At 40.8% G+C, this 144179-nt stretch overlaps 2 protein-coding genes across 8 annotated transcripts; one reads left to right on the top strand and one right to left on the bottom strand.

Moving 5' to 3' along the window:
* The first annotated feature begins 24527 nt into the window (after positions 1–24527).
* mns1 (meiosis-specific nuclear structural 1) lies at positions 24528–78150 on the top strand. 3 transcript variants are annotated; one of them, XM_072564989.1, is made up of 10 exons: positions 24528–24673; positions 27744–27971; positions 36180–36307; positions 37460–37562; positions 38300–38529; positions 42821–43037; positions 43136–43243; positions 46698–46955; positions 49698–49823; positions 77819–78150. In XM_072564989.1, exons 1-10 carry the CDS (start codon positions 24671–24673, stop codon positions 77873–77875), a joined length of 1458 nt encoding a protein of 485 aa, XP_072421090.1. In that variant the 5' UTR covers positions 24528–24670; the 3' UTR covers positions 77876–78150. The 3 variants fall into 3 exon arrangements, with proteins under 3 accessions (XP_072421090.1, XP_072421089.1, XP_072421091.1); XM_072564988.1 differs by lacking the exon at positions 77819–78150 and adding an exon at positions 55693–55973 and having other exon boundaries at positions 24530–24673; XM_072564990.1 differs by lacking the exons at positions 24528–24673; positions 77819–78150 and adding exons at positions 24686–25039; positions 55693–55973.
* tex9 (testis expressed 9) lies at positions 58127–124729 on the bottom strand. 5 transcript variants are annotated; one of them, XM_072564991.1, is made up of 13 exons: positions 124640–124670; positions 123507–123671; positions 121007–121107; positions 120091–120154; positions 118272–118345; positions 111916–111964; positions 108684–108760; positions 97995–98152; positions 78800–78882; positions 71636–71809; positions 61445–61579; positions 58499–58633; positions 58127–58350 (listed from the first exon to the last, which is right to left on the bottom strand). In XM_072564991.1, exons 2-13 carry the CDS (start codon positions 123546–123548, stop codon positions 58276–58278), a joined length of 1167 nt encoding a protein of 388 aa, XP_072421092.1. In that variant the 5' UTR covers positions 123549–123671; positions 124640–124670; the 3' UTR covers positions 58127–58275. The 5 variants fall into 5 exon arrangements, with proteins under 5 accessions (XP_072421092.1, XP_072421093.1, XP_072421094.1 ...); XM_072564992.1 differs by having other exon boundaries at positions 123507–123667; positions 124640–124655; XM_072564993.1 differs by lacking the exon at positions 123507–123671 and having other exon boundaries at positions 124640–124729.
* Positions 124730–144179: the final 19450 nt, after the last annotated feature.

Below are 144179 nucleotides of genomic sequence, written 5' to 3'. Positions count from 1 at the left end.
AGACCCAAGCTTCAGTGTACATCATCTTTATACTCAGAAAAATTTAGTAAGCATTCAAATTACTCCATTATGCCTTTATTATTACCAATACACATTTAATGCAGATTAAGTGTCTTTGAAGAACTCTGTACTGCTGGCCACTTCTGATGCTTCAATTTTAATAATTTCATCATTGGCAGCCATGCCTTTAGCTGCATTTAGTTTAAGCTCTAGAATTCTCTATTAAATTATTCTCCCTCTCCACCATTTAAGATGCTGCTTAAAACCTCCTTTGATCAAGCTTTTGACCATCTGTCCTAACAGCTCCTTCTGTGATTTGGTTTTATACTTTGTCTGACAATACTCTTGTGGAGAACCTAAAGGTGGCCATAGAAATTCAAGCTGTTATGTTGCTAAATCATCTATCTGCCTACTTGGTTATAATCATTAATAGCTTTGCAGATAGTTTCCTGTTGTTCAGCATCACTTTCTAAGTCAATTTTGTTTATGAATCAGAAGTTTGTGGGTTCAAATCAATGTCTAGAAATTTCTGCACAAAATCTAGACCTCATGGTGCACTGTCAGACATACTGCCTTGTGGGTGAACTATTAAAACAAGTCCCAACATCTGTCCTCTCAGGTAGATGTATAAGATCTTATGATACTATTTTTAAGAGGGGAGGAAGTTCTCTTGATCTTCTGGCTTATTTGCTAAGATTGTGAAAGACACAACATAAGTGCTAGCATTTCCTTTTTATTTTATACTACTGCAGATCAGAAAATATTTTTGCACAATGGCCGTAATCATTATGTTAATCATAAATCAAATAAATGTGGTGTAACGCGATACATATGATCCTTCACACATTTTTATGTATTATATAGGTCTATGTATTTTTAGTGCATTAATCACAAACATTTTATCATTGTAAGAGACCTTGGAGGTTTCTAAAGCTTGCTCACTCTATAAATTACCTTATAATAGCAATCCATACTATTTGTAATTTGTTTCATTAGATGCAAGACTGTCTGCAGTTCCTTTTTTATGTGTTCTACATATGCCACTGCAGGTTCCTAACAGCTGGGTGCTCTGCACCTGCATGTGTAAGTACATACATAAACAGAAAGAAATTAAATCTTATGCAGAGCGATAGAAAACCCAACCAGCCGTGAACCACAGGGGAACAGTATGACAAGTGCTTAGCTGTAAACAAGCTTTAAAGGGATTTAATTCTTTTGACAAGTGCCAGTAGTGGCATCTCACTTGGAGTCAGCATATGCAGAGATTTGAGACCAGGAATCACAGAGGAGTTTATTTTCAAGGCTCCAATGTGTTTCAGCTTTTCCCAATATAACCAAACATGCGAGTGATATAATTACCCTCTTTTTCAAGATTTCTGACCCTGAATTTTAATGTGGCTAACACTCACTGTTTAAGTTCAAGAACGGGATGATGGATTGGATTGTAGGAGACTATAAAATCAAAAACTATTCAAATCTTGTCACAGGATATAACATATATACTTTCTTATGTTGAGATATTGAGATAGAATTTCACTTTTAATAATGTAAACTTTTTTTCCCCACAAAGCCATGACAGAAATGAATCTCTTTGACTTAGTTGGAGATTTTTGAAGCATATGTTGCAGGACTACAAAACTACATATTATAATATTTTATATCTTTATATCCACAAATATCACAGAAGTTAATCTTAATTAAGATGAACATTAATGTAGTAGCAACCAGAAGTAAATTGATGGGTCCTGGCCCTCTCTCTGAAGAGATTTTCCTTTACTTTTATTAAGACTGAAAGGAAGCAGAAACTAATCAAATTGGACATACAATCATCAGAAGAAAAGCCCATTAACTCTGAAACAATATTAAAGGAATTTAAATCTCACTCCATTAATTTTAATGCTTTGCAAAACATTTGCCTTCTCTGCATCTTGTAGCAGTAACCTGTGAGATTTGTCAAAATCTTTCCTTCACTGTCCCAAATGGACATTTAGTACTGACAACTGATGTAATTCTCAAGGTACAGTTTCACATCTAAACAGCCTTCATTTCTCAGACACCTGTGATGCATTTCCTCCTATTTTACCCTGTGTTCCCAGGGCTTGTTTTAAAATTATTTGCATGTCTGTCTGTAAAAAGAACTGACCAGTAACTGCCACTCAAATTACATTCTGTAGTGGCTGTTATCACGTGAATCATCTAAAAGGCAGAAACATCAATAAAGTCTTTAATCATGGCCAGCTATCACTTGTCTTTTGCATAAGTCCCTCAAACACTACCAACTATGCGGCTATGATTTCAATAGTTTCATTTTCTTCTGGTTGTATAATGAATAAAACATAACATGAATTGTGAGAAAAAAATCCTTCTTTACTATTTTAAACAACTGTCTTCATGTTCCAGTCTTATATTAAAGTCCCAGTTCTCAATTAAAGGTTTTTGGAAATAACATTTTGAGCTGAAATGCAGGCTACCTCCAATATGAATGCTGGTTAGAAAATTAGAATGAATATTGCTCCAAAGTCTTCTCCGATTAATGAGCTTTCTGGTTAGATGGTGTCAATTCAAAGTTCTCCAAAGCTATTAGAGGCAGAGGTAAAGAAAATCCATAAGCCCATATTTTGATCCCACACCAGCATTTCACTGTTTGCTTCACTGCTTCACCCACGGAGTGTTTGCCAGCTTGTTGTTAGAGATTTCCCTTAATCAGTGTCTGATTCAGTGGAGGGAAACAGCCCCCAACAATACAGTATAATACCATGGAGAGTGTATTTGCCAACTAATGGATGAAAGTGAGTTGCAATGAAGGGGGCATTTTTCAAAATGGCAATCTGGAACAAGTAGAGTGCCACAGGAATCAGTGCTGGAGCCACACTTATTTACTATATATATTAATGATTCAGAAACAAATGCACGATTGTCAAATTTGCTGATGATACAAAAAATATGGTGGAAAGGCAAGTAGTGAGAATGACACAATGAGTTGAAAGAGAGATAGATAACTTAAGTGAGTGGATAAAAAATCTTGGCAGATGGAATATAATGTAGAAAAATGTGAAGTTATACACTTTAGCAGGAATAATAGATGTGCTGAATATTATTTAAATAGGGAGAGACTGCAGACATCTGCACCACAGTGGGATTTGGACTCCTTGTGGATGAATCATAAAAAACTAGCATCCAAGTTTAGCAGGTAATAGGGAAAGCAGTCAATTGGTTTAGGGTGAGAGGGGAAAGATATAAAAGAGACCTAAGGGGCAACTTTTTCACACAGAGGGTGGTATGTGTGTATGGAATGAGCTGCCAGAGGATCTGGTGGAGGCTGATACAATTGCAACATTTAAGAGGCATTTGGATGGGTATATGAATAGGAAGGGTTTGGAGGGATATGGGCCGGGTGCTGGCAGGTGGGACTAGATTGGGTTGGGATATCTGGTCGGCATGGACGGGTTGGACCGAAGGGTCTGTTCCCATGCTGTACATCCCTATGACTCTACTTCAATGTTAAGGCTAACAGAATATTCTGTGGAGCACCCAGAATATCTCTGACATCAACATCTATATACAACTGCATATGTGCAGAGACTAGAAATTGCTATCCTATTTATGCTATTGCAGAAAAATGCCAACAATAAATATCAGGCATTTCTAGATACAGAGAAAGGGAATTTCATATATATTATTAGATACATGGATATTTAATCAAACTTTACCTGATTCTTCTGAAGATTAATGTTTTTGCAATAGCAATGTTATGTCTACATCTCACTGTATTAAACACCAGTGATATATTAATTATCAATTTATTTAGCTGCAATTTTATTTTTTTGTAAAGAGATGTTCAGTCATTGTTCCTCTTCTCATAGCGGGCCAATGGACTCTGCAACAACAAACTAAGTTTTATTATGCAGTACATTTTCAAATAATGTTCATTTTCCGATCAGCTCCTTCATCATAAAGCTGAGTCAAGAACAACTGGTGGTCTCCAGTACCTTGTTAGAAGAGCCATTTTCTCTATGTGAACATAGACTGAGAGTATCAGTTGGTTATTTAGCTGTGGTGTACATGGTTGGAGCAATACAGAAAAGTTGGTTTGCTCTGATGGGTTTATTCCTTTCTGGTTTATCACATTTTCCATTTCATATTTTCTCCTTGCTTCCTTCCTAGTTTTGGCATATAAATCATGTTAGAGAATTTGACTCAGCTTCAGGGTATGTATTATAAAAATTACCATGTTCATGGCTCATTGAAATGAGGTATGGATTTTAAAGTTCAGCTTGATTCAACTGACTGTACAGACTTTTCTCCTGTCCACTACTCTTTCACACCTCCACTCTGACAAATTGAGTTTTATTATCAATTATTATCTGGTCACACCATACTTCTTAAGGATTTTATTTCAATCCTTTTCTTCTTTCCTAAAAAGAAGCACTGACCCATGCTCATAACTCTCCAGTACATCAACCAGGTGACTTGCCTTCAACTGTAAGCTTGCATAGTGGGATATCTGGCATTCATTCCTATTTGAGACAGTCCGCTAACACACTGAATCAATGGAGCATTCTTTAAATATTACACTCATGTTTGACCTACAGACGTGAAAGTAATTATATTGTAATGCTTGCCCTGTTCCACTCTATAATTGTTTTTCAGGAACCAGCTGAAATTCAGTATTCCCAGACTCAGTACATATGATGGGATTAACCAGGATGGTTGTACTTTTCAGTTGTGATCCTGAAAAGAGTCAGTAAATTTGGTACACATACTTCTGAATGCAATAACTTTGCTCACAGATTCTGCCCCTCAAGGATTAAAGGTAGTTTTGAATTATATGTTGTGTTGTTCTTTCCAACACTGAATTGATTATTTGTTGAGCAACTCATTAATTGAACAACAATGGAATTGACAGAAAATATCTTTATACACTTTTTTTTAAGTGGGAGCAGCAAGAGAGAGGACCAGGGTGCGGCCGGGAAGGTAAATTAATCATTTAAAAGCTTACCTTGTGTATAGGCGGAGTGCATGCTGAGCAGGAGCGGACATGGGTTGGCTGAGTAAGTGAGGCAGTATATTTGGGCAGTTGCTTTACCTGAAACACTACTTAGTGTTTTATGCAGTCCTTGCATGGGATTTTGTACACTACATTGGTTTTGCTCATGATGGGTATTGGGTCCTTCGTTCTGGTGAATTGTTGTCTGAGAGTGGCTGTTGGTTTGTATAAGTCTTAGTGGTCGCAGTACTCTGGCTGTCAGTTTGGAAATGCTCTTGATGTACGGTAGTGTGGCTAGTCCTTTCGGTTGTGGCATGTCAAAATTCCGTTGCCTTTCCCTTAGGCATCTGTTGATGAAATTGCGCGGGTATCCATTTTTGGCAAATACATTGTATAGGTGTTCTTTTTCCTCTTTTTGCTCTTATTCAAAAGAGCCACAACACACTGCAGTACACTAGAACTGCAAAAAGAGGAAGAAGAACACCTATTCAAAGTATTCGCCAAAAACGGATACCCGCACAATTTCATCAACAGATGCCTAAGGGAAAGAAAACGGAATGAGGACATGCCACAACCCAAAGGACTAGCCACACTACCATACATAAAGAGCATTTCCGAACTGACAGCCAGACTACTGCGACCACTAGGACTCATAACAGCACACAAACCAACAGCCACGCTCAGACAACTCACCAGAACGAAGGACCCAATACCCAGCATGAGCAAAACCAATGTAGTGTACAAAATCCCATGCAAGGACTGCACAAAACACTACATAGGACAAACAGGAAGACAGCTAACGATCTGCATCCATGAACACCAACTAGCCACGAAACGACACGACCAGCTATCCTTAGTAGCCACACACGCAGATGACAAGCAACATGAATTCGACTGGGACAACACTACTATTATAGGACAAGCCAAACAGAGAACAGTCAGGGAATTCCTAGAGGCTTGGCACTCATCCACAGATTCAATCAATAAGCACATCGACCTGGACCCAATATACCGACCACTGCAGTGGACAACTGGAACTGACAACCGGAAGCGGCAGATTCAAACCACTAAATGCCGGAGGAAAGATCACAGAAGTGCTTCACAGGAGGCTCCCAAGAACTGAGGATGTCACCTAGACAGGGGACGAAACATCTGCAACACAAATTCCCAGCTTGGCGAACAGAACCACAACAATAAATGGCTCTGAGTGCTGATTTGGTAAGGTTACAAGTTTGTCTTTTTTATATAGTTTGTTTGGGAATTCAAAACAGTGGGAATGGCTGGTAGGGCAGTTGAATGCTCCTCCTGTAGAATGTGGGAGGCAAGAGTCACCACTAGTGTCCCCATTGACTTCATCTGCAAGAAATACACCCAACTCCAGCTCCTTGGAAACCACGTTAGAGAATTGGAACTGGAGCTGGGAGAACTTCGGTTCATTCAGGAGGCTAAGGAGGTAATTGACAGGAGTTATAGGGAGGTAGTGACACCTCAGGTACAGGAAAAAGGAGATGGATTACAGTCAGGAGACGGAAAGGGAACAGGCAGACAGTGCAAGGATCCCCTGTGGCCGTTCCCCTCAATAACAAGTATACAGTTTTGGATACTGTTGAAGGGGAAGGCTCACTGGGGTAAGCCATGGGGTCCAGGTGTCTGGCACAGTGTCCCTGTTGCTCAGAAGGCAAAGGGGGAAAGAGGTGGAGAGCATTAGTCACTGGGGACTCCATAGTTCGGTGGACAGATAGGAGGTTCTGTGGGAATGAGAGAGAATTGCGGTTGGTGTCTTGCCTCCCAGGTGTTGGGGTCCATGATGTCTCACATTGTGTTTTCGGCATCCTTAAAGGGGAGGGGAGCAGCTCCAAGTCATGGTCCACATAGGCACCAAAGACATAGGTAGGAAAAGGGATGGGGATGTAAGGCAGAAATTCAGGGAGCTAGGGTGGAAGCTTAAAGCTAGAACAAAGATTGTTCTCTGGTTTGTTACCCATGACACGTGCTAATGCGATGAGGAATAGGGAAAGAGAGAAAGTAGGTGAACAAGTGGCTACAGGGATGGTGCAGGAGGTACTTGGATAATTGGGGCTCATTCTGAGGTAGGCGAGACCTCTACAAACGGGATGGTTTACACCTGAACCAGAGAGGTACCAATATCCAGAGGGGACATTTGCTAATGCTCTTCGGTTGGGTTTAAACTAATTCAGCAGGGGGATGGGAACCTGAATTGTAACTCCAGTGTACAGAAGGTTGAGAGTAGTGAGGTAATTAATAAGGTTTCAAGGTTGCAGGAATGTACCGGCGGGCAGGAAGGTAGTTTGAAGTGTGCCTACTTCAACACCAGAGCACCTGGAATAAGGTGGGTGAACTTGCATCATGGGTTGGTACCTGGGACTCGCCATTTCAGAGACATGGATAGAGCAGGGACAGGAATGGTTCGTGCAGGTTCCGGGCTTTGGATGTTTCAGTAAGTTCAGGGAAGGTAGTAAAGGAGGGGGAGGTGTGGCATTGTTAGTCAAGGACAGTATTAGGTCGCAGAAAGGATGTTTGATGAGGACACGTCTACTGAGGTAGTATGGGCTGAGGTTAGAAACAGAAAAGGAGAGATCACCCTATTGGGAGTTTTTTTAGGCCTCCACAAAGTTCCAGAGATGCAGAGGAAAGAATAGCAAAGATGATAATGGACAGGAGTGAAAGTAACAGGATTGGGGACTTTAAACTTTCCAAATATTGACTGGAAATGCTATTGTTTGAGTACCTTAGATGAGTCAGGTTTTGTTCAATGAGTGTGGGAGGGTTTCCTGACACAGAATGTAGACAAGCCAAAAAGGGGCAAGGCCACATTGGATTTGGTACTGGGTAATGAACCAGGACAGGTTTTAGATTTAGAGGTAGGTGATCACTTTGGTGATAGTAATTTGGTTACCTTTACTGTAGTGATGGAAGGGGATAGGTATATACCGCAGGGCAAGAGTTATAGTTGGGGCAAAGGCAATTACGCAAGATTTAGGATGCATAGGATGGGAAAGGAAACTGCAGGGGATGGGCACAACTGAAATATAGAGCTTGTTCAAAGAATAGCTACTGCATGTCTTTGATAAGTATGTACCTGTCAGTAGGGAGGAAGTGGTCAAGTGAGGGAACCATGGCTTACTAAAGAAATTGAATCTCTTGTCAAGAGGAAAAAGGCTTATGAAAAGCTGAAATGTGAAGTCTCAGCTAGGGCACTTGAGGGATACAAGTTAGCCAGGAAGGTCCTAAAGAGAGCTAAGGAGGGGACATAAGAAAGCTTTGACAGGTAGGATCAAGGAACACCCTAAAGCTTTCTATAGGTATATCAGGAATAAAAGAATGACTACAGTAAGATTAGGGCCAGTCAAGAACAGTAATGGGAAGTTGTGCGTGGAGTCAAAGAGATAGGAGAGATGCTAAATGAATATTTTTCATCAGTATTCACACAGGAAAAAAGACGAAATCAAGGAGAATACGGAGATACAGGGCATTTGACAAGACGGGATTGAGGTTGACAAGGAGGAGGTGTTAGCAATTCTGGAGTGTGTGAAAATAGATAAGTCCCCTGGGCTGAATGGGATTTATCCTCAGTTTCTCTGGGAAGCTAGGGAGGATATTGCACAGCCTTTGGCTTTGATCCTTATGTCATCATTGTCTACAGAGATAGTGCCAGAAGACTGGAGGATAGCAAATGTTGTCCCCTTATTCAAGAAGGGGAATAGAGACAACCCTGGTAATTATAGACCAATGAACCTTACTTCAGTTGTGGATAAAGTGTTAGAACTGGTTATCAGAGACAGGATTTATAATCATCTAGAAAGGAATAATTTGATTAGGGGTAGTCAACACGGTTTTGTGAAGGGGAGCTCATGTCTCACAAACCTTACTGAGTTCTTTGAGAAGGTGACCAAACAGGTGGATGAGGTTAAAGCGGTTGATGTGGTATAAATGGATTCAATAAAGCGTTTGATAAGGTTCCCACAGTCGGCTATGCAGAAAATGCAGAGGCATAGGATTGAGGGTGATTTAGCAGTTTAGATCAGAAATTGGCTAGCTGAAAGAAGACAGAAGGTGGTGGCTGATGGGAAATGTTCATCAGAGAGTTCAGTTACTAGTGGTGTACTGCAAGGATCTGTTTTAGGGCCACTGCTATTTGTCATTTTTATAAATGACCTTGATGAGTGCGTAGAAGGATGGGTTAGTAAATTTGTGGATGACACTAAAGTCGGTGGAGTTATGGTTAGTGCGGAAGGATGCAACAGTTGTAGACTGACCAACTTTAAGGACATTTAAATGGTCATTGGATAAACATATGGATAATAATGGAATAGGGTAAGTTAGATGGGCTTCAGATTGGTTTCACAGGTCAACACAACATTGAGGGCTGAAGGGTCTGTACTGCGCTGTAATGTTCTATGTTCTATGATGCCTGCCAAAGCTTCGTCTACCCTTAAAGTTAAATTAACAGTACATGGAGTAAAATATCAATTCCACTGAGATTCACCCTCCATCCTTCCCAAAATCTGGTTTTGTCACTTGATTATGTCTGGAGGTTATGAGTTGGCATGTCAACCATCCCATAAATTATACAAAGAAACTGCAATTGGGACCTTCAAATAATTTTGTAATCTACTTCCTCCAGCTCAGAGCTAAAGGAAATAACATGCTTTATAATGGGGCAACAAGACATGTTTTAAATTGTCCCTAAAGCGGGACTCTGCATCGGAGCCACCTTTTCTAATGACAGGCAAGCAGGAGGAGTTTATAGCCTGCAAGAGGTCTTCTTGGTAATAAAATGGAAAAATGAACCAAAGCAGTTAATTTGCACTTGCTGAAAAATGAATTATGCAATCTAGTGGTATTAATCTGGTTATAGAGAGCATTTTGTTATAAAGAAGTTCATAAATCAGAGGAGCAGCAGGTTTATTTATTTCCCCCAAGGACTGTGCAGAAATGTAGCCAATCACTGAAGAGTGAAAGCGAAACGCATTCATAAAGCAGAGACAGGCATCAGCTGGTCAGCCTGGCTCCAATTTTCTAGAGGAAGGTGAAGTAAAATCTTGTCAGCCCACTATGCAACCTCTTAATCTCACTGTTTATTCCAGGCTTCATTAAAATCAATCTCTACTGTTTGGGCTGTCACTCAGGCCACGCTCAGTGTCCTGCTGTCTGCTTTCCCCTGAGAGCATCCTTCATTCTGATAAATGGTCTGTTACTTGCACTGAGGCTGAGAGGAGAATGGTCTTGCATCTGAGGAGATGGAAGGAGACAGCTTTCCTCAAAAGTCCCCGAGTGGAATACAATAACAGTTTGTGAAAAAGACCTGTCAGGCAGAAAATAAGTTTGCTAGCAACAGGAAAGTGAAATAATTGAGTCCTGTACTGCAGGACTAACAGTACAGTGAAGCAGAATGAGAAGCAGAATGGCAAGTTCACTGGCTGAGAGCCAACTATGGTCTCAGTAGCACAGGCCAATCAAAACTAATATGCAAGAGATTTACTTCATCTATATTTAACTAATAAGCTACCTAAAGCTCTAAAATAGAAGTTTTAGCTTGATTCTATTTTAAGAATTGTCCTTTTCAATACTTCGTTCTCAAACAAAAATGAATCCTTTCCTGCATAGTATGAATCTTGACTGTGCACAGCTGGTTCTTCTCAGTTCACTCCAAATGTACGAAGAAGACTAGAATTTTAAAGAATGCCAGGGAATGACTGAAATGCTCATTTGAAATGGATATTAGGGAGAACTTGGTTACATGAAGAATAAAAGAGGTTGGCATAGGTCTTCAACCTGAAACATTAACTCTGTGTCTCTTGTCACAGTTGCTGCCAGACCTGCTGAGTATTCCCAACATTTTCTGTTTTTATTTCAGACCTCCAGCATTCACAGGATTTTGCTCTTGTATCTATCCTGTCTAAAATTGCGTTAGCTGTCACATACAAGATTGTTTTCACAAAAGTACTTCATAAATTTAATCCCATAATTATGTTTGTCACTAATTTAAAAACTTAGCTTTGATTTATTATCTTTAGTTAAAGAACTTGGATTTGTTTCAATATAGTCAGATTTCTGCATTCAATGACTCCTGCAAAGCAACTGCTGATACCCTATAGATTCAGTTCTTATTTTCAGGAATATACACTTGAGCATGAGACATGTCATCTTAAGTATCTGCAAGTTTCAATGCTGGTTGACTTTCAAACCATTAGCCACAGTTATGATGAATTCTGTCATTATTCTGACAGGCTGCTTGACGGTACATGGTATAGCAATAATGTATTACTTTTCAGGAGGAAAACATGTATGGGGTCATCTTTATCTGCTCTGAACACAGCTTCCCTTGAGTGAATATGGAGTGCTATTCACATTAAAAGCATTGAGTTTCAAGTTTGCTTGCTGGAGCAGAAGTATGATTTAGGGAATGGGGAGTTGGTAAAATACCATCAGTTTTCATTGTGGAAAATTTATGGAGAACGCTTTAGCTTTAATTAAGTTAAATAAGAGCTCCAAATCCTGCAGGTCTTGAATACAGTAATTTTCTTCTGGCTGCTTCTAGTGATTGTAATTCCTTCCTGAATATTGTGCATTGTTCCATTGTTAGAGTAGCATAAAATTCCATATAGTACTGAAGGATCAGTTCAATTTTAATAATGGGTTGTTTTTGGCACATTGAACAATACCCAGCATTTAACATATTTTCCCTGTTTGAAGGACAATGCAAAAGTCTTTTAGCATCCTCTAATTGTTTAATATCCTACGACTACCTCATTCTTTTTTTTCCAACTTGAGTACTGTGATAATCAGTCGAAACCCACCATGAGCACAAAAGGCTTTTTAAAAATAAAAACTGGGATGTATTAGGATTTGTATGTATAAACATATGGATAAGATAGAAGATTGATTATAGTTTTGCAAAATGCGAATATATAAATAAGAAAAACATCATAAAATACATAAAGATGAGACAGCTTCTATCAAACTTTCCTCCAATAGATATGGCTGCTGCCTGTAATCCTGACAGAGCTGAACGTAGTCTTCTAAACTGTACAAAATGGTAAACCATTTTTAAAAGGAAAAGATCTCTCATCTCAGAATCAAAATTTGTCATGTAGCACGGTTGTACTGTTGATTTTAACTTTCTGTGGGTGATATTTTACAAGTATAGACTTTGCTTTGTTTAAACACACCAGTTTAGTATATAAAATATGTACATGGAAGTAAATAAAGCGTGGGGATGCAATGGCATAGTGGTAATGCCACGAGAATGGGAATCCAGAACTCAGGGCAAATGCCTTGGGGACATGGGTTCCAGTCCCATCATGGTAGATGGTGAAATTTGAATTCAATAAAAATTTTGATTATAAAGTTAGCCCAATGGTGATCATGTAAAACCCATCTGGCCCACTAGTGTCCTTTTGGGAAGGACACCTTCAGTTCTTACGTGGTCTAGCCTAGATGTGATTCCAGATCCACAGCAATATTGTTGATTCTTAGCCCTCTGGTAAATTAGAGATTGGTATTAAATGCTGGACTATCCAGTGAAATCCACACACCATGAATGTATATATAAAAAAAGACCAAGGTGACTGGTATAATTACAATAGGCTCAAGGCCTTTCTCTATACTGGAATCATTTATTATTATGAATAAGACTATACTCTGTTATGTGTTGGTCCAAGATCTTATCCTAGAAAATTATATCAGCGTAGATTTTGTGGTAATACTTACACTAAGCCATCAATGCTCATCATTATAAAAGCATGAGTTGATTATAACTTCTGGTATCAGCACATGCGCAGCAAAATGGAAGTCACTCTACAACTTACATCCTTGGCAAATTTTCCATCACTGATATACTGGACATTAAAACACGAGGTTGATGTATGTACCCACTAGTTATTCATTAAACATGCCAAAAAAAAAAATTAGGGCACATCCTCTCCAGTGAGAGTGAATACTTAATGGCGTGTTAACAGAACATAGAACAATAAAACAGAGAAACAGGCTCTTCGGCCCACCATTTCTGTGCTAACAGAGATGCCATTCTAAACTAAACATTCTACCAGCACATGATCCATATTCCCTGCCTGTTCATGCAAGTCTTAAGTACTGACAAACGGCTTGTGAGCAAAAATGAACTTAATCTGAAAACATTCGACTTCATATAATTTTAAAATTATTTTTGGAGATTTCAAACAAGTTAATTAATCTATTTGTCTCTTAATTCCCCTCATTCTCTCCTTTTCTGTTTTACTTTGCGTACATTGTCTTATATCGAATTAAATTTTATGATTTGCATTCACTGAGCCAGAGTTTAAACCAGAAAAAGTTCTTCAATCTGATTGATTGAGACACATTGTTACTTATTTCAGAAAGCACATGGTTCCATTGGAAACCCCATGACATTGTCATTCAAAAGTGCATGGAACATTTACTGCTGACTGTAATCAAAATAAAGGTCTCTGACAGGATTTCCATTTGAATCTTTCTTCTTGTTCACCATCATTCATTTCATTTTCCCTCCTAGAGTTTGATCTCCTTGTTTGCCTAACCTTTTTTGCTCTCTCTCTCTCTCTCTCTCTCTCTCGCTCGCTCTTTTTAGGCTCCAATTCCATGTACTCTACTCACTCTCCATCATTTGGTTGAATACCACCCGTTACCAGCTAGTTTCAGTTCCGATGAAGGGTCACTGGTCTCTAAGTGTTAACTCTGTATTTCTCTGTACAGATGCTGCAGGTTCTTCTGTGTTTCTCTAGAATTCTCTATTTTCATTTGAGCACTTTGTTTGCGATTGTCCATAAAATCCATGTCTTTGAATTTATTTGATCCATTCTTCAGAAAATGTCATAACTATATATTTAGACTTCCAGCCAACAATGGCAAGATGTGAAAGTTTCCTGGCGAACTAGTAACCTCTAAAGCCTTGTTGGTCAAGGAGGTGCTGACCTGCACTTAGTATCTTCCAACACGGTTCAGTTTGGGAAACACTGGTGATCAAAGGGGTCTACGCTGCATCCCAACATCTCATACTACTACATTTTGGAATGTACTTTGGTATTATGCTGCAGGGGAATAAGTGTTGTTATATTCATGATGCAACTGTGATCTTATACAGAATAGTTTCAAAGGACCATATGATGTCTTGAAGCCTGAAATTCTTAAAATTATTTCAAGTTTTCATGTAGAGTTTACCTTGTATTATAAAAAAAAATAGAAAAATGATTGCAAAATAATATTAGGTTAAAAACAATTCATTTAGCAATCTCACCTTCGACTATGCCTGAACGATTATTATTTTTTAATGGTATAAGGTTGAAGCACGGCACAATACGTTTAAATGAAACACTAATACAAGCTGCTGTCCATTTCACAAATTCCAATTCAGCACTATAGGCATATACTAATAAGATTAATTGACTTTACTTGAATTTGTTGAGTGTTATTTTGTGATAATAATGCTCCTTTAAGCATCAATTAGTTTAAATCAAAGGAATGATGTAGTGTGATCATTCATTCACACGAAACATTAAGATGTATTAGCATAACTGTGCCTCTTGGGACTTGATGTAACAGAAGTGAAAAATTGCCATTATTAATGGTAAAAAAAGCAAAGTTTATTGTAATAACCCAACTTATTCTACAAGCTTCATTGTACATTGTGTGTCACAACATAGAAAGCAATGTAACCAACTTAATTGCTTTTGAGAATTACATGCTGTTTACATTATACACAGATATTTAAAAATGACAGAAGAGCGATCTATCCACAGTACTTAGAATCTTGTATATACTTAAATCAATACTACATTACTGAGTAAGTTTCTTGGAGACTTAAAGTAAATCACTCTCAGATTATTACTTGAAGGTAATTAATCACTTCAACGGAATATATTTGCAAGTCCCAAAAGATGTAATAATATAAAACATTAAGTAAATATTAATGAATTATTATCTGTTATATATCATTAATGACAATTAATTTCTAGAATCCTCAGCGTCAACTGAATTTGAAAAGTAGCCATCTAGATTGGCTTTTTAAGGAAATGTCTTCCACTCTCACTTTTTAATTTTAATTTTTCCTCCTTCATTCTCCATGTACTATGCAGTACAGTAGTGCCTCGACTTACGAACTTAATCCATTCCGGGACCCGGTTCGCGAACTGAATCAATTTTTCCCATTGTTCGGATAGCATAAGAATGCTTGGACGTAGCAACGAACACTGTTCACAGCGCACGTGCCAAAGATGAACTGAATGAGATCACGCAGGGCCAGAGTAACAAGCGAGTAGCAAAGCAGAACAATGAAACCACATGGTCGCACACGGGCTTTTTGCATTTGTACCTTCGTTTGTACCTTGAATTTCGTATATACGTTGAAGCAAAATTTTACGTACAATCCTGTTCGTAAACCGATTTGTTCGTGAACGGGGTCATTCATTTGTCAAGGCGCCATTTGTGATGACAAGCACGAAACCAGCTCCCAGATCTTGAATTGTGCCACATGCTGGCTACTTTTTAGAAGCTGGTTAAAACTGACTGAAGGATTCACTTGCAAATCTGTCCTTCACATCTCTCTTCCACCATTTCCTCAGTATTAACCTTGACTGCTTGGTCATTTGGCAATTTGGCATGGGAAGAATAATAGATGCAAATCAATCTCCTGTACTCTGTGCATTGTCTAGCTGGGAGATGAAATTCAAACAGGTGATGTACAACACTTTACAAATTGAGAAACTAAAATAAATGTCAGAACACACAATGCAGGACAGCACCCAAAATTAACAGTGATATTTAGGTGAAAGCATGCTTGGATTTAGAAGCAGTTTGAAAGCAGGATAGTTTGAAAGGAATAAATAGCATCACAGTTCACTTTCTTGGGAGTGACTTGAAGTTGTGAATCAGCACAGCACAGAAGGAGTCAGTTCATACCATTGTGGTTCTGCTAGCTGTCCATGAGAGCTATCCTTCCTGAATGCCTCAATTGAACATGCATCCTTCATATTTCACAAGTACAAACATTCCAGACCCTAACCACTTGTCACTTAAAAGGTTTTGCCTGTTTAATCCAGCACTTTATGTTACCAATAACCTTGTGTGCCCTCTTGTTCTCGATCCTTCCACCAATGGGATGCTGCCACTATTTTTCATTTCAGCAGAAAGGAGGAGAATGGGTAGGATAATGTATTTGGAGAAAGAAATTTTCAGGGGTATTAATAAAGTAAAGACCAGAAAGAGCATGATGGATAGAAAGAGGCTAGCAGTTGGAGTTCAGAGGAGAATTGCCTATCAGATGTCAAACCTTTTCTTCTATCCAAGAGGGTTGCTAAGATGAAGATGTGAAGCATTCTTAAAGTTTTGGGTAGACCTATGCTTCATAAAGAACTAAATTGACACTTGTAATCAAGGTTCATACATAATACAATGGTAGCTTACACAAAGGGTTCATAGTGCCCACAATAAGAAATCAGTGTTTCAATAATAGAATGGTGTTGAGCAGGGAGACAGAAGATTGGAAAAACAAACAACAGAATTTTTTTGTTCTCTTGAGCATCTTGGCAACAGTCAAAAATGTGAAAAAAATTAAAATCTTAATGTTGAGAAAATACTTCCTGATTTTATCCCTAAGATTTAATCCAGGAGATAGTTAGCTCAGTTGGCTGGAAGGCTAGTTTGCAATGCAAAGTGTTGCTAACACTTCTGGGTTCAATTCCTGCATGGCTGAGGTTAGCATGAAGGACTCTCCTTCTCAATCTCTCCCTTCGCATGATGTTAACCTTCAGGTTAAACTATCAGCAGTTTGTTTCTCTCTATCCAATGAGCAGATCTATGATCTAATAAGACTATGGTGACTACTATAAACTGCAAATTCAAATTCTTGCCAATGAATGGTGACTATTCTATTTATAAGCATTTATGTCTAATTAACACCTCCCCTTTCTTAATTTCTCTGCAACTTCCAATTATCCTCTCCTTCCCTGTAAAATTAGACAGCATCAATTCCCAACATGGAATCCGAATGGTTTCGTGGGAGCAGCAGCTTGGCCTTCAACCCAACTCTGTCTTCACAATAACATTCCTTTTTGCTCAAGAACACTGTCATAGAGGCATGCAGCATAGAAACAGATCCTTCAGTCCAACCACTGCATGCCGAACATAATCCCAAACTAAATTAGTCCCACCCGCCTGCTCCTGGCCTCTCTCCCTCCAAATCTTTCCTATTCATGTGCCTTTTAAATGTCTTTTAAACATTGTAATTGTACCGGCATCCACCACTTTCTCAGGAAGATCATTCCACACGCGAACCACCCTCTGTATAAAAAGTTTGCCTCTCATGTCTTTTTTAAATCTCTCTCCTCTCACCTTAAGAATGTGACCCCTTGTCTTGAAATCCCCCATCCTAGGGAAAAGGCAACTACCATTAACTCTCATTATTTTATTAACTTCTAACAAGTCAACTCACAATCTCCTATGCTCCAGAGAAAAAACTCCCAGCCTACTCAGCCTTTCTTTAGAACTTAAACCTTCCATACCCAGCAACATCCTGGTAAATCTCTTCTGAACCCTCTCAAGCTTAATAATATCCCTCCTATAACTGGGTGACCAGAGCTAGACACAGTAATCCAGTGTCCTGTACAACCTCAACATGACTTGCCCACTCCTATACTCAAAGGACTAAGCAATGAAGGCTAAACGCCTTTTTAACCACCCTGTCTATACATGATGCAAACTTCAAAGAATTACACACCTGCATCCTTAAGTTCCTCTCTTCTACAACACTACCAAAGGCCATACCATTAATTGTATAAGTCCTAACCATGTTTGTTGTACCAAAATGCAATATCTCTCATTTATTCAGATTGAACTCTATTTGCCATTTTTCAGCACATTGACCCATTCGATCATGATTCCTTTTGTAATCTTAGAAAATCTTCTTCACTGTCTACAATACCACCAATTTTGCTGTCATCTACAAACTTATTCACCATGGCTTCATTATTCTCATCCAAATCATTTACATAATTGACCAGGAAGCAATTCTTTGGTTCTGCAAGGCCCACCCAGTGCCATTTGCCTTAGAACAAAAGTAGAGGCAGAAATCATCAAACCAGTCCAGCTTGCAGAATGGTCAACACCACTCGTATCAATTATGAAGCTCGATGGGTCAGTTTACCTTTGTGGCATTTTAAACAAAAGTTGGTACACCGTCCGGAATGCCAAGTAGCAAATGAGGATGCTTTGAGTCGCCCCCTGTTGGCAGATACACCACCAGCAATACCACCACCGGAAGAGTCCGTAAAGGTTTAAAATTTTCTGGACAAACAGAATTGAAACCTTTTTGGACCCAAAGAGACCAGATCATAGTAAAGCACAGCATATCATTATAGGGAGCAAGAGTGATTGTCTTGAGATTATTTCTCAGATACTGGCTGAACTCCACCAGGAACATCCAGGGGTTTCCAAAATGAAGATGTGGGCGAGAAATTATGTTTGGTGGCCAGGACTGGATTCAAACAAAGCTGCTTGGTGGTGCAGTGCCCAGCATGCCAAGGTCAAAGATTATCACCAGCAGCTCTCCGACATTTGTGAGTGTAACTGGATAAACCCTGGACTCGGTTCCACATTGACGATGCAGGTCCTTTCATGGGCTCAAACTTGTTAGTCATTGTGAATGCCCACTCAAATTGGCTGCTGGTGCAAAATGTTCACTTGTCAAACATGAGTATGATGAGAGAAAAACTGCGCACATCTTTTGCAGTATACAGACTCCCAGAAGTGTTGGTCACGTTGCTTACCAGCAGGGAATCTGAGCATTTCCTGAAGTTGAACGGAATTTGACATCCAAGGACAGCTCCATTCCATCCTTCATCCAATGGTCTGGCAAAAAGGGCAATTCAAACTTTGAAGGTAAGCTTAAAGAAACAATGTACAACTTAATTAGATAACAAAGTGTCCTTGCTTCTCTTTGATTATACGTCCACCCCTCATGCAAGTACAGGGATAGCTCCAGCAGAGTTGCTAATAGGGGTTACCATGCAAGTTGGCATTGGCCAATCACCACTCTCACCACATCATCACATCTCCTTGTCAGATCAACTCACACACAATTTCAGCCCTTCACAACTTTATAGCAACACCTTAGCAGGGACACAAATGCATCTCATGGCTCTTATAAAAACAAAGCACTGCAGTTGTCGGAGATCTGAAATACTCAATGGTTCTTAGCTTCATTTCTCAGTAATCACTCACCTTACTTGGAGGCTACCAAGTATCTTGCATTATTTTTTATCACATACAGAGAGGCAGACAACTTGCCATGTTTTAAAAAACTGAACAGTCAATTGCTGCTTTACAGCACCGTGCTACATTAATGTCACATTGGCAGCATGTGTCAGGAGCTTAAATGGCAAACAAATTGCATATGCTACATATGATGGAGTCATGGGGAAAGTGAGGATCTCAAGTCTGAGGATGGAATTCTTTGAACTGGTCATTAGTGATTTGATTACAGCAAAAAGGGGGCAATTCAAGGCCGAGGTTTGGAATCTCAAAGTATAGGAGGGGACTGGGAGATCTTCTAACAAGGGGATTGGGGTGGGGGGTAGGTTTCATAAGTCCCACAGTTAAAATGGCTTCCACGAAAGGAGCTTACATGACCAAAAAGGGAACAGCAATTTGCAAAGCCATAGGCTTTGGGGGTAAACTCAGGACATGTACTGTTACATAAATGAGCTGAATGGAAATGGACAAGGCTGAATTGTCATTGGGAACATGGGGACAGCAACGCAGAACATGAAGGATGGGGCAATCACATTGTGCAACACTTGAAAGTGGAATCATTTGAAGATCCCAGGCACACAATCATATGGATAATGGGGACTACAAAAATAATCAGGTACTACCCACTATTAGGGAAAAAGCAGCAGTCCATGAGACAGAGTTCTAATGACATTAATGTTAGGTTTTAAAGCTTTAGTCAGCATATGATATTTAAGTGTTGTGGGGTGATGTCTTTCACAATGGGCAACGAGTTGAGAGGAATCTGGAGGCATCTTTTTACACTTCCTTCATTGGTTAGCCTTCAAAGTTTCAGAGTTAATGCAGACTTCTCAATTGCCCAGAAAGGTATGGCAGTGTTTAACTTAAGGGAAGGCAGCATTTTGTGCAGCTTCTCTTAGCAGGCCGTGATATGCAGGACAGTGCATGTGTGAACTTCCCACTGTATACCTCTCAATCCTTGAAAAGCTGATATATCAGAATGCAGTAAACGTTTCCCTTCAAAGATGTGCAGAATCATCACAAATTCTGTACTCTCACTCACAAGGTGGGCATAGTGTGGAAAATGTGTGCAGGACAAGCCTTAGCACAATCCCTGCACATTGCTTTTCGCCTCAGTGTTGCTCATATTCAAGAGCAAAAGTCATCAATGTCACGGTTCAAGCATCTATGACATCTGCTGCTATCTGCAGTCAAGGAGCCAGTTGCTTGTCAGAGATGAACAATGCTTGGTCATTACAACTTCTTTCAGCCTTGGGATGTATGAACAGGCTGTTCATCTCTCAGATGGATGCAACTTAATCAGGACTGACAGTGACAAAAATACTCCAGAGAACATTTTAAGAATGCAAGTGCATATATATTTATAAAAGTGAATAAACTTGTGAATGTTCTGTTCCCTAGAACACCTGTGTGCCCTCTAAATTTTTTTCTTTCTTTCGTTTTGACCCAGTCCAAGTGCAGTCACATCATCCACAGCTGGTGTGGAGGTAGCCTACTATTTTGGAGAATGTAGATGGTCATCCCTGGGGTCACTTGAGGCTAGAAGGTCCAGGCCTCTGGAGAGTGTCTTACCCAGATGAAGGATAATTTGGATTCGGACTTTTATAGATTTTGGCATTACAGTCAGGAGAAGATGGAGGAGTGTCCTGAAAAGAAGCTTCCAGGGATCCTTTGTGTGACTCCTCCTCCTTCTCTGCTGACACTACTCTGTCGCCTCAAGAGTACGGGGCACCCAGAATGAAGTTGAGATTTATCAACTGACTATGACAGACCTGTTTGCTGTTCCTGTGTCTGTACATTTTGACAAAGTCATTAATGGCCTTTCTGGGCCTTTTCTTTGGGGGTAATAGTACAGGTTCATGGTGTGAATGGCAGTTTCTGGCTTGCAGCATATGATGTGGTGTGCAGCTGGGATTTAAGTCACAAAGTCCCAGCAGTGGCAAGAATGTCTGCCTCTCAAACTGCATAATTCCACAAGACAAGCATATTCATGGAATCAAGATGCATACCTAATAAGATGGAACTGGGTGTGATAAATCCCACTAGAGAAAACAGTTTATCAAAAGAGTGGGAAAATTCAGCCCAGAAAATTAAGAGTTGTGAAGGAAAAATAAATTTTCGACACAATAGAGAAAATCTTCTTGAAAGCAGTTTTAGAAATGGAAGAAAATTATATTAAGGTCAGAAGACAAATTATTGTTAAGAACATCAATAAATAAAATAAAACTGGGTCCAAGTCAGTTGGTTGGCTATTTGTTCAACTGGTAGCAATCGAGAAACTATATATTTGAAGAATTAAAAGAAAAACTTTTGTATTACTGATCAAGAGATTCTGGTATTTATTTGCTCTTGGGGTGTAAAACCTGAAGGAACTAGTTGAAATTAACTAATTTTATTAGATATATAGTGTTGAATCAATAATGTAACAGCTCTAAACAATGTGAAACCTCTTCTGCCTGCAAGTTTTATTGAAGTATTATGATGGAAAAAGAGTAAAACAACTGCTTTGTTGGTAAGTTTAAAAAACATAAATAAGGTCAACATCCAGATGCTGATAGCAAAGTAATAATGTTGAGATCCTGGTCAGTACTTGGATTGCTTTTATTTTGGAACAAAATCTAATATTATGTATACTACTACTGCTCCTCGGATGCTGCCTGAACTGCTGTGCTCTTCCAGCACCACTAATCCAGAATGTGATATTATTGCCCAATATCTTGAAGATAAAATTATTCATGGTCTGCAGCAGGTAATATGCTGATAGAAAATTAGCAATCTAAATTATTACATCTCAATTTTGAATTTCCTCAATGAAACAGAAAGTCAGGCATCAGTCTACTTTGTGTTATTGATGGCAAGTCATTTCAACAGCCGATGTGTGATGTCTGAAGTATGATGAACATTGAGCACACGATTTGTTTTAATAAATACACCAGCAGAACTCCTCAACTGTTGCAAAGGATAGACTACAGGGTTAGTGAGATAGGAGAGTGGTTAAGAGGTGCATAATTCTATTCAGAGAACTTCCAATTAAATTGGCAAGGAATTCCGAAAATGCAGCATGTCATTTTCAGGAGATGGATTTAAGAAAGGACACAAGTAGATAACGTGGAAAATCCCAATTTATATCTCACAATGTTAAAGATCATTTTCTCTACTTTGTTTAATTTGATGGTGGGGAGGCAGTGGCTTAAGGGTATTATCACTGGACTACTAGTTCAGAAACTCAGCTAATGTTCAGAGGTCCTCGGTTCAAATCACACAATATGGTGGAATTCAAATTCATTAAAAATATCTGGAATTAAGAATCTACAGAAGACCATAAAACCATTGCCAATTATTGAAAAACCCATCTGGCTCATTAATGTCCTTCAGGGTAGGAAATCTGCCATCCTCAACTACATGTGACCCCAGACCCTCACTATCAATATCCTTTGGGTTACCATGGACCAGAGACTCAACTGGACTTGTCATATACTGTAAAACCAATGATGACAATGGCAAGTTAGAGGCTAGAAATACTGCAACGAGTAACTCACCTTCAGATTCCCCAAAACCTGTCCGCGAACTACAAGGGTCAAGTCAGGAGTGTGATGGAATACTCTCGACTTGTCTGGATGAGCGCAGCTTCAACAACACTCAAGGAGCTTGACTTTATCCAGGACAAAGCAGCCTGTTGATTTGCAGTACATCCACAAACATCCAGTCCGTTCACTACTGACATTCAGTAGCAGCAGTGTGTACTATCTTCAAGATGCCCTACAGAAACTCACTGAAGATCCTCAATGCACCTTCAAAACCCATGTTCACTTACATGTCAAAGTACAAGGACAGCAGATGCATGGGAACAGCATCATCTCCAATTTCCCCTCCAAGCCACTTACCACTCTGACTTGGAAATATATTCTGGATTAGTGGTGCTGGAAAAGCACAGCAGTTCAGGCAGCATCCAAGGAGCAGTAACATCAACATTTCGGGCAAAAGCCCTTTTTACCTTGGGAATATATTGCTGTACCTTCATTGTTGCTGTGTCGACATCCTGGAATTCCCTCCCGAAGGGCAATTTGGGTCAACCTGCAGGATGTGTGCACTGCAATGGTTCAAGAAAGCAACTCATCATGGTCTTCTTCATGGCAATTAGGGTAGGGCAACAAATGCCCAAATTCGATGAGTGAATAAAACAGTTGTGAAACTTGAAAGGGTTCAGAAAGGATTTACAAGGATGTTGCCAGGGTTGGAGGATTTGAGCTATAGGGAGAGGCTGAACAGGCTGGGGCTGTTTTCCCTGGAGCGTCAGAGGCTGAGGGGTGACCTTATAGAGGTTTACAAAATTATGAGGGGCATGGATACGATAAATAGACAAAGTCTTTTCCCTGGGATTGGGGAGTCCAGAGCTCGAGGGCATAGGTTTAGGGTGAGAGGGGAAAGATTTAAAAGAGACCTAAGGGGCAACTTTTTCACGCAGAGGGTGGTACGTGTATGGAATAAGCTGCCAGAGGAAGTGGTGGAGGCTTGTACAATTACAACATTTAAAAGGCATTGGATGGATATATGAATAGGAAGGGTTTGGAGGGATATGGGCTGGGTGCTGGCAGGTGGGACTAGATTGGGTTGGGATATCTGGTCAGCATGGATGAGTTGGACGAAAGGATCTGTTTCCATGCTGTACATCTCTATGACTCTTATGATTTATTTTCCTCTTAAGTCAGTAGGTAATGGATTTATTACACAACCCAGAACTTGAACACATATTCTAGAGCAGATTCTTTAAAACAAAAACAAAGATGCTGCTGCAGATATGATGTTTTCAAAATACGTAAGCTACGCTCAGTTGGCAGTCTTTCCTGTCAATCACAAGACACCTGGTTCAAGTCCCACTTCAGGACTTGAGCACAGAAATCAAGACTGTTCCCTGAAGAGTTTCTCAGGGCACTGTACCCCATGCTTATTACTCTAGGTTTACAGTGGTTATCATCGCAATGTATTTCTGAATCCTTGTTGTTTCCAAACTAGCTGTTGTTTAAAATTCAAAACAAAATTTGTGAATGTGACACATGTATCTGAATGGAAGAGGAAAGTTGTTCCATTGAACTGTAGAGGAGCGTGTGTTTTGACCGAAAATTATCTATTTAAATAATGCAATGTTATTTTCCTTTAAATTGTTTTAACTTGTACCATTGAAGTAATTACAGAGACTCACCAGAAGCGTTGCCAAAGGAACCCCATCAACTGTAAAGTGTGTCTCAACCAATCGGAGCGGCTCTTATTGTGTGGTGAGAAAAGGCGCCCAACAGCGTTTCCAGGGTAAACAGTCCGCATCACGGGGGAGAGCTGCTGGGTTGTTTGTAGCTGCAGAAATTATAATTTCTAAAACACGGTCACACACTATCACTGTAAAAGATGGTAAGTGTTGATTGGGGAGTGTGATATCGTCAGTATGTATTGACATTTCACGGTTCTGCTCATTGTTGACTCGAATTACTTGCGTGGGGCCCGGTCAAGATCTCAAAGTTATCTTACTGACGTTAGTGCTAAGGCTTTGATGTTGAGCAAATTTTAAATATCTGCTCCAAAAGGCAGCTGGTGCCCTCTGGTGACAGTGTTCATAAAGTGAGAAGATTCGGGAGTTTTCTTCGCGCAGATGGTGCTGAGTTTCTCCAGCATTTTTCTGTTTTTGTGTGAGAAGATTCGGGTTGCTGCATCGTCGGCCAAATTCGGTACCCATGAGGATGGCCTCAACCGGAACCTTGGATTCATGTTATACTACAGGTGACCCCACTCCACGATACACTCTTTCTCACACACTCACACTCTTACATTCTGACACACTCACGCAGACCCTCTCTCATACACCTCCCACATGCACCCTCTCACAGGCTCATACCCCATCACATACACTCACACACAGTTTACTAAACTTGCACACACATAAACACACCCTCATGTGCACTCACACTCACACAATTGTACTCAAATGCAAATGAACTCACTCTGTCTCTCTCTCCTGCACATGCACACACAAAAGTTTATGGGGTGAATTTGTATTTGCAGAATTATATTTGCAGATACATCCTACTTTGCTGAAAAAATGCAGAACCTGCAAACAGTTAATGCAGGCAGTCAATCCATGTAATATTTGTAAGTTCCATTTTTGAAATTGGGACACAGACTCTAACTTCACACATTTAAGGTATTCTCTGAGCTGAGTTGTCACCTTTTGTTATAAAACCTTAAATTATCTTGAGAATGTGATTTAAAAGAAGTTCTGGGATTTACATATTAAAGAACTGAAATCAGCAAATCCATTGTAAAAGATTAATAACTTAACAAGATTTGTTCAATGTATTATTGTATCACTAATCTTTTTCTATAAATTCTGTCTTATGGTCCTGCTTCACAACCACCTGATGAAGAAGCAGCGCTTTGAAAGCTAGTGCTTACAAATAAACCTGTTGGACTATAACCTGGTGTTGTGTGATTTTTAAACTTTGTCTACCCCAGTCCAATACCGGTTCCTTCAAATCATGCATCATAGGACCCATGATCCTGCTGGCCCAATCTTTCCTGAATTCCTATGAAACCAGTTAGGGCACTTTCCTAATCCAAAACCAAATAAGAGGTTGTACCAGGAACCTGTAAAGCTCACCTACTATTTGGGAAAGCCTATCTTGATCAAGAGACGATGTTGAGATGCTTATATGATTTCTGCCACAACCACTCCCTTTAGTTGCTTGTTGTTGGGTAGACCAGGATGGGTGAAGCTTTGGATTTGGTTCTACTTCCCCAAAATGGGTCAGCCAGTCTCTGGATGAGATTCACTCTTAACTTGAGCTTTGTTCTGGTGTACTAGAGGTGCTACAAGCATGCCAATGTACAGTCTACAGTGATGATAAACTATTTTTGGATTAGGTTGTTTGTGACTTTTCAGCCACAGGAGTGGATGTAAGTTCTCCTCAAAAAATGCAACTGATTGACAGCTAATGACATACCCCCAAGCCACAGCTTCAAAATAAACCATGCACTCAACTAAAATCCTATATTTCTTACCTGAACACATCACACCCTAAAATCTGACATCAGATCCCCTTCTCGATGGTGCACCTTCTGTTGACAGTAGACATCACCACCAGTAGTCTAATGAAACCTGCAATCTCATCACTTCCGTTAGTTTAACCTTCCTGGAAGATTCTGGACATGCTTATCCAGATGAGTGTGTGCCCGGGCTGATGTGGTAACTTGTGGAATTAGAGGAACAGCTCAAATTTTATCAATGGCCATCCAGGCCAGGTCATTGTCCACATATTTAACAGATGCCCTTGGAGATCCTTTCTTAGTGGCACCACACCATGCACATGATGTCATTAAAGCCTTCAAATGGATTGTCATCCTTGATATTAAATTATGTCTTTTTCTCCATACATACTTACTAAATATAGCCCTCACTTTTGTTGGCAGTTTCACTTTCATGATTCCTCATCTCTGATTTCCCCAACCTAGGCAGTGTTTTGGACCGCAACCCCGAAGTTTGATGCAAACAGAGATCGTAAGCCTGCACTGTGTGGGAGAGTATACAGAGGGCATTCCTTGAAACCACTTGGTGCAGCACCATCTTTTATTGAACCACTTGCCTATAGATTTATGCTTGCATCTAGGATTTCCTTTAATTTTTGCATGTTGCTTAGTCTTCTGCTTTAACTTTGGCAAAGACTACAAATTGAAACATTTTTTAATGTTTTGTAACATGTCTGGACATTTTGTCTACGAATGGTCAAACATTGGTTTATTTGGTCTTTTTATACAGTTGGTTCTGCAATAACGTGGTAGTTCTGTTCTCATGCAATCCTGTCTTGTAAGAAAATCATGTAATGGCAGCACCATTTAAACTAATGGAGCTGGAATCACATTATAACCAATACAGGCTTTGAAAGTTTACGCTTTAGAAACTGTGTCCCCAATTCGCGTTAAAGCAATGAAACGTGTGTTGTCGCAAAACTACCTGTATTTATTTTCATAATATTCCACTTCCACCTCTGACATATTTCGCACAAGTCTGCTTTTGGACCTGTGACCAATGCAGATGACCTAATGCCAAAAAAAGCATGTGCTTAGTAGACTTCAGGTGGGATTTGAACCTTTTCCTGACTGTTAGGAACTAGTCTGTAGAAAAAATAATGGGTCCATAAAACTATTTCACCTGATTTGCAATGTATGTATGGAGGATTGTTTATTTTCTTCTTATTTCGGTATGTAGCCATGCTAGTTTGGGTGCAAACATTTTACATATGTAAAAACTTTATATTCACTTGTAGACAATTAAATTCTCATTAATCCAGGGAATCAGTAGAATTACAGATACCATTGAAATGAATTTTGACATCTGAAGTTAACTTACTTTATTTTCTATATCTTGCAGACTGTGTTTGGAGGAGGGAATTCTTTATGTAATATACACTTATTTCTTTATAATTCACAGGCTTACTCTTGCCCAACTAAATTTGTGAAAAATCAAGAGAGTCTACCATTGGAAGATGACACTGAGATTGATGAGGATTCAGTGTTTGCACATTTTCTTCAAAAATTGGATAAAGAAAAGTCTATATTGTCCAGATTGAGGTCTGATGAACTGGCACCAATGAAGCGGTTCCAAAGGATAATAAAGGATATAGAACAGGAGAAAATGATGGAAGAAGCAATTATAAAGGTAAAGAAATTACTAAAGTTCTTCATTATTCTTTCACAGTTTTAATTTATAGGGACTGTATCAATAATCTCAAATAGGGATCTCCTAATGTTTTGTGAGGAATTCTGTTGTTTTATAAAAAACTCATTCTCTTTAAGTATTTAGGCACTTATCATTGTTATTCTTGCTTCAACACAGCGTTCAGCTTCCTGTAAGTAAACAGGTGAGTGTGTTTACAATAATTAATTCTTGAGAAATTTGCATTCCCCAAATATATGTAAGCAGAAGGAATATCAAGGAGAAGGAGGAGACCAGGAAGATGATTTAGCGTGGCTTTTGCTGTTTTTAGAGGTGAAGAGTGAAGACACTTCAGGAAGGAGTTTCAGACAGTCGTACCACCTAAGAGGCAAAAGGGAAGGGGATGCATATGAATGAAAGGAACAACATTTTCTGGAGGACATTTGCCTTGCAGGAAATTGCAGAAATAGGTGTTTCAGGACTGTTAAAGTACAGAGGAACCTCGATTATCCGAACGAGATAGGCAGAAACTACTTCGTTTGGATAATTGATTATTCGGTTAATTGATTCAATGCCTTTCCTCTGGGGCTCAGAGTTTTGTATTAAGTCTGCTCACCGTCCAGAAGACTAGCAGCAGCACAGCACGCGCATGCCCTTGCCTGCCCCCAACACCACTCCCCACCTGCTCCCCAAACCCCGTCCAACACCATCTGCCTGCCCCAAACCCCGTCAACACTGCCCCCCCCCGCCCACCTCCGAACCCCGTCCAACACCGTCCCCCCGCCCACCTCCAAACCCCGTCCAACACCAACCTCCCTGTCCTTTCCCCACCCCCCAAAAACCTGTCCAACTCCACGCCCAAACACCGCCCCCATCTGCCCCCAACATCGCTCCCCTGCCCGACCCCAAACCCCATCCAATACTGCCCCCTACTGACTCCCTTGTCCACCCCCACCACTGCCCACCATCTGCCCCGAACACCACTGCCCACCCTCTTTTCCCCCCCCCCCCCGCCCCAGCTACCCCCACCGCCCGCCCCACCCTCATCACTCTGTCTGACACACACACACACAAGTTTACTGCAAGTTTGTCAGATTCCATCTCTGTCCTGTACAGGACAATATTGGAGAGATTATCTGAGAAGGGGGTGGGTGTTAGGGTACACGCCTGTATAGAACTTCAGGGAAAGTGTGGGGAGAGAGAGAGAGGGGGTGTGGGAGGTCAGTCATTTAGAGGTGGTACCTTTGCTCCCATCAGTCCAGGACTGTTCTTGGCAGCATTTTTAATCACTAACTAAAAGACATGATCAGTGTTGGACACATGTCTTTGATGTAATGTTTCTGTCGGGACCTTGAGATCTCCTTCGGATAATCCGATTTTTGGATAATTGGCATTTGGATAATCGAGGTTCTCCTGTAAATAAAAAGTCAAAAATTTTAAATGTAATGTGTTCAGGAATGAGAGCCAGTGTAGTTCAGCAAGGAAAGCGCTAATGGTTATGCAATACTTGGTGCAAGGCAGGACATGTCTAAGCACATTGTGTGCAGTTTGGACTTTATAAATGTTGGTGGATGGGAGAGAGAAGTAAGTGGTCAGATTTTGGTCAAACATGGGATAAATATTGCATACCATTGGCTTGCTGTGCGTCTATCATTCTAATGCTAGAGCTTCTACTATTGCCAGCCTGATGAATCACAGTACCAGTTTGATGGCTGGTAACTGCAAACCAGTTAGCTTAGCATCTGTCATTAAGGAAATGTTCAAGACTATTGCAAAGAATATAATAATAAAGCATTTATAAATATATAATGCAACCAGCAGAGTTAGCTTGGCTTCATGATGAGGAAATCATGTCTCAAAAATTGATCTTTGAGGAATTCTTCGAGGAAATAACAGGCAGAATAAATAAAGGGCAATCAGTAGCTGTAATGTATTTGAATTTCCAAAAGGCATTCCTAAGTTACCGCACAAAAGGCTTCTTAAGAGCCCATGCCATTGGGCATTGTATATTAGCATGAATAGAGCATTAGCTAATTAATAGAAGGCAGAGAGTTGGGGGTAAAGGGGATCCTTGCAGTTGGTAACTATCAACTAGTGGAGTGCCATAGGGATCAGTGCTGGGCCCACAATTATATTCAATATTTTTAAGGACTTGGATGAGGTAAGTAAATGTACTATTGTCAAGTTTGAGGATGACACAAAAATAGGTAGGGAGACAAGTACTGAGGATGACAGAGTCTTGAGAGGGATAGATACAGGGTATATGAGTGGGCAGATAGGGGTCAGGAGGGAAATATATTTCTGGTGGTGAGGTCTGACTGTACGTGGCAGAACTGGCAGAGGATAATGTGTTGTATCTGCAGAAGCCATTCCTTCCGCAACTCCCTTGTTAGGTCCACGCCACCGCAACCCATCCTCCACTCCCAACACTTTCCCTTGTCATCGCGAGAGGTGTAAAACCTGTGCCCACACCTCCCCTTTGCCCCGCCCCTCACTTCCACCAAGGTCCCAAAGAATCCTACCACATTCAGTAGAGATTTTTCTGCACATTAAAACACCTAATTTACTGTGTCAGTTGCTCTCGATATGGTCTCCTCTACATTCAGAAGACGAGGCGCCAAATTGTGGAACATTTCAGCGAACATCTCTGGGGTACACACACTCAACAACCCCACCGTCCTGTGGCTGACCACTTCAACTCCCCCTCCCAGTCCACCAAGGACATGAAAGTCCTGGACCTCCTTCACTACCAAATCCAAGCCACCTGATGCCTGGAGGAAGAACACCTCATCTTCCGCCTTCGGGCCCTCCGCTCACACGGCATCAATGATGATTTCACCAGTTTCCTCATCTCCCCTCCACCCCCCACCACCTTATCACAGATCCAACCCTCCAACTCGGCACCAACCTCTTGAATTGTCCTACCTGTCCACCTTTCTTCCCACTGATCAATTCCGACTTATCACCGTCATCCCCCACCTTCATCTATGTATTGCTTTCCAAGCTACCTCCCCCTCAGTCCCCTTGGGTCCCCCGCCCACATTGCTGATAAACTGCTTATGCTTGAAACGCCGACTCTCCTGCTCCTTGGATGCTGTCTGATCTACTCTGCTTTTCCAGTGCCATACTTTTTGACTGATCTCCAGCATCTGCAGTCCTCGCTTTCTCCTTCATCCTAGGCTTGCAAGTATCCTTGAAGCAGAGATTTGGCTATACTTTTTGGTGTTCTGGCTCCGGTTGGCTTGCTATATTGAAATATAATTATATATCCATCCTGTTCCCAGTGAACTTTCAGCTTCATTGTTTCGAGTGCATTCTGGTCTTCTATGAAATGGACAAAAACAGGAATGCAACAGTACTGTTTAAGGCAAACATCCCAAAGTATGTTAGAAGTCATCACTAGAAGTGAGTTTACTGGCTTGGGTACATTTGCAGGGTAGAAGATACATTTATACGAAAATAATCTATGAATGTATGTACGTACATCAGGTCTTTCCATTTCTTCCAGCCAGTAGCCTTCCGTGCTTTGAGATATTGTAGAGATGTAGAAAAACAAAGCCTTCCTTTATGCTAATTCTGATCTTCTGTATGACAATAGTTTTGTAAGTTCATATAATCTAAAATTAGTATTTTGCTCTTTGAAAGACAGCGAGTGATGAAAGTCTGAAATAAAGTCAGAAAATGCTGAAAAAACTCAGTAGGTTAGGCAATATTAGTGGACAGAAAAACAAGTTAGCATTTTGGATCAATCCTCCTTTATCAGAATATGATTGCCATGCTGCAAAGAATGTTTTTTGACCTGTTTGAAGAATAGAGTTTTCTTATATTTTCATATTTGGCGAAGCACAGTCTGGAATCTTCATTTTGTAGTTGCTATTAGAATAGAGATTTAATGCTGAAAGGAGAATTAAATTATAATGCTTCCTTTATTTAAAAAAAACAGAATTTTAACCTTATAAATTTATACTGTTAGTATGGAGTGTTTTGAAAAGAAGAATAATAAAAATGTTAAGCTCTGTAATTGGTAGCCTCGCATCTTGAGGTACAGCATATGTTTATGTCCTTGGTTAAGAATAAAGTTTCCAATAGGATTTACTGACTGATCTGCTACAGATGGTCATTCTATAACTGAATTCATTTTGAGAATAAAATGCAGGGAAAAATGATTCTACAGCATCCCCTGTTTTGTTAAACAATATTTATCAATACAGGCTTGAGTTGTGGTTGTTTTGAAGTTCAAACAGGGAGGGTGATGGCCTAATGGCATTATCACTCGACTATTAATGCAGAAATCCAGTTAATATTCTGGGGATTCGAGTTTGAATCCTACCATCACAGATGGTGGAATTTGAATTCAATAAAAAATACCTGGAATTAAGAATCTGCTAACCATTGTTGATCATTGGAAGAACCTTTCTGGCTTGCTAATGTCCTTCAGGGAAGGAAATCTACCATCCTCACCTAGCTGGCCTACATATAATTCCACACTGAGAGCAATGTGATTAATTCTTCACCAGCCCTTTGGAATGGCCTAGCAAACCACTCAGTTGTATCAATCACTATGTAGTCTCAAGAAGGAATTGAAACTGGACAGACCACCTGACATTGACTTAAGCAGTGGAAACAACAATGTGTTGACTCTGTAAAGTCCTTCTTACCAACATCTGGGAGATAATGTCAAAATTGGGAGAGCTGTCTCACATACTGGTCAAGCAACAGCCTGGCATAGTCATACTCACAGGATCATAGACACCACCATCACCATCCCTAGATATGTCCTGTCTTACCAGCAGGACAGACCCAGCAGAGGTGATGGAAAAGTGGCATACAGTTGGTAGAGTGGGTTACCCTGGTAGTCCTCAACATTGTCTTTAGATCCCATGAAGTCTCATTGCTTCAGGTCAAATCCTGGCAAGGAAACCTCATGATAACGATATGCTTTCCTCCCTCAGCAGATGTTGAGGTACTCATCAGTACTCTTCCATGTTGGACAACATTTGGATTATATACTGAGATGACAAGGAGATTTCTGGGTGGTGGATTTCAGTGTCCACCACCAAGAATGGCTCAGCAGCAGCAAATTAGTTCGAGCAGTTCAGGTTCTAAAGGTCCTGGCTGTTGGGTGGTGAGGGAACCAACAAGATGGGAAAAACATACATGATCTCATCCATACCAATATGATGCTGCAGATGCAACTGTCCATGACAGTAGACATAAGAGCAACCATTGCAGAGTCCTGTAGAGACAAAGTCCCGCCTTCACATAAGAATAATCTGCATCATGTTGTGTGACAAAGTAGTATACAGTTGGTAGAGCCAGTGGTAAACCTCCTGATAACTGTGTGCTATCCTTCCTCAGCAGATGTTGAGGTACTCAACAGTAGTGGTATACAGTTGGTAGAGTGGGTTACCCTTATAGTCCTCAACATTGATTTTGAATCCCATGAAGTCTCATTGCTTCAGGTTAAACCCTAGAAAGGAAACCTCCTGCTGATAACCATGAGTCCCACAAATATCCCCATCCTCCATGATGGAAGAGCCAAACACATCAGTGCAAAAGAAAAGTTGAAGCATTCTCTGCAATCTTCAGCCAGAAGTACCAAGTGGATGATGCATCTCAGTCTTCTGCTGTGGTCCCCAGCATCACAGATGCCAGTCTTCAGCCAATTAGATTTTCTCCACGTGATGTCAAGAAATAGTTGGAAGCACTGAATACTGCAAAGGCTACGGGCCTGATAACATTCCAGTAAAAACACTGAAGAATTGTGCTCCAAACTTGATGTTCCCTAAGCCAAGCTGTTCCAATACAGTCACAATACTGGTATCCATGGGCAGATGTGGAAAGTTGAGCAGGTATGTCCTGTACACAAAAAGCAGAACATACCCAACTCAGCCAATTACTGCCCCATCAGTCTACCCTCCATCAGCAAAGTGACGGAGGGTGTCATCACCAGTGCTATCGAGCAGCACCTACTCAGCAATATCTTGCTCAATAAAGCCCAGTTTGGTTTCCACCAGGGCCACTCAGCTCCTGATCTCATCACAGCCTTGGTGCAAACATGGACAAAAGTGCTGAATTCCAGAGTTGAGGTGAGAATGATAGTCCTTGACGTCAAGGTCACAATCGACTGAGTATGGCATTAAGGAGCCCTAGTAAAACTGGAATCAGTGGGAGACGGGGTCAAGCTCTCTCCTGTATGGACTTGTACCTGGCAGATAAAAAGATGATTGTGGTTATTGGACGGCCTTCATCTCAGCTCCAGGGTATTTCTGCAAGAGTGCCACAGGGTGCCATCTTTAGCTTCTTCATTAACGGCCGCCTTTCCATCATAAGGTCAGAAATGGGGATTATTGCCAAAGATTGCAAAACGTTCAGCACCAGTTACAACTCTTCAGATATTGAAGCAGTCCATATTCAAATGCAACAAGATCCTGACAATATCCAGACTTGGCTGACAAGTGGCAAGTAAACGTTGTACCAGACAAATACCAGGCAATGACCGTCTCCAATAAGAGACGATCTAACCACCCTCCCCATGACATTCAATAGTGTTATCATCACTGAATCTCCTGCTATCAACATCCTGGGGGTTACTGCTGATCAAAAGCTCAACTGGACTGGCCATATATATACATTAGCTACAAGAGTAGCTCAGAGGCAAGGAATACTGTGGTGAGTAACTCACCTGACTCACTAAAGTCTACCTACCATGTGCAAAGCATAAGGCAGGAATGTAATGCAATACTCCCCACTTGCCTGGATGGATGCAGATCTAAGAACACTCAGAAGCTGGACACCATCCAGGACAACACTGCCTATGTGGTTAGCACCACATCCATAAGCATCCAATCTCTCCACCAATGACTCAGTAGCAGGAGTGTGTGCTATTTACAAGATATGCTGCAAAGTTTCACCAAAGATCCTTTCACAGCACCTTCCAAACCTCCAACCACATCCTTCCAGAAGGACAAGGGCAGCAGATGCATGGGAACACCACCACCTGCGAGTTCTCTGCCAAGCCACTTACTACCCTCACTTAGAAATATTTCACAACTCCTTCACTGTTGCCTGGTCAAAATGATGGAATTTCATCCATAAGAGCAACATGGGGAAACCTATAGTATGTAACTGCAGCGGTTCAAAAAGGCAGCTCACCACCACCTTCTCCAGGGCAACTAAAGATGGGCACTAAATGCTGGCCAACCAGCAACACCCATGTCCCACAAGTGGATGAATAACTTTTATAGTGCTCAGGTAGAGAAAGCTCTTGAGCAGCTTATCAACTTGAAAAGCTTCATGTGTCATTTAACTCTTAATATCTAGTTGTTGGAAAGGGTTCCTTAGTTAGCAAAACTGATGAAGCTACAGTATTAGCTGCATCAGCAAAAGGAATAAAATAATTTGTTTAATTTGCCAATGTAATTTATCATTTGAGTCTTGAATTGTTGCACTTTCCATTGAGCAAATTGATTGATAAAGAACCATCAAGGCTGGTGTGAAAAATCCTCAGCAGCCAATGAGGTGCTGGAGGGTAATTGAAGAAAAAAAATCAAATGATAGCAACCCAGTTTTATTTGTGCCTCCATTGCATTAATGGGATGCTTTATAGAAAATATGCTGCTGCTTTCTAATTTTTGTTTTTAAAATAAATTCTACTATCCCTTTTTTCAGCATTAAGTGGGAAGGACCTGTTGGTTGAAACGGCCTATTTCTGTGTTGTAAATGCTTTGTAATACTACAAGGCAAAGGTTACATTACTTTCAATTTTTAAAAGTAAATGAAACTCAGGAGAAAAAATTATAATGAAACCCTCCATACCTTCATATTAGTGGATTTTAGAAATTGGTTGATAACTTAAATACCCAAATGTGGGTCATGCATGTATGGAACACCAATCCCTAGGCAAGGAGAAAAAGATAATTTACTGAATAAATTTTGAGTTTAGTTCTAAGGTTGAGTTATTTCAAATGCAGTGTTGTTTTGCTCAAAGCTGTGAAAATTCAAGCAAAGAACTATGGAGATTGAATTGCTGAGAAGAAGTTCTGCTATATAAATATTTCAATTTAACTTATTATTCAATAAAACAAAATGTAGTTCATGTGCAGACATGTATAAATTAAGTTGCATTGATCACTAGTAACATTCATATGTGATTCTCCTGCTTTACTTGCCTGACTATTTCTAATAGACTATTTCTAATATTTGTAATAGGCAGAAAAAAGAAAAATATTGAAGGCAAAACAATTAGAACAAGAGGAGAGAATTGCCAAGGAACTAGAAAGAATAAAATATGAAAATCTAAAAGATGAAAAAATGAGACAGCAAGTCAGAGAAAACAGGTAACAGAGAAGCATGTCAAATTTATATATTACCTCATCACTTGCTATAAATACCCCACAACTAATTAATTATCTTTTGGAAGGTAATTCACTGTTGTGAAAATTAAGGAAATCCCTAAGGAATTTTTTTGAGTGACCAGAAACATATTATTAATATACTGAAGAGAAAATAAATCTATATTTTTCCTTTCTCAGATTAGCCTTGACCACAAATCAAACTAGATTCCGAAAGTGAAAGTTACCATAGTCCTAGAGGACCATATACTGCTCTGTCAATAGAGAGAGAGAGAGAGAGAGAGAGAGAAAGCAAGAGGACTGGTGGTGGGTTTAACCAGAGGATGACCATGCCTCAGGTGAAGGGTAAGGTTGAGGAGGCAGAGAATTTGTGGTGACTTTAGACAGGATGAGAATTGAATCACACTGTTATTACCACTCCTGCATTGCAAACCAGCCATCCAGCCAACTGAACTTACTGGCTCCCCAGTACTAGATTATAGATTGATTCATGAATAAGTATTAAATGTAAGATTTTGGCTCTTTCAAGCTGTCTGACCTGGGTATTTCCATCATTTTCTGGTTTTAATTCAGTTTTCCAGCATCTGCAATATTTTGCTTTTTATTAAATACAAAGCAGCAATAGTACTGCAATTGCTATTTTCATCTTTTTTTAAACTTGTTGCATTGCTACCCATTTTGTGTAAACAATCATCCCCTTTGAAATTTAATCACTCCTACAGTCCATCCCATTTCAGACCTTCACGTTTCAATTACCTTATCTCTCATGCTTCAACAGTTGAGCAGATACAAGCCTTGCTTGTTGAACCTTTCCTTGTAAGACAACCTGCCCATTTCTGGTGTTCGTCTAGTAAACGTTCTCTGCACTGCACCTATATCCTTCATTAAATAAAGGTACCAATACTGTGCACAGTTCTCTGCCTGTAATCTCAGCAGTGCCCTGTGAAATATTCACTGTGGAGACTTGTTTGTTGGCTGTGACTGGTGCAATATGGAACTAAATCATTTCTGATAGACAAATAAACTTCAGCCCAATATACCATTTCAAAGTGAAGCTAGTGTGACTATGACACTTGGTCTACTTTTCATTGTTTTTATGTTCTTACTAATTCTTGTGTTTTTGCATATCTAATTCAGTGTTGAGCTTCGTGAGTTGGAAGCCAAATTGAAGGCTGCTTATGTGAACAAAGAAAGAGCTGTCCAGATAGCTGAAAAAGAAGCAAATCGTTTAGAGAAGATTGTAAGTGCTCTGCTTATTGTGTGTCAACAGTTTAATAAGATCAGCTCAAAAATAGGGTCCTGCATGACTATTAGCTTTTATGTTACAAGGCCAGAAATCACCTATATTTGATCCCTTTACTGACTGCCTGTTTATGCATACATATTATGTTGCATGCTTCTTTGTATACTGCTGGCAAGTCCAGGGAGTTATTCTTCAAATTTATTTTCACAAGGTTTTGGGTCACATATTCTAACAATGTATCATAGTCCATATTAGTTCCATGCATTGCTCAAGTAAATGCTAATTCTTAAGTAATTCTACTCACCCTCATCCTTTTTGCCATTTTAATTTTTTTAACTTTAATCTTACTTGTAATTTATTTCTAACTAATTTTATCCCCTACGAAACCTTTTGAGATTAAAATATTTTCCAATTTTTCTTAGTCACCACGATCCGTTCTAGAAATTGAACTTCCATATCCACATATGTGTGATTTGGGTTCCAAAAGATAGTCTTTCAGTAATCAATTTTCATACTTTGATAAAGTGGTACTCAAATAAAGCTGTGGCAGTTTTTGTTTACTTGCCAGATATGCTTCTGTAATGCTTAAAGTTATGGATTATGCACAGTTTATAATTGTGTTCACTAAAATTGATTTTTGTCAAGAGCTAAAGCATGGTTGATTTGGAGAGGGTGGGCAAGGCGGTGAAAGCTGCAGGTTCTGGAGTCATAGATATAGTTGTGCTCTTCACTAGAAACGAGAGGCTGAGATTGCTAAATTGATGAAGAAAGAGCATGAAAAAGCCACAGCAGAGGAAATGAAGGAGGAACAAAAACGTCATGCAAAAGCTGTAAAATATCAGAAGGAGCTCGAAGAGCAAGTTGATCAAAATGAACAAAGGAGACAGGAAGCATATGATGAATTCCTAAAAGATAAACTGAGAGTTGATGAAATTGTAAGAAAGATCTATGAAGAAGATCAGAGGTAGACTTTCTCTAATTAGCATATCTTGAATTTTATCCATAATATAGTTTTAATAAAATTAATATGTATTCTTCTGTATGAGTAATCTCTCTCTCTCGCTCTCTCTCTTGCTCTCTCTTTTCTCTCCCCCCCACCCTTCCCTTTCTCCCCCCCCAACCCTTCCCTTTCTCCCCCCCCCACCCTTCCCTCTCTCTCTCCCCCCACCCTTCCCTCTCTCTCTCCCCCCACCCTTCCCTCTCTCTCTCCCCCCACCCTTCCCTTTCTCTCCCCCCCCACCCTTCCCTTTCTCTCCCCCCCCACCCTTCCCTTTCTCTTCCCCCCCACCCTTCCCTTTCTCTTCCCCCCACCTTTCCCTTTCTCCCCCCACCCCCCCCACCCCCCCCACCCTTCCCTTTTCCCCCCACCCTTCCCTTTTCCCCCCACCCTTCCCTTTTCCCCCCACCCTTCCCTTTCTCCCCCCACCCTTCCCTTTTCCCCCCACCCTTCCCTTTCTCCCCCACCCTTCCCTTTCTCCCCCCACCCCCCGCACCCTTCCCTTTCTCCCCCCCTTCCCTTTCTCCCCCCCCACCCTTCCCTTTCTCCCGCCCTACCCTTCCCTTTCTCCCCCCCTTCCCTTTCTCCCCCCCCCTTCCCTTTCTCCCCCCCTTCCCTTTCTCCCCCCACCCGCCCGCCCCACCCTTCTCTATCTCCCCCCATCCCCCCCACCCTTCCCTTTCTCCCCCCACCCCCCCACCCTTCCCTTTCTCCCGCCCCACCCTTCCCTTTCTCCCCCCCCCCCTTCCCTTTCTCCCGCCCCACCCTTCCCTTTCCCCCCACCCTTCCCTTTCTCCCCCCACCCTTCCCTTTCTCCCCCCACCCTTCCCTTTCTCCCCCCACCCTTCCCTTTCTCCCCCCACCCTTCCCTTTTCCCCCCACCCTTCCCTTTCTCCCCCACCCTTCCCTTTCTCCCCCCACCCCCCGCACCCTTCCCTTTCTCCCCCCCCTTCCCTTTCTCCCCCCCCCCCCCCTTCCCTTTCTCCCCCCCTTCCCTTTCTCCCCCCACCCGCCCGCCCCACCCTTCTCTATCTCCCCCCATCCCCCCCACCCTTCCCTTTCTCCCCCCACCCCCCCACCCTTCCCTTTCTCCCCCCACCCCCCCACCCTTCCCTTTCTCCCGCCCCACCCTTCCCTTTCTCCCCCCCCCTTCCCTTTCTCCCGCCCCACCCTTCCCTTTCTCCCCCCCCTTCCCTTTCTCCCCCCCACCCGCCCGCCCGCCCCACCCTTCTCTTTCTCCCCCATCCCCCCCCACCCTTCCCTTTCTCCCCCCCACCCTTCCCTTTCTCCCCCCACCCTTCCCTTTCTCCCCCCACCCTTCCCTTTCTCCCCCCACCCTTCCCTTTCTCCCCCCAACCCCCCACCCTTCCCTTTCACCCCCCACCCCACCCCCACCCTTCCCTTTCTCCCCCACCCTTCCCTTTCACCCCCCACCCCACCCCACCCTTCCCTTTCTCCCCCCACCCTTCCCTTTCTCCCCCCACCCTTCCCTTTCTCCCCCCCCACCCTTCCCTTTCTCCCCCCCACCCTTCCCTTTCTCCCCCCCACCCTTCCCTTTCTCCCCCCCCACCCTTCCCTTTCTCCCCCCCCACCCTTCCCTTTCTCCCCCCCACCCTTCCCTTTCTCCCCCCCACCCTTCCCTTTCTCCCCCCCACCCTTCCCTTTCTCCCCCCCCACCCTTCCCTTTCTCCCCCCATTCCCTTTCTCCCCCCACCCCCCCACCCTTCCCTTTCTCCCTTTCTCCCTTTCTCCCCCCCCTCCCTTTCTCCCCCCCCCCTCCCTTTCTCCCCCCCCCTCCCTTTCTCCCCCCCCCCTCCCTTTCTCCCCCCCCCTCCCTTTCTCCCCCCCCCCCTCCCTTTCTCCCCCCCCCTCCCTTTCTCCCCCCCCCTCCCTTTCTCCCCCCCCCCTCCCTTTCTCCCCCCCCCTTCCCTTTCTCCCCCCCCCCTTCCCTTTCTCCCCCCCCCCTTCCCTTTCTCCCCCCCCCCCTTCCCTTTCCCCCCCCTTCCCTTTCTCCCCCCCCCCTTCCCTTTCTCCCCCCCCCTCCCCCCCCCCTTCCCTTTCTCCCCCCCCTTCCCTTTCTCCCCCCCCTTCCCTTTCTCCCCCCCCCCTTCCCTTTCTCCCCCCCCCTTCCCTTTCTCCCCCCCTCCTTCCCTTTCTCCCCCCCCTTCCCTTTCTCCCCCCCCCTTCCCTTTCTCCCCCCCCCCTTCCCTTTCTCCCCCCCCCCTTCCCTTTCTCCCCCCCCCCTTCCCTTTCTCCCCCCCCCTTCCCTTTCTCCCCCCCCCTTCCCTTTCTCCCCCCCCCCTTCCCTTTCTCCCCCCCCCCCTTCCCTTTCTCCCCCCCCCCCTTCCCTTTCTCCCCCCCCCTTCCCTTTCTCCCCCCCCCCTTCCCTTTCTCCCCCCCCCCCTTCCCTTTCTCCCCCCCCCCTTCCCTTTCTCCCCGCCCCCCTTCCCTTTCTCCCCCCCCCCTTCCCTTTCTCCCCCCCCCTTCCCTTTCTCCCCCCCCCCTTCCCTTTCTCCCCCCCCCCTTCCCTTTCTCCCCCCCCCCCCCCTTCCCTTTCTCCCCCCCCCTTCCTTCTCCCCCCCCCCTTCCCTTTCTCCCCCCCCCCCCCCTTCCCTTCTTCCCTTTCACCCCCCCCCCCCTTCCCTTTCTCCCCCCCCCCCCCCCTTCCCTTTCTCCCCCCCCCCCCTTCCCTTTCTCCCCCCCCCCCCCCTTCCCTTTCTCCCCCCCCCCTCCCTTCTTCCCTTTCTCCCCCCCCCCCCCTTCCCTTTCTCCCCCCCCCCCTTCCCTTTCTCCCCCCCCCTTCCCTTTCTCCCCCCCCCCCCCCCCCTTTCTCCCCCCCCCCCCTTCCCTTTCTCCCCGCCCCCCTTCCCTTTCTCCCCGCCCCCCTTCCCTTTCTCCCCGCCCCCCTTCCCTTTCTCCCCGCCCCCCTTCCCTTTCTCCCCGCCCCCCTTCCCTTTCTCCCCGCCCCCCTTCCCTTTCTCCCCGCCCCCCTTCCCTTTCTCCCCCGCCCCCCTTCCCTTTCTCCCCCCTTCCTCCCCCCTTCCCTTTCTCCCATTCCCCTCCCCCCCTCCCCCTTCCCCTTCCCCCCCCCTCCTCTCCCCTTCCCCCCCCTCCTCTCCCCTTCCCCCCCCTCCTCTCCCCTTCCCCCCCTCCTCTCCCCTTCCCCCCCCTCCTCTCCCCTTCCCCCCCCCTCCTCTCCCCTTCTCCTCCCCCCCCTCCCCCTTCCCCCCCTCACCCCTCCCCCTCCCCCTTCCCCCTCCCCCTCCCCCTTCCCCCTCCCCCCTCCCCCTCCTGCTGCATCCTTTCAGTGCTGGTTGCCAGTGTTACTGCAATGCAAACTTTTTCTCCCTAAGCAGCCTGTAAATGAATTGAACAGGTACTATGATGGTTGTGAGTAGTTGGCAAATGCTGGATGCCAGTATCTGTAGAGTCATAGAGATGTACAGCACAGAAACAGACCCTTCGGTCCAACTTGTCCATGCCGACCAGATATCCCAACCCAATCTAGTTCCACCTGCCAGCACCTGGCCCATATCCCTCCAAACCCTTCCTATTCATATACCCATCCAGATGCCTTTTAAATGCTGCAACCCTTTGCATGAAAAAGTTGCCCTTTAGGTCTCTCTATCTTTCCCTTTTCACTCTAAACCTATGTCCTCTAGTTCTGGACTCCCCCACCCCAGGGAAAAGCCTTTGTCTATTTATCCTATCTGTGCACCTAGATAAGGGATCCGTTTGGTTGGTGCCCTGAGATGCTATATGGTACTTATCAATGTGGAGGCTGTTCACAACCAAAAGTGAGCTGAAGTTGCCAGATACCCATTCAGATTTCCTTGTTGAGATTTCTTGATGTGTAACTTGTTTAACATGTTTGGTAAGATAGGAAGCTAAACATTATTGAGGAGAGCTGTGCTATTTAAATGTGTTTAACAAGCAATAATCTGTCCTAATTGACAACTTACTGCTGTTTAGCAAGAAAGTCTTCTCCATGCTCAGCAAAGGCAAAACAAGTGCAGCAAAATGTTGCTCAGATTGCTGTAAGATTCTGCTCATGTGAATTGATCACATTGTCTCTTTACAAACAAATAATAAGTCCAGCCACTTTTCATATTTGTGTTGCAGTACTGACTGAGTTCTCAACTTTTAATAAATTAATATTTATGCTCCTAAATGATATTGGTTGTAATATTAGAAATGGATCTCTTGATGAGACTAATCACAATCACCACAGCTATTTAACTCAGTTATACTAATACAGGGACAGACAGCTGAAGATGGAGAAGAGGAGGGAAACTCAGAGGTACATTGAGGAATTCCAGAAGCAACGAGCTGAGTGGAAACAAATGGAACGTGAAAGAATGGAAGCAGAGAACAGACAAGTTAAGGAGTTCGCTAATGCACAACAAAGCAGGGAGGATGACCGAATGGCCAAAGTTCGAGAACGAGATGAACAGAAAAATATGTTGTACAAAAAGGTAACAAATTTGTTTACATTTCCAGTCTCCATACACATTTTCAAAATACTCCATCTCTTAAAATCCAGTTTCTAACAAGTAACTGGCCTGTTTTTCAGCTTGCTGCTGAAATTGAAAAGGAACGACAGGAGCGTGAAGAATTGGAGAATGTCCGACAAGAACTATACCTTGAAAAAGCCGAAGAGGCTCGCAGACAGCAAGCTATAGTTAGTATCAAAAATACTTTATGATAATTTTGTTTCTTAAATTAAAAGTTGCTTTATTTCTGGTAGTGTTACTATTAAGATGGTGCATTAAAAACGTTATAATTATCTTACACTGCAGTTAAAAAATAGATGTCAAATTGAGCCTGATAAACTTGTATCTTTTACTATCCTTGATATTTTCATCTCTAGGCAACATTTGGTTTGTTTAACTCAATAAAAACTCCGATCAGAGTTTGAAAATGTGTTGAAGTAAGTTGTCCATTACTTGGATCTAAATATCATATGTACTTTATTGGAAAATGCAGATTCAGATAATTGTTGTAAATCGCCATTACATTAGCATGCAAGAACTTAGTGCACATCATATGACTGAAAAGATTTCCTCCCTTTTTTAAAGTAACTTTTTTCTATAACTGTATAAGAATATTAATTTAGTGCAAAGATTGCAAGAGTAATGACGTGGATTTTGCAATCAGCAGAGAAGGAAAGCGTTTGCAATTTGTCATCATCAGCAGTCACTTGTTAATGAGAATACTTGTCCATGCAGGCAATTCTGTGTCTTTGGTCATGGATTGTTTGGCTACTTTAATGGCTTATGAGCTTGATTTTGGAGCTGCATCTCTGACCACATGTTTTGCAGGTGTTTCTGGGAGGTCAAAGTTGTCCTTGGCCTTGAGATCATTGACATCACTTTCTCAGATTCCTTTTCCATACGTCCTCTTGCCAATGGGTGTTCTTGAGAAATTGAATCTCTTCATACAAGGGTTTCCTCCAAGTTCTAAGTGACGGTCTCCCATACAGTGACATCTATGTTGCATTTCTTGAGTGAAGCCTTCGGGGCATCTTTTGAAATGCTTCCTTGGTCCTCCTCTAGTTTGAGTGCCTTCCTTCAGCTGAGCAAAGAAGATTTGCTGTGTTATCCAGAACTCAGGCATCCTGAGCATGTGGCGCCCAGCGGAGTTGGTTTTGGATGATTGTGGCCTCAATGTTGATGCTGTTGGCTGCTTCAAGGGAGCTGATGTTAGTATATCTTTCCTCGCAGTTGATGCAGAGACACTGTCTCAAACAGCATTGATGGTATTTCTCAAGGGTCCTGAGGTGGCACCTATACATAATACAAGTTTCAGAACCATGTAGACTAGTAGGAAGGATGACTAGCTTGTATGCAAGGATCTTGGTATCAGCATGCATGTCATGGTCGTCAAAGACATTCATCCTTAGGTGGCCAGAAGTGGCGCTTGCAGATTGAATGTGATATTGAATCTCCGCATTGATGTCAACCTTAGACGAGAGGTGGCTTCCGGGCTAGGTGAAATGTTTCACATTTGGGAGAATTTTACCATGAATCTTAATGGAGAGATGGATCAGAACTTGTCCTAGGACAAGTTCTAAACTATTTGAGTTGTCTTGAGGTTGAGGTAAAGGCCACTTTGGTATGCTTTCATGAAGACATTAAGTGCAGCTTGAAGATTCTGTTCTGAGGGAGCAGAAATGACATTGTCATCCACATACAGAAGTTCCACAAGTGAGTGGTAATTATTTTCTTCTTTGATTTCAGTCAGTTGAAGTTGAAAAGTTTTCCATCCATCCTGTAGGCAATGTCCACACTACCAGGAAAATTGTTCTTGAGATAAAGAATGGTGGCAATGAAGATGGAGGAAGGATGAAAACGATGAAGATGGAGGAAGGGTGAGGACAATGACACGCCCCTGCTTAAAGGATTTTGTTATATTAGTGTTGGTGAGGACTGTTGCTGACATCTTGTCGTGGTGTAGACAAAGGATATTGATGAACTTCATTGGACAGTCAACCTTTGAAGGTCTTTTATAGTCTTCCTGACTGAGTCAAAGCTTTGGTCAGAACAATAAAGACTATGTCGAGTAGCTCATGGTATTCCTGGAATTTCTCTTGGAATTGTCATGTGGTGAAAATTATGTCCATAGTTCCATGGTTTGGCTTTCAGGAAGGATTTCTTCAGAAATTGGGAGAAGAGGCCTAGTGAAGATTCAGATGATGGCCATCCCAGCCTTGGAGAGTAAGGAGATTCTTTGGTAGTTCCTACAATCCACTTCATCTCCTTTCTTGAAGGTGATGGCAATGGCAGCATCCTTGATGTTTAACAGGAATTTATTCTTTAATCACCTTCATCAAATTTTCAGGAACAGTTGATGGAGATGATGGGTAAGCTCTGCCCCTCCAAGTTGGAAAATCTCTGCTGGATCTGTTCTACCACTGCAGCTTTTCCATTTTTCGTGTGTCGAATGGCAGTTTTGACTTCTGACACACTAGATGGGAGTCTAAGATCATTTTTGATGAGGAATTGGGGGAATTTCCTCAAATGTTACTGTTGATGATTGATTGTATCATGGTTTAGAATTTTTGGAGTGTTCTCTCCATTATAGGTTGCTGTTTTCTTGCCTCTCAAAATGGTTCCATCCACTCTGCACCAGATTGGGGAAAATGGTGTTGGGTTCTGTATTGCTTTGGTGACATTGAAGAAACTCAGTGCTTGCTAGCAAGGAGATACAGCTTGTTTGTGTTCTCATTTCACCACTGATTCTTGATTTCCCTCATTCTTCTTTCTAACTCCACCGTTGCTGTTTGATGAGTTCTTCTCTTTGCCTCATTGTTGTTTAGCTAAGAATGGAGACCTTTCGTCTTCTTGATGAGGTCTCGGTTGATGTGGTTGTTCTTGTCAAACCAATCTTGTTTTTTTCCTGGTTTTGTAGCCAGTGTTTTTTTTTCCACAGCATGAGATGATGGCTATCTTCAGCTCTTTCCAGATTTCCTCCACTCCATTAAAAGTAACTGTTTGGAGATTTTGGTGAAGTCATTGTTGTAAGTTCGCTTGGCTCTTGAAGCCATTCAACATTGGGCTTGTTTCTGGACTGCTGCTACTTCAGCTGCTTCTGGTAGCATTTGATGGACATAGAGGAGTGGATGATCTGTCCAGCTGTTGTTTGCACTGGTCATCACTTTGGTGACGACATCCTTTTGGACTTGGGTTTGAACAATGACAAAGTTGATCGTGTGCTAGTGCTTTGATCATGGATGTCTCCAAAAAGTCTTGAACTTGTCTTTTTGGCAGAACAGTGTGTGGTGATGACCAGCTGTTGTGCACATTTGATGAGGAGAATCCCATCGGAGCTGCAATTCCTAATTTCTTCCTTTTCAGTAGTCCCTTTCCAAAGTTGTAAGATTGATCATTTGTGTGTGCATGATGCTTTTCTTAACAATAGAAGATTTCATTGTTATACTCCTAGTTTTTCATGTGAAATAAAGGTTTATGAAAACAATTTATGATTTTTCTTACAGGAGAAGTGACCTTCAGGCTTGGAATTCTATTCCCAACTACAATAGCAGCACACAATATTGCTTCACCTTGCTGTACAGTTAAGATTAAACTATAAGATAATGCAAAGATGTGTCACATTTTGACTTTTTTTTTTAACAGGCAGACAGGGAGAAGCAAATTAATCAGCGTCTTGAATTGCAGCAGACCTATCAAGACCAAATGGTTTTCAAACAGAAGCGTATGCAGGCAGAGAAAGAAGAAGAAGAAGAATTACGAAGGAAGATGATGGCTAAACTTGCAGAAGATGACCGCATTGAACAGATGAATGAACAGAAAAGACGTATGAAACAGCTTGAACATAAGAAGGCTGTGGAAAAAATCATTGAAGATCGACGTCAACAATTTGAAGCAAACCAAGTATGCAATATATATTATTTATAAAATGCCGTTGTGCCCAGTTGATAAACATTATGGAACTAAAGATTGTTCACAGTAAGGAACAAGCTAACAACTTGTTTATTTCCAAAGCCACTCAGTTAGCCTGACTTTTCCAGTAGCTTGCAAGTTTTCACATAACTGTATAGTTCCTTGTTGAAAATCATGAATTGAATATGTCTCCACCATATTCTGGCAATTCCGTCCAGATCCTAAATGTAGTGTTTTTATTTTAAATGTTTCCTTTCGTTCTTTTGCCATTCACCCTAAATTGGGTATCCTTTGGTTTTTGATCATTCTGGCAATGGGAATAGCTTTTCCTTATTTGTGTCCCGAACTCTTGTGATTTTGAAAACGTCTATCAAATCTCCTCTAAGCCTTCCCTCTGCTAAAGAAAATATTCTCGGTTCTCCAATCCATCTACATAACTGAAGTCTGTCATTCCCAGATACCTTCCTAACATCTTCACATTCTTCTTAAAATTTGGTGCACAGTACTCCATGTTCACATAACTAGCTGTATCTTCTGTTCTATGCTTGTATCTATAAACCCAGGATTCTTTATACCTTATTCACTGCTTTCTTAACCTGCCTACTGCCTTCGACGATTTGCATATATGTATACCTCTTTAGAATTGCATCGTTGATTTTAATATTGCCTCTCTTTTTACCAAGCAAAATGCTTTTGTTTATTATTTAACATTACTTAATTGCCCTTTTGTTTTAGCATTCTATTTTTTATAGCAAGGTTACTTCTTCATTATTCAAAATAGTCTACACCTGTAGAAGCGAACATGTTGGTGTATGTTTATCCAGAGGATCATTAGCCTCTATTTCTATCACCTCCAGTGAGGTGCCACCACTAGACGCGCATTCTCCTCCCCTCCCTTGTCAGTGGTCCACAGGGACCATTCCCTCTGGGACACTCTGGTCTATTCTTCTTTCACTTCTAACATGCTCACGGCCACAGCCTCATAGTATCTTCCCCTGCAACTGCTGAAGGTGTAACACCTGTCCATTTACTTCCTCCCTCCTCAGTATCCAAGGGCCCAAACATACCTTTCAGGTGAAGCAGCACTTTACGTGCATTTCACTCAATCTAGTTTACTGCATTCGCTGCTCACAACACTGTCTCCTTTACGCTGGGGAAATGAAGCATAGACTGAGTGACCGCTTCACAGAACACCTACGTTCTGTCCATAAAAAGACCCTGAGCTTCCAGCTGCTTGCCACTTCAACAGACTCCCCTGTTCCCTGGCCAACACCTCTGTCTCAGGCTTGCTGCAGTGCTCCAGTTAAGCTTAGCACAAGCTGGAAAACAGCACCTTATTTTCTGTTTGAGGACTCTGCAGCTTTTTGGATTTAATATTTAGTTCAATAACATTAGGGCTTGAGCTTTCCCATGTCTTTGCACCAAACTCCACACACCAGGCCTATTGTAACATAGTCTTCTATTGCACACAACCTATTGTTAACTACTAACAGTCCACATTAATAGCTATTCACCATCCTAGCCAGATCATTATCCACTCCTTTGCCTGTCCAACTATTCTCTCTTTGTATCTCCACCTATTGTTTGGTCCTTACCCCCTCCCCCCACCTTCTGCATATAAACCAATATTTTCTTAGCTACCATCAGTTCTGGGGAAGGGTCACTTGACCTGAAATGTTAACTTTGATTTCTCTCCACCAATGCTGCCAGCCCTCATGGAGTCATATAGATGTACAGCAAAGGAACAGACCCTTCAGTCCATCTCTTCTATGCCGACTAAATTAATCTCGTTCCATTTGCTAGCACTTGGCCCATATCCCTTTAAACGCTTTCTATTCATATACCCATCCAGATGCTTTTTAAATGTTGTAATTGTGGAGAAAGCGAGGACTGTAGATGCTGGAGATCAGAATAGAGAGCATGATGCTAGAAAAGCACAGCAGATCAGGCAGCATCGAAGGAGCAGGAGAATCAATGTTTCGTGCATAAGCCTTTCATTAGGAAATTCTGATGAAGGCCTAATGCCCGAACCATCAATTCTCCTGCTCCTTGGATGCTGACTGACCTGCTGTGCTTTTCCAGCACCACACTCTCGAAATGTTGTAATTGTACCAGCCTCCACCACTTCCTCTGACAGCTCATTCTGTACGTCCACCTTCTGAATGAAAAAGTTGCACCGCAGGTCCCTTTTAAATATTTTCCCCTCTGACCTTAAACATATGCAGTCTAGTTTTAGGCTACTCACCCTGGGGAAAAGAGCATTTCTGTTTTTATCCTGTCCACGTCCATCAAAATTTTATAAATCTTTATAAGGTCACCCCTCAGCCTCTGACGCTCCAGGGAAAATAGTCCCAGCCTAATCAGCCTCTCCATTTAGCTCAAACCCTCCAATTCTAGCAACATCCTTGTACATCTTTTCTGAACCATTTCAAATATGACATTATCCTTCCTCTTGCAGGAAGACCAGAATTGCATGCAGTATTCCAAAACCTGCTGAGCTTTTCCAGAAATTTTTGTTTTTGTTGGTGTATATTAGTGTTTTTGTATGTCACTTTATACTCAGACCAACATTTCAGTACTGTTTCATTTAGAAATGTGACTTGTCACTAAGTTCAGTCAAAGCCATGGTACTCCATATTGCATCCTGCGTCTTAAATATAAGTCCGGGAAATCGTGTGTTCTGCATACATACAGTTTAGTACATTTTGATTAATGAGTTTTAATACTCTATAGCAACGGGAATTTGAAAGACAGTATGAAGAAGAAAGGAAGAAGGCAGCTCTCCAAGTCATCATTGAAGAAGAAAGGCAGAAACTTCTCAAAGAACATGCCAGCAAGCTATTGGGTTACCTTCCAAAGGTATGTGTAGTAAGAAATGTTACCAGTTTAAGAACTGAATTATAGAACTTTCATTAATTTAGTATTGTACTTGGATTATACTGTGTAGAAAAGGTAACAACAGAGGAGTAGCTGTGAACGTTTATTTATCACTTGTCTGTGGAACATTCTCCCAGACCTTGAACAGCTGAAACCCCAACCATTATGGATGAATTGAATTACACCTTTTAATGCTAGCATTGCCGGACAGTGCAAGTTATAGGAAGTTCAGTTTTCTGGCTCAAACTACTAAGGATGAATCTCCAGAGTCATAGCGCCATAGAGATCTACAGCACAGTAAAAGACCATTTGGCCAATTGTGTCTGTGCTGGTCGAAAACAACCACCTAACTATTCTAATCCCATTTTCAAGCACTTGGCCTGTAGCCTTGAGTGCCTTGGCATTTGTAAGTATACATCTCAATACTTCTTTAAATATTATAAGAGTTTATGCCTCTACCACCCTTACAGGCAGTGAGTTTCAGATTCCTACCATTCTCAAGGTGAAAAGTTTTTCATCACATTGTTGTTCTTGTTTTAGGTATTTCTACCTGTGTATGGTGCTGTCTTGTTATCATCTTCCACCATATGCACTAGTTGTGCAGTCAACAGCAACAACTTGTTTTTATATAGTGCCTTTTAATACAAGTTCCAAAGTGCTCCATTTTAGTGTTATAAAACAAAACATGGCACTGAATCTCACAAGCAGATGTTAGGACAGACTTTCAAAAATTGTCAAAGTGGAAGGTGTTGAGGAATGTCTTAAAGGAGGAAAGCAATGTAGATGGAAAATTTTAAGGAGGGTAATCCAGAGTTTGGGTCTCAAGTAGCTGAAAGCACAGCTATCAATTGGTAGTATTTGCAATTTGTAGTAAATGCAACAAGATCTGGACAATATCCAACTTGGAGGAGAAAGTGAGGACTGCAGATGCTGGAGACCAGAGCTGAAAATGTGTTGCTCGAAAAGCGCAGCAGGTCAGGCAGCATCCAAGGAACAGGAGAATCAACGTTTCGGGCATAAGCCTTTCCTGAAGAAGGGCTTAAGCCCGAAACGTCGATTCTCCTGTTCCTTGGATGCTGCCTGACCTGCTGCGCTTTTCCAGCAACACATTTTCAGCCAATATCCAATTTGGGCCAACAAGTGGCAAGTAACATTTGTGCCACAATGCAATACAATGACCATCACCAATAAGAGACACTCTAACCACTGCCTCTTAACATTCAATGGTATTACCATCACTGAATCCCCCACTGTCAACATCTTTGGGGTTACCATTGAGCAGAAACTCAATCAGAATCACTACATAAACACAGTGGCTACAAAAGTAGGTCAGAGACTAGGGATACTGTGGCGAGTAACTCACCTCCTGTCAACCCAAAGTCTTCATAAGTGTGATGGAATATTCCCTACTTGCCGCGATAGATGCAGCTCCAACATCACTCAAGAAGCCTGACACCATCCAGGACAAAGCAACCTGCTTGACTGGCACCATCCACAAACATTCAATCCCTCTACCACGGGCACTCAGTAGCAGCAGTGTGTACTATCTGAAGATGCACTGCAGAAATTCACCAAAGATCCTTAGACAGCACCTTCCAAATCCACGATCACTTCTATCTAGAAGGAAAAGGGCAGCAGGTACTTGGGAATACCACCACCCGTAAGTTCCCCTCCAAGTTACTCACCACCCTGACTTGGAAATATACCACCATTCCTTCACAATCGTTGGATCAAAATCCTGGAATTCCCTCCATACTGGCAACCCACAGTAAGTAGACTGCAACGATTCAAGAAGACAGCTCACCACTACCACCACCTCAGGGCAATTAGGGATGGGCTATCAATGCTGGCCAGCCAGCGATGCCCAAATGAATTTTTAAAAATTGAAATTGGGTATGCTTAAGGAACCTGAATTAATTAAGAGAGTTGTGCAACTAGAAGAAGTTATTGAGTTGGGGATGGGATAAATTAAAAACAAGAATGAAAAGTTTAAAATCAAGACTTTTAAATGAGTACCAGTGTAGGTCAGTCATCACATGGGATTTGCTGAAAATTAATACCCTAGCAGCAGAGATTGATGAAGTCAAGTTTGAAGGTAGGACATTAGAATTATGCCATGTGTGCACCGGAATAATCATGTCTGGAGGCAATAAAGGTATAGATTAGGATTTCAGCAGGAGATGAACTGAGAAGGTTGATTATGACACCAATGTTGTGAACAGTCTGACTTAGCCTGAAGGGGGTGGGATGAAGTAGGCAGGCAGTCAAGAAGTAGAGTTTGTGGCAGGAACTGAAGTCCGTTTTTGGTCTCCCCAATTTAGTTTCAGGAGATTTCTGTTAAAACAGTTTGCAACTCGGCACAGTGAAGGAATCAAGAAATGTGGTCAGGTAGAGCTGGGTGTTATCAGTGAACATACAGTAGCTTGTGTTGTGTTTTCTAATTATGTCATTGAGGAGCCGCATGTAAATGAGAAATAGGAGAGAACCAGGCATACGCCCTTGGGGATACCTGAGGTAATGACGCAGAAGTGGGAAGCAAAGCTATTTAGATTTTTTTTAATATTCACTCATGAGTTGTGGGTGTTGCTAGCTAGACCAGCATCCATGCCCTTGATATGAATATAGCTCGATATGAATTCTCAACAGCTAGACAATTGTATAGAGGTATTTGAAGTGGATGGTGTAAAGGCATGTGAAACATTTGGCAGGCAAACTATTTGAGTCTTTTAATTAGATTTCTTTTATTTTGAATCTGGTCTGTTTGCAAAAGAGGTCAAATTTTCCTGCTTCTCTTCTGCAAGTTGATTTTAATAACTCTTTAATAATCCATTTTTCAAAAACTTAGTGGGACAAAGAAATTGAAACAAATTAATTCATATATTGAAAACTTAAAGTCCATTCAAGATCAATATTAGCTTCAAATCACTCTTATTGTGCTGTGTGCATCACCAGTCAGACCTGTATCTATTGCCTACCCTTAATTCTGCTTGAGAAAGTGGTGCTGAGCTGCCTTCTGGAACCTCTGAGGGTCGTGTGATGCAAGTATAGCCACAGTGCAGTTGTCAAGAATGTTCTTGGATATTTGTCACCAGGACAATACATGTCCAAGACAGAATGGCGTGTGACTTAAATGCAAGATGGTGATGTTCTCCTACATCTGTTACCCTTTTTCTTAAAAATCATTGCAGTTTAGAGGCTGGGGAGGTGTTGTCAGTGGACTCTTAACCAGTAACTGCAGTCAGTCTTCCAGATGGTATGCATTGCTGCTATGGTATGCTGATAGTGAAGGAAGTGAATGTTTCAAGATAGCAGTTAGTTTGCCGGTCAAGCAGACCGATTTGTTCTTGATTGTTTTGAGCTTTTGCAGTGTTTTTTCTCATTAGATGTCGGTGTCACTGGCTCGGCCAGCATTAATAGCCTAACTTATTGCCCTGGAGGAAGGTGGTGGTGAGCTGCCTTCTTGAACTGGTGTAGTTCTTGGGGTGTAAGGACACAATTTTTTTTAGGAAGGAAGTTTCAGGATTTTGAAACAGCAACAGTGATGGAATGTTGATATAGTTCTAAATCAGCATGGTGCATTGCGTAGGTGAAACATCTAAGTGACAGTCTTCTCTGCTGCCCTTGTCCTAGGTGGTAAAGGTCATGATTTGGAAGATGCTATTGGAGCAGCTTTGATAAATTAAAGTGTATCCTTCAGATGCTGTCATGAATGTCCATGGTGCATAGAATGAATAAAGGTATTAGGTGAGCTGCCAATCAAGTGTCCATTCCCTGAATGGTGTCAAATGTCTTGTGTTATTGGAGCTGAACTCTTCCAAGCAAGAGGCAAGTATGCCATCACATTCCTGAATTTTCTTATAATTGCTATACTGGCTTTGGGGAGTTGGGAGGTAACTTACTTGCAAGTTTCCTAATCATTGACCCACTCTTATAGCCACAATATTTATATTTGGTCCAGTTGAGCTTCTGTTCAGTGGTAACTTCCAGCATGTTGATAATGCAACATTCAGTAGTGGTAACACCATTGAACATCCATGAATAATACTGTTTTATTGGAGATGGTCATTGCCTGGCAGTTGTGCAGCGTGAATGTTACTCGCCACTTGTCACTCCAAGCCTGAACATTGTCAGGGCTTTGCTCCACATGGACACTCACTGAAGTGTTATGAATGGTGTTGAACATTGTGCAATCATTGAACATCTCCACTTCTGATCTTATGATGGAGGGAAGGTCATTGAGGATGATTAGGCTGAGGATATTACCCTGAGGGGCTGAGAATTATTGATCTCAACAACCACAACTATTTTTCTTAGTGTTAGTTATGATTCCTAATCGTTGGTGAACTTTTCCACTGATTCCCATCTTGCTAGGGCTCATTGTTGCCACACTCATTCAAATGATTTCAAGGATATTCCGTTCCCTTGAGAGTTCAGCTCTTTTGTCCATGTTTGGACTAAAGCTATAATGTAAGCATGTGCTGAATGGCTGGTATGAAACCCAAACTGAACTGATGATGGAAAGTGGATTTGAGAGGGCAGTAATTGGCTGGGTTGGATTTGTCCTACTTCCTGTGTATAGAACGTACCTGCACAATTAGTTGGGACATCATGTTGTGGTTGAACAGGACTTTGGTAAAGCCACTATTGAAGTACTGTGTACAGTTCTGGTCGCTATGGGAAGGACATTGTTAAATTGGAAGGGGTTCAGAAGAAATTTACCAGGATCTTGCTGTGACTGGAAGATTTGAGTTATATGGATAGGCTGGACGTTTTATTACTGGAGCATAGGACATTGAGGGGGTGACCTTATAGAGGTTTATAAAATTCACGAAGGACATGGGTAAGGTGAATAGCAAAGCTTTTTTTTCCTTTGGGTGAGGGATATTTTTAAGGCAAGAGGAGAAAGATTTAAAAGGGACCTTTTTCTCACAGAGGGTGGGTCGTATATGGAATGAACTGCCAGAGGACGTGGTAGATGCAGGAGTTGTTACATTTAAAAGATACGGGCCAAATGCAGGCAAGTGGGACTAGTTTAGTTTGGGAAATTGATTAGCATGGATGAGTTGAATCAAAGGGTCTACCACTCTATAATTATCCACATTATTAGATAAATGTCAGTGTTGTCTCTGTACTGGAGCTTGGCTAATGCAAAGCTAGATCTGGAGCACAAGTCTTCTCCAAGGACACCCGGGCTCTAACGTAACCGCGGAAAAGGGGCAGGCAGTCGGCCCTAACGACCCCCTCCACGGCCCGCTGCCTCGACCTGTTTATGGCCAGTTTGGCCAGGCCCAGGAGCAGACCCACGAGGAGATCTTCAGACCTGCCCTCCCTCCTCTGTACCGGGTGCCCGAAGATCAGGAGCGTGGGACTGAAGTGCAACCAAAAGCAGAGGAGGAGGTTTTTAAGAAAATCAAAAAGGGAGTGCAAACACCCACACCCAATATACACGTGGTCCACGGACTCCACAGTACCACAGAAGAGGCAGTTGGGCTGGGACCCCGTGAACCACCGCAATCTGCAGTTGCAGGGGACCGCTGTGTGCAGCACCCTCCACCCCACATTTTTGTTTTATATTGAGGTCCTGGATGTTTTGTGTTTAGGTGATGTAAGTGCCTCTGAGTGCTGTGGTTAAACTTAAATTCAGAAACCTTAAGAATCAGCTGTATGTAAGACTGTGGCTGTACCAGAATATAAATTAAGAAGAAACTCACTGACCAAAACCTGAATGATTTACACCAACCTTACTACTTTTTAAATATTCTCAGTTTATTGCATGAACATAGCAAAGGTTATGATTGAATTTTGTTTTGCTGGTTAAGCTAATTACTATTTCATATATATCTTTTAAAAGGGAGTATTTAGAGATGAACGAGAGCTCGAATTATTTGATGAAACCTTCAGAGAAAATTTCAAGAAAGGAAGCGCTAACTTATCATCAGACGAAGGCTGGGATTGTTAGACCTGTGATGATATTGCTTGACATTATGTCAACTTTGTCTAGAGCATGGCTGCATTAGCCAGCACAAGTTACTTTTGGGTCATAAGTTTTAAGTTTATCTCTATTTATAATCGTTGAAAATGTAATGAAACTGATTATTAATGAAATTATATAAATAAATAATTTGGAACTTCTGTGAAATTGTTCATCTTTATGGAGAAAATCTATTGTGAAGATTAATGGAATATAGATTAGTGAATTTTGACAAACTTGGTCATCAGATCAGCAATTTCTCGCATCTGTGGATTTTTATAAAATTTGACTCAACAATCTTTTACAGTATTGCATTGACCTATATTCATTCTTTGTTTCTTTGGTGAATTGGTAACATTTGCAAAATTTCTATAATGAAATAAATTTAATAAATAGATAATGAAACAATAATTAATAGAGGATCATGGAGTAGTTAGGGTGGACAATAGATTACCTCACGTGTGCCCTCTTCTTTCAACGATTCACATTTTTTGCATATCTTAGATTTAAAAAAAATTTTTACTTAGTTTCACAAATCCAGAAAGCATAGAAATGTTGTGGTTAAAGAATGGCCTTATGTGGTGTCCAATATATATTAAATTGAAGTCGTTAACTTTAAGCTGAAGGAATTAGGAATTTTAACTCACAAATTCCTATGGATCTACAAGGCCTGTGTGAATGGGAGATGGATCATGATTGTGCCCTTCCATATCATTCAAAACATTTTATGAAAGTGTAACAAATTTGAAAGAAGGGCAATAAAATGAGTTGCCTTGAAAGATCCTCCCATTAAGTGATCAGTGAATTTGAGAATTACAATGTGGTGCTGATAATACAGAACCAACATGTGCCCAGGGACTATTATCTAGTCAGAGTTGTGTGTGCCTGTGCATAAATGTGCTAAATATGTAAAAACCTCAGCTCTTTTAAGAGTGCTTCTGGCCCCCTGAGTACTATGACCATGATTTACTCATGCTTGACTAAGTTAGGAGCAGTGTTCAAAATGTGTTGCTGGAAAAGCGCAGCAGGTCAGGCAGCATCCAAGGAACAGGAGAATCGACGTTTCGGACATAAGCCCTTCTGCTGGAATGAGGAAAGTGTGTCCAGCAGGCTAAGATAAAAGGTAGGGAGGAGGGACTTGGGGGAGGGGTGCCAGAAACGCGACTGGCGAAAGGAGGTCAAGGCGAGGGCGACAGGCCAGAGCGGGGCAGGGGCAGAGAGGTCAGGAAGAAGACCGCAGGCGAGGAAGGCAGCGCCGAGTCCGAGGGATTCAACTGAGACAAGGTGGGGGGAGGGGAATCGAGGAAACCGGAGAAATCAGAGTCCATCCCCTGTGGTTGGAGGGCTCCCAGGCGTAATCCTTGGATGCTGCCTGACCTGCTGCGCTTTCCAGGAACACATTTTCAGCTCTGATCTCCAGCATCTGCAGTCCTCACTTTCTCCTAGGAGCAGTGTTCCCCTTGCATTGTAGTGCCTAGATATCAATTTGATTTTTTTATGTTAAAGTTGTCCAGTGTGTCTCTTTCTGTATAAACTGCTGATTGTAGAGCAGAAAGTTCTGCCTGAAAATCTGACAGTTATTCATAGGAGCTAAATTCGTAGAATAAACACTATGTAGAAAAGATCATTGTGCTCTAGAGGAACAAGTCTAAAACCAAACCTGTCGTGTAAATGAAGGGAATTCTAACATGAATTGAGTTTTTCTCTTATTTCACATACTTATTTGCTGTTAAATCATTCTCAAGAATAGGAGGTAAAGAAACTTGAACTAGTTTTGGAAAAACAGATGTCCTAAAACCTCAACTGTTCTTCAAAGTCACAGTCAATGTGGACTATGGAACTTAACAATAGTTGCTTCTGAAAACAGTGACATAGATCATTCACCCAATTCTCTTTCAAATATGTTGTAATAGTTTAAATTGTAGAAAAAGCCAATTTTCTAGATATTTTTCTGATGTATCTTGGTGTTTGATATTCTATTTAAATTTTCGGTATTTGCCATTGACCCTTTTTGGCAATTGCTGCTTACACATATTTTGAAAACAGGAAAATAGTTTCAAGATCAGCTTTTAAATTACACATGGAGAATTGAAAACCACTTTGTCTCTAGAGAAAGAATATTAATAAAACTTAAAACAAATCAACAAAAGTAACCTATTTCAAAAATTCCGCTACACAATTTTTTTTCAAGCTTCAAGATGTAGAATATGCTAGCAACTAATTAGGAAAACAGATGTTAGGGTCCGTGGGTAAAATAATAAGAGTATAAGCAATAACCACTCTCCTGGTGGAATGAATTAACAAACAAAGGAGGTCATAAATAATTATATCTTTATTCCTTTACCACCAATTTTACAAAATGTTTTAATAGGATGGATATAAATACTGAACTCAATGAGAAAAATATCCAAACATAATAGCGACAACAATTATGTTTTGCAACATTGAGATATGTTACAACTGTCAGTTTCCCCATTCCAATGCTTTAATAAATTCCTCTTCGGTGAAGGAGAGCATTTTAGCAGCTTCCATGTGCATCTAAAAAAAAGCAAGGGCAAGTTTGTGAGCTTTGACTGCATTTATATATTACCTTTCAATCACCGAGTTATTTTAGGTACCAATTAAATAACAATTCCTGGTCTTACAAATACCGTGAATAATCATTTCACATTTTGTCACATCCTACCTTTTGCCTTTTAAGGATATCTATTAACTTCATCTGCTTCTTAAAACCAGTCATGAGCTCGGTTTTCTGCTTTTCTAACTTCTTGTTTTCGGTCTTCAGTTGTTCAATTGTTAGTTTCTCTTGGTTAGTTGTGTCCTGGTAAATATAAGACAAATAATCGGCATCTTCATAAAACTACTTGTTTGTATTGCATTGGCTTAATGGTTTGGCCATCTTCTGAAAAACAGTTTCCAGTTCAGATAATGAATAGGCACGTGTCTTTAGGCAGTCTCAAAACCTACAATAGCTGGAGGAAGCCTGACAGCAGATCCAAAACAAAGTCTTCTGGACACTCAGAATGGATGCTCTGTTTTGATGTCAGACTTTCTTTAAAATATTCTTACATCTGGCAAGTAGTCATAGCAGGAAAATCAATGTTTTGGCCAGGAGCCCTTCACCAGGAATGAGGCTGGAAGCCTTGGGGGTGGAGAGATAAATGGGAGGGGCTGGGGCTGGGGAGAAGGTAGCTGGGAGTGCAAGAGGTGGATGTTGCCTGACTTGCTGTGCATTTCCAGCACCACTCTAATCTTGACTAATCTCCACTCCTCACTTTTGTCAAGTAGTCATAGCAAGTGATCAATACAGACATATGAAAAGATTAACAAGTTGTTAGTGTGAGAGGATATGGGATGAAACTCGACCAAAGAGACAAAGAAAGAAAAAAAAATTATCATTACAAGCTGCAATGATTTAAAATGTGGTATTTATGAACCTTTTTATTATTAGGACCTCTCTTCTATTTGCTAATTTGAAAAAGCTACCCCACCTACTGGATTTGATTTTCCCCACTTAAATGGAGTTGTATCCAGTTATGTCCCCTGTAGAGGATGGATGATGCTGAGGAAGTACAGTAGGATAAAAGCACGGTCTGAACAGAAGCGCCATGAAGCAGGAGCCCAAAGAGAAAAGGAACAGGTGGGGACCAGGAGCCCACACAGCATAGGAACCTGGACAGAGAAGGAACCCAATGGCCAGGAGCATTCACTGGAGGAGGAGGGAAATACAGAGCTTGCCTCTAGTTTCCACTCACTCATTTAATCATGGCAATGGTACCCTGCAGTGCTACTATGCTGCACATATGTTGATCAGGCCTGCCTGCATTGCGGGCTCCCTGGAAGGTCTCTATGCACTCTAGTTTGATCATAGAATTCCCTACAGTGTGGAAACAGGCCATTTGGCCCAACATGTCCACACCGACTCTATGAAGAGTAACCCACCCAGACCCATTTCCCTATCCTATTACTCTACATTTACCACTCACTAATGCATCCAATCTATGCATTCCTGAACACTATGAGCAATTTAGCATAGCCAATTTAGATTAGATTACTTACAGTGTGGAAACAGGCCCTTCGGCCCAACAAATCTACACTAAACCGCTGAAGCGCAACCCACCCAGACCCATTCCTCTACATTTACCCCTTCACCTAACACTATGGGTAATTTAGCATGGCCAATTCACCTTGCCCGCAAATTTTTGGACTGTGGGAGGAAACTGGAGCACCCGGAGGAAACCCACACAAACACGGGGAGAATGTGTAAACTCCACACAGACAGTCGCCTAAGTGTGGAATTGAACTTGGGTCCCTGGCACTGTGAGGCAGCAGTGCTAACCAGAGCCAGTTTGTGAACCACTTGTTTAGATGGGTTAAGGGAAACGAAGTGGAAAGTTTGATAAATAAGCCCAAAATCCACTTGTTAATGATAAGATGAAATTAGTTGTTGATAGAATCCAAGAACATTTTTAGTAGATCATGGCAACCTTACTGTTTTTCTCCCGGTCTCTAGTATTAGCAATTGTCTACTGTTGATAAAGCTATGTTTAGAGTGTATTTCTGTAACTCAGATCCCAAGATTTGAAATGCCAGTAAACTAGGTGATGAGTACCAAATATAACCTCTGTTGAGTCTTACCATTTCAATGTCACTGTAATGGTATGCAAACAGTTTCGACATCTGCAGAATTCTATACAATTATTACTTTAGGTTTCCAACTGTCAAGCTAAATTTCATGCGAGGTAATAATTTGCTATTAATTTCTTCAAACACCCAAAAGATGAACTTCTATGAATTGTTTGAGAGGTTTTGTTTTGCCAAAATGACCACAGTTAACTGTAGAAGTTCATAATTAACACAATAATATGTGACAATGCAGCTCCTTTTTTAACAAGGTTATGTTGTCCTTGGCTTCTTTTTTCCACAGGGAGGTCGTAGAAGACACAGACTCCAAAACGTCTGGGGTTGAAGGGTTTTAGGTCCAATTTGTTTATAACTAACAGATACTGCCTCAGGCGGAAGGTGTTCAAGTTTAAAAAAAAACACTTGCGCAATGAAAAGGGAATGGCCAGTTCTCTCAGCTCAGCTTTTCTCTGGTTTAGTTTAATTTTTAGCAGTAGTGTGAAACAGAAACTGCTGGACCCAAAGAAACAGGTCCAGGCTGGTACTCTCTCTCTGACTTCTCTCCTGTAAGAACTTGTGTTTGATTTTACCTTTTGTGCCAAGGGGTGTTTATGGGGATTGTTGCAAGTATTGGGAGCAGCATGATTAAGTTGGTATAATCTTTTGTTTTTGGATAGATTAAGCTATTCAGTATTCTGTTCTCTTTTATTTGTGTTTCATTTGGTAATCTTGTAAATAAATTATGTTTTGTTTAAAACTAAGTGGTTTGACCAGCGACATCTCTCCTGGAATATCCACTTTACCCTAGCAAAGTTAGGATCTGGGCTACCTTTTTGAAGTGTTTCGAGGTGTCTGACTTGTTCCTTAACAAATATTAATGCCTTGCTCCTTGTGTGGACCGGCAGACAAAAAGCTTTGATAGAAATAAATATACAACAATGTAGCAATAGCTCCTCAGCTTGCATTGATGTTTAATATCATATCTTTGCCAAAGCATTTGTAATATTACCTTGTTATTCTGCTTCAATTTATTGAGTTCTGTCTTGTATTTTTCAGCCTCTTCTAATGCTCTGTTTAGACGAACCTCTGTGGCACTATGGTTTGTAGCAGCTTGCTTCTGGGTTCTTTTCTGGTTGTCCAATTCCTAAGTTAACAATTGTGTGGGGAGAAATAATCATTATTCTAAGTAGGATTTTAAATATATGAAAATCCATAATTTGTCTGAGACTCTGAAAATTATACTCGTGCATTTATGTACTCATTTGTATTTGTTCACCAGTACAATTAGGGCTCATTTACCTCAGTATGCTGAATAAGACTGAATCATTCAATGACTACTTACTTAGCTAGCTAAATTTAATATTTGCAGACCCGGAGGTGCCTTACACCTAACAGCCTGAACAGGCGGAAGTAAAACCAATACAGACTGGAATAATACATTATATGTATTAATGTTGTGATGACCCAAACTGATGTTAATATTGGACAAGTCAGATCCCAAATTAAACTTGGCTTGATAGATCCTAATTTTGTTTTTTTTAAACTGATCTTCACAGTTAGTAGTGAACACATTCACAATAGTCCACAAGACCATAAAATGTAGGAACAGAAGTAGGCCATTCAACCCAACGTGTCTGGTCTGATGTTCAATTAGATCATGGCTGATCTGATAATCCCCAACTCCACTTTCCTGCCCTATCAGCATAACCCTGAATTCCCTTTCTGATTAAAAATATGGCGCTCAGCTTTGAATATACTTAACAGCCTCAACAGCCCTCTGCAGTAAAAAATGCTGAGATAAGAAATTCCACTACATCTCTGTCCTAACTGGGCGACTCCTTACATTGATATTATGTCTCCTGATCCAAGATCCTGACAATGAGAAACAACCTCTCTGCATCTACCTTGTCAAGCCCCTTAAGAATCTTGCATGTTTCAATCAGGTCTTCTCTCGTTCTTCTAAACTCCAATAAGAACAAGCCCAACCCACATAACCTCTCCTCTAAAGAAAACCCTCTACAGAGGAACTTTTGGCATTCAATTAACCAAATTTCAGATTATCCGAACAAGATCGCAAGGTACCAATGCTTAGCATTTGATTATCCAGCATTCAATTAACCAAACAACATACTTCCCACCCATGCCCTGCGGATAATCGAGGTTCCTCTGTATATGAATGAGCAACCTGGGTGGACCTTCTCTAAACTGCCAACAAATTTTTCCTTAGAGAAGAGGAACAGTATTGCAGAAGTGGTCTGACTAATGCTTTGCATAGTTTTAGAATGATCTCTCCATTTTTGAAATTCCTTTTGAAATAAAGCCAACAGTCCATATGCCTCCCTATTACCCGCAGATTATGTTCACAAGCTTTTTGTGATCTTTATGGATGCTAGCACCCCAAAATCCCTCTCCAGTGCAGTCTGCAAAGAATGAAAGGTTTATTAGATAAGAAAAACATGAACTTTATTCCACTAGATGAAAAGGTTGGAACATTTTCATTACAAACACCAAAAAAAGGATTCAAACACTCACTATTCTCAACAATATCCGTAAAAATCAAATATTGCTCAAGCTGGCACGGTGGCTCAATGGTTAGTACTGTTGCCTCAGAGCCAGGGACCTGGGTTCAATTCCAGCCTCAGGTGACAGTCTGTGTGCAGCTTAAAACCATAAGACATAGCAGCAGAAATTGGCTGATCACGGATAAGTTTCTCAACCTTTCTCCCTGTAATCTTTGATCCCCTTGACAATCAAGAACCTATGTATCTTTGGCCTAAATGTATTCAATGACCTGACCTCTACAGCCTTCTGTGGCAATGAATGCACCACGCACTAGCTGAGGTTTCTCCTCAGCTCTGTTCTAAAGGGTGTTCCCTTTATTCTAAAGCTGTGCCCTTGGGCCCTAATGAAAACATCTTCCCAACATCAGCTTTGTCCAGGTTGTTTGGTATTCTCTAAGTTTCAATTTGATCCCCCCTCATTCTTCTAAATTCCATCAAGTATAGACCCAGAGTCCTCAAGCGTTCCTCATATGTTAACCTCTCATTCCTGGGACCATTCTCATGAACCTCCTGTGGACCCACTCCAGGGCTGGTACATCCTTCCATAGACATGGAGCCCAAAACTATGCACAACACTTCAAATGTGGTCTGACCAGAGCCCTATCGAACCTCAGAAATACATCCCTGCTTTTATATTCAAGTCCTCTCAAAATAAATGCCATCACTGCATTTGCCTTCCTAACTACCAACTCAACCTGCAAGTTTACCTTCAGAGAGTCCTGGGCTAGAGCTCCCAAGTCTCTCTGTAATTCAAACTTCTGAATTTTCTCCCCATTTAGAAAATAGTCCATACCTCTATTCTTCCTACCAAACTGCATGACCTCACAATTTCACACGTTGTACTCCATCTGCCACTTCTTTGCCCACTCTTCTAACCTGTCCAAATCCTTCTGCAGCCTCCCCACCTCCTCAATATCCCTCTACCTATCTTTGTATCATCTGCAAACTTAGCTAGAGTACCCTCAATCCATTCAACCAGATCATTAATGTATAAAATGAGAAGTTGTAATCCCAACACTGACCCTTGCAGAACACCACTAGTTACTAGCAGCCATCCTGAGAAGGACACTTTTATCCCCAGTCTGTTTTCTGCCAATCTTTTATCCATGTTAGTACCTTGCCTCTCACAGCATGGGCCCTTATCTTACTCAGCAGCCTCCTGTGCAGCACCTTGTCAAAGGCCTTTTGGAAATCCAAGCAGATAACACCCATTGACTCTCCTTGGTCTAACCTGATCATTACCTCCTCATGATGACTTTGTCCTATTAACTATGCACTTTGAAGTATTCAGATATCTCATCCTTCACAATGGACTCCAAAATCTTACCAATAACTGAAGTCAGGCCAATTGACCTGTAATTTCTCATCCTTTGCCTTACTCCCTTTTTAAATAGAGTGGGGTTACCCTAGCAATTTTCAAGTCCTTTGGGACCTCTCTTGACTCCAGTGATTCCTGGAAGATCACCACTAATGCACCCACTATCTCTTTAGCCATTTACTTCAGAACTCTGGGATATAGTCCATCAGGTCCAGGTGATTTATCTACCTTCAGGCCATTCAGTTTTTCTAGCACCTTCTCCTTGGTGATGCCACCATACTCACCTCTGTGCCCCGACTCTCTTGAATTTCTGGGATGTTACTCATGTCTTTCACTATGAAGACTGACACAAAGTACTTGTTCAGTTCTTCCACCATTTCTTTGTTTCCCTGCCATTTTTTTGTTCCCCATCACTACTCTTCCAGTGTCATTTTCCAGCAACCCAATGTCCACTTTTGCCCTTTATATATCTAAAGAAACTCTTGCAATCTTCTTTCAAATGACTGGCAGGCTTACCCTCATATTTAATCTTTTCCCTCCTTATCTCTTTGTTCGTGGTCCTCTGTTGTTCTTTGTAGACTTCCAAATCCTCTGGCTTCCCACTGCCGTTCACTGCATTATGTTTTCTTTTTTGCTTTTATGCTGTCCCTGACTTCCCTAGTCAGCCATGGTTGCCTCATCCTCCCTTTAGTATGCTTCTTTTTCTAGGGATGATTTTTTGCTGTGTTTCCCAAATTACTCCCAGAATAGGGTGGCACATTGGTTAGCACTGCTGCCTCACAGCGCCAGAGACCCGGTTTCAATTCCCGCCTCAGGCAACTGTCTGTGTAGAGTTTGCACATTCTCCCCATATCTGCATGGGTTTCCTCCGGTTTCCTCCCACAGACCAAAAATGCGCAGGTTAGGTGAATTGGCCATACTAAATTGCCCATTGTGTTAGATGTAGGGAAATGGGTCGAGGTGGGTCGCTCTTCGGAGGGTCGGTGTGGACTTGTTGGCTGAAGGGCCTGTTTCCACACTATAAGTAATCTAAACTCCTTCCATTACTGTCCTACTGTCTTTCCTGCTAGGCTTCTCTCCCAGTCAATTCTGATCAGCTCCTCCTTCATGCCTCTGTAGTTGCCTTTATTCAACTGTAATACTGTTACATCCAATTTCAACTCCTCCCTCTCAAATTACAGAGTAAATTCTATCATGTTATGGTCAATGCCACCATAGCATTCCTTCACCTTAAGCTCCCCTATCAAGTCTGCCTCATTGCACAACACTAAATCGAGAACTGCCTGTTCCCCGGGTTACCTCCATGAGGTGCTTCAAAAAGCCATCTTGTAGACATTTCACAAATTCCCTTTCTTGCAATCCACTACCAACCTGATTTTCTCAGTCCCATATTGAAATCCCATGATCAGTCTAATCTTGTCTTTCTTACAGGATTTTTCTGTCTCCTGGTGTATCTTGTGCCTCACATCGTGATTACTATTTACACATTCTCTCCATGTCTACATCAGTTTCCTCCGGGTGCTCCGGTTTCCTTCCACAGTCCAAAAGTGTGCAGGTTAGGTGAATCTGCGGTGTTAAATTGCCTGTAGTGTCCAGGAATGTGCAGGCTAGGTGGATTAGCTGTGGGAAGGTCGGGGTTACAAGAATAGGGTAGGGGTGGGAGGTCTTTGGAGGGGTGATGTGGACTCAATGGCCTGCTTCCACACTGTAGGGATTCTATGAAAAAGGATACTGGCACAATCAGCAGATGCTCTTTTTTGCCAATAATTAGGCAAGTTCATGAGTTGTCTAAACTCAATCTCAATGAAGTTGAGGTGTCAGTGGACAAGCATTTTCTAAATAGTGACCATAACTATAAGTTTCAAAGGAATTAAGGAAAGAGGTAAGTATAGTACAGAAGTTAAGTGTCTAAGTTGGGGGAAGATCAATTTCAATATCATTAGAGAGGATTAGACAAACTAGACTAGGAGAATGTACTTGCAGGCAAGTCTACAAGTGGAAGTCTTTTAAGTGATATAGTGAGAGTTCAGGGCCAGCATATTCCCGTAAGGGCAAGAGCAGCAAGTCCAAGGAACCCTGGATATCAAGGATATTGAAACTTTGATTAAAAAAAAGGGAAACATACATTATGTACAGAGAAGTAAAAACAAAGGAGGTCCGTCAGGTGTATAGACAGTGTAGAGAGGTGTTTAAAAAGGAAATTAGGAGGGCAAAGAGAGGCCACAAAGTATCTTTGGCATACAGGATTAAGGAAAACCAGAAGAATATTAAGAGCAAGAGGAAAAAATATTTTACTCAGAGGGCAGTATAACTATGGAACTTGCTATCTGAAAATGTGCCGGAGGCAGGTACTCTCTCTATATTTAAGAAGCATCGAAATAATCTTTTAAAGTGGCACGGTATAGTAGGCTATGGACCAAATGCACATAAATGGGATTAGTATAGTTTTGTGTTTGTTGGTCAGAGTAAACATAGGGGCCTGAGGGGTCTGTTTCTATGCTGTATAATTGTATGACTAGCAGATTTAACAGATTTCTTACCACAGATTCCAACACTTCTACCTTCACTTTCTTGAATATATACACTCACTCACTCCCATTTAGAGTCTTCTCATTCTCTGAGAGACCATTGAATCCTTGTCATTAAGCACAGCGGTTTTCTTTCTGGTTTTTTTGCTTTAAACTACTAACCCTAATCTCTTCATCTCAAGGGTGGTAAAAACCTCATTAAAATGCATGTAAAGAACCTGTCTCCAGACTTTTTTGCATAAAGCCCACAAGAACAAATTTAAAATGAAACTCCCCTCCCGAGCCAAACACATAAAATATAAATTAAACAATGTTACTTTGTTCAGAACAACGTGTAACAAGACAATTTAGAAATCATAACTGCATTTTCTGAATTAATTTTCTCATTTTGTTGATTAAGCAGTTCATTACAGACTTCTAACTAATACAAATATTGTTGCAAATTTAATAGAGCCCCTCTTCTTGAGCATTAGTTTGTCATCTTTATTTAAAAGTTTATGACTCATCTCCCAATCTCTTCAGTAAAGTAATACGTTGTGCTCTAAATTAAGAATTCTTGCATTTCAACTGTTAATACTTATCCGCAAATAATGCACAAATATAAATTTACATGTTCAGGTACAGGGTTTATGTTAAAGGATTATTAATCCAAGGAATCTCAGATCATATCCAAGCACAGATTGTTGGGTAGCACGGTGGTTAGCACTGCTGCCTCACAGCACCAGGGTCCCAGGTTCAATTCTAGCCTCATGTGACTGTATGGAGTTTGCACATTCTTCCCGTGTCTGCATGGGTTTCCTCTGGGTGCTCTGGTGTCCTCCCACAATCCAAAGATGTGCAGGGCAAGTGAACTGGCCATGCTAATTGTCCATAGTGCTAGGTGCATTAGTCAGAGGGTAATGGGTCTGGGTGGAGGGTCAGTGTGGACATGTTGGGCCGAAGGGCCTGTTTCGACACTGTAGGGAAGCTAATCTTATTAGTGACAATAAGAGTGACCATTAAGATTTTGTATTTCAATTTAAACAAAAAATTGGTATGCTCATTACCTTTAAGGAAATAAATCTGCCAACCTTACACAGTTCAGCCTAATAGTTAAACATTAATTCCACACGGACATGCATAAATCTTAACTGCCCTTAAGTAGCAAATCTGCTATTGAAGAAACCAGCCCACCATCAACCTTTCAGGCAGTTAGGGAGAGGCAATAATGACAGCCTTGCCAGTGACATCGACTTCCCAAGAATACATTTTCATAATTTAATACATGTGTGATTAGTGTTTCAAATTAGAAATGAATAAAATATTTCAAATTATTAGAGGTATGATCTCCAGTACTGACTACTGAAATCTGGTTTAAAATCACAGAAAAATATAAATAGATAGTGAACAATTACCTTACTAACCATCAGATGGCAGCAAAAGTTAATCCCTGATTTGATGACTTTTACACATGACTGTTGAAATGTCTTTTAGTAATTTAGTATTCCATGATTTGTCATTAATACATTTTTATGGTTTGGGGCATTTATTTTACTAGATTAAAAAAAGGCTCTAAAATACTTGAATCCCAATTGTTTTGTAAATAAGAGAACCATTGGTGCAGCACTCATAAATCTTGAGCAATTGATAATCTCAGCTTTGATTTGTGGTTCACACTTTATTAGCTGTCTCTGCTGAGGAACAGATGAAGAGCCATTGTTGCCCCAATGCACCTGGACAAGAAATTGAGAAATATGTTGGAATTTCTGTTCCTGAATGCTAATGAGTGGACCAAGTGCATGTAAATGTGATAGTGGTGTTTGATGGGCTGAAGGGCTTGTTTCTATGATGTATGACAATGAGAGTTCAAATGTTCACATTGGCTAAGAGCAGGATCAGGGTCACCTGTGATGCCCTCCATGGTTAAACAACATAGGTTTATAAATGAAGAACTGGGCTTCATTCACCTGCTTACACATATGCTTCTAAAGATTTTAACCCAGCTGTGATAGTATCCTTCAAGACAGAGGGGAGGAAAAAGTGATCCTTTATCATATATGCACATACCACATGTAAAGATAACATTAAACCTGGAATATTTTTACTTCCAACTTGAAACAATAATAACATATAATTGAAACTTATAGTGAATACAAACATTTGATTAAACAAATTAATGACCTACCTGGGTCCATACCTTGAAACCATTCCCACAGAAAACTGCTCTCCAATGACACAAGCTTGAATACATTTTTCAAACTTTAAATTAAATGTACAATTCTACTTTAATGAAACCTATCCAGGCTCCAAAGTCCAAATTTAAAATACTTGGTATCTCCAGATTCATACATTAGGGAGTATAGAAATCCACAATAGAGTCGTCATATTTGCATAAACATTTTATCTTCACACATCAGAACATATCAGTACATAAATACCAAACTATATTGAAAGTATTAATATAATATTTAACATAAATGTGACTATACTTATGAAGCACATCTTATGGGAGGAACAAACAGCATCCAATTTTTTAATCAAATACCTTACTTATTTACAAAAAGTACTATTCTTTTCAAGACGTTAGTAGGGGGTTTGTTTATTGTGCGTTGGAGATGGAATTTAGATTTACTATTGAAAGGATTTTAGAAAATGTGTTCAGGGATGATTGATCAAGTAATTTTTGACTGAATCCTAGAAAATAAAACTCTACCTGTCCTATTTGTATCCAGAAAAACTACTTCTGTGTAAGTAATGGTACAATTCAGAAGCTACATTCTTAAAGAAAAAAACAGCAGTTTCACTACAGATTTAGAAGGATTTATTACCAAGATCTTTTGATTGTAGTAATCCATTAACAGGTTTGCCTTTAAATATTTTTCAAATCTGGAAGACCTAATGATGATAATGTACTGAACACGATTGTACATTTTAATTTGAGTAAAATGAATGTAACAGAGTATTAAAATATTTAGTATTTATAATCTGAGAGTCTTCTTCAGAGATGTGACAAATGAGCTATTTCTCTGAAGAAGACTCTCAGATTTTTAGAAGCATATGTGTAAGCAGGTGAATGAAGCCCAGTTCTTCATTTATTAAACCCATGTTGTTTAACCATGGAGGGCATCACACGTGACCCTGATCCTGCTCTTAGCCAATGTGAACATTTGAACTCTCATTGTCATACATCATAGAAACAAGCCCTTCAGCCCATCAAACACCACTATCACATTTACATGCACTTGGTCCACTCATTAGCATTCAGGAACAGAAATTCCAACATATTCCTCAATTTCTTCAAACATGTTCTCAAGTTACATTTTTCAGTTTGAAAGGCTGAGCTATACATCAGCTATGATATTTACAGATCTATTACCAGGTCACGCGCAATATATTTATGAATGTTTGACGAGTTCAGTTGAAGAGCAGGGCATTTTACAGTAGAACTTTGTGTTTCTTAAAAATTATTTCGCACATGGAACATTTATTTCCATGGCATTTTGTTCTCATTAAATGTCAATGTAATGAAATCTATTTATCATTGCTTCAACTGTGTTTTTGCGACTCTTCAGAATTTGTTTCTTATATTTGCATAGCTTAACAGCTGAAGCAGAATCTTTATAGCAGATTTTCTCACAATACTTTGTTGTGAAGCTTACAACTGTAACCATAGATTTCTACCATTTACTGCACAGCTGAAGAATTCTTCCCATTTAGTTTAATGATGGAAAGTCATGGGTTAGGAAGGACTGAAATGGAAAACTATTGCAATCATGGTCCTGGTAACATAATTTTCAAAAGCACAGATTTTATGCTTGGTTCAGTATATATTTGACTGACAACTCCTTTCTGAAGACTAAATATTCAAGTATCCAAGTATCCAAAAGCCTGAAAAATTTTGGTAACTTTTTACTGTAATATAAAAAGGAGCAAATCGGTTCAAATAAATGACTGGCAGTTGGAAAATCCTACAAGAGACAGACTAAGAATCTCAGAAAAGCAACCTGGAAACTGTTCAGGAAATAAACAGTTGGAAGACTGGAAAAACACTACAAATATAGTTAGTAAATCATTTCAATTTTTGTGTATCACCTACAACCACATTACAACAAGAAATCTATGCCTTTGATGACATTACTGTGCACCTGGAACTGGAAGTTGGCGTCAACTCTGCAAAGGCACATGTGCAATGTCACTGATGGTCATCTGCTCAAGAAATGCTCACACTACTCTTGCATTTGGCATTCCACTTGTTGCCACACTCGAGCTTCAGTTCTGTTCAGCAATCTATTGCCACTCTGCTAAGTGTCTAGTCAGTGCTCCAGTCCTCATTCTAGTTGCCCCCTTACAGAGAACAGTGAAGAGCAATGAAACAGGGCAGCGAGGGGTCAAAAGTAGAGCTAACAAATATTCAAAGTGCAGCATTGTGAATATCATGATTCCACAATTTTAGTTGAGCAGATTTTAAAAATTTGAAAATAAATCCTTTGAATTGCGATTTTAATTCTATTCTTTGATACAAGCAGTAAACTGCAGCACTACCAGGAGTGATATCACAGCACTGTGAATGCGTGAGTGGTGAGTACAGCCCTGCAGTTATGCTTGCAACAAATGTAGCTGCTGTATAAAGCAAGTGTGACCAAGCACTTGTACACAACCTTGTAGACAGATGGTTACCAGTTTTGAGAAATTTGAGAGGCCTGAAAGCAGGTCACCCTGCCTGTAATTTTCAATTATAGTCGGCAGTGATCAAGTGATATTCATGAGTAGTGGTTAATTATGAATTATATAGATCATTATAATATAAAATATACCTTTTGCAAAGATGTCACTTGTTGTTGCAATCCATCGCTTTTCCTGTGTGCCTCATCTGCCAGGCTCTTATATTTATCAATTTGTGTCTGCTGGATGCTGGTTGTTTTCTGTAACTTGTTACGATCCTCCTCTATCTCTTTTAATTGATTCCTCAAGGCATTATTTTCATCATCCTTTTATTTAATGAACAATGAGAAGTTATGTAAAATTTTCTTGCAAATAGATTTTGATTGAAATTAAAATCTTTCAATTGAAATGGTTGCTCAATTTCAGACAGCCAATATTAAGATTAACAATATATAAATGAACAGAAAATTGTCAACAATTAAACTCATCAAATTAAGAGAAGTTAAAGGTAATGCAGTAGAATTTCAAAAGATGTATAACATGTGGGTGGCTCAGTGGTTAGCACTGCTGCCGCACAGTGCCAGGAACCTAGATTTGATTCCATCCTTGGGCGACTGTGTGGAGTGAGCACATTCTCGTCGTGTCTACATGGGTTTCCTCCGGGTGATCCAGTTTCTTCTCACAGTCCAAAAATATGCAGGCTCGGTGGATTAGCCATTCTAAATTGCCCACAGTGCCCAGGGAAGTGGAGGTTAGGAGATCAGTTACGGGAAATGGAGGATTACAGGGACTAAGATTGGGGGGGGACTGGGTCTGGATGCTCTTTGGAGGGTCAATGCAGATTTAATGGGTCAAATGGCCTGTTTCTGCACCGATGGATTCTATATGTACCATACTAAAAATGTGTAAAAGCAATTAAGGCATGAAATTAAACTAAACCTAGTTACATGAGCAAAAAATGGCTAAGGAACAGAAAGCAAAGAGCAGGATAAATTAATTTATAACATCTGATAAATGAACAGTCATTTTCCATTTATAAAGATGATATGGCATAGATGCAAGAGGAAAGAGGTTGAAGTTTGCTACCAGTATCAAATCAAGCTACAGCAAACAGCGAAAAAGAATGTGGGATGTTACAACAAAACAGAGGGTTTTAAAGGTCATCAGATAGCTCAGGTGCAGTTTAATGCAGAAAAACAATATGTGGTAACTTGAGAAAAACAGAGAAGGAGGATTTGTGAAATGTTACAATTATTAAAATGCAAAAGCAATTCTGATATTGCAGGTGCAATGGTAAAAGTAGTTCAGGTAGAATAGACCACTACAAAAAGTACTGGGACAATAACAAGGAACAGATGTTCAATTTATCCAACATATTTGAAAGACTGGAGAAATACTGCAACTTGCATTATTACATATAGTTCTCAGCACTTTACAAATGATAAACATTAAAGCAGTGGAAAGCAACAAGAGAAGGTTCATTTAATTATATAAGGAAAGATTATATTTATGAAGGGAAAGCTGAAAAAAATAAGGTTAATGGGACATTCATTTTAATTTTTACTAATGAAAATTTTTGAGAACAGAAAATAAACACACAATAAAATTGGTGAACAGTGAACTTCAACTAAGGAATATCACTGGAAGAACATTGAAAATAAATTTACAGCCATTAGGACATGGAAGTTAAGCAATAAGTAGCTATTGAGGCCAACATTTAGCATTGAATAAATAGCTGATAACAGCCAAGTTCTACAAATTAAAAAAATGTATAAGTATTTCAAAAGTAAAATTATAAAAGGCTTTATAAATAGGGCAAAGAAATAGCAATTATTTGTTGCAAGTTTCAATTCTATACAAGTATATCACTGAAAGATTTCCTTCTATGCTGCACTTGCACCTTGACGTTGTAGCATGATAGAAATAATCTATTATAATGGACCATGAAGGAGTTGCACTCTTTAATCATTGCTCTCAGTGGTATAATGAAAATTCATGAAGACAAAGGTCCTTTGAAGCAAGTTGCACATGCTGATGAAATAATTGGAGGGGCTTCAAGTATTAGAGGGGATAGGTTAGAGACAAACAAGTGAATAATTTAGGCATGACCAATCTAATGAAAGAGAGATAGACATGAAATAAATGAACGAGTAAAATCAACAAAGCCAGGATTATAAGTTAGTGTAAAAGGCAACTTGGTGCCTTTCTGCAGATAGTGAGGTTAAGCTGCTGTTGAAATATCAGTGATATTATTGGAGAAAGTAGGAAAACATTGAATACTTTCCATTGAACCTTACCAGAAATTGGCTGTCTTAATTTGGTGAGTTTTTCTCTGCAAGACCTAGTGGTTTTTCTCATGCTATTCTGCCAAACTCACCTCACTACCTATATACCAGGCCCAATGGTAACCTGCTTATCACATTATCCTATTTGCCATAGGTGGAATTACTGCCAGGACCTTCCAGGAGTCTTAGCAAAGGCTGTACCTTTAAAGCCCAGCTGTACACCCAGTCAACTGCTAGCAATCCACAGCTATCCTGTACAGTTCCTGCGAATTGCTCCAAACATGTTGGATAGAGGGAAATTGGCACCTGCAATACCATGATTCTCACAACTTTCTCACCAATGCCCACGTTGTTCAGTGGCTGGGAAGATTCTGTCTTTTGTGTCTTAGCATAGCTATAGCATACCCCTATTTCCAACCACTGATACTGCCTGAATGTAGCTTTATTAACTTGTTTTATTATACTTCCCAAATGAGTTTACATGCTTCTAGGCACATTGTATTCATATCTCAGGAATATTTATAGTCAGCATCTAGTTGCTGAGACCAAATATCATTTAAAAAGTATAAACATAGACTATAATACCTTTGTCTAAAGGTTTGACGCTTATGCATCTTCTGGTGATAGAATGCTTACACACTGCTTTTACTCATCATTTTATAGATTCTCACAGTCCATAGTAATCTTATTTCTTCCTTCCTGTACCATCAACTCAAAGTCGCTTCTGAGTATCTCTGTTGAGTTCCTGAACTGACGACAGAATCCATTTTGCATAACTTTTCTCAAGTCCAGTAAATGGCCAAAGTAAAATTGTTGGACATAAAAATGACTGGAGAAATATTGTTAAGTTTGCAATATAAGTTGGGTGGACCTCTCTCTTATATGAATGAGAAGACAGATCTTACATTGTACAATTTTCTTTAAAAATGCATGAATGACACGACTAGGTCCAACTGAGAATGTTGACTTCACTATGATAAGTAATGTGGGCCAGTCATGACTGATGCAGGTAATGAAACAGAGAAATAGGATGTTCAGTTCCTTCCTAATTTACTTGTGTAAAAGTCAGATATTTTAGACTATTTTTAAAGCTTTAATTTATAGGGTCAACTAATACATGGGTACTAGTTTTGTGGGGCTAAAATTCATGCTGCAGTTCGAAATACCATATTATTAGCTGAAGTCGATTTGATCACACAACTAATCCCAGATAAAGAAGAAAAACACAATGAATTATGGTAAAGGTAATTATCGGATAAAAGCAAGAGAAACAAGAATGAACTACTGGTAGGAAGTTTTATTTATACATACTGGTACGAAAATTTAACATGTCAAAGATTCATTGAAATCCTGCAAAATCACACTGCTCAGTATCATCATGGCCTGGTGTGATGCCACACTTAAAATGAAACATTTATTAAATTCTGAATGTGTAAGCGTCTTGAACTCTCCCGCCAGATTCTTCCATTTCCCTCTCATTTACTCTCGTATGTTTTGAACCTCAGCAACATTAACAAATTTGTCAAAGTATTAAAGATATATGCAGCTAATATATCTCACTGTTATTCAGATATAATGGCACAATTAAAATGATTAACTTTTTAATGATATTAACTTTTGGATGTACAGTCAACAAAGTGCGATAAGTGCCGATAGACTTAGTCCCGGTCTGAATGAATGAATGAAACAAAACATGCTATAGTAAACCAAGTGGACTCAGAAGAGTCATGAATGAATGAGTGGATGGAGATGCAATATAGTAAACAAAAAGCAATGAGTAGAGTTACCAGTGTGAATGAATGAACGCAATTTTGTTCAATTGGGTTAATGGGAACTTGCAGTTTTCTTTGTAAGTGGTTTATAACGCGATATAGTAGGGTCAACCTTTACACAAGATACATGAAAAATACGAGATTTTTTGACCAAAAATAAGGGGTCAACTTTTACACGTGTATATACAGTATATCTTTGATTCGAGTTTGCAGTTTTCTGAGGTAGCTCTAAGAAAGAGCATTAAGTATTGTGTGAGGTCAGGGAGAAGGAGGGAAAGGCATTTTGGGCAAGAGAAACTTGTCAACGAACCAAACATTAACTCCGTTAAAAATAAAGTCAGTTCAGGCAAATGTGTAAAGAACCAGATAATATCTACCATATGTGGAATATTTTCTATACTCACAGATGTTTTAATATCAATATGTTTACAATGACTGGTGCTTCTGAGATCAAATGGCTCTCTCAATTAGACTCTAATTTCAGAATTCATTTAAAGGCAATTTTTAAAAGATACTTGTCAAAACTATTCATAGGTTCGTGTAACATTATAAAACAGTTACAATCGATAACTTTCTTTCGCATAAATCTTATTCTGGCATTTACCCAAGACAATGCATTTGAATTGTACATTCAAGGATAACAAATGTTTCTATTTATTAACCAGTACCAGGACTTTAAACAACATGAGCTTATTTCTGATGAGGACAGATATTGTGCAAAGAGAATTTCAAAATAAATATATATCAGATACATGCTGTCACAGGTGCTTTCACAAACTGAAAAGTTATACTTCATAGTTTTAACCCTAAGTCCCATGAAAACGTGGAGAATAATAAAGCTGATCACACATGCGTGAAAACATTGTTTTCAGTACTGTTGATAATGACATGTTTATTTCCTAGTGAATGCAAAGTAATTTAGTCGTCAAGAGGCTGAGGATAAGAATTCCACAGGTTCAGCAATCACTGGTAACAATTGTGTCGAAGTATTGAAATAACTCAGAGAAAAGAACCTACATATATTTATAATATATTTATAAATGAAATTAAAATATACAGTTGTAAATGACAAGTGTGCCAAGTCAGTGACAAATGTCCGTTGAGGCTCTCTACATTAGATTTCTCACCGAAGTAATCTTACTAGAATTGTGTATGGCAGCTAATTTCCAATCACATAAGTGAGGATCACAATTTCATCTCCTTCTGCCCTGAGAACTCCAACCCAAATAAAAAAACTCACAACCATCAACTGGAATTAATTTCACTGTTTATGGAACCATCTGTGTATGAATTACCAACACTGACAAGTGTTTACACTTGAACAGCATGTTGGGAAAACTCAATGTCATGAAAGATAATGTATAAATGTAGCATTTGCATAGGTTTATTTTATTCTTTCACAGGAGGGAGTGTCGCTGGCTACACCAGCATGTATTGCCCAACTCTAGTTGTTCTTGAAAATGTGTTGATGAGGTACCTTCTTGAACCAATGCAGTCGTAGAATCATACACATGGAAACAGATCCTTCGGTCCAAGCAGTCCATGCCAAACATAGTTCCAAACTAAACTAGTCCCACCTGCCTGCTCCTGGCCCATATCCCTCCAAATCTCTCCTATTCACGTATCTATCTAAATGCCTTTTAAACTTTGTGATTGTACCTGCATCCACCACTTTCTCAGTAAGTTCATTCCACACACAAACCGCCCTCTGTAAAAAGTTTGCCTCATGTCTTTTTTAAATCTCTCTCCTCTCAACTTTAAAATGTGCCCCCTAGTCTTAAAATCAACCATTCTAGGGAAATGACAACTATCATTAACTCTATCTATACCCCTCATTATTTTATAAACTTTTATCAAATCACCTCTAAACCTCTTACACTCCAGTGAAAAAAATCCAGCCTATTCAGCCTTTCTTTGTAACTCAAACCTTCCATACCCGGCAATATCCTGGTAAATCTCTTCTGAACCTTCTCCAGCTAAATAATATTCTTCCTATAACTGAGCGACCAGAACTGGACACAGTATTCCAGAAGAGGCCTCACCAGTGTCCCGTATGACCTCAACATGACTTCCAAACTCTGATACTCAAAGGACTGAGCAATGAAGGCAAGGGTGTCAAATGGCTTTTTAGCCACCCTGTGACACAAACTTCAAATAATTATATACTTGCACCCTTAGAGTGTAAGGATACCACTGTAAGGAAAGGAGTGCTGTGTGTCTTGGAGTTGAACTTCCAGGTGGTAGTACTCTCATGCATCTTCTACTCTCGCCCTTCTAGGTGGTAGAGGTTGTTAATTTGGAAGTTGCTGCCAAAGGAGCCTTGGTGTCTTGCTGAAGTATACCTTGTTGATTGCCTGCAGTGCTACAATTGTACTTTGATGATGGAGGTGGTGAATTTTAAAGTAGTAGATGAGGTGGTAATCAAGTACAACCATCTGATGAAGGAGCGACACTTCGAAAACTATAGTGCTTCCAATTAAACCTGTTGGGACTATAACCTGGTGTTGTGTGATTTTAAACTTTGTACACCCCAGTCCAACACTGGCATCTCCAAATCATTGTAATCAAGGGGGCTGCTTTATGCTGGATGGTGTCAAGCTTCTACAGTTTTGAGTTGCACACATACAGCTAATTGGAGAGTATACACCATACTCATGATGTGTCTTGGAGATGCTAGTCAGGCTTTAGGGAGCAAGTCAGTGAATTGCTCACTGCAGAACTCCCAGCCTCTGACCTGCGCTTGAAGCTGGTCCAGTTCAATTTTTGGTCAGTGGTAATCTCCAAGATGTTAATAGTAGAGTGATAGTAATGCCATTGAATGTCAAGTGATGATGGTTAGATTCTCTCTTATTGCACTTGTTATTTGCCACTTAGAAGACCAAGCCACAATTTTGATCAGCCCTTGCTGTACCTTAATATGAACAGTTTCAGAATTTGAGGATCGGTGAATGGTGCTGAGTATTATACCTTATGATGGAGAGAAGGACTTTGATGAAGCAGCTGAAAATATTATTTGAGCCTTAGGCACTACCCCGAGAATATCCTGCAACAATGTTATGGGTCTGATCTTCATATTTCATCCCTTCCCCCTATATTTTAACTTACAATATGTTGTTTGTTCTTATTAGCCCCTCACAGTTACTTCACAATTAACTAATCATTGAACACTAAATACATGACAATGATATAATTAATATTTGATTTTGATATTATAACATCCTTACAGTTGACGATAAATGTTATATGTTTAAAACCCCACCTTCTTGTTGTATTCATGAGCTAGTCTGTCCAGTTCCTCTTGCATTACTCGTAGTTTCGCTTTCAGAAATCGTATCTGGGCCTCTGTGAATTCAGATTAATACAGTTTCTTAAGTTTTTTCTATTATGAAGTTAATTCTACAGTATTCAAGAAAACAAATGCTTTAAAAATATCCTTTACAGTGCATATAATGTTAACAGTTGAGTTGCCTTACAAAGACAAAATAGATTGCCTCTGTCATAGAATAGAATCATAGATAGAATCATAGAATCCCTATAGCACAGCAAAAGGCCATTTGGCTCATCAGGTCTGCATTGACACTCTGTAGACCATCGCAGCCAAACTCAGTACCGTAATCTATCTCCGTAGCTCCACATTTATTATGGTCAATCCACCTAACCTGCACATCTTTGGAATGTGGGAGGAACCAGAGCATCTGACAGAAACCCATGCAGACACAGGGAGAATATGCAAAGTCCATAGTCACCCAAGGCTAGAATCAAACCTGAGTCCTTGGTGCTGTGAGGTAGCAACGCTAACCACTGAGCCACCGCGCTGTGTCCTATCTACAAAATTAGAACATATTCAGTTAGTTTGGCTATCGTAGTGATTGAAATGTGGTCAGTCAGGTGGACCTCATAGAATATGAGATCCTTGACGAGGGCCGTTACCGAAGTCCAATCAGGGAACCCTGGCTGACAGATTAGAACATGAGTGTCCTCCCTCATCCACCGCCCGGACACGCCTTGGCGTGCCCATTTGCCACTGGGCAGTGGAGATCCCTAGTGGAGGGCTCTCTATGTGGGAGTCCTCCCCCTTTCTCTTGGGGATCTGGGGTGGAAGGTGCTGCACGCAGCGGTCCCCTGCAACCGCAGATTGCGGTGGTTCACAGACTCCCAGCTGTTTGTTCTGCGGCGCTGTGGAGTCCGTGGACCATGTATATATTGGGTGTGGATGTTTGCACTCCCTTTTTGATTTTCTCAAAACCTCCTTCTCTGCTTTTGGTTGTACTTCAGTCCCACGCTCCTGATCTTCAGGCACCCGGTACAGAAGGGGGAAGAGCAGGACTGAAGACCTCCTCTTGGGTCTGCTCCTGGGGCTGGCCAAACTGGCCATAAATAGGTCCATGCAGCGGGCCGTGGAGGGGGTCGTTAGGGCCGACTGCCTGCCCCTCTTCCGCGGTTATGTCAGAGCCTGGGTGTCTCTGGAGAAGGAGCATGTGGTATCCACCAACACTTTGGAGTTGTTCAGGGAGAGGTAGGCACTGCAGGGAGTGGAGTTCATTATTTCCCCCTCCAACTCTATTTTGATTTAATCCCTGCCCTCCCCTTCATGGTTTGATCACGCAGCATTGCCCTTTGATGTGAAGGGCACTGCTTGTCACTGGCCACTCGGGTATTTCCTTTCTTCCTGGTGGTGGAAACTGAATAAAGATTCATGCAACTTGTGTCTTTCACTGTGTCTCACACTTGCACACACACAACATGGGTTCAGGGGAAAATATAAGCACTACCGCAGGAAAGAAGAAAAAAAGAATAAAATGTTGAGTGTCCTCCCTCATCCCCTTGGCGTGCCCATTTGCCACTGGGTGGTGGAGATCCCCAGTGGAGGGTTCTCTACATGGGAGTCCTCCCCCTTTCTCTCAGGGATCTGGGGTGGAGGGTGCTGCATGCAGCAGCCCCCTGCAACCGCAGATTGTGGTGGTTCACGGACTCCCAACCCAACTGTTTGTTCTGTGGTGCTGTGGACCATGTATATATTGGGTGTGGACGCTTGCATTCCCTTTTTGATTTCCTCAAAAAACCTCCTTCTCTGCTTTTGGTTGCACTTCAGTCCCCGAAGATCAAGAGTGTGGAAGGGCAAGTCTGAAGACCTTCTCATGGGTCTGCTCCTGGGCCTGGCCATGAACAGGTCCAGACAGCAGGCCGTGGAGGGGATTGTCAGGGCCGATTGCCTCCCCCTCTTCCGCGGTTATGTTAGATTAGATTAGATTATTTACAGTGTGGAAACAGGCCCTTCGGCCCAACAAATCCACACCAACCCTCCGAAGAGCAACCCACCCAGACCCATTCCCCTACATTTACCCCTTCACCTCACACTACGGGCAATTTAGCATTGCCAATTCACCTAACCTGCACATTTTTGGACTGTGGGACAAAACCCACGCAGACACATGGAGAATGTGCAAACACCACACCGTTGCCTGCGGTGGGAATTGAACCTGGGTCTCTGGCGCTGTGAGGCAGCAGTGCTAACGGGTGTCTCTGGAGAAGGAGCACGTGGTGTCCACCAACACCTGGAGTTGTTCAGGGAGAGATGGGCACTGCAGGGAGTAGAGTGCATTATTTCCCCCTCCAACTCTGTTTTGATTCAATCCCTGCCCTCCCTTCATTGTTTGAGCACGCAGCATTGGTCATTGATGTGAAGGGCACTGCTTGTCACTGGCCACTTGGGTGTTTCCTTTCTGCCTGGTGGTGGAAATTGAATAAAGATTTGTGCACCTTGTGTATCTCACTGTATCTCACACTTGCGTACACACACAACATGGGTGCAAGGGAAAAAAATAAGCACTACTGCAGAGAAAAAAAACATGAGTGTTCTATGGGTGCAGGGGAAAAGTAAGTACTATTGCAGTGAGGTGGTAGTGTGGGGGTAATGAAAAAAAATTTAAAAAAGAAAATAAAACGAGTGTCCCATGGATGTGGGGGCAAAATAAACAGTTAGGCAGTAGTGTGGGGAAAACAAGGGGAAAAAAGAAAAAAAAGAAAAACAACCAGGACTGTCAGAGGTTCTAAAAGAGAAAAAAAAGAAATGTCAAAGGTTCTGTTCACACCGAGAGCTGGCTCTGAGGGACCTAGATCAGATTCAATGACTCTCCACATATAAATAAAGGATGACTTTGTGATGGGATACCGGACTCTGGAGTTATTTCAGTGGTGTTCAGACATGGTAGCGTGTTGGCTCAGTGGTTAGCACTGCTGCCTAACAGTGCCAGGGACCCAGGTTCGATTCCAGCCTGGGTAAAAGAAACGAGTGTCAGATGTCCTGTTCACTCTGACAGCTGGCTGGATTAGTGCCAAGGACTGTCCACATGTAAAGAAAGGGTGACTTGGTGACGAGATAACCTCTGTGGAGTTATTTCAGTGGTGATGAGAGAAAAGCATGCTCCTGTAGAAATTTACTTGCAACAGTCATCTTTGAGTTGGGGTAAGTATTGCTGGCAGTTTGTACCTGCTGTTGAAGACTGGGCCCAGTATGTGGAAAGAATGTGTTATTTTTTTCGAATCAACTGACATTTGGACAGATGAAAAGCTACAAGTAATTCTCCTGACAGCTTGTGGACTCACAATGTTTTCAGTTATTGGGAGTGAAAAGGCATCAGGATTGTCAATGGCGGGACACAAGACTCCACTAAGCGAGAGAGACAGTTTACTTCAGGAGACAAAGTTTGGTGGACGAGCCACTGGAATGGTCCTGCATGTTCAACAAGAAGTTGGGTCCAAATCCGTATAAAATTGAGGTCGGTGAGACAGTCCTGAATAAGCACGTGGACCACATGAAAGCTGCAAACTCACAAACAGTACGGGAACAAAATGAGCCTTGCCCCTCCACAGCCTTTCCCGCTGTTCCAGAACCCATGAGTGCTCCCTCTCTATCAACCATTGAAGATACCTCTGAATCTGAGATGGACACGGCGGATGGCACCATCTTGACACCTTTGCCAGCTGAAGGAGAGAATTAATTCCTTTCGAGATGCTCCTGGCATAAGAAGCGAGCTACTGTGCATTACAAGCTGCCCATATCAAGGCAGACCTGGAGGAACATGAACCAGTGTGAAAATGCCCAGGAACAGCTGAAAGAAAAGAACCACCCTATGTCCTCTAGTTGGAAGGACAAGGATGGAGTGAGTGTAATGAGGTCAGCCAGGTGGACCTCACTGAATGAGTTCCCTGATCAGGGCTGAAAATCTGACACATAAGAACAGGGATCGGCCAGGTAATTACAGACCAGTTAGTCTGTCATTAGTGGAGGGAAATGATTGGAAAATATTCTGAAGGACATGGTTGGAAAGACAGCTATTGATCAGAGGTAGTCAGCATGAATTGTTAGAGATGCCTTCAGACTAAAATAATTGAGTTTTTTGAAAAGCTGACTAAATATATTGATGATGGTAGTGCACGTGATATGGTTTGATGTCAACTTCAGTAAGACCTTTGACAAGTTCCCATACAGAAAGCAAGTCCAAAAGGTAAGAGCCCATGGGATCCAAGACAAGCTGGCAAACTAAATCCAAAGTTAGCTTATAAAGGGTGATATTGGATGGTTGTTTTTATAATTGCAAGTCTGTTAACAGCAGTATTCCACAATGATTGGTGCTGGGACCCTTGTTGTTTATTACAAACATTAATGACATGGATGTGAATATATAAGGGCATAATTAGTAAATGTGCAGATGACATGAAAATTGCTATGTTGTTTCATAGTGAAGACAATGGTCTTAGGCTACAGTCTGATCAGCTGGCAAATTGGGCACAGCAATTGCAGATGGAATTAAATCTAATAAATTCAAGGTGATGCATTTTGGGAGGTCTAACAAAGGAGGGATATACACAATGAACGGTAGGTCCCTAGGAAGTACTGAGAAGTGAAGGGACCGTGATGTAAAAGTCCATAGATCCCTGAAGGTGTCAACAGGGTGGTGAAGATAGCATACTGGATGTCTGCCTTCCATTAGTTAGGATGCAGGATATAGGACCAAGAAAGTCTTGTTATGACTTTATAAAACATTGGTTAGAACGCAGTGTGTTGTTCTGGTCGCCAAACTATTGGAAGGACTGTATTGGAGAGGGTACAGAGGATGTTGCAGGGATGAAAAGTCTCAGTTCTGAGGAGAGACTGGATAGTATGAGTTTGTTTTCCTTGGAGTATGAGGAGGCTGAGGGGATTGAGACTGAGGTAAACAAAATTATGAGAGGGATAGACAAAGTAGATTGTGAAAATCTCTTGCCGTGGCTGACATATCTAACACCAGAGGACATAAGTTTAAGGTGAACTGCAAGTGGTTTGGAAGATATCAGAAAAAAAATTATTTCACCCAGAGGGTAGATAATATGGAACAGGTCATCTCAGGGCAGTGGAGGCAAGTATTTTCACAACAATCAGGAAGCATCTGGATGAGTACTTAAAATGTCAGTGCATAATAGGCCATTGACGAAGTGCAGATAAATGAGATTAGTGTAGTGTTTGTTAGTTGCCACAGACATGGTGGGCTTAAGGTCCTGTTTCTGTGCTGTATGACTCTATTACAGATGGAAGTTAACATAGAAAATGGTGAGATTATGCACCTTGATAAGAAGAATCAAAAAGCCAAATATTTTTTTAAATGGGCTCAAAGTATGGTGGCAGAAACCTGGGTGATCTTGTACATGAAACAAAAATTAGCTGGACTAGGCCAGACCACTCAAAACATTCTTAAGCAGCAGCCCAGACCGTAACTTTGCTATGTGTTTCGGTAAGTATACAGTGATAATTAGCCACAGTAAGTTAGCAAGGTTGACTACCAGGTTTTAAAACCGACAAAAGTTTATTCACAAAATTATGGAATGAAACACAAAGAACAGGATATGGAATACCCACAGAACACAGTCTACCCAAACTAAACTTCATTATGCTGTTCCAAAAATACACAACAGTCACAATAAACAAACCCCTTAAACAGATAGTAAAGCAAAACAGAGGCTTACTGGTCAAAGTTAGAAGGGCAGAAGGAAAGACAGTCTAACAGCCTGACTCCACAAAGCCCTCTGCTGAACTGACTCAAACAAGACTTTAGCTTTTAGGACTGTGCACTCCCCTTTCATTATTCAGGTCTTCTAAAACATAGAGGCTTTGTCCTAAAGTCTTATCTGTTTACGTATAAACAAAAAGGCCTCTCTGTAAACCCTTTCATCTCTAATCCAAACCAGTCCTTTCGAGCCCAGACTTTTACGATCCCTCTGAAAAAAATTCAAGGGCACAGTATCCTTGAGAAAAGGAACAGCTTTTCGAAAAAGGACGAGCTTTGTGACAAGATGCAACAAGTAAATAAGGCAGCTAACGGAATCTTAGTTCTTTATTGGAGTTTAAAAATCAGGAAATATTTTTACAATTGTATAGGGTGTTGGTATGGCTGTATCTGGAGTACTGTGCAAAGTTTTGGTTCTTGGACTAAAAAAAACTGGCATTTCAGGCAGTTCAAAAGAGATTCATTGGCTAATTCCCAGGATGAAGTGGTTGATTTATCACTAATGGACAAGCAGATTAAACCTTTATTCATTTGAGTTTAGAAGAACGAGGCATGATTACATAAGAATCTGAGGGGACTTGACAATGTGGATGTTGAAAAGATGTTGTCACTGGGGGGAACTCTCAAATTAGGGTCCATGGTTACAAAATTAGGGGACATTCATTTAAAACTAAGATAGAAATAAATTTCTTTTCCCAGAGGGTAGTTAATGTCTGAAATTCTCTACCCTGAGAGTTGTGGAGGCTGGATCACTGAAAGTATGTAAACAGCAGACAGATTTTTAAAAGAAATATTGGGGAGTTGAGGATAATGATGGTCTGGCATGATAGAGGAGCTGATTTAGATTTAGATTTAGATTCCCTACAGTGTGGAAACAGGTCCTTCAGCCCAACCAGCCCACACTGACCCCCCAAAGAATAACCCACCCAGACCCATTCTCCTCTGACTAGTGCACCAAACACTATGAACAATTTAGCATGGCCAATTCACCTGGCCTGCACATCTTTGGACTGTGGGAGGAAACCAGAGCACCCGGAGGAAACCCACACAGAAATGGGGAGAATGTGCAAACTCCACACATACAGACACCCGAGGCTGGAATCGAACCTGGGACACTGGTGCTGTGAGGCAGCAGTGCTAACCACTGAGCCACCATGCCGCTGAGAGGCTGGGGCAAATTAGCCATAACCTTGCTGCATGGTGGGATAGCTTCGAGGGGTTGACTCCTGCTCCTATTTCTTATATTCTCGCAATTCAAGAAAAGTTAGATAAACCAATGTGAGGACTTTTTCATTCACGGGATAAGGGCACCACTGGTTCAGCCAGCATTTATTACCCATCCCTAATGGGCCAGGGCAGTTAAGAGTCACATGTCGACCAGACTAAGTAAGGATGGCAGTTTTCTTCCCTAAAGGACATTCGTGAACCAGATGGGTTTTTCCAGAAATTGACCATGGATTCATGGTCGTCATTAGATTCTTAAGTCCAGATTTCTTCTTAGGGAATTCTTAGTGGCGGGATTTGAACCTGGGTCCCCAGAATATTATTTGGGTCTCTGGATTAACAGTCACCTACCCAGGGAAATGCAAGGATAGAAAGATAACCAAATGCAGAAGGGTGCAGGAAGACATGTACACAAAACACCAACATGGACCATTTCAGCTGAATGGCTTGTTGCTGCACTTCAATACTCTTGGTAGCTTATGGAAACAACCAGGGAAGAGCTATATTAGCTATCCTTACATTGACATTGAGCTGCTGAATATAAATTACTGAGTTGCTGAACATGTTATGTTCAGTAAAATATAGTTTTAGCAAGTTAACTTGGAAGTAACTTTATAAAAGTCCAACATTTAGAGAACAGAGCATTGCAAGCCTTACCATGACAAGATCAGAAATGAAAAGAAAGAAAAGTCATCAATAGGGAAAATAACTAAAAAAGATCACATTAAAAAGTGTGATTAAGACTTAACTCTATCAGCTTCGTTCTTGCCATTATGCTGGGACAATTTCTGAGTTGGGAACCTCGTTCCATTATTTGCATGCTTTGCAGTTGCTCTTTTATAGTGCAAACCAATTACAGGCTGCCTCTGGATGCCCAAGTAAATCAGGGTATGGGAAGAAGGGTGATGTGTTAACTCCAGTAATGAAGGATCTCTCAATTTAAAGGGACAATGGCACAGGGTTACAATGGCAGCCTGTTTTGTTAACTTCCCCAACCTGTTTGGTCTCCACACCCAGCCCCAATGGATTGGGAAAATTCTGTCTCACATCTCTAATTTGACATTTAGCAGGCTCTTCACTTCAGTCAGGACAGAAGAGGAATTCCAGTCAGGATGAAAGATTAGGATCCAAATGTTAAGTCTAACAGGTGGCTTGACTACTAGTTGTTAAAACCTGCATATTAGCAGCTCTCTTTAATTACTGTTAGCTGCCCTAGAAGCAGAATGCGAAATCCTCTGTAAAATCCACATCTCATATTCATCAAAGGAGTATCTTCCCCTCAAGCAGAAAACCACCCACTTTATAAAATAAGACTTCAGAACACGCACATTGATATTTCAAAGTAACTGAGGCATTCCTACAGGTGATGGGGTTTTATATGTGGTATTGGATGGACCAAAATTGCAGACTTATAAGCACAATTAGGGAGCCTTTTCCTTCTCAACAATAATATCAACAGAGCTTCTCTGAACAAAGATGAACCCAGAAGTCCACAGTCAAACATAAAATACAAGCAAAGTCAAATACATACTCATTTTCCTGTGATGTGAATCTCCCAGTATAGTTATCTAGGTAACTGTAACGTGCTGTATTACTGAATCAAGCAAATATTCTCTTTTCTCTTTCTTACCTGTTTGGTGATTCTATGCATTCTGAGTAGTAATTTTATCCCCCTGATTTTTCACTCAAACTGCAGTTAAATTGTGATTCAGCAATGAAAAAAATGATAAAAACTTTTCTAATGGTGTCTTTGCACATAAAAGTTTAATTTTTGCAGTATCCTTGATAGCTTGGGGATAAGTAGTTAGCAGAAACCGTTGGCGATTCACTAGTTTTATAGCCTGTTCCTTCCACAGTGCTTTAAAAAAACAAGTGCAAAAGATTGGAGAACATCAAATTGTGCTGAATGTAATGTGTGCATAAATTTCAACTATTTTTCGTACTGGTTGGATCAAAAGGAAATTTTGCTGCAAAAACAAACACAATTGTGCAGAAACTCCAGACATATCTCTTATCTTGAAGGCATTAGCACACACCAGTATTATTTCTTCCTTATTATTTGTCTATGGAATCACAAATAAGGCAAGCATCCACTGCTCAACCCTATTTATGTTTGATAGAGACACGGTGAGCCATCTTCTTAAACTGCCATAGACATGTGGTATCAGGTAGGCAGTTCCAGGATTTTGACCCAGCTGCATTGAGGAAATGGCGATATAATTCCAAGTCAGGACAACGCGAGACTTGAAGGGAAACTTTCAGGTGGTCGTGTTCAAAGTATTGTTGATATTGTCAACTAAATTCATAACGACTTAATCAACAGTACAGCTTAGTTATGCATTAACTTTGAACATATACATCGTTGAAGTTTTCAAATTTACATAGAAAATGTACATAGCAACCACAGTGCATTGGTGATGGAGGGAGTGAATATTTGACGTGATGGATGGACTGCTAAAGAAGTGGCCTGATTTTATCCTGGACAGGATCAAACTTCTTGAATATTGTGAGAGGTGTAAATATCAAGACAAATAGGGAATACCTCAGCACATTCCTGACTTTCACCTTGCAGATGGTGGGCAAACTTTGAGAAGTCAGGAAGTGAGTTATGCTCTGCAGAGTTTCCAGCCTGTGACCTGTTCTGTAATAATATTATCCTTATGAGACATGCTTATTCACAGCTGTTCAGTACGTGGTGGAAGATAAATCTTCAACTGTGAGCCACGGCAGTCTTCAACTCCTCTAACATCTACATATAAACATTTCCCAGCAGAGATTACAAAATACCAATCAAGAAATTGGAACCTTCAGTGGTTGTTCTTTCCCTAATCCAGGATGATGAACCCAATTCCTGGCATACTAGATCACCCTCAAACAAATATAAAGATATGTTGTTTACATAAAATTAAAATACGTAACATATAAACATTTAAAACAAATGCAATGTTTTGTGTCGTATTTGAGTTCCTGATTAAACCATTATGAATGTAATTGACAACAAAAAAACAACTTAATACTTTTAATTACTTAGACAGCTGTATTGGGTAGAACTTCAAAATATACATGATACAAAACTTGGGAAAAGGAAGATTCGGGAACCTTTTATCAAGTTGGTCAAAATCACAAGGAGTCTGGATGGCGCAGATGGAGAGTAATTGTTCCTATTGACATAGAGTCAGACAGATATAATGGCACAGAAACAGACCCTTTGGTCCAACACCTCCGTCCTAACCAGATATCCTAAATTAATCTAGTCCCATTTGCCAGCAACATCCCTCTAAATCCTTCCTATGCATATACCCTTCCAAATGCCTTTTAAATGTTGTAATTGTCCCAGCCTCCACCACTTCCTCTGGCAGCTCATTCCATATACGCACTACACTCTACATGAAAAAGTTGCCCATTAGGGCCCTTTTAAGTCTTGCCCCACTTACCCTAAACCTTTATCCTCTAGTTCTGGACTCCTCCACCCCAGGGAAATTTACCCTATCCATGCACCTCATGATTTTATAACCCTGTATAAGATCACCTCTCAGCTTCTGAAGCTCCAGGGAAAACAACGACAGCCTATTAGCCTTCCCCAAAGCTCAAACACTCCAATCCTGGCAACATCCTTGTAAATCGTTGGCAGAAGGGTCAAGAACCAGAAAAGCATATATTTACATTAGAGCATAACATCTAGAAGTAGGAGTAGGCCGTCTGGCCCTTCGAGCCTGCTCCGCCATTCAATAAGATCATGGCTGATCTTTTTGTGGACTCAGATCCACTTACTCGTGCTCTCACCATATCCCTTAATTCCTTTATTGTTAAAAAAAACTATCTTAGCTTTAAAAATGCTCACTGAAGTAGCATCAACTACTTCACTGGGCAAGGAATTCCACAGATTTACAACTCTCTGGGTGAAGAAGTACCTTCTCAATGCAGTCCTAAATCTGTTCTCCCTAATTCTGAGCCAATGCTCTCTTGTCCTTGTTCCATCTGCCAGTGGAAACATCCTTTTGAAGTCTATCTTATCAATTCCCTTCATAATTTTATATGTTTCTATAAGATCCCACTTCATTCTTCTAAATTCCAATGAATATATTTCCAGTCTACTCAGTCTCTCCTCATAAGCCAACCTCCTCAACTCCAGAATCAATTGGTGAACATCCTCGGCACACTTTCCTAGTGCCAGTACGTCCTTTCTCGAATAAAAAGACCAAAACTGCATGCAGTACTCCAAATGTGGTTTCACGAGAACCCTGTGCAGCTGCAACATAACCTCCCTGCTTTTAAACTCAATCCCTTTAGCAATGAAAGACAAAATTTTATTTGCTTTCCTAATTACTTGCTGTACCTACAGACCAATCTCTGTGATTCTTGCATAAGGACATCCAGGTCCCACTGCACAACAGAATGCTGCAACTTTATCATTTATGTAATAATCCTTTTTATTATTACTCCTACCAAAATGGATGACTTCACATTTATTAATATTGTATTCCATCTGCCAGACCTTTGCCCACTCACTAAAAGTATCTATATTCCTCTGCAAAGTTTCAAAGTCCTCTGCACACTCTGCTGTCAATCATCTTAGTGTCATCTGCAAACTTTGACACACTACACGTGGTCACCAACTCCAAATCATATTTATATAAATTGTGAATAATTGCAATCCCAACACTGATCCCTGAGGCACACAATTAGTTACTGATTGCCAACCAGAGTAGCATTCATTTATCCCTACTCTTTGTTTCCTGTTAGTCAAACAATCTTCTATCCACTCTAATACTTTATCTGTGACGCCATGCATTTTTATCTTATGCAGTAGCCTCATGTGGGGTACCTTATCGAAGACCTTTTGGGAAATTTAGTACACCACATCTACTGGGTGAAAGTGGGTACTGCATATGCTGGAGATTAGAGTCAAGATTACAGTAGTGCAGGAAAAGCACAACAGGACAGGCAGTATTGAGGAGCAGGAAAATAGATGTTTTGGGCCAAAGCCCTTCATCAGGAATGAGGCTGGAAGCCTCAGGGGTGGAGAGACAAATGGGAGGGGGGGTGCTGGCGAGAAGGTCGCTGAGAGTGCAATAGATGGATGGAGGTGTGGGTAAAGGTGATAGGTTGGAGAGGAGGGTGGAGCGGATAGGTGGAAAGGAAGATTGACAGGTAGGACAGGTTATGGGATGGTACTCCATGACATCAGTGTGGACTTCACCAGTTTCCTCATTTCCTCTCACCCACCTTACGTCAGTTCCAACCTTCCAGCTCAGCACCATCCTCATGACCTGCCCCACTTGTCAATCTTCCTCCCACCTATCTGCTCCACCCTCCTCTCCAAACTATCACCTTTACCCCTACCTCCATCCACTTACTGCACTCTCAGCTACCTTCGCCCCCAGCCCCAACCCCCTCCCATTTATCTCTCTGCCCCGAGGCTCCCAGTCTCATTCCTGATGAAGTGCTTTGGCCCAAAACATTGGTTTTCCTGCTCCTCAATGCTGCCTGGCCTGCTGTGCTTTTCTAGCACTACTCTATCTTGACTCACATCTACTGGGTCCCTTTTGTCCACCTTGCATGTAATACATTCATAGAATTCCAAAAGATTAGTTAAGCATGATTTGCCTTTCATGAAACCATGCTGCGTCTAACCAATGAGACAAATTCTATCTAGATGCCTTGCTATTTCTTCCCTGATAACAGACTCAAGTATCTTCCCCACAACAGAGGTTAAGCTAACCGGTCTATAATTCCCCAGTGGCGTCACGTTTGCTGTTTTCCAATCTGCTGGAACTGTTCCAGCACTTGCTATTTCTCCCACCATCTCTTTTACCCTGGGATGCATTCTTTCAGGGCGATGAGACTTGTGTATCCTTTGCTCCATTAACTTGCCCAACACTACCTATTCCGTAATAAGGATTGTTTCCAGGTCCTCACCTATCTTCATCTCTTTGTTAATGACTGGCATGTTATTAGTGTCCTGCACTGTGAAGACCGATACAAAATACCTATACAATGCCTCAGCCATATCTTCATATCCCACAACTAAATACCCCTTCTCATTCTCTAAAGGACCAATGTTTACTTTTGCCACTCTTTTTCATTTTATATATTTATAGAAACTTTTGCTGTCTGTCTTTATATTCTGAGGTAGTTTTTTTTCATGTTCTATCTTACTTTTCTTTATAGCTCTTTTTGTGGCTTTCTGTTGACATTTAAAGTTTTCCCATTCTTCTAGTTTCCTGCTGATCTTGGCCACATTGTATGCCTTCTCTTTCAATCTGATAGCTTCCTTATTTCCTTAGACAGCCATGGCAGATTATGCATTTTCTTACAGTCCTTCCATTTTACTGGAATATACTTTTGCTGAACACTTTGAAAAATTGCTTTGAAAGTCTTTCACTGCTCAACTGTCTCACCGTAAAATCTTTGTTTCCAGTTGACTTTAGCCAAGTCCTCCCTCATTCTATTGTAGACTCCCTTGTTTAAACACAGGATCCAGTTATTGGATTTTATCTTCACACTCTCCTGCTGTATTCTAAGTTCAACCATACTGTGATTGCTCCTTCCAAGAGGATCCCTAACTATAAGGTCATTAACTATTCTTGTCTCATTACACAGGACCAGATCTTGGAGAGTTTGCTCTCTCATCGGTTCCATTGCATACTGTTCAAGAAAATTGTCATTGGTACACGCAATGAACTCCGCCTCAAGGCTACCATGACCAAGCTTATTTGACCAATCAACATGTAGATTTAAATCCTCCATGATAATCGCCATACTATTTTTACAGGCATTAGTTATTTCTTTGTTTATTGCCCACTCTAATGTTATGTTATTATTTGCTGAAAGAAGACCGATTTTGACAAAGTGTTTTTACTCATCAGGATATTTCACAAGAGTACTCATTGAAGGGGAAAACCAACATTTATATTACATGATTAGTTGGCAAGTGGACTCAAGTTGGTAGAGTATTGCCATTGAGAATGTACCTATTCATGTTGTTTAACAGTTAACAACCAGGCTTTATTTAAGGTTAAACCACGTAAGTTAACTCTGATTGGCCAGGGAGTTAGCAAGGTTTGGCCCTCTGAAATGAACCAGTGAATGGCTGTAACCTATTTTGTTGAGTTGAAATAGGCAGTGTGTGTTCACGTTCTGTCCGTTTGTGAAGAGCAGGGCCAGGGCTATTAATTTTTTCATGCGAGCCTGCCGGATAAAGCTACCCATATCAAATAATTTCTCTCTGTATACTGCACAAACTCACTGAATGCCCCAAAGCAATCAACCTTGGTCATGAAAAGTACCTAGTGTACCCGAGATTACTCTAGAAGGATAAAGCACGTCAAACGTTTGAGCAAAAGGTGAAGTTGGCTGGTTCATACTGTTACAATATAGTAGCAACACAAGTGGCTTTCCCACTAACAGACACTGCCATAAAGCCAAAAAGACATTCTGCCTATCATACAAATGAATGATGAGGTATATATGAGTTCAAGAAGAAAAGTTTCAAAAGCATGTCTTTTTCAGCAATACTCAAGTTCTGTACTTTAAATTACGACTTTTAAATGTTTTCTTTACTCATTTAAAGTTTATTAATAGCCTTTTTATAAAAAAAAACTTTTTGTCATTTCATTCAGATTTCAAAATGTTCTCACTTCAATGTACAAAGTATTGTAGCTATTGTAATATGTTTAGGTTAGATATGTATTCCCTTGCCTTGTATATTTGAAAATTGATACTAGAGAAATTTGTTGTCCATTATTTTGATTCAAAGGCTGTCAGGTGGGTTGTGGAGTGGCAAATATACTTTAATTTAGATAAATGAGAACTGCTGCATTTTGGAAAGGCAAATCAGGGCAGGATTTCTGCACTTAATGGTAAGGTACTGGAGAGTGTTGCTGAACCAAGGTCTTGGAGTGCAGGTTCATAGCTCCTTGAGGTGGAATCGCAGGTCGATAGGATTGTGAAGGCGGCATTTGGTATGCTTGCCTTTATCTGTCAGTGCATTGAGTATAGGAGTTGGGAGGTCATGTTGCAGCTGCACAGGACATTAGTTAGACCACTTTTAAAATACTGCATGCAATTCTGGTCTCCCTGCTAGAGGAAAGATGCTGTGAATCTTGAAAGAGTTAAAAAAGATTTACAAGCATGTTGCCAGGGTTGGAATGTTTGAGCTATGTTTGAGACAGGCTGAATAGGCGAGAGCTATTTTTGCATGAGTGTCAGAGGCTGAGGGATGACCTTATAGAAGTTTATAAAATCATCAGGGGCATAGATAGGATGAATAGCCAAGGTATTTCCCCCAAGTTAATGGAGTCCAAAACGAGAGGGCATAAGTTTAAGGTGAGGGGAAAAGACTTAAAAGGGACAAAAGGGGCAACATTTTCATGCAGATGTGATGCGTGCATGGAATGAGCTACCGAGCAAATGGTGGAAGCTGGTGCAATTACAACAATTAAAAGACATCTGGGTGGGTATATGAATAGGAAGGATTTAGAGGGATGTGGGCCAAATGCTGGAAATGGGAATAAATTAAGTTAGGATATCTGGTCGACATGGACATGTGGACTGAAGGGTCTGTTTCCATGCTGTACAGTTCTATGACTCAATGACTCTTCTATGAGTTAACAGATTTTAGTCAATTCACATATGTAAGTCGGTTGTCCAAATACATTAGTTCTGTATAACTTATTGAGACTACACCAGAATCATTCCCATTGGAACGGTGAAATCAGAATTTTGAATCTGAAACAGTAAAGCTACTGCCAGTCTCGCCACCCTCAGATGGTAAAGCTGCATCCCTCCCACCCTCAGGGCACCAACTAATGTTTGGAGTGGTAGCAAACGTCTGGTTTTCACCTGTCCACATTTGGAACCAGAACTGATCTTTCCATACAAACATATGTCTTGATGTAACATGAAGCTCAGATTTTGCACAGTTGGAAGTTTTTGTTCAAGTACAGTGTGCAGCCTGCAGGAAAATACCATCTGGTAGTACATCAAACATAAAACTATAAATCTAGGCCTGATGTTGCAGAAAATGACACTAATAATCTACCAGCCCTAACCAAAGCTATTTGATTCCACAACTGCACATATTGCACCACTCTCAAGACAGCCAAGGTTTTGATCTCCTCATATTTTGGACTAGCTATCACCCACATAAATCAAAAGGAAATTAACAAAACAGCATGTGGTGGAATGCAAAACTTTTTGCCTCAGCATTTTTGGTTACTTTAGGTTACTTTTTTCCATCACACTAGAACAAAAGTGATTTATTCTGGTCTTTTTTTTTCCACAGTTGACAGCTATAACCTTAATCATTATCAAAACAGATTCCTTAATAATCAATTTGAATAGTCACATAAAATGTGATTTTTTTTCACAAGAGTTTGAAAAATATTTTTTAAAATATTGACTCAGTTTGGTTAAGCAGCTTGAATTAATCTGTCATTAGGTTCTTTAGGTATTCCAATTATTAACTTGTATTTAGTTTCGGAAGCAAAGAAAACTCTTCACTGAATTTGCAGAAAGTAAGTGACCTCATTCCTATTATCTGACCTGGAGCTTTTAAGAACATGGTAATTTGAATGCTTTCTGTCGCTGCTCTTGTTCCTCATCTCATTACATACATGAACACCTCCAAGGTTGCTGGGCCCTAGAATCCTTTTCTGAAACAATTCAACAGATGGAAGGAAGGAATTCTGCCATCCTTACTTCATAGAGCAGAATCATAGAAGCCCTACAGTGGGGAAGCAGGCAGTTTGGCCCATCAAGTCTGCACTGACCCTCCGAAAAGCATCCACCCAGACCCATCACACTACCCTATCCCTGTAATCCTGCATTTTCCATGGCTCACCCATCTAGCCTGCAAATCCCTAGCCACTATGGGCAATTTAGCATGGTCAGTCCACCTAACCTGCACACCTTTCATTGTGGGAGGAAACCGGAGCATCTGGAAGAAACCCATGCAGACACGAGGAGAATATGTAAACTTCACATAATTGCTTGAAGGTGGAATCGAACCTGGGTGCTGTGATGCAGCAGTGCTAACCACTCAGCCACCATGCCACACTTGATCTAGTATACAGTGAGTCCAAACCCACAGCACTGTAGTTGACTCTAAATGCCCTCTAAACTGTCACAATTCAGTCAATCTGCTACAAAAGCTAAATAAAGGAATGAAACCAGATGATCGCATATCTTCAACCGAGGCTTCATAAATAATAATGGAAAGCTCAGCCCTGTACATGCTGCAAAGTCCTCCTTACAAACATCTCGAAGTTGGTACCATAGCTAGGAGCTGTCTCAAAGACTGTTCACACAACAGCCTGAAATACTTACACCCATGGAATCATATCTGACAGACAGTCACCATCAATAACATCCCAGGTATGTCCTGTCCCACAGTCAAAACAAATCCTCCCAGAATCATTGAATTACAGAATTCCTACAGTGCAGAAAGAGACCATTTGGCCCATCAATCAGACCCACTAAAGAGCATCTGCCCTATCCGGGTAACTCTATTTAGCATAGCCAATCCACCTAGCCTGCACATCCCTGGACACTACAGGGCAATCTACCATAGCTAATCCACCTGACCTCCACATCTGTTAACTCTGGGGGGAAATTGGAGCACCAGGCAGAAACCAATACAAACATGGGGACAATTATGCAGACTCCACACAGACATCTTTTCAAGGCTGGGATCGAACCAGGTTCCCTGACTGTGCTAACCACTGAGACATTATGCCTCCTCTAAATGATATACAGTTGGACGGGAGTTGCTCTTGAAGTCCTCAATACCGAAATCTCATGGCATCAGGTCAAACGTGAACAAGAATATATCCCCTGCTGATTACTACTTGCCATGCCTCCTACTTGATGAATCAGTGCTCACTCCTCCACTTTGAACACTAGTTAAATGAAGCACAAATGCATTCTGGGTAGGGGAATTCAATGTGGCTTGAAGGCTCCACTATTAAAATATAGAATACACAACAATACAGAACAAAAATGGGCCCTTCAGCCAACAATGTTGTGCTGAACATTACACCAAATTAAACCAATCCTTTCTGTCTGCCCCTGGTCCACATCACTCCATCCCTTGCACATTCATGTGTTTATCTAAAAGTCCCATAAACCCCCCCCACCATCGTATCTGCTTCCACCACTACCCCTGGCAATGTGTTCCAGACTCCTACCACTCTCTGTGCAAAAAGACTTGTCCCTCACATTTTCAATCTTTGCACTGCAAGCTGTTTAAAAAAGCACCTCACCAGCACTTCCCCTAGAGTAGCTAGGAGTGTGCAATTAATTCTGGCTTGGCCCACATTGCTCATATGCCATGAAAGATTAGAAAATAAAATAATGATGGTTTGCATTTTCTCCCACAAGCAAAATTTCTGCACTGGCTCATATTTTGAAACTTTTTAATAACCATTTTGGTGCTTTGCCCATTTTCACGAAAAGGTAATAAAGTGAGAATTAAGAGTACAGGTAGTTCTTCTATAACGTTACGGTTGCATTCTTGGTTCAACCCTGTGTTACAGAAAAATTGCACTTTAGAAACAGCATTTAAAGTGTTACAATGTAACAAGTTTTAAAGTTTGCACTTTAAAAAGCGACCCCAATTTGTCAACCGGGTTACAGCAAATACTTGTTAACAAAACGCTTATTTTTGCAGAATGACCAATAGTATGAAGCTCCAGAATTTACATTGTTGCCCTTCATAACATAGCTGCAATTAGATTCACACTAAACCTAGGTTAGAAGGGCTCTGCATGAACAATTTCACTGACTTCTTTGTTTGCAATGCTGCCCAATGAGGAACTGGAAAACACAAACAGTTTCTTGTTTGCCCTCACTTCAGATTAAATGTCATGATATCCAATTGTAAAATGAATTGGTCTAAGTCATCAATCATTGAACTGAACTCAAGTGAATGCAGAAAAAAAATCCTTCTGTGGTTTGTTCAATATCTGAAATTTGACCCAAATTTTACAACATTCTATGAAACCTGAAATTTAGAATGCAAATCTTGTGGTGCAATTTCATTAAAATTCTTTCACTCAGTCTTAGTAACAAGTTAAAATAGTTTTTAATACCTTTACTGTAAGTTATTTTTGAAAGAATACCGCAGCTTTAAACAATTGATTTGCTTAATGTAGAGAAATAATAATGCAATGCATTCAGACTCACCTGTGCCCATTTCATTGCCTATAGTGGGCATGACCTCAATATCCACACCAGCTGGACAGCCATTCTCCAATTCCCTTTCAATTTTACTAACTGTCTTTGCAAGTGAGAAACTGGAAAGATCCTCTGGAACTGCAACATCATCAGCAACGTGTTTAGAGCTAAAGTTTAAAAAAAAAGTTTTAGCTGTCAATTTCCAATCACCAGCTCACAATAAGAGTTGCTGTTCTGGGACTGATATATTTAAAACATGGCAACTGGGTTGGGGGGGGGGGGGGGGGGGGGGAAGGAGGTGGGGGAGATTTTACATGCCAGGAGTGGTGAAGATGGGAGATACATAAGAATTCTTGAAATTGCTGCAGGAGAAGACCATGTTTTTCACCTTAAACCTGCTCCACCTTTCACTTTCCTGTCTCTTTCTCGTAACACTCAGCTTCCCTGTAAATCAAAAAGCTATCAGTCTTGGCCTTGAGGGATCAACTGGTAGAAAATGGGAAATCTGAAATTCTCAAACTCTCCACAGCATGTGAAGATCTTTTCTGGTGCCCTACTGAAATTCAGCCGGATAAACATGGCTTCCAGTCTGGTGGAGAATACCCCAGTGAGGGCCATTGAACCAAATAAATCTAATCCCCAATCATGCAAGAAATCCCTGATCCTGCGAGGATCACTTGAAAGTGGGAGAACAGTACAAGGCAGAATGATCACTGGCCCCACACAGAATGCCGTGAATACAGTCATAGATCTGTACAGCATGGAAACAGACCCTCTGGTCTGCCTCATCCATACCAACCAGATATCCGAAATTAATCTAGTTCCATTTGTTAGCATTTGGCCCATATCGCTCCAAAACTTTCCTCTTCATATACCCATCCACGTGCATTTTAAATGTTGTAATTGCACCTGCCTCCACCACTTCCTCTGGCAGCTTATTCCATACATGCACCACTCTCTGCATGAAAAAGTCACCCCTTAGGTCACTTTTAAATCTTTCCCCTCTCACCCTAAACTTAGGCCCTCTAGCTTTGGACTCCCCCACCCTGGAGAAAAGACCTTGGCTTTTCACCCTATCCATACCCCTATCCATTTTATAAAGCTCTATAAGGTCACCCTTCAGATTCCAATGCTCCAGGGAAAATAGCTCCAGCCTATTCAGCCTCTCCCTACAGCTTAAACCTGGCAACATACTTGTAAATCTTTTCTGAACCATTTCAAGTTTCTCAACATCCTTCCGATAGCAGGGAGACGAGAACTGCATTCAGTATTCCAAAAGCGGCCTAAGGTCCTGTACGGCCACAACATCACCTCCCAACTCCTATATTCAATGCACTGACCAATAAAGTCAAGCATGCAAAATGCCTTCTTCGCTATCCTTGCTTTCAATCCATTGCAGCTGCAAAATCCAGCCAACCGCACAGTTAAATTGTAATGCAAATTAATTCCAAGGTTATCAGTCTCATTAGCATATTTTAAATGCCAACCTGCATCCTGGAAATGGATTAGCTGCCCACACCATGCCTCTCTCAGTAAAATACAGACATCAGTCAGTTGCACCACTTTCTTGGTGACTCCTTTCCATTTATCCTGAACCTTCACATCCTTCCATGTTAAAGGTTTGTCTCGAACTTTCCAGAATATAACTGATTAAGGAAAAATCAAATCCAAAAGAAATGCTCACCTTGACATAATGTTACATGTTTAGCAAATACTGCACCACAGATTTTGGACTTAATTACTAAAATAAGTATAAGCTTGTACAGAACAGAACGTATAGTGCTCAGCATCAAATTGTAACATATTGTGCTCAAATTTATGGAGTGAAAACAAATGTACACCAGAAGTATTTGTATTTATTTCAAAATATCATAATCTCAGTAAAACATTTAGCTTCTCATAAGAATGTAAAAAATTGGAATAGAGGAGGCCATTCAGCTCAAACCTTCCCTGTTATTCAAAAAGATCATGGCTGATCTGCCCTAAGTCTCAATTTCCCTGTCATGCCAGGTCATCCTGACCTCAACTGCCCAATATTTCAAAATCAATGTTTCCTCTCTGTATACTTAGTGATCTAGCCTCCACAACTCTCAAGGGTAGAGAATTCCAGAAATTTATTACCCTCTAAGAGAGAGGTTGCCTTAGCATCTCTGTTTTAAAGTGTCTATTTATTCTGTAACTATGACCATTAGTTTGAGACTTCCCCACTGGCAGAGACATGTTGTCAACATCTACCCTGTTAAACCTCCTCAGAATCTTGTATACTTCAATAAGATCACCATTCATTCTTCTAAACTAATGAATAAAGGCCAAACCTATTTAGCTATTCTTAGTATCAGCCTACTGAATCACTTTTGAAATCCCTGTCATGCCAGTCCCTCTTTCTTAAATACAGGGTCCAAAATTATACACACTACTTCAGGTACAGCCTCGCCAAAACCCCGTACAGTTGTAACAAGACAACCCTATTTTAAAATCCAATCTCTTAGCCAAAATTCCACTTGCCTTCCTAATTACTTGCTAGACCTGCGTCCTAACTTTGTGTGCTTTATGAACAAGCACACCCAGATCCCTAATCCTACACTTTTTTGAAGACTATCTATATTCATAACAATCTACCTTTTGATTCTTTCTACCAAAGTGCATGACCTCACTCTTTCTTACATCAAACTCAATCTGCCAAGTTTGCGCCCATTTACTCAATCCTTCTTTATCCCATTATTTCCTTTTCAAAACTTCCGTGTCTATTATTGTACAGTCAGCAAATTTGTATGGATAACGCTCTGTCTCCCCCTCAAGTCATTAATAAAGATAGCAAATGACACTTCACTAAATATGTGTCTAAACTGAAAAAAAGCCATTAATCCCAACTTTGTCTTCTGTGTGTTAGAGAATCTTCAATCCAGGCTAATACATTAGCCTGGATTGAAGATTGGTTCAAGCGATCAGATCTTGGTGTTTGTCTGCGTTTAGTCATATCAGTTTGCCAAATGCCTTAACCCCTCATGTTATAAAATCTTTCGTCCCAACTGCACCTTATTTATCTCATATCTTTGGGATGTTTAGTGTCCTCCATCATAGAGACCAATGAAAAATATCAGTTTAAATTATCTGCTATTTCCATGTTCCCAATTATCAATTTCTGAGTTTCACCCTCCAAGTGTTCCACTTTACCGCACCTAATCTCTTTTCGTACACCTTCAGAAACACTTGTATTTGTTTTTGCTGATTAACTTTCATATGAAATTTTCTTTCTCTTTATATGCTCCTGGTTCCTAAACATAATCCCAATCCTCTTGCCTATCCACCAGTTCTCAACACATTGTATACCACAGGTTTCAATTCGATACTCTCCTTGACCATCTTTGTTCTCAAGCATGTGGATGTGTTTTTGACAAATTAACCTAAATGTCATTTGATATTTCCATTTAGGTCTCCAAAACTCTTTTACATGAAAGACTGACTTTACAAGAGCTGCATATATTGACTAACAGCAGTGAGATAATGATCAACAAAATATCTTTTGAGATGCAGACAGCAATTTGGAATTCAGTCAAAAGAGTATTATTACAATATACATCAATCTATTAATCCTGTCTTTGAATCGGTCAGGCATTGTAAACTATGGTCCCTGGATCATACGTAGTTCTTAAATATTTTCATTCACTCATAACCCCATTTTTTTTCCAGTCCTCTCTGTCCGTTGCTTTTCCTGTTTCATCGCAGGTTTTCCTCCGATTAAATACTCAGTAGCCAGGAGACATTATTTGTATTGGTATTAAGTAAATAGAAGGTAAAATCTGTTAAATATGCATTGGATTATATTCACACCACTAGCATCAATTTCACAGGACCAAGGTGGCACTTATTGCTGCTTTCCCATTGATGGATTTAAAATTATCCATCAACAAAGGAGCAGAGCTTTCCAAATCTCTAGTTGGCCTGAAGCAAAACAAGGAATGCCAGATAAAAACAGTACTCTGTACAGACCGTATTCCTTAAGGCTTTCCAAATTACTAATTTAAAGGTAAGATGCGCTAAGTTAATCTTTACCTGTTTTTCTGCAAAATTTTGATTCTCAACAATTCTCAAACTACCATCCTGATCACACTGGCCATGCTCTCTTTCACCTGACTGGAACTATGCAAGAGTGTCGCAATGAAGGCCATATATTTAATTTTCGCAGCCCTGCATAGCCATTGTTTCGTATCTTTCCCAGCAAATAAGGCCTAGTCTGCGGGAGGTGGTGGGAAGGTGGAGCAACAGCAGCAGCACGGAGAGAGTTTCAAGCTCACTGAGCTCGGGGAGTGTAGCCTAGTCGTACATTGTCACTGCAAAAAATACTGGAGTAATGTCACAGGGAAGCCGTGACTGATTGGCTGGTAGGAAATCTGCAGTAAGTTTGAACAAGAGCACAGTCGAGAAATATTAGAAATTATTAACTCATAAATTTATAATGATAAGGTTTTCCACATAAGGCTGTTGCAGAAAATATAGAGGCATGGGATTGAGGGTGATTTAGCATTTTGGATCAGAAATTGTCTAGCTGAAAGAAGACAGAGGGTGGTGGTTAATGGGAAATATTCATCCTGGAGTTCAGTTACTAGTGGTGTACCGCAAGGCTCTGTTTTGGGGCCACTCCTGTTTGTCATTTTTATAAGTGACCTGGATGCTTGCGTAGAAGGATGGAGTTAAAAATCACACAACACCAGGTTATAGTCCAACAGGTTTATTTGGAAGCAATAGCTTTTGGAGCACTGCTCCTTATCAGGTGGTTGTGGAGTATAAGATCGTAGGACACAGAATTTATACCAGAAGTTTACAGTGTGATGCAACTGAAATTATATATTGAAAAAGACCTGGATTGTTTGTTAAATCTCTCATCTTTTAGAATGGGCATGTTAGTTTCAGTTCTTTTGTATGTAAATTCCAGAACTTTCTTAAAAGTCACATTCTCAAGTGAACTATAAGAAAAAGTGCCATGTCGTCCCAGATAACAGCATTGAAAGTGTGAGGTGCCCTGTGTGAGACTGTCTGTGCCACAATGGTTAGACTGATTCTAATCTAAAAGAGATTTACAGAATCTTACAAAATCTGCGGCCTTTGAGCAAAATAAAATGCAATTCTGCAAGTACAAATTCATCACAAACTTGCGTGTGTGCGCATGGCGGGACAGGGGTGAGGGGGTGGTGGGGGCAGTGTCTGTGAGAGAGTGTGTGTGTGTATGAGTGAGAGTGTAAACGAGTATAGGTCTGTGAGAGACTGCATGTGAGAGTGTATGAGACAGAGTTCATATATGAGAGAGGGTCTGCATTCAGTGTATGGATCTGCAAGAGTGTGTGTGTGTCTGCAAGACAGTGTGTGTGTGTGTGTGTGTGTGTCTGCAAGAGAGAGTGTGTGTGTGTATGTATATAGTGCAGTGGGGTCACCTGTAGAGTTACACAAACTCAAGGTCCCAGTTGAGACCATCTCCTCGGTACCGAAGGATGGGTTAGTAAATTTGCAGATGACACTAATGTTGGTGGAGTTGTGGATTTGGAGTGGGAAGAGGAGGAGGAGGATCCAGATGTTGTGGTCCACGTTGGGCAAACAACACAGGCAAGGCTAGGAAGGAGGACCTGTTTGGGCATTGTCAAGCACAAGGAATGAAATTGAGGAACATGTCCTCAAGGGTTATAATCTCCAGATTACTAACCGAGCTACATGCAAATTGACTTAGGGACAAGAAAGTTCGGGAAGGAAACACGTGTCTAAGGGAGTTATTTGGGAAAAAGGGGTTCCATTTCATGGAGCATTGGCATCAGTTTTGGAACAGGAGGGTTCTGTACTGCTGGGATGGTCTCCACCTGAACCGATGTTGAACCAGTGTTCTAGTGAAAAGGATGATTAGGGTGGTCACCCAGTCTTTAAACTAGTGAGTTGGGGGAAGGGAAGGGGAACATGGCAGGAAGTGTGATGGCAAATAAACAGGTAAGCAGCAGGTTGGCATGTGTGCAGGAGGGCTTAACTGCAAGGCAGACTGTGAAACAAGTAAAAAGGATGAATAACTCAGGAGATATTATTAGAGATGTTGGATATCATGAGAGTATAAAAACTAGCATAATGGCACTTTACCTGAATGCTTATAGCATTCGTGACAAAGTCAATGAGCTAACAGCAGAAATCATCATGAATGAATATTATTCAGGAGCCATTAGAGACATGGTTAAAGGATGGTCACAATTGGGAGTTAAATATCCGGGCTATCAGACTACTCGGATGGACAGACAGTAAGGTAATGGAGGTGGCATAGCCCCACTATTCAAGGATGACATCAGGGCGGTGCTGAGAGATGATATAGGTTGTATGGAGAATAAGGTTGAATCCACTTGGGTGGAAACCAGAAATTCTAAGAAGAAAAGGTCATTGATAGGCGTAGATTATAGGCCACCAAATAACAACATCACAATGGGGTGGGCAATAAACAAAGAAATAACTAATGCCTGTAAAAATGGTATGGCAATTATCATGGGGGATTTTAATTTACATGTCGATTGGTCGAACAAGCTTGGTCATGGTAGCCTTGAGGAATTGTTCATAGAGTGTATCCATGATAGCTTTCTTAAACAGTATGTAATGGAACTGATGAGGGAGCAAGCCATTCTAGATCTGGTCCTGTGCAGTGAGACAGGAATAATTAATTACCTTTTAGTTAGGGATCCTCTTGGCAGGAGCGATCACAATATAGTTGAATTTTGAATACAGATGGAGAGTGTGAAGATAAAATCCAATATCAGGGTCCTGTGCTTAAATAAAGGAGGCTACAATAGAATGAGGGAGGACTTGACTAAAGTAGACTGGAAACAAAGATTTTATGGTGGAACAGTTGAGCAGTGGAAGACTTTCAAAGCAATTTTTCAAAGTGCTTAGCAAAAGGGTATTCCAGTGAAAAGGAAGGACTGTAAGAAAAAGGATAAGCTGCCATGGGCTGTCTAAGGAAATAAGCAAGCTATCAAATTGAAACAGAAGGCATACGAAGTGGTCAGGATCAGCAGGAACTGGAAGATTGGGAAAGCTTTAAAGGTCAACAGAAAGCCACAAAAAGAGCTATAAAGAAAAGTAAGATAGAACATGAGAAAAAAACTAGCACAGAATATAAAGACAGACAGCAAAAGTTTCTATAAATATATAAAATGAAAAAGAGTAAACACTGGTCTTTTAGAAGGGACATTTAGTTGTGGGATATGATGAAATGGCCAAGGCATTGTATAGATATTTTGTGTCGGTCTTCACAGTGGAGGACACTAATAACTTGCCAGTAATTGACAAAGAGATGAAGGTAGGTGAGGATCTGGAAACAACCATTATTAGAACAGAGGTAGTGTTGGGCAAGATAATGGAGCTAAGAATAGAAAAGTCTCCTGGCCCTGATGGAATGCATCCCAGGGTACTAAAAGAGATGGTGGGAGAAATAGCAAGTGCACTTGCGGTAATTTTCCAAAATTCACTGGAATCTGGGACAGTTCCAGCAGATTGGAAAACAGAAATGTGAGGCCACTGCTTAAAATGGGTGGTAGACAAAAGATGGAGAATTATAGACTGGTTGGCTTAACTTCTGTGATGGGTAAGATGATTGAGTCTATTATCAAGGAAGAAATAGCAAGGCATCTGGACAGCAATTGTCATCTGGGTAAGATATAGCATGGGTTCATGAAAGGCGGGTCATGCTTAACTAATCTTTTGGAATTCTATGAAGGCATTACAAGCATGGTTGACAATGGGGACTCAATGGATGTGGTGTACCTAAATTTCCCAAAAGGTCTTTGGCAAGGCACCCCACATGTGGCTGCTGCATAGGATAAAAATGCATGGCATTATGGATAAAATATTACCATGGGTAGAGGCTTGGTTGACCAACAGGAAGCAAAGAGTGGGAGTAAATGAGTGCTATTCTGGTCGGCAATTAGTAACTAATAGCATGCCTCAGGGATTAGTGTTGAGACTGCAATTATTCACAACTTATACAGATGATTTGGAGTTGCGGATCACGTGTAGTGTGTCAAAGTTTGCAGATGACACTAAGATGATTGGCAGAGTAAAGTGTGCAGAGGACTGTGAAACTTTGCAGAGGAACATAGATACTTTTAGTGAGTCGGCAAAGGTCTGGCAGGTAGGATACCAAATTAATAAATGTGAAGTCATACATTTTAGTAGGAGTTACATTAAAAAGGACTATTACTTGAATGGTGAAAAGGTGCAGCATGCTGCTGTGCAGAGGGACCTAGGTGTTCTTGTGCATGAATCATAGAAGGTTGGTCTGCAGGTACAACAGATAATTAGGAAGGCAAATGGAATTTTGTCCATCATTGCTAAATGAATTGAGTTTAAAAACAGGGAGGTTATGTTGTAGCTGTATAGGGTGCTGGTGAGGCCACACCTCAAGTACTGCATGCCATTTTGGTCTCCTTACTCAAGAAAGGATGTACTGGCACTGGAGGGGATGCAGAGGAGGTTCACAAGGTTTATCCTGGATTGGAGGGGTCGGCTTATGAGGAGAGACTGAGTTGTCTGCGATTATATCCATTGGAATTTAGAAGAATGAGGTGGGATCTTATTGAAACATATTTTGAAGGGAATAGATAAGATAAACTTCGAGAGGTTGTTTCCATTGATAGAACTAGGACAAGAGGGCATAGCCACAAAATTAGAGGGAGCAGATTTAGGACTGAATTGAGAAGGAACTTATCCACCCAGAGGGTTGTGAATCTATGGAACTCCCTTCCCAGTGAAGTCGTTGACACTACCTCAGTACATGTTTTTAAAGCTTAGCTTTTTTTTGGACAAAATAGGAATTAAGGGTTATAGTGAGACAGTTTGTAAGTGGAGCTCAGGCCACAAAAAGATCATCCATGGTCTTACTGAATGGCAAAGCAGGCTTAAAGGGCCAGATGGCCTACTCCTGCTCCTAGTTGTTATGTTCTTAATAAATGGGACTGGGAGTTCACAGGAATTGACGATCAAATCTGTGCCCTTTTGCTGTAGTTGATCATGTATGTCACAGTACCTTTAAAATGATCTATTATTTCCAGGGTAAAAGTGATCAAATGAGCAGGTCCCCTGCAAATAAATTGATTTTTTAACTTCTATATCTAGAATAGAATTGTCACAAAATTTCAAATTTAAAGCTCTCCCCACAAAAGGTTTTATATTTTATTGCACAGAATTAACTTAATTTTAATTAAACTTTACATGAAGTAGTATATAGGATGAATGCAGAATATAATATCCAATCACGATATCAATATCATGCACACTATAAAATAAAGGTGCGCTATTAAGCGCAAAAAGTAGCTATTTCCATAATTTTGCATTGAAACTCAAAGCAGGCATGATTTAAGAACAAACCTCAAATTACTTTAAAACTGGAATGTTGTACAACTGGAAGGCATGGAAACAAATGTAATAGGAGAAAGTGAGGACTGCAGATGCTGGAGTTCAGAGTCCAGAGTGTGGTGCTGGAAAAGGACAGCAGGTCAGTCAGCATCCGAGGAGCAGGAGAATCGAAGTTTCGGGCATAAGCCCTTCATTCCTGATGTAGGCTTATGCCCGAAATGTCGATTCTCCCACTTATACAGTCATACAGCACGGAAACAGATCCTTCAGTCCAACTAGTCTATGCCAAACATAAGCTCTAACTAAACTAGTCTCATGTGCCTGCTCCTGGCCCATATCTCTCCAAACCTTTCCTATTCATGTACTTATCCAAATGTCTTTTAAATGTTGTAATTATCCACCACTTCCTCAGAAGGTTCATTCCACACGCGAACCACCCTCTGTATAAAAAAATTTGTCCCTCATGTCTTTTTTAAATCTTTCTCCTCTCACCTTAAAAATGTGTCCCTTAGCACACTATCATAAAATGTTAGGCTGTAGATTTAAATTAATAATTTCATCCCTAATGAAGTCTGGCTTCAATCAGTTATCAGCAGAGAAAAAGGGAGTCAGACAGAAATGGTCCCCTCCTACTGTTGCATATTCCTTACAGAATGAGTATATATTACTGATTATAATTTTTGGGAAAAAAGTTTGATCCAGACATGGTCAAAGAGATGGGCATAACGAAGAAAGAATAGCTACTTTAAAAAAAGAACTGAGAAGGGTAATTGTTCAGAAAACATAATTAGAAAATCACATCAGTGCACATTAATCAAGATTAGTCACTGCCAGGCATTCTACATCAATATGACAACCTGTATTGTGCATCAAAAAAAATCAGACAATAGGAAACAGTGAATTACCCTGATAGGTTATGCAAGGTATCACTATCACTTATTATTTAACTTGTAGCAATCACCTCTCTCTCTCAAACCAGTAACAAAGTACAGTATAATACCAATCCTTCAGAAAAACCTACACAGGATAAATTAAGTTGTGTTAATATTTCTTAAAAAAAAGGAAGATTTCCTTTTGAATAGTGGTCATTAAACCCAACAATTTGAAGCTGCTTCTTCCCTTTCCATCGTGAACTCCGGCTCAAACACAGACAGCGCTAAACAATATGGAAGTGAAATAAAAATAACGTCTGTAGCACCACTGCATTATAAAATGTGCTTAATGTTTTGATATTTAATGCAATGCACAAATTGCATTTTGTTTGAGGGTTTTTAAAGTACTCAACATTAAACTGGACAGATGGTACAGAAATAGTGAAAACTTTACCTTGTCAATTTCTTTCCCTTATTAGCTGAATTTGGTCTGCTTCGTTGTGTGCTTTTCAGTCCAACTTTATTTTTGTTCTGAATGATGTAAAGAAAATATAACTACAATTATTTTCACTAAATGACTCATAATTCAAGGTGCAAGATTGAAATGTATAAAATTGGGCAGCAGGGCATAGATAGGATAAACAGGAAGATATTTTTCCTCTTCATGGAAGGATCAATGACCAGGGACTTAGATTTAAGATAAGGGGTAAATGGTTTAGAGGGGATGAGAGGAAAAATATTTTAACCCAGTGGGTGGTGGGAATTCAGAACTCACTGCCTGTAAGGATGGTATAAGAAGAAATCTTCATACCATTTCAGGAGTACTTAGATGTGCACTTGCGATGCCAAGGCATACAGGCTATGGTCTTATGGAAAATGGGATTGGAATAGTTGGGTCCTTGTTCCTTTTATTTGCTATTTTCATTTTACCCAATAAGAATAAATTATTTCAATGCTTTCATAAAAAAGCACATTTTGATAGTTACAAACATGGCAAGATTTTGCTAATTTTGTTTGTGAAATTTAAAGTTACTCCGTCCGCTTTTTCTGTCAGTCCTCCTTTCCCAATATTATGCAACAAGATTTGCTCCTTTATAACACCTTGACCTTGTTACCATTTTGACCTCATCAGCATCCAACAACATGACTGGTGTCTGCCTGATTCGGACATATATTAAACTTGTTTCACTTGTCTGCTGCAGGATTTCCAATCTTAGTAAAGGTAATGGAAGTTTGCCTCAAATTTAGGGGCTTTAAAATCTCAGGTTTACATAACTTTGACTGAAATAAAACCAATTATATAAATTAATCAATCAACAATGCACACCATTCTGAAAAGCGCAAGAAGTCCGTCAGCAAGGCAAGCCATGCTAACTTCTAAAATAAATTCTTGACAAAAAGGTGCAAAGCTGAAGGTTTCTTGGTACCTTAAAAATGGATCTTCCAGGGTAAAACAGTTTAGAAACTGAACAATTCAGTCGTCTCAGAAATCAAAGAGCTGAATTTTCTTATTTTCAGTTAAAGTGTTTTTCAAGTGAGATTCATGAAACCCAATCCACCATGGTTCACAAACTCCTGCTCTTCGCCCTATTAATTGTGGAATCAGGCTCTCTGGAACCTTTCTTGAGCAATGATGTGGTTGTGGAGGCAAATGTGCCCACCACTGCTGGGACGTTTCACCATTCATGCTGCTGGTGCCATGTTTAAAGCCCAGCTGCAGACCATTTCAAATGCTGTAAGCCAGGAACTGCCTCTCACAATTTGGTGCTCAGCTCTCATCAGTCAGGGACCAGAAAGCAAAGCTTGCTCCCCACATGGTGGACAAAGACCTGGAGGTTGTAGTGGTTAGGCAGGCAGTCCTTTATCCTGTTGACTGCCAGATCTAGTTATCCGGAATAGATAGCAACCTGGGACAATGCTGTATCCAAGGTTAAAAGGAATGCCCAGCAGTACAGGAAGAACTTAAATGATCTGCTGTGCTTCGCAGGTCCCACCATTTTCTCTGCCATTTAGATTAGATTGCCTACAGTGTGGAAACAGGCCATTTGGCCCAACAAGTCCACGCCGGCCCTCCGAAAAGTAACCCATCAAGATCAATTTCCCTCCGACTAATGCATCGAATACTATGGGCAATTTAGCATGGCCAATTCAGCTGACCTACACATCTTTGGACTGTGGGAGGAAACTGGAGCATCCAGAGAAAACCCACTCAGACATGGGGAGAATGTGCAAATTCCACACATTCGTCTGAGACTGGAATCGAATCCGGGTGCTTGGTGCTGTGCGGCAGCAGTGCTAACCACTGAGCCATCATGCGGTTCCAGTTCATACACATGGAGTCACCACTCACTCAAACTCTGCCACAGCACACAGCTCATGGACTACAATTCAGTCAATGATACACTGCATGTATTACTTCCACTCAATAGTTCTTCCCTCTGGGCAATTTGGGATGGTGAATAAATGCTGGCTTAGCCAATGACACCTATATCTCATGAATGAGTAAAAGAAAATCCTCATCTTCCCAAATTATTGTCCCCTTCTGCTCTCTTTTGGATCTGGTGATGTGTCATGAGGTAGGTTTAATAAATTATGCCAGAGTTAAAGATTCCTGAGGAAATGTGAATATGTATGATAAATTTAACATTCAGTTTGAAAGGGAGGAACTTGGGTCAAAAACAATGCTAAGTTTAAATAAGGGAAATCACAAAGGAACAGGATCAGAATTAGTTAGAGTGGATTTGGAAAGTAGTTTAGCAACAAAGAGATTTAATGAAACATGGCAGATATTTAAGAAAATAGTTCATGGCCCACAGTAAAATATATCCCTGTCATGTCAGAAAGAACAACTCTAGGAAGGGAAAAAACCAATCACAGATCAAGGAGGTTAAAGATAGCATCAAATTAAAAAAAAACATACAATGTGGCAAAGGTTAGTGGTGAGCCAGAGGATTGGGAAAGTTTAAAAACCAACAAATGACAAGCAAAATCGTTATATAGAGACAGAAGATGTACTTTAAACATGCAAGTAACATGAAGATACACAGCAAGAGTATCTATAAATATATAAAAAGGAAGAGACAGACCAAAGTTAATGTAGGTCCCTTAGAGAACAAGGCTGAAGAAATAATAATGGGGAACCAGGAAATGGCAAAAGAGTTGAATTAATATTTTGTATTGGTCTTCTTAGTGGAAGATATTAACAGCAGTCCAAAATTACTGAATAATGAAGAGCCAAAAGAAGGAGACAAATAAATATAACAACTATCACTAGAGAAAAAGTGCTAGAGAAATTAATGGGGCTAAAAGCCAATAAGTCCTCTGGACTCAAAGGGATGCATCCTGACATATTAAAAGAAGTAGGTACAGACATAATGGTTGCACTGGTAATCTTCCAAGAATCCTTAGAGTACAGCAGGGAAGAGGTGACGCAAATGGAATGGTGGCCTTTATTTCAAAGAGAATGGGTTATAAAAATAGAGAAGCTTTGTTAAAACCATACAAGGCAGTAATCAGACCACAGCAGGAATACTGTGAACAATTTTGATCCCTTTATCTAAGGAAAAATATACGACATTAGAGGCAGAGTTCCTGATTCAGAGGTAGGGACTCTACCACTGACCACCTTAGTCCTTTATAAATAGAATAAACATCAGAGAAAGCTCAACAAATATTTATGTTAATACCTTTGTTATTTTATTTTCAGAAGATGCTCCATCAGAAGGAACAAATTCTCTGGGAAAAAAAGAACAATATATAAATACATATTTTTATTTTGGCTCATGTACTACATAATAGGTAAATGATCATTCAAATATCAAGCAACCATAAGTCATGACTCATTCTCTTAGATTTCATCTTGCACAAAAGGAATTATATTAAATGCAACAGGAACATTAGTTATAGTCAATATATACATTACTCCATTCAGTATTGTAACAATAAAATATCTCAAGCACTTCACTGTCAACTTTAAGATAAGTATCTATTTGTGAGTTCATGCTTCTGCACCACTTAAATTCATTTTTCCTGAGTTTGATGAATTTAGTTAGGTCAAAATCTTACTCATAACTTGCACATAATTTGGAAGTTAGGTCCTGTGTCTCAGAAGAATGGTTTTCTGCATTCAGATGTCACCTCCTATTAACTGAACATGAAACAGCACTTCAAAAGTGATCATGTTGAACTTTTAAGCCACATGATCTAATCTAGAGCCAAATTTATGTGATGAGCAGTCTTCAAATAAGGAAGAGGAATTGATAGAAATTCTGCTGAATTTAATTTTTAGGGGAGTTGGGATGCCGATTTTTTGAAGTATTTTCTTCCTTCTCATTTTCCTTTTCTGTGTCTTGCTACATTTCCATAACAGTGTGCTGGAGGCATGTTTTTGGGATATTCCAATGCCTTCAACAGCCCTGTAATCAGTCACTCTCTGATGTGGAACAGCAGATGTGATAAGACTTCTGGCAATTTCCCTGTCTTATGATGATTAAACACTGAGCCTTTGCCAGACAGGTACAAGAAGGGCAATCAGTAACTCAATGTTACTGAAGAATATGCACAAATTCTTTACTTCAACAAATTCTTTACTTACGATTACTGCAAATCGTAATTTATGAGCACCACATGTGTTACCTTGGGCTTTTTCAATGGCACAACAATTATATATGTTAATTGATTGTAGGTTCGTAGAAATTACACGAAATGTTATGATTTGAAATGCAATAAATGGGTCACGCTATTGTTCTATTAGTTCTTCCGACATAAAAGATAACATGCCACTGCTGTCAGGCAATATTAGAACACATACTGCTCAAATAAATTAATAATAAAATTGAAAAATCTGGAAACACTCGGCAATTCTGACAACATGGACTGGATTTGATGCAGCCCACTGTAGTGGAAAACATAGTGACCAGGCCGACCTAATCATGAGAGAGGGCCTACAACAGTCTCTCTGATAAAGGAAGGGGCCAGATGCAGCCAACAAACGTCTTCTGGCTGCTGATAATGGGATGACAATGAGGTTCATATATGATGGCACAACTTTGATTGGTCCTTAGTGAGCAGGACTTCTGCCACAGTGGTCCTTAAGTGTAGGGGAGGCCTGATGATTGCTACTTAAGTGACTGAACAGCACTTGATTCTTTTGGGCCTCCCACCCTGAACTGATTTTTCTGATTGAAATGGACAGTAACATTTACAGACAAATTTATTAAGCACACCCAAGCCCCCTTTGGTTTTCTTCCCTTACTCTTATGGATGTGACAGGTATGAGGGTACTGTTCCAAATTGTTAGTGATGTTCCTCAAATCAGTTCCTCAATGGTACTCCGTCCAGTGGGGAATACCTCTACTAGCTGACAAAAACTCAGCTCGTGTGGAAACAGAAACAGAATTAATGTTTCAGGTGGATGGCGTTTCACTGGAACCTGTCGCTACTTAACATACACCAATTCCCTTGGAGATAATAAAAGTAAGACTTTTAATAACTCAAAAACAGCCTCCTATCATATATCAACACTTGACAAAATCCCTACGTTATTCAGAATTAAAAATTAAGTTAACTTGTGTCTGTGTAATTTGTGACACATTGATTGAGAAATTTGGTGCAAAAAATTTGCATGGAACAAAGTAGCTGATGTAAGATAAGAAAATGTGACCCAGACAGTGCAACAAACCACAAGTGAGACATATTGTTTTTCTAAAATTGGGTGAGTCAGAGAGATGGAAGAAAAGTAGTTGGGGAGAGTAAGGAAATGGCAGAAATACTACACACGAATTCTGCTTCAGTTATCAGAGGGTGGAAATTAAGACTTGATATATATGAAGTGGGTGTGGAACATGGAGTTTATTAATCAGAAGTGGCATAATTTAAGAAATGACTCAAATCTAAGGTAGACATTTACTAAGAGGAAAATGCTGCATTTGTAAAAGAATCCAATTTAAGTGACAACAATTTAAGGGTGTTAGGTGTAACTGTTAGTCTAATATTAAAGCACGATTCAAAAACAATAGAAGAGATGTGAGAATTGTATTCCTGCTGTGGTATGGAGGATGAAGAGCTACACTCATGAAGGTTTAAGACATGAGAATAAGATCAGTTAACTTGCCATAAGACAGGTTTGATCCTTAGTTTCTGGCAAATAATTGATTTAGCTGAACTGAGTGAGGAATTAGTTTCTTTAGCTTCAATGTCCCCATTCATAGAAGAAAAATACTTTGCTACAGGTACTTCCGGCTAGAAATGGATGTTGGAAAAGGTTTGGTTCAGTTGTCATGACTCAGAGTCATAAACTTTGATGGCATTTCAATGTTTAGGCTGACAGAGTAATAAGGCTTATTATGCAAACAATCAGATTATCGAACATCACTAACAATTTGGAACAGTACCCTCATACCTGTCACATCCATAAGAGTAAGAGAAGAAAACTAAAAGGGGCTGGGGTGTGCTTAATAAATTTGACTGTAAATGTTACTGTCCATTTCGATCAGAAAAATCATAGGTTAATGATATCAGTCAGGTACTGTGGAGGTCACAAAAATGGTTTCAATATTGCCATATTAACGAGGAAATACATAGATAATTCAGTTCTATGCCATTAATGAAAATGTATATTAAAAACCACTGAATTTCAGTGGAGTCAGTTTCAGGAAAAAGTGTCTTAAGTATATTTATTTCAACACCTAAACACATAATTAGATCTGAAAAGTCTTACTGGTCAACAGTGACAAGTAGAAGTCAATCTAAATAACAAAATTAGTGTCACTAAGTAAATTTTAGTTGATAGATCAAAGCTCTGGCTTTCGCTCCATCATAAAAAGTTTAAAAAATGCAATTAGACATTCAGTAGAACACGCAGTGCAGAAACATAGAAAATAGGAACAGGAGTAGGCCTATTCTACCATTCAATATAATCATGGCTGATCATCCTACTCAGTACCCTGTTCCCACTTTCCCCTCATAGCCCTTAGCCTTGGACCCTTTAGCCTAAGAACTACATCTAACTCTGTTTAAAGACTCTGTCAAATAACTGCCCCGTAGAATGTATATTTTAAAAAATGCAATTAAACTTAAAAGGTTAAATACAACTATCAAACATTCTTGAATGGCTGGTTAATGCAATGAATAGTGATGAGATCAAAGGGGCTCCTTGGAATGGGCAAAGGGGAGCAAGTTCTGAAAATACAGCAAGAATTGAAAAACTGGAATTCTAACATGAGGAAATAACTTACCAATTTTGCCCTTAAGCTGTAAACGGCACCGTCAGAAACTGACTACCTTAATTCAAAGCATTTCTATCTCATTATTAGCCCATTGCACCTCATTTCTACAAGACTTCCAATTCAACTCCCCTTCTCAGACATTCATCAAGCTATCTTCATCACACATGCTCCATAAACATTGTCCTCCCCCACTTTTCATCCACTCAAATTAAAATCAGCAAACCACAGCATCATACGTTCTCTTGGTCCAACACTCTGAAACCTTCAGAACTTCATTTCAGAACTCAAGAACTATTATGATTTGCATGCATCTGCCAAGTTACTTTAAGTACAGGGATACACATGCATCTCATGCATCTACACAGGATGGTTTCATTTCTTACCAGTCATTCTGCATTCACTTGGAGGCCACCAGCCTCTGTGGTTTGCAGCGCATTTTAGCACACAGGCTCTTCAGTTCTAAATTATAGACTGCTAGTTTCCATGTCTTGCATTGCTTTTAGAGAAGAGGGACGGGCAGGCAACTTGTCACATTTCAGAGCATTGTACAGTCAAGGGGTGTGCATGTTACTGTACAACACAATGCTACATCAATGTCACACCAGTACATGAAATTGTTGGAAAAGCTCAGCAGATCTGGTAGTACCTGTGGAGAGAAATCAGAGTGGATGTTGCAGGTCGAGTGACCCTTCCTCAGAACATGTTCCAGCAATTTCTGTTTTGGTTTCTGATTTATAGCATCCGCAGTTCTTTCAGTTCTTGGCAATGTTAGGTGTGTGATTGATTTACTTAGTAAAATCATTTAGTTTGCACTTTTGAACTTTGGCTTATATGTTTTCTATGTATTTGAGGGTGTTTAACCATAAACTCGGATACATTTCCGTAAAATTGGTCATTCATTTTAAAACACAGTATTAGAGAGAGACTCCCTAAAGAGTATGTGTTTTAGTTATATTGGGAGAGTTTATGAGTGAACAAAGTAAACAGTGTAGCATTATGCTTTCCGATACAAGATATTTTGAGGTCTTAGGAGAAACATCCGTAGTTGAGAAAAAGGTGTTCTGATTTCAATTTGGAATAGTTTACAGAAGACAGTTGATTGAAGTTACAGTTAAGTCCTTTGGATTTGAACAAGATGGAAATTCTTCCTGGTGTGGGTAAAGGTGTAAAGTTGTGTTATAGAGTCATACATCATGGGAACAGACCCTTTGGTCCAAGTCGACCATAATCCTAAACTAGTCCCATCTGCGGGCACTTGGCCCATATCCCTCCAAACATTTCTTATTCATGTACTTATCCTAATGTCTTTTAAATGTTGTAATGGTACCTGCATCGACCACCTCCTCGGGACATTCTTTCCACACACGAACCACTTTCTACGTAAAAAAAATTGCCCCTCATGTCTTTTTAAAATCTTTCTCCTCACCTTAAAAATATGCCCCCAATCTTGAAATCTCCCACCCTAGGCAAAAGACACCTGCTATTCACCTCATGATTTTATAAACCTCTGTAAGGTTACCCCTCAACCTCCAATGCTCCAGTGAAAAATATCCCAGCCAATCCAGCCTCTCCTTGAAACTCAAACTCTCCATTCCCAGCAACATCCTGGTAAATCTTTTCTGACCCCTCTCTGCCTGAACATTATCCTTCCTATAACAGGGAGACCAGAACTGGACAAAGTACTGCAGAAGAAGCCTCAACAACACATTTTTTTCCCTTAATGAGTCATGTGAGGAATAGAGTAAAATGGAAATAGATGAATGAGTATTGATGCAGGATCAGCAAAACTGATGAAGGTCCCTCAGAAATTGAATAGGAAGTGCAATGGAAAGGAAGTTTTGGTAGTTCGGAGAATAAGGTGGCTCAGAGCAATTAGGTGGATATAGTGTATGGAATAGTGAAAATTGTAGTCATGAGCCTATATGAGAGGCATGTGCAATGACAGAGTTAGGGTGAGTGGACACCCTGTGAGTGAGATAGGGAGAAAATACTGGGATTGTAGAGCACATAAGATCATTGACCTTCTTCCAGCACTATTGTGTGTTCTTTTTAACCTCAGTCACCTAAGCCACCATCTCGGTCCAGACTGACTGTGCCTAGTTGGGTCAAGCTTTGTTTGGCAACCTGCAGAAAAAAACACTGCCTTCCTCTCCACTACCCCACCCACCAGAACCTTCAGATTCCTGTTAGTGAAGCAGAGAGCTAACTTACTTTGTTGGGCCTTGTCCTCTGTGTTAATGCCGCAGCACCCAGTCTGACAGACACTTACTGGATTGAAGCATTTGAAGTGGTGTGTAACTGGAGTTTAGATATAGTGCCACAGAGTGAACACAAGATACCTTATGTTCACTCTGCCACGTGCTTTCACAGCCCAGATTCATAAAGTGAAGCGCAGAAGATCGCATGGGAAAAGTTGCAGTGAACAATGGCAGCAGGGGCACTTGACCTTCATTCAACAAACACTAGCACAAAACGGGAAAACTGTTGTCTTCTCCAGAAATGTGTCGAGACTATGTAATGTGTAATGTACAATGGCCCGAAAGTGAATGGTTTTCCCACCTTATTCAGATAGAACAGAATTGTTGGTATAAGAGATGGGAGTAGAATCTCATAATAAATTGGTTGAGAATTAAGTACAGGTTGAGGCTGAGGCTCATGCATGTTTGCATTTTAGCTTGCTGAGCTATTCCTTGGTCAGGATGTCAAACTTGAAACTTTCACTTGGTGCAACAAAACTTTACATGAAGAAAACACTTAAAGTACATTATTCCTGCACAGATAATTAATTAACGTTGTTCAATGAGTAATTATCTTACCTCATTTTCTCATCATTCATAGCAACTGTTCCAAGATATGATAATGATTGAGACAGCATTTCTTCTTGCCCCTTCTAGACACATAACCAAACAATCTTCTTAATCATTTAATAGGCAACAAAATATGAAGACAGTAATAGATAATCACAAAATCTGATGTTAAATTTGGATGTTATGTAAATTAGAAGAAGGTGGAAAGCAAACTCAATAAACTTGAGTCAATATAAATACATGTTTTTAAAAGTGGAAGCAAAATACAAATGAAATTTTTGTTCAAAATACAATGTTAATTACAAAAAGTATTTTTTCTTTTATATATCTATCAACATGGGGCTGTTGAGTCGGGAGGTTTTGAACATTATGTATCCTCCTATAGTTTCTTTCCCTTTTAAGATGCAGCTAACCAAAAAAAAATTCAACAGAGACAAAAGAATTAAAGAATTTGTTTTCTAGGATCATTTCTATCAGTATGTATTATTAAGATATTCAGGCACTTGCAACTGACATGAAGTTCAGGAATAGCGTCATTTAAGACCTCCAGTTTTCAGCTGCGGTTTTCTAATTCCCAGAAACAGGGAAGGGCAGTGGACAGTAATAAATGCAGAATCACAGCTGAAATAACACTGCTGTTAAAATTTTGATTAGCTTATTCAGGGAAAACTCTCAATGTTTTGCCAATCCTATTGCTAAGATAATCAACAGGGGGTATTTAGCCCTTCATGTAATTACTTGCTCTCATTTCCTAAGACCATGGCCCAATATTTAAGGGGGAGGAAGGGAATTGGACAGGCAAAACAGAAGGAGAGTCAGTCTATCATGGCAGAAGTTCTGTTTAAGGGAACCAGATGAACACTGCTGCTATTCATGGCCCATCTCGTTATACTGCAGAAAACACCTATCTGTATCAACAGCCTTGGGAAATACAGCAAGCAAGTACAAAATCACAATGAGGATCCCAGCCTAATACGGCACGTAATTTAATTATGGTGAACAGTCCTGCATCTTAAAATGGCAACAGGTTCACATGTGGCAGATTGGAAACGTGGTATCCCTCCAACTATTCAGAGAGGATAGAAATTCAATCACCTCCCTACCAACTCCTTAGGTCTTACCAGGACATTCACCCAACAAAACTGTGAAAATCAGTAACTCACTGTATAGGGAGTAATCAGATCAAATTCACTTTCTGTTAATCCATAAAACAGTGGTTTACAGAAACATGTCTTTTGAAACCAGTTTTGATGATACATTGTGACCCAATTGTGAAAATAATAATTCATTATTTTGTAATTCCTCCACAATGAGCAGCACTTTGCAATGTTGACACTTAAAAGACTCCTAAAGACTAAAAAGATTGTGCCCAATATCCAAACCAATCCACATCCCTCAAGGAACGGTCAGATCATTTGGTCCTTAACACAATACATTTTGTGGGAATTTGCTGCACTTAAATTACCTGCTACATCTTTTACATTTTAAGTGACTACACTTGAAAATAATTTCTTTAGCTGTAAAGCACATAAAGGTGCTTAAAAATGCAAGTCATTTTCTTTCTTTAATCAGAGATGTGAGATTTAATCTCAATTTAAATTTGTGCTCGAATTTCTTACAGAGAAAGAATTTCAAATCAGATAACTTTTCCATTTGATTGGTCAAAAACTGGTAATGTTTGCATATCGTTCATCATGCTTGCTATTGATTTGAGGTCATATCCATATAACTGTTGTATCTTCAGAATAGGTGAAATTTAGGGAAGAATATTTCCAATAGTGATAGCACCACAATTCAAAATAGTCTCCTATTCTGCAATTAAACTTACCATGACTTCTTCAGCTTGACGGACCAGATCAGCTGTCTTTGCTTCCAGTTCTGCATTTAATCTCCTAATTAAATACAATTTTTTAAATACAAATTAAGTTTAGCTCTACAGCTCTATAACATTTAGGCGTATACTCATTTATTTATTGCATATTTACAGTAACATTTCAGATTGTAGACCATAATGTTGGTGTTTATTGCAGGGGATAAGCTTTTTTCTTATTCATTCACAGGATGTGGGCATCATTTATTGCCCAAAGGGCAGTTAAGAGTCAACCACATTTCTGTGTGTCTGGAGTCACATGTAGTCAAGACCAGGTAAGGATGTCAGTTTCCTTCCCTATTAGAGGATTAGAGAACCAGATATATTTTTCTGACAATCAACATGGTCATCAGTAGACTCCTAATTCTAGATTATTATTGGATTCAAATTCCACCATCTGCCATGGAAGGACTCATACCCATATCCCCAGAACATTACTTGGACCTCAGCATTATCACTGGACTGATAATCCAATTAGGCCATCATCACCTCCTATTTTACAAATACTACACAGAGTTTTTGTCTCGGAAGACTTTACTATAGCGAACATTCATGCATTAATTCCTAGAATGAGGAATCCTAGCTGAATAAAATGGATTTATGCTCTCTGCACTTTAGAAGAGTAAGAGGTGATCTCGTTGAAACATACAAGATTCTAGAGGGGAGTTGTGGACATTCTATTTCTGAATGTATTCAAAGCTGAGACAGACAAGATTTTTGGCCTTAGGGAATCAAGGAAAATTGGGCTGAAAATGAAGTTGTAGTCGAAGGTCAGCCACTATCATACTGAAAGATAGGAAAGGCTCAATTGATTACATGGTCTCCTCTTATTTCTTATGTGTGATACGTAGATTAATGTACAAGTTATTCTTACTTGTATTCTTCTTCTTTGGCCAGTAAATCTCCTGCAGACAAATTTCGTATCGAAGCTGAGGAGGGGTGCGAGGCTGATTTACTAGACATAGCTTTCTTTGTCTAGATTTAAAAGCAATTCAAATTAATTGTAAGGGAATACATCTTAAAGATATAGCAAACTATTCTTCATGTGAACATCAAAAGACTAGTTTGAGTGAACACAAAAATATATGTAGCAGGTTCTTCTGCACTTTGATGTCGAGTTATAGAGCTAGACAGCAAGGTCCAATTCATCCATGGCGACCAGATATTCTAAATTAATCTAGTCCCATTTGCAGAACTTAGCGCATATCCCTCTAAACCTTTCCTATTCATATACCCATCCAGATGCCTCTTAAATGTTGTAATTTTACCAGCCTCCACCACTTCCTCTGGCAGCTCATTCCAGACACGCACCACCCTTTGCATGGAAAAGTTACCCTCAGGCCCCTTTTAAATCTTTCCCTCTAGTTTGGGACTCCACTACCCTGGGGAAAAGACCTTGACTATTCAGCATATTTAAGCCCCTAATGTTTTTATAAACTTCTATGTCGCCCCTCAGCCTTCAACTCTCCAGGGAAAAGAGCCCCAGCCTATTCAGCCTCTCCACATAGCTCAAACCCTCCAACCCTGGCAACATCCTTGTAAATCTTTTGTGAACCCTTTCAAGTTTCACAACCTCCTCCCAATAGCACGGAGATCAGACTGAATGTCTTTTAAATGTTGCAATTGTACCAGCCTCCACCACTTCGTCTGGTAGCTCATTCCATACCAGCACCACCCTCTGGCTTTACACACTCTATCTTTACTGTCAATACCTGACATATACATCCTCCTTCTTCTTGACCACAATTTCAATTTCTCTACTCATCCAGCATTCCCTAAACCTCCCAGCCTTGTCTTCACCCTAACACGGAATATTATGTCTGCACTCTCATTACTTCATTTTTGAAGGCTTCCTATTTTCCAGCCGTCCCTCTACCTGCAAATATCTGCCCAAAATCAACTTTTGTAAGTTCCTGCTTAACACCATCAAAATTGGCCTTCCTCCAATTTAGAACTTATCCTTTTCTATTTCTATTTTGAAACTAATAGCTTCTCCAGTGACACCTCAGTCACCTGCGCTGCCTTATTTCGTAAGAGTAAGTCAAGTTTTGCTCCTTCTCAAGTACATCTACATACTGAATCAGGAAATGTTTTCGGACACACTTATTAAATTTCTCTCCCTTAACAGAATGGCCATCCCAGTCTACATTTGGAAAGTTAACATTACCACCTTATTATTCTAACAGATAGTTGAGACCTCCTTACAAATTTGCTTCTCAATTTCCTGCTGACTACTGGGGTGTCTATAACACAATCCCAATAACATGATCATCCCTTTTGTATTTCTCAGTTCTACCCAAATAACTTCCCTGGATGCACCCCCAAGAATATCCTCCCTAAATACAGCCGTAATGTTATCTCGAAACAAAAACGCTACTCCCTCTCTTCTCCACCTCCACACACACCCCTGCCCAACCCCTTTCAATCCTTCCTACAGCATCTACACCCTGGAATATTAAGCTGCCAGTCCTATCCATCCCGAGCCATGTTTCTATAATTGCTATGATATCTCGATCCCATGTTCCCAAACATGCCCTGAGTTCATATGTCTTCCCTGTTAGGCCTCTTGCATTGGATAAATGCAATCTAATTTATCAGTCCTACCTCATTCTCTGTATTGTTCTTGCATCCTCTGACTGTATGACTTGTTTCTTTTCCCAACAGCACCAGTCTCAGAATGATCTCTTTTCTCACTACCTGCCTGGGTATTCCCCACACCCCCTTATTAACTTAAATTCTCTGAGCAGCTCTAGCAAATCTCTCTGCCAGTATATTAATCCCCTTCCAATTTGGGTGCAATTGTCCTTCTTAGACAAGTCACTTCTACTCCAGAAGAGATTCCAATGATCCAAAATGTGAATCCTCTCCCTTCCACCAGCTCCTCAGCCAGGCATTCATCGACTCTATCCTCCTGTTCCTCCTCTCACTAGGTAAAGACACTGGGAGTAATCCAGACATTACTACCCTCAAGAACCTACTTTTTAAATTTTGCCTGATTTCCTATATTCTCTCCTCAGAACCTCATCCTTTTTTCATCCTATGTCATTAGTTCCAATGTATACACTCAGCTCCTGCTGTCTCTCACCCCTTTGAGAATATTCTGCACCCTCTCTGAGATATCCTTGATCCTGTCGCCTTGGAGGCAACATTCCATTCTGATGTTTTGTCACCAGCTGCAGAAACATCTGTCTGTGCCTCTAACTAGTGTGTCTGAGCCAGTCTTAGTACCAGAAACTTGGCTGTCCGTGCTACAGTCCCTTGAGTGCATCATCCCCTACATTTTGCAAAACAACATGCTTGTTTGAGATGTGGATAGCCGCAGGAGATTCCTGCACTACTACCTACCCCACCTCCCCTGGAGGTATCCCATTTACCTGACTGTATGGGCAGTTTTTCTCCCTTCCTGAAACTGCCATCCATCACACACTCTGGATCCTGTAAATTCCTCCTTGCCTGTAGGTGCCGCTCAGCCAATCCATGTGATCCGATAGACATAATCATCAGTAACATGGAAACACTCCCTAATCTCCCACATCTGACTGGAAGAGCACATCATTATAGTAAATACCATCTTTACACTTTAATAATCAACAGACTTCAGGAACTAAAACAGAACTAGAGGCTGAACAGGCTGGGGCTGTTCTCCCTGGAGCATCAGAGGCTAGGCGGTGACCTTATAGAGATTTAAAAAATTATAAAGGGCACAGATAGGATGAATAGACAAAGTATTTTGCCTGGGGTCAGGGAGTCCAGAACTAGAGGGCATAGGTTTAGGGTGAGAGGGGAAAGATTTAAAAGAGACCTAAGGGGCAACTTTTTCACACAGATGGTGGTACGTATATGGAATGAGCTGCCAGAGGAAGTGATGGAGGCTGGTACAATTGCAACATTTAAGAGGCATTTGGATGGGTATATGAAGAGGAAGGGTTTGGAGGGATATGGGCCGGGTGCTGGCAGGTGGGACTAGATTGGGTTGGGATATCTGGTCGGCATGGACGGGTTGGACGAAAGGGTCTGTTTCCATGCTGTACATCCCTATGACTATGATTTCTGATAGAAGTAGAGTCAGAGTGTGAGACTTAACCTGGTTCACAATAACAAATTATGAAATAGATTTGTGAAATCTGGCCCTTAAATCAACATACTTCTTCTATATTTCACATTTAAGAAATATATTCACCGATATTTTAGGCCACACTACACTTTCTATGTGTGTCGGTATGTAATTATTTTAATGAAGTACACACCATGGTAGCGGTGCACTTGTTTGGAGTGAGCCATCATTTTAAAGCAATCAGATTTCTACCAGAATGGGCCAAAGCCTTGCCATGAGGTGGGTGACACCCCCTTTACAAAACACAAGGTTTCATACAACCAGGGCAGCTCTGGCGGGAATGAAGCACCAGGTTCACCGGCCTCCCCATCCCCTCAGTCCCGCTCGCCCACCCCGGGGAACTCTTCATATCCCCGACCCCAATGCTCCTATTCCCCCGCCGCTTGCCCTCACCGTGAGCTGGGATTGCCGCCCCTCCATGGCAACCTCCTGCCCTGGTTTCCAAGGCGACGGAAAACCTCGCGAGAGCTGCAGCTGGAGGCGGGGCCGACGCTGGAGGCTGAGCTCAGGCTGTCCGTCCACGCCCACTGACAGACCGACCCCACCCTCAGCCCCAACACACTGACAGACCGACCCCACCCTCAGCCCCAACACACTGACAGACCGACCCCACCCTCAGCTCACACACACTGACAGAGTGGCCCACCCTCAGCTCACACACACTGACAGACCGACCCCACCCTCAGCCCCAACACACTGACAGACTGTCCCCACCCTCAGCCCACACACACTGACAGAGTGGCCCACCCTCAGCTCACACACACTGACAGACTGTCCCCACCCTCAGCTCACACACTGACAGACTGTCCCCACCCTCAGCCCCCACACACTGACAGACTGTCCCCACTCTCAGCTCACACACACTGACAAGAGTGACCCCACCCTCAGCTCACACACACTGACAAGAGTGACCCCACCCTCACCTCACCCACTGACAGACTGTCCCACCCTCAGCCGACACACACTGACAGACTGTTCCCACCCTCACTTCACCCACTGACAGACTGTCCCCACCCTCAGCCCCCACACACTGACAGACTGTCCCCACCCTCAGCTCACACACTGACAGAGTGTCCCACCCTCAGCCTACACACACTGACATAACACCCCACCCTCAGCTCACACCCACTGACAGATTGTCCCCACCCTCACCTCACACACACTGACAGACTGTCCCCACCCTCACTTCACCCACTGACAGACTGTTCCCACCCTCAGCCCCCACACACTGACAGACTGTCTTCATCCTCACCTCACACACTGACAGAGACTGTCCCACCCTCAGCCTACACACACTGACATAACACCCTACCCACAGCTCACACCCACTGACAGACTGTCCCCACCCTTACCTCACACACACTGACAGACTGTCCCCACCCTCAGCCCATACACACTGACAGCCTGTCCCCATCCTCACCTCACACACTGACAGACCGTTCCCTCCGTGACTACCTGGTCAGGTCCACACCCCCCTACGACCCACCCTCCCATTCTGGCACTTTTCCCTGCCATGGCAGGAACTGTAAAACCTGTGCCCACACCTCCTCCCTCACCTCTATCCAAGGCCCTAAAGGAGCCTTCCACATCCATCAAAGTTTTACCTGCACATCCACTAATATCATTTATTGTATCCATTGCTCCTGATGCGGTCTCCTCTACATTGGGGAGACTGGGCACCTCCTAGCAGAGCGCTTTAGGGAACATCTCTGAGACACCCGCACCAATCAACCAAACTGCCCCGTGGCCCAACATTTCAACTCCCCCTCCTCAACTTGGAGGTCCTGGGCCTCCTTCACCGCCGCTCCCTCACCACCAGACGCCTGGAGGAAGAACGCCTCATCTTCCGCCTCGGAACACTTCAACCCCAGGGCATCAATGTGGACTTCAACAGCTTCCTCATTTCCCCTTCCCCTGTCTCATCCTAGTTTCAAACTTCCAGCTCAGCACTGTCCCCATGACTTGTCCGGACTTGTCCGACCTGCCTATCTCCTTTTCCACCTATCCACTCCACCCTCTCCTCCTTGACCTATCACTTTTATCTCCTCCCCCACTCACCCATTGTATTCTATGCTACTCTCTCAACACCCCCACCCTCCTCTAGCTTATCTCTCCATACTTCAGACTCACTGCCTTTATTCCTGATGAAGGGCTTTTGCCCGAAACGTCGATTTTGCTGCTCGTTGGATGCTGCCTGAACTGCTGTGCTCTTCCAGCACCACTAATCCAGTATTTGGTTTTCAGCATCTGCAGTCATTGTTTTTACCTTGTCCCCACCCACAGCCCACACACTGACAGACTGTCCCCACCCTCAGCTCACACACACTGACAGACTGTCCCCATCCTCACCTCACACACTGACAGCATATCCCCATCCTCACCTCACACACTGACAGCATATCCCCATCCTCACCTCACACCCACTGACAGACTGTCCCCACCCTTAGCTCACACACACTGACAGACTGTCTCCACCATCCCTCAGTCCACACATTGACAGACAGACTCCCCTGCCACGCTCACACACTATCAGATTGTCCCTCCCACCCTCAGACCACACACTGACAGACTGTCCCTCTCTCCCTCCAACAGTATATTGACTGGCAGTCTGTCCTTTGTTCCAACTCATGGTCTGAAAGTCCATAGACTAAACATCTACCTCTCCTTCCAACAACACATAGACTGATTATTGATAGTCTATTCCTCTCTTCAAAAGCCCATGGACTGAAAGCCGATATGCGACCATCTGTTCCTCTCTTTAACTGCCCTGCACTCAGACTGTCAACACCGTGTCACCTGATGGGAAACAAACAAACTTATCCATCCCTATCCACTCTCCTCACAATCCTTTCACAGGAATTTAGACCATTATTACAGGAAACAAGTAACACTGATTATTAACAAGTTCAGTTCGCACTGGGAGCTACAGGTCCCAGAGTGCCTCATGTATGGCCTCACAAGCTTAGGGAGAAAGAGATTACTGATTTGAATCTTACACATTTAATAACATTACCTCTCAACACTTTTTCATTAGTTGTGTTGAATTTTCTGGAAGTCAAACTAGCTCAAAGAGAACAGTGATGGCAAATTAGATTTCATGAGAGGCTGAAGGCAGAATTTTAGATGTTCCAAAGTTTATGGAGGCTGGAGACAGCTAGGAAGGTTTGAGCAGTGATTCCTTTCTCATATCATTGACAAGTCAATTATTTATTGCCCATGAGACAACTGAGTATTTGTTAGGCCAATTTAGGTGGGGACTTGGTAGGTAAGAGTCAACCACAATCTGGAGTCACATATAAGCAGTCAAATTAGGACATTTGCTTCCTTCCCTAAAGTTCATTGGTGAAATAGTTTTCTTTGCAATACTCCAAAAGTTTCAAGCTCACCATATCAGCATTTTATTTCATATTTATTAAATACACTGAATTTAAAAGCCTTACCTCAGATATGAATTCATGATTCTGGACTAGTACTCTAAATCCCTGGTTTACTGGTACAGCAATCTAACCAATATAACCAACATGCTACCATAGTGCTATTGGAATGAGAGGTTTCATTCAGGGATGTAGGCATTGCTGACTCGGCCATTTATTGCCCATCCTAATTGACCAAAGGGCAGCTACAAGGTAGTCACATCACTGTGAGTCTGGAGTCACATGTAGACCAGACCAGTTAAGGACAGAGTGGTGGAAACAATGATAGATTAAATGTAGGGTTTGAAGTCAACTCTGGATTGAACAAAACACTCAGTTTCCATGCAATCTGCATGAGTGTGAGGAAGCAACAAGAAAGATTGATTTTGTGAACGACCAGGATGTAGTGTTTTTGTCAGGTAGTAAATTAGAACTTCAAGAAAGTCAAAGGCAGAGGTGAATCACTAAGGAGAAGGTACTGGAAAAGTGGAAAGGTCTGAAGGCAGATAAGTCACCCGGATTAGATGGACTACACCCAGGATTCTGAAGGAGATAGTTCAGGAGATTTTGGAGGCATTGATAGTGATCTTTCAGGAATCACTGGAATCAGGGAGAGTCCCCTGAAGGGTTGGAAAATGGCTAATGTAATACCCCTGTTTAAGAAGAGAGGAAGGCAGAAGACAGGAAGTTATAGGTTGGTTAGCCTGACCTCAGTCACTGGTAAGATTTCAGAGTTCATTATTAAGGATGAGATTGTGAAGTATTTGGAAGCAGATGGTAAATAGGGTTTCGTTAAAGGGACGTCATGCCTGACAAATTTATTAGAATTCTTTGAGGAGGTAACAAGGAAGTTAGTCAAAGTCAAGTCAATGGATGTAATATATTTGGATTTCCAGACGGCCTTTGAAAAGGAGTTGCATAGGATGGTGTTAAATCATAAAAGAGACAGGGTACTGGCATTGGTAGACGACTGGCTTACTGGTAGAAGTCAGAGAGTGGGGATAAAAGGGCGTTTTTCAGAATGGCAGCCAGTGACTAGTTGAGTTCTTCTGGGGTCAGTGCTGGGACCACAAGTATTCACATTATACGTTAAAGATCTGGATGAAGGAACTGAGAACAAGTTTGCAGATGGCACAAAGATAGATAAGGGACAGGTAATGTTGAGAAAGCAGAGGAGATGCAGAAGGATTTGGATAGGGAGCAAAAAATGTGGCAGATAGAATACAATGTGGGAAAATGAGGCTATGCACTTTGGTCAGAAGAATAGAGGCATAGGTTATTTTTTGAACAGGGATAAGCTTCAGGAATCTGAAGCACAAAGAGACTTAGGAGACCTAGAACAGTATTCTGATGCAGATTCAGTTGACAGTTAAGAAGGCAAATGCGATGTTGACATTCATTTTGAAAGAGCTAGACTACAAGAGCAGGGATGTTATACAGAGCTGTATAAGGCTATGGTCAGACCACATTAGGAATATTGTGAGCAGTCTTGGTCCCCCTATCAAAGGAAGAATGTGCTGGCCTTGGAGGAGATCCAAAGGAGGTTCACAAGAATGATCCTGGGAGTGGTTGAGTACTTTGGTCTGTACTTGATGAGTTCAAAAGGATTAGGAGGATATGATTGAAACTTACAGAATACTGAGAGGCCTGGATAGAGTGAATGTGGAGAAGATGGAATGGAAAACACTAAGACCTAGGGGCACAACCCTTTAGAACTAAGACGAAGAGGAATTTCTTCAGCCAAAGGGTGATGAATCTGTGGAACTCATTGCTGCAGAAGGCTGTGGAGGTCAAGACATTGAGTGTCTCTAAAACAACAACAGAGGTTCTTGATTAATATGGAGATTAAGGATTATAGAGATAAAGCAGGAGAATAAGGTTGAGAAACATATCAACTACAATTAAATGGTGGAACAGAATTATTGGACCAAATGGCCTAAATCTGCTCCCATATCTTACGGTCTTATGATCCAAAAATAATGGCTTAGATCTTCTAGATGGAGATATTTTGTTTGCTTCATCAAAAAAGGCGCTATTCATATAATTCAAGGGAACTGGTGAAGAGGTTGAGTTGGGAGCCATAAGCATTTGGAATTTCATCTGGTACTGGTGATTGCCAGTCATGGTTCAGCCTAGTATTCTTATGTTTGAGTTGAAGATTAATGATCCACTTGAGACTGAATTATTCAACCTTATGGATACTGCAATGCTCTGTGGAGAGTGAAGCAGGTTTTCAGAGCTCTGTCAAGGAAACGCAAAGGTGTTCTTCCTAGTGTCCTCTGGCCTATATTTATCCCCCAATTAACACTTCAAATCAACAAATTAATTGGTTATTTGGTTCATTGATGTGTCTTTGCACTGCATTAATTGGCTACTGTATTTGCCAACATTAGATAATGTAATTAATTGGCTGTGAAATATTTTGGTACATCTTGAAGTTGTGAAAGTTGTGATATAAGTTCTAATTCATTTTTTTCTTTCGATGACCTTTCTTACTAAAGAAATTGTAGTGATTGTAACAAGGTCAGCCAAGTGCAGCTCCACATTCCTGATGAAGGGCTTTTAATCGAAATGTCGATTCTCCCACTCCTTGGATGCTGCCTGACCTGTTGTGCTTTTCCAGCACCACACTCTTGACTCTAATCTCCAGCATCTGTAATCCTCACTTGCACCTCATAGAATATGAGTTCCCTGATTGGGGCTGTTAATCTAGCCAATCAGGGAGCTCTGGCTGATACATAAGAATGGAAATGTCAGACACCCTGAGAGCTGACTCTACGGGAGCTGGAGCAGTGTCAAGGACTCTCCACATGTAAATGAAGGGTGATTTGTTGACATAATACCATCCTCTGTGGAGTTATTTGAGTGGTGAAGAGAGAAAAGCATACTCCTGAAGAAATTTGCTCGCAACAGTCACCTTTGAGTAGGGGTAAGCATTTCTGGCATCATGCTGTTATTTGGGAAGCTTGATACTGACCTCTGTGGAGTTGTTTGAGAAATCACAATTAGTCCTGTTTGTGTTCTAATTTGACATCCACATCCAGTGGATAGTAATGTGGAGAAGGTACTCAAATTATTTTTTCTCTCTATGTGGTCTTGAGACTAATGGTATGTCCTCATCGTTTGATGATATGAGCTAGCTCAGCAGATTTATTATGAGAGTGTATGATTCAGAACTTTCCCAACATTTTGTCCTATGTTCATAATAAGAGGGCATTACTGTCAGCAAGCAGAATCTGCTAAGATCTAAAACCTTTGCTTTATTTTTGCCATCAATGGGTTATTGTTGCCAGGTTTAATAATTAACCCCTGATCACAGCATGTTTTTCATGGAGATCATGGAGGATGATCATAACATTATTCTGTCTCTTCTGAACTGCTGAATAAAACATCCCTTCGACCATTACATAAGAGCGAAACTATTAATTTTATTGACAGATTAAATGACACATTGACCAAATGACACATCAGAATACTGAACTATAAGAACCATGAAATTAGAATCAGAACATTGTCATTGGCTGTCCTCAGGATGACATCTACTCATTATCGCAGGTTTCTGCTAAGTGTCTTTCTGTGATGCAGCTATTACATTTCAATTAAAACATAGTTCACTAGAAAATGTCAGAGCCAAATACAGATGATTTATTGAGTTAAGGAGGAATTTTATTACTTGCTAACTCTGAGAAACAATACTAAAAATACTGGGCATCAAGCATACACACACAATTTAAAAGGGAGAGTGTCTGGTATAGACAGAGTGAAATAAAGCTGCATGGTTTAGAAATCCTCAGAGACTTTAAGGTGCTAAATTTTAAATTTGAGTCCACAGTTGATTACGCATTGACTCATATCCACAGCAGCAATGACATCTGTAGATACCTTGTATTCTGAAGGTGCTTTTTCTCAAGATGCTATTTTTCAAGATGATCAAAGAAACAGACAGGGAGAGGTAGAGAGGGAAAGTGAGCTATCCTTTTAAATCCTGCTGTTGTGAATTCTACTTGGCTGCTCAAAAGTAGCTATTGAAATATAAGTTAGTTTGTATTCTGGAGTCTAGTTCTATTGTCTTTATAAGTTGTCTAACTGGCAAGCCAAGCCTTTCGGTTCCCAGTATGTGAAATTATCATAGACACGTAAATTAAAATTGAAAGGAATTGCAAATTTCTTGAATCTAACTCAGTCCCAAGTTTCAATGTCTTTAGTCCAAAATGGTAATGCCAGTGCAAACAGCTTTGTTTATTCCATGCGAATTTCATAAAACCTGCCTCAAACTGTGATGTGTTGACTATTGCAACCATTTTAGGTCCGTGTTTCTTCCTTTTTAAAAACAATTTTAAAGCATGAGAGGTCTCAGATCTATCAATCAATTGATGGAAGTTAAAATTAGTATATATTTATCACTAGAGAAACAAAATGCTTGAATATATTTTGAAAAGCATTGTCATATTTTATACCTGTGTATGAAACATGCATAACTCAGTTCATCCTGAACTTTTAGATCTCCCATCCAACCTAACGACTGGAAGAATTTCTCCAGACACTTGAAAGGCCAGAATACGTAATTTGAATTCCTTATTACTTTTCAGTTAGATCATACATAATTCCATTTGTTTATCATTGAAGAAACATAAACCTCTGTAACCTCTTTCCAAAAGTAAAATACTGCCAGAAAGTTTCCAATTCCATAGACTTAATTCACAACACAGGCAGGGGTTTTACAGTTTGATTAGGGAATAGGGGTTTGGGATTGGTGGTTGGGTCTTAAAGATAAACACACTTTTATGGTCTAAATTAGCCAGCTCGCAAATTATTGCTTAATCTGTGCCTTTGTAAGTGATATACATGATACAGAGGGGTTCTTGTGGCATAATAGTAATATCCCTACCTCTGATATAGGAGGTATCGGTTCAAGTCCTACCTGCTTCACTTGAACAGTTTGATTATAAAATATCTGTGTGATATAGGTGACTGAGATATATGGGGATTATTTTTTTGATAGGGACAGTATTTTTGCACTTCAAAGGCCTCTTGAAACCAGAGCAAGTAAATCTTAATCAAATTTAAGAATATCATTGAAAAGAACACTGACACTTACCAGGGTTCTCAGTATTTGTTGATGTCTTAACTGGGCACAATTTAATTTGCAGCTTGAAGACAATCCTGTAAATTAAATTCCAGATCAATTACGGTTGCATTGACGACTCCTGGGCTGTCCTTCACTTTGAAATTTGTATGTTTACAAGCATAAGTTAAGTGACTTAATGCATGTTAACTAAGTCAAAGAAATTAATTGAAAATTTTACAAAGAAAAATGTTCAATTTCTTCACACCTTTAATTCAAGTATAATGCTATTGCTGTAACACCATAGAGTGCAGCTGGTACTATTGTAGCCTGAAAAGATTTTAATATCTTACATATGTTGGCTGAGTGACAGGAAACAAAAAGTAGTGGCTTGTGTATTTTGAGACCCAAGAAAGGTACATTGTGAGGTTCTCCAGATTCAGAATCAGGACGACTGCTTTTCTTGATCTATAGTAATGACTTAGACTTTGCTGGGCAGGGCACAATATCAAAATTTGTGGATAATACTAACCTTAGAACTATTGTGAACTGTGAGTATAATGATAGATTTCAAGTGGGCATAGATGGATTGGAACAATGGTTTGCGTACACGTGGCAGGTGAAATTAAAAGAGAGAAATGCAAACAAATACATTTACCTAGGAAGAACTAGGAGCAGCAATGTAAACGGCACAATTCCAATGGACTACAGGAGTAGAGGCATATTTGTACAAACCATTGAAGGTGGCAGGGCAGGTTGAAAAAGTGGTTAAAAAGTCATACAAGATCTTTGTCCTCATTAATAGAGGCAGAAACTATTAAGACATAGAAACATAGACTATCAGAGCAGGAATGGGCCATTTGGCCCTTTATGCCTACTTCACCATTCAATTTGAGCATGGCTGATCATCCAACTCAGACCTCTGTTCCTGCTTTCTCCTCATATCCTTTGATCCATTTAGCCCCAAGAACGATACTTGTATCGTCCTTGAAAGTCTTCAATGTTTTAACCTTGACAGCTTCCTGTGACAGAACATTTCACAGGTTCATCAATCTGAGTGAAGACACTTCTCCTGGACCTAAAAAAAGCCTACCTTTTATCCTTAGACTGCGATTCCTGTTTCAGACACCTGAGTCATTGCTGTCCTGCTGTGGTGCATTGGTGCTTCACTTATTAGTGAGATCACATCTTGAATACTGCCTGCAGTTTGGATCTCCTTATTTAAATATGGATGTAGGTGCATTGGAAGTGGTTCATAGGAGGTTTACTAGATTGCTACCTGGAATGATTGGGTTGTCTTATGAAGAAAGGTTGGACAAATTCGGCTTGCTTCCACTGGAGTGTAAAAGAATGAAAGGCGACTTCATTGAAGTATGTAAGTCCCTGAATGGTTTTGACAAGGCAGACTGAGAAAAGATGTTTATTTTTGTGGTTGAATCCAAAAGTAGGGACATGGTTTTAAAGTTAGGGATTGCCCTTTTAGGATGGAGATGAAAGTATTTTTTTCTCTCAGTGTTGTGTGATTTTGGGATTCTCTATCTCAAAAGGTGGTGAAGGCAAGTTATTGAGTATTTTTACAGGAGAGGGAAGTAGTTACTTATTCAGCAATGGAGCCAAGCATTTAAGTGTGTACAAGAAAACTTTCTGATTCAGTCTATGGATGTACCTCCTGGAGAAGGTACAAAACTTGACCTACTCTTGGGAACTAAAGCAGAGCAGGTGACTGAGGGGTCAGTGGGGAAGCACTTTGGAGTCAGTGACCATAATTCTATTAGTTTTAAAATAGTGATGGGAAAAGAGGGCATAGGTTTAGGGTGAGAGGGGAAAGATATAAAATCTAAAAGTTGAAGTTTGAAATTAGAGGAAGGCTAATTTTGACGATATTAGGCAAGAACTTTCAAAAGCTGACTAGGGGCAGATGTTCACAGGTAAAGGGACGGCTGGGAAATGGGAAGCATTCAGAAATAAGATAATGAGAGTCCAGAGACAGTATATTCCTGTTCGGGTGAAAGGAAAGGCTGGTAGGCGTAAAGAATGCTGGATGACTAGAGAAATTGAGGGTTTTGTTAAGAAAAAGAAGGAAGCATATGTAAGGTATAGACAGGATAGATCAAGTAAATCCTTAGAGTAAAAAGGCAGTTGGAGTATACTTCAGATAAAAATCACGAGGGCAAAAAGGGGACTTGAAATAGCTTTGGAAAATAGGGTTAAGGAGAATCCTAAGGGATTTTACAAATACATTATGGACAAAAGGGTGACTGGGGAGAGAATAGTGCCCCTCAAAGATCAGCAAGGCAGCCTTTATGTGGAGCCACAGGAGATGGGGGAGATTCTAAATGAGTATTTTGCATCAGTGTTTACTGTGAAGGACGACATGGAAGGTATAGAATGTCAGGAAACAGATGGTGACATCTTGAAAAATATCCATGTTACAGATGAGGAAGTGCTGGAGGTCTTGAAACACATGAAGGTGGATAAGTCCCCAGGACCTGATCAGAAGCACTCTAGAACTCTGTGGGAAGCTAGGGAAATGATTGCTGGGCCCCTTGCTGAGATATTTGTATCATCGATAGTCACAGGTGAGGTGTCGGAAGACTGGAGGTTGGCTAACGTGGTACCACTATTAAAATAAAGTGGTAAGGACAGGGCAGGGAACACTAGGCCGGTGAACCTGACATTGGTGGTGGGCAAGTTGTTGGAGGGAATCCTGATGGACAGGATTGACACATATTTGGAAAGGTAAGGACTGATTAGGGATAGTCAACATGGCTTTATGCATGAGATTTTTGAAGAAGTAACAAAGAGGATTGATGAGGACAGAACGGTGGATGTGATCTATACAGACTTCAGTAAAGCGTTTGACAAGTTCCCCATGGGACACTGATGAGCAAAGTTAGATCACATGGAATACAGGGACAACTAGCCATTTGGAGACAGAACTGGCTCGAAGGTAGAAGACAGAGGGTGATGGTTGTTTTTCAGACTGGAGGCCTGTGCCACAACGATTGGTGCTTGGTCCATTACTTTTCGTCATTTATATAAATGATTTGGATGTGAACATAGTAGGTATAGGAACGGCTGGAAAAATGGGAAGCCTTCAGAAATGAGATAACGAGTAAGTTTGCAGATGACACCAAATTGGAGGTGTAGTGGACAGCGAAGAAGGTCACCCCAGATTACAATGGGATCTTGATCAGATGGGCCAATGGACTGAAGAATAGCAGATAGAGTTTACTTTAGATAATGCGATGTGTTGCGTTTCGGGAAAGCAAATCTTAGCAGGACTTATACACTTAATGGTAAGGTCTTAGGGAGTGTTGCTGAACAAAAAGACCTTGGAGTGCAGATTCATAGCTCCTTGAAAGTAGAGTAAAAGGTAGGTAGGATAGAGAAGAAGACATTTTATATGCTATCCTTTATTGGTGAGAGTATTGAGTATAGGAGTTGGGAGGTTATATAGGACACTGGTTAGGCCACTGTTGGAATATTGTGTGCAATTCTGGTCTCCTTCCTATTGGAAAGATGTTCTAAAACTTGAAAGGGTTCATAAAAGATTTACAAGGATGTTGCCAGAGTTGGAGGATTTGAGCTATACGGAGAGGTTGAATAGGCTGGGATTATTTTCCTGAGGGGTGACCTTATGTATGTTTATAAAATCATGAAGGGCATGGATAGGGTAAATAGACAAGGTCTTTTCCCTGGAGTAGGGGAGTCCAGAACAAGAGGGCATAGGTTTAGGGTGAGATAGAAAGATATGAAAGAGACCTAAGGGACAACTTTTTCACGCAGAGGGTGGTGCTGGTATGGAATGAGCTGCCAGAGGAAGTGGTGGAGGCTGGTACAATTGCAACATTTAAAAGGCATCTGGATGGGTATACGAGTAGGAAGGGTTTGAAGGGATATGGGCCGGGTGCTGGCAAGTGGGACTAAATTAGGTTGGGATATCTGGTCGGCATGGATGAATTTGACTGAAGGGTCTGTTTCCGTGCTATACATCTCTACAATCTATGATCTATTTTCAGGGATAAGTGGAATGTGGAATCTAAAATACAAGTGGATCGACCATGATCTTATTAAATAATGGAGCAGGGTTGACAGGCTGAGAGGTCTACTTCTGCTCCTAATTTGTCTGTTCATATATTTGTAGATGAATGGCAATGTGGGAAAGTCAAAGGAAACAAATGCTTAGTATGGAGAGAGAGAACTACAGTCAGTCAGGGTATACCACCACAGTCAATCAAGGGGATTGTGTGGTTTCAGTCCAGGATTACCATTTAACACTAGGATAGAACAACACTCAAGGAACGCGATGGACACCTGAAGGTGCTGAAGGATGCCCTCATAAGAACAGGCGAGGAGTTCCAAGATTTTGATCTGGTGACACTGAAGGAATTGTGATATATTTCCAAGTCAGGACGGTAAGTGGCTTTGGGAGGCATTTAAAGATGGTGGTGTTCCTATGTATCTCTTGACCTTGTTCCTCATGATGGTGGTGATTATGGATTTGGATAATGCTGTATAAGGTGCCTTGAGAATGTTTGCATATATATGCATATAAAAATAAAGACAGAATGTGAGATTTTAAAATGAGGACTAAATCATATCCATATTCAAATCCACTTCACACAAAGATTTTAAAGTTCTCATGACACCTTTGAGGATACAGTAGTGTATATTAATTCTGAATTATTAATTCCTGGCTATTTCTTTTTACTTTTTTAGCCAACTATTCAGAGTTTTTGGTTTTGGATAAATGCAATTGCTTGCAGTCATTATGTCTTTAAGATCCATGAATTTTTGCAGAAGTGTCCTGCAATTTTGTTCTGCCTAATAAGGTAATCTTTAAAATAAAGAATTGCCCAGCAAAGTTTCCATCAGTGTTTTTTTAGGTTAGTTAGTCAGCTGATTTGGCTTTCTTCAGTGTGGTCTTGTACACTCTTAACAGGCATATAAATACAGATTGAAAAAATCTAAGAGACAAGCAAATTTCATGACTCAATTGATTATTTTGTTAATCAACATGAGTTAAGTAGCTGGTTGTAGTTGTTGACAGCTTATTTGTAAAGAGGTACTGACCTATGTTTATGCAAAATCTTTTTTCTTTCCATAATTTTAAAGGTATTCATTAACAGGCTATCATTGTGATGCAGCTTTACAGATTATGCACTGCATGTACAGTGATAATCTTGAATTCACCATTCAGTTTTCTATTTTGTTCTTTTTCTTTTTGTTTTCTTTTATATTCAGAAATGCTCTTACATACAACTGAACGTTTTTATTTCCCATCGCCAGAACACTCATCCCTCCAGTTTCCTACATTTTGAGTTCACATAAAGAGCAGGTGTTTCTCAAATCATTTGTGAAAGCCTTTTTTGGGTTATTTTACCGTACAGAACAAAATGATGTAGTGATACCTTGAGGAAGCAACACTAACGTTGAAACACATCCTGCTGAATTGGAAGAAATGTTAATAAAAGTTTAGCAATGGTGATGAGGGGAAGTTGCTGGGTTCCCTGGGAAAGGGTGGCTTTATACTTCTTTCTGGACTTTTTTTTTCACCTTTGGAAATTCAAGGAAAAACTTCAACCAGGTGTCAGGAAGATATACATGAGAGACAGTGTCAGCTGAGGTTTACTATCTTCTGGGATAAGGCACTGAATCTCCTGACCTACAAATTCCTTACCCCCAGCACTGACTGGGCACTGAAGAAGGTAAAATGCTAGATGCAGGACAAAGAGAGGAAAGGGAAAGAAGATGTGATAGGTGGAGAGTAGGAAGAAGATGCAGAACTTGGCAGTGCCCCAACTGCACAGGGAGGTGGCAGTATCTGGTGCTAGCCTTGAGGGGCTTGTTGGGATGTCATCAATGTCAGGCATCACCTGACACGGGCATGCAGCTGGATCCCTTCAGCTGGCTGAAGTTCTATGAGCCTTTGTCAGCAAGTTTGCAGTCAGTGGAGGGAGGTGGGCCTAATAGTTCCCGCATAAAAACTCAATGCCTGTCCGCAACCTGTCTGTAATTTTACAGTAGGTGATTGAGGCCTAGGGCAAACCATTCACCTTAAATAGTCGACTAACTGCTCAATTATTCAGTATTTAGTGTCCACTTCTCATCCGGCCTCAATTTTGAGTCTGCTAGGAGGACTACGGGCAGGATCATGTTTGGCAGGCCCTTTGCTCAGGCCTCATGCAGGAACGTGTGAGAAACGTCCATAAGGGCCACTTTTCCACATCAGATCTCCTCGAACTCTATCCAACTTGGGTCCTCCTTTTCCTGGGCCTTTCCATCCAGTCCTTGAACCCCTTCTCCTCAGTTCCTTGGACCTCAAATTCTGTCCCGGCCACAAGAGGCCCCATACTTGCACCACAGTTGCCTTGTTCTAATTTCTGGAACTTAGAGTCTGGGGAATATTTGGTCCCTGTTGTGGCCACTGCTGTCACTTTGTTGTGAGGAACAGTACCTCTATCTCCAACAAGTTAATGCCCTTCACTGTGTTAAATGGTTGTGAGGCTGTTATAGGTTGGTTCTCCAAAGACTCTCCAGGTAGTTGGACTGAAACTCAACATCTGAAAAATCCTGCTCTATTAATCAATATTCATATAATTCACAAAAAAGGCAATAAGTGCACAGTTACTTATGACAGATACGACAATGACTCAGTCAGTGCTCTGCTTGATGCACAATGCTCTATTTCAGGTGGGGGCAACCTGTACTTTTCTTTCAGCTCAGCATATGGCTCTCATCCTTGTGACAGAGGTGTCAGTGCCATCTCTGGAGGCTGCTGCACCAATCTTATTGTATGGTTGATCTCTGTCACCAAGCCCTGCAATGGCACTGATACTCCCTGAATTAGAGGGGCCAAGAAGGCCTTTGATGATTTGGGCACCCTGTCAATGATGTCACCGTCAATCACCCCGATGACATTGTCAGCCTTAGATAGGCCTTCTGGTTGAGAGGCAGTGCCAACTGGGCCATAATAGCATCTCTTCAAACATCACAGCACTACCAGTGCCATTAACTCATACAAACTACACAGTGTATCATGCACTATCAGTGAGCAGGTCCTGTGTACACCCATGCGCTACTGCATGAGGCTGACTACTCTCTCAATGCAACAAAGCTGTGAACCATGTGACCTAGATTGAGTTCCCTCATTATTCACCCACAATGACACACTGCTCCCAGAACTCCAAGTGCCGTCTTTCCTGTCATTCCTGAAGTCCTGCATCTTCACTCACATGAACAAAGATGTGGCTGTTCTCTATCATTCAAAAGGGACCCTGGACAGATACCCCAGTTAATTTGTTCTGCCTCCACACAGGGGTTGTGCTCCTCATTCAATGTCACCCTGTCTAACCACAAACAAGGACCTATTGAAGTGACTGTGTATATTGAAACGGTGCAATTTTAAGATACAATGGTACATGGTTTAAGCTCTGCTCTGCTCTGGCAGATTAGAAGTACAGAAGTTGGACTTAGCATCTCGTCATCAGTATATTTGGAAGATACAAGATGAGATCATGAGAATTAACTTTGAAAAGTAGAAGCCTCTCTGGTGTAATGTAACTGAGTCGTTAACTTTCTATCAGAGAGGCTGCAGTGCTTGCATCCTCTTACTGTACTGTTACAATTCACTTGGGACTATTAATGTTTAAATACAAATGTAAACATTTTGTTTTAATCAATAGAACCTAGAAGATTTAACATTTTTAAACTTTACTGTACAAAGAAGAAGTTAACAAAGCAAATATGACTAGGCTAACACCAACTTATAGCTGCCAATATTATACACTTAGGCTTGCTTCTTATCTCCCCAAGAATTCTCTTGTGAGACACATCAATTGTAAAGCTATTTATTTCTGTAGAGACCACCCATAAGTATGACACAGTCTCTAGAAGATTATCCTCACTCAGCTATTCTCAGAAATAAAAGTTTTATTCACCCTCTTTTGACTGTGGAAACCTTGTTACTTTTCTAAAACTTACCAACTGATTACTTTCTTTTGTAATAAGACAGTGTAAAACCTATTATAGATTCTCCCAATAGCTACATACTAGACATTATTCCAGCTTCCGAGCTGAAAATGTGTTGCTGGAAAAGCGCAGCAGGTCAGGCAGCATCCATGGAGCAGGAAAATCGACGTTTTGGGCATGAGCCCTTCTTCAGGAATCTGAATTCCAGCTTCTGTTTCTTACAAGTTTCAATCTGAGATATAGTCTCATTCTGGATGTAGGTTTGCTTGCTGAGCTGCAAGGTTTGTTTTCAGACATTTCATCATCCATACTAGGTAACATCATTGGTGAGCCTTCAGATGAAGCACTGGGAGTATAGCCCGCTTTTTATTTATGTCTTTAGGTTTCCTTGGGTTAGTGATGTCATTTCGTGTGGTGACTTAATTTTCTGTGGAGATGTCATTTCCTGTTTTTTTCTCAGGGGTGGTAAATGGGATCCAAGTCAATATGTTTGTTGTTAAAGTTTTGGTTGGAATGCCATGCTTCTAGGAATTCTCGTGTGTGTCTCTGTTTGGCTTGTCCTAGGATGGATGTGTTGTCCCAGTCGAAGTGGTGTCCTTCCTCATTGAATGTCAGGATACGAGTGAGAGTGGGTCTTTTTTTTGGGGCAAATGATGTTCATATATCCTGGTAGCAAGCTTTCTGCTTGTTTGTCCAATGTAGTGTTTGTTACAATTCTTGCAAAGTATTTTTGTTTACAAAATATTTACAAAATACCTTGCAAGAACTGTCACAAACACTACATTAGACAAACAGACAGAAAACTAGCCACTGGGATACATGAACATCAACTAGCCACAAAAAGACATGACCCACTCTCACTAGTATCCTCACGTATGGATGAGGAAGGACACCACTTCAACTGGGACAACACATTCATCCTAGGACATGCCAAACAGAGACACGCATGAGAATTCCTCGAAGCATGGCATTCCAACCGGAACTCTATCAACAAACACATTGACTTGGATCCCATTTACCATCCCCTGAGAAAAAGAACAGGAAATGACATCACCACAGGAAATTATGTCACCACAGGAAATGACATCGTCAACCCAAGGAAACCTAAACACATAAATAAGAAGCAGGCAATACCATCTGTGTTTCATCATGAGGCTCACTGATGGTGTTACCAGTATGGTGATGAAACATCTGAAAACGAACCTTCCAGTTCACTGAGCAAACCTACATCCAGAACCTCAACTTGCGCTACAAATCTTCTCAAAATTCAATATAGTCTAATTTGCCTTCCACACTGATGATATTAATGATGACACTGTTCTTTACTCTGCTTAGAGTGCAGTTCTATGTCTGTCATTGACATTAGCTTATTTCTCTCAGCAATGCCAAGAGTGCATCAGATCCAAACTGCAACTAAAATCTCTCTCAGTGCATTCATAATGAAATTTAAACAAGTGCATTTTCCCAGCTCCACCCACCTGCATAATCTGGGCTGTCCTCAAACTGACTCCCAAACTAATATCTGTCATTTGCAATTTCTCCAGTTAAGTGAGTCACCTGGTATTTTATGGCTCCATCACTTCTATTCTGACTTGATTAGGAAGAGTAACATTTTGAATAAACAGCAAACGCTTTGCCGTTTATTTTTAGAACTCACTATTGCCAACGTTTTAATGACCTTACTTTCAGCAATAAACTTCCCAAAAGTAACATTGTCTCGAAAGTATTGACATGAAACATGATTTAGATATTTGCAACAATATATATTTCAGTTTCTATTCATCAGCTCCACTATGGATGCCCATCTCTCTTTCCTCAACTTGGTCTTCACAACAGTCCTGCTAGCTCTCGTGACTTATTCTTCCATGGTGAGTAATAAATATGAGTTGGGAATCCTTCCCCCAGTCTGGATCATTTCCTGGCATTGAGAGTCCCTTTCTCCTTCAAGATCAGAAAGGAAAGAGATGAAGATTTATTGGTCTCTACAGCCAATGTCAATGACTCATATGCAGAAGAAGCCACATGCATCATAGATCTGCAACAGCACTATGGCTCAGCCTTGCTGAAGGATCAAATAGGACTCTGGGCACATATTCCTCCCATGTTCAGGAATAGCATATAGATCAAGCTCCTTAGTTGGTATGTCTGCTAGAGAGAGAGAATACCCAAATGTTCATCTTGAGGTTCAGTATTGCACTCAAGAGAATTAATAAGATCATTAAACTTTTCCCAAATTGGCCTTCATATGGTCCTGTTTGTTTACAGAACATGTGTCTCTTTTGCTGTCTTCTGGGAAGAGGCTCTCCCCCCTCCCTCTAAATGACAACTGCCAATTTGCTATCTGCAAATCAAGGAGCAGTCCTGCCTTTGCTTCCTCGCCTTCTCTCTTCTACTCCATGCTTATTCCTGTAAATGATTCAGTCAAATGGCAGCCACAATTATGGATGTCATGTTGTTTGAAATTGGATTCAGTCTTTTTCTATTCCAACTTCATTCCCATCTGAAATAACTCCACAGAGGCCATTATCCCTTCACTCATTAGTTACATGTGGAGAATCCTTGATTCTGATCCAGCTCCCTCAGAGCCAACTCAAAGGATAAATAGGATGTCTGATACTCCTGTTCTTATCCTGTTTTGACAGGGCCTGGTCCTCTGAAGTTTTGACAGGGCCTGGTTCTCAGCGGTTTCGACAGGCCCCTGGTCCTTAGCAGTTGGACAGGCTTCCAGTCCTCAGCATTTGGATCGGACTCTGTCCTCAGAAATTGGAGAAGGCCTTGGTCTTCGGCAATTGTGGCAGTACCCCCATCTTTGGCAGTTGGGCAGGCCCCATTTTTCAGCAGTGGCTAGTTTGTGAAACAAAGAGTCGGTGTATTGAGCAAAAAATGAGATCTGTCTTAACTCTGTCTCTTTTTTAAACATATAATTTATCTAATTAAATGGTGCTGTCTTTGTGGTGACTTACACATTTTACTATATTTTCATGAAGACAAGTAACAATAAATTTCTATCTATCTAATTTCTAATTATATATCTGTCAGCTGGTATCGTTGATTAGGGCTGTTAGCTTGGTCTAATCAGGGATTTTATGAGGTGCACCTAGCTGACCTCCTTACAATCACTACACTATCCTATCACTCTTTAGCCAATTAACTGTCTATCTGCCCTTGTGGAAACTGGGAGTTGTGATATCTTCTCCCTCCCCAACAACCTTTGGGAAGTGGGTTCAGAGCTGATAGTCCCCACACCCATCTCTTGTGCACAGAAGGAAAATCTCCCACCGATAGTTTGACTAGATTAAACATTTAAGAAAAAGAAACACCTTATTTCCAGCATTAAACAATGCACAGATAAAAAATAATTTTCATTTCTATGGTACCATTACATAATTTGACAGTGAACATATTGCACTGATGTGAAAACATTTCAAATCCTAAAAGCATTTAATTCTATAACTTCAAGTGCTATAAATAATGTTTAAAA

Source organism: Chiloscyllium punctatum, chromosome 48 (genome assembly GCF_047496795.1).
Source record: "Chiloscyllium punctatum isolate Juve2018m chromosome 48, sChiPun1.3, whole genome shotgun sequence".
NCBI lineage: Eukaryota > Metazoa > Chordata > Chondrichthyes > Orectolobiformes > Hemiscylliidae > Chiloscyllium > Chiloscyllium punctatum.
Note: the sequence above shows the minus strand (reverse complement) of the source record. Positions and strands in the feature narration are given on the sequence as shown.

Bases quoted from the DNA above. Each gene is read 5' to 3' on its own strand.
- mns1 (XM_072564988.1), top strand. The intron at 38,530-42,820 runs GTAGACTTTCTC...ATACTAATACAG, and splicing joins ATCTATGAAGAAGATCAGAG to GGACAGACAGCTGAAGATGG. The intron at 49,824-55,692 runs GTATGTGTAGTA...ATCTTTTAAAAG, and splicing joins TATTGGGTTACCTTCCAAAG to GGAGTATTTAGAGATGAACG.
- tex9 (XM_072564991.1), bottom strand. From the start codon at position 123,548: ATGGCAGTTTCAGGAAGGGAGAAAAACTGCCCATACAGTCAG. The intron at 118,346-120,090 runs GTAAGTTTAATT...TTATGTGTCTAG, and splicing joins GTCAAGCTGAAGAAGTCATG to AAGGGGCAAGAAGAAATGCT. The intron at 61,580-71,635 runs GTATATTTTATA...TTGTTAACTTAG, and splicing joins AAGTGACATCTTTGCAAAAG to GAATTGGACAACCAGAAAAG.